General features: G+C 45.2%; 4 protein-coding genes across 5 annotated transcripts in view; 3 read left to right on the forward strand and 1 right to left on the reverse strand.

Moving 5' to 3' along the window:
• Positions 1–13,047: 13,047 nt before the first annotated feature.
• ERCC1 (ERCC excision repair 1, endonuclease non-catalytic subunit) lies at positions 13,048–37,462 on the forward strand. 2 transcript variants are annotated; one of them, XM_068255614.1, is made up of 10 exons: positions 13,048–13,132; positions 14,954–15,060; positions 15,170–15,559; positions 16,377–16,480; positions 17,783–17,882; positions 17,989–18,065; positions 19,122–19,221; positions 25,128–25,199; positions 33,288–33,356; positions 36,591–37,462. In XM_068255614.1, the coding sequence occupies exons 2-10, from the start codon at positions 14,986–14,988 to the stop codon at positions 36,642–36,644; spliced, it is 1,041 nt and encodes a 346-aa protein (XP_068111715.1). In that variant the 5' UTR covers positions 13,048–13,132; positions 14,954–14,985; the 3' UTR covers positions 36,645–37,462. The 2 variants fall into 2 exon arrangements, with proteins under 2 accessions (XP_068111715.1, XP_068111716.1); XM_068255615.1 differs by lacking the exon at positions 13,048–13,132 and adding an exon at positions 13,167–13,222.
• A 946-nt stretch (positions 37,463–38,408) lies between these two features.
• CLDND1 (claudin domain containing 1) lies at positions 38,409–59,317 on the reverse strand. The gene is made up of 5 exons (XM_068255616.1): positions 59,170–59,317; positions 54,238–54,562; positions 49,712–49,819; positions 49,448–49,585; positions 38,409–46,375 (listed from the first exon to the last, which is right to left on the reverse strand). The coding sequence occupies exons 2-5, from the start codon at positions 54,512–54,514 to the stop codon at positions 46,155–46,157; spliced, it is 744 nt and encodes a 247-aa protein (XP_068111717.1). The 5' UTR covers positions 54,515–54,562; positions 59,170–59,317; the 3' UTR covers positions 38,409–46,154.
• An 83-nt stretch (positions 59,318–59,400) lies between these two features.
• On the forward strand, positions 59,401–81,502 carry LOC137534213 (coiled-coil domain-containing protein 86-like). Its single transcript, XM_068255617.1, has 5 exons — positions 59,401–59,514; positions 72,121–72,307; positions 75,860–75,989; positions 76,973–77,047; positions 81,080–81,502. Coding segments are annotated over exons 1-5 (516 nt in total). The 5' UTR covers positions 59,401–59,513; the 3' UTR covers positions 81,203–81,502.
• Positions 81,503–99,272: 17,770 nt separating this feature from the next.
• Positions 99,273–111,315, forward strand: part of CAPG (capping actin protein, gelsolin like) — a 42,005-nt gene continuing 29,962 nt past the window's right edge. Inside the window, exons 1-3 of the mRNA XM_068255618.1 lie at positions 99,273–99,408; positions 99,705–99,811; positions 109,925–109,954. Coding sequence (XP_068111719.1) covers positions 109,932–109,954 — 23 coding nt within the window. The 5' untranslated portion in view covers positions 99,273–99,408; positions 99,705–99,811; positions 109,925–109,931. The remainder of the gene's footprint in view (positions 99,409–99,704; positions 99,812–109,924; positions 109,955–111,315) is intronic.

A 111,315-nucleotide genomic window follows, 5' to 3' on the forward strand; every position in this document is an offset into this window, starting at 1 on the left:
TTGTGGTGAAGCCCCTCCCACAGTATGATGTCAGGATCATGATTCTGACATCACACTGTCGGAGCCTTGTTGCATTGTGGGAAATAACAGCTGTTTACAGCTGTTCCAACTGCCAAAAAAGAAAGCAGCATCTCCTTCCACTGACATCACTTGCCAGCAGTAAAAATGTCACCATGTGATAAATGTCAGAATGTAAATCAGAGAGAGGAAAGATTTTACAATGGGCAAACACTGACTACATCATTATACAAAATTATTGTAAAAAATGAAGCACTTTTTTATTACATTATTTTCACTGTTCCTCTTTAATACTATAATAAATTACAGGCTCCAGACTGGCAATAAAAGGCCATGGCCTTTTTTTCTTGGTTTTATTTAAACCATTACAGCTAATAACACATTTATTAAAATCTTTATTGTATTTTGCTTCAACTCTAATAAAAATACATGAACTTAACATACGCTTACTCATCTGACCAACACGGCCCAGACATGTGTTAATTATAGTCTTTAACAACAAGATCCCACTTAGCTGTAATTGGAAAACTCATCCATGCCCCTGGCCTGACTTACCACATAAAAAATGACACAACAGGACTTTCCAAATTCAAGTGAGGGAGGGTGGGAGCTCGTCCACAGCCACTCTGGTATCTGACAGGTGAGGGGACCCTGCTTATATACTTCTCACCGGTCACAAAAAACTGCCCAGCAATGGCCTAACATCTGGCTGGCGCCCATTTTTAGCCGATCAGCTGTTCTAACAGTTGATTGTCATACCTGACTAGAACATTCTTTACCTAACCCTGAGAACAAGGTCTCAGCCAATCAGTTGAGGTGTGAACTACCAGAGGGAGATTTCAATATCCTACTGACTACCACAGTCCCAAGAGGAGCCTGCTTTACTATATGGCTCCTTTCATTCTTTTATTACTGAGGACTTAGTGCTGGCAGGGCCAGATTTCTGGGAAGGCCACAAAGGTCATGGACTAGGGCGATAAAAATCAGCAGGGCGCAAGACTTGGAGAGATATGAGCTCCCATGTCAAAGTAAATCATCTCTGCTGCTTTGCTCTGGTCTGCCTGAATTCCATAGATCCCTGAATTTCTCTCACTTGTGCAGTGTGTGTGTGATGACAGTCAGCATCTGCTGTCACCTGATGATCCTGTCCTCTGTATGATGAGAGGGGACAAACAATCTACTGTGAGAAGAAAAATATATGGGCTCAAGTAGCAGAACTTTTGAGTTTGGATTGGTTTCTTCATGCACATATTTATGGATAGGAATTATCAGCTCTCCCCTCTCCCTGACTGATGTCAGATAGTTTTTATTACTTGGTCAGTGCTGTTAAATACCTCAGACCTGTTAAATTTATGGTTTGTTTGTTTTTTTCCTAGGGAATGACAGCAACATTCTTTGTGCTACAGTTTAACTCTTTCCTGACTTTTTTTAGCAGCAGCAAAGCATTGTACTGTGTTAGCTATCAGTGAAAGCGGGATGTTTTGAAACAGAATGACAACTGTATTACATTTATTTATATTCCCAAAACAATCTGTGCATCTCCTGCTGACTGTATATATAGCTGTGTGCTCTAACATCTTGTACACAGGAACAAAGTCTGAAGACGGCTCATTAGCCAAAACCTCACTGTTTTTCTTTACAGTTAGCCAATAAATGGAATCATTCTGTTTCAAAACGTCCTGTTGACTGATTTTAAGATCTGTCTTAACTTGCCCTAAGTGCTAAATTGTCATTGTGTAAAGTACACCTGAGCTTATGCTTCGGTAGGTACACGATGCAATTTTCTGACAGATTTACTGTCAGATCGACTATTTCCAACATGTCCGATCTGCTTTCCGATTGATTTTCTGAATTAATTTACAAAGAAGTAAACAGAAAATGGATCGAAAAATTTATTTGGAAATCAGATCAGACCTGTTGGAAATAATCGATCTTACAGTAAGGACCCTTTTCCGCTAGCAATCGCTAGCGTTTGCGCTAAATGCTAGAGATTGCGATTCAGCAAAGTCCTATTTTTTTCCGGCGATTGAGATTTTGCTACACAATGCACTGCATAGCAAAATCGTGGCAAAAATCGCTCCGCGGCGTGATCACGCTTTAATAAAAAACAAATCGCGGTAATGGAAATAACCTACCGCGATTCCTATGTTGTGTAGCAAACCCTAGCGATTTTAAAATTTAAGATCCTTCTACTTACCTATTCTCTGTTTTGGATGGGCTTCTCTCCATTGCGCTGCCCTGTCACCTGTTTGTGGCTCTGACTGCAGCAAGTCGCACAGAGGTCAAAGAAGTAGCGCATGCTCTGTCCACTCGGGCTCCTTGTTATTTGGCGCTTCTGCACGGATGTGCACAGCAGCCGAGGCTGGAAGTGTTATGGGTATGCGTACTTGATAGTGCTGCTCATACATGAGCATCATTTCTGAAGTGTGCAAGCCCAGAACAGTATCGGCTGCTGTGCATCCAGGCAGGAGTGCAAAATTACAGGGAGTGGACAGAGCATGCACTTCTTTATTGAACAGGGGACAAAGCAGCAAAACAGAGGGGAGCCCATTCAAACCAGTGATCACTAGTCAGAGTTGGACAGAAGGTGGTGGTGGGGGGGGGGGGGGGGGGACAGCGGGCCTAGGTTGCTGGAAAGTAAAAATGCGGCCCTGAGGGTTGGGCAGTTTTCATAGTCCAGTCATGTACTGCTGTTTTGCATTGCTAATGTGCAGCAAAACTTGTGGTCAGCTTGATAATATGATAGATTAGTTAGATGGCTTTGATTCACTGTGATCTCTTCAACAGTTCATTCTGTTGTTACCTTAGCCGGACAGACACTGTACTGTGACCACAATTGCCTTGTGAATCCATGTCTCATTTTGCAACAAAACCAAAGCATGGATCTGCACACAGGCTTATTCAGGAACAGTGTAAACTTTTATTGCCCCATGTATGTCTGTCCTAGTCTTGACAAAGGCTAGGACATGATCGTCGGTGTACAGTCAGATGGTTTTACGTGTGCGATGGCACCATAAAAACTTACACTGTTCCTGAATAAGCCTGTGTGCGGATCCATACTTTGATTTTGTGGAATACAATTGTCGGGGATTCTGCACCAGCACCCGCTGGACAAAGGTGTGCGGTTCTTTTCCCTTGCATCAATCATTTAGATGCAAGACATGTTTAGTCAATTGTAAGCAAGATCAGATTGTATTCCTCTATGGGTCCTTTTACACCATATAAGTTGCTCTCAGATATAAACCAAAGGACAACTGATGTGCAAGGTAGTGTGCATGTTTCCCTATGGCCTCTTTTATATTGTACACTAAAAAACTGAAGCTTTTTCACAATGCGCTATGTTAAAAAAAGCATAGCATAGAAATGCATTAAGTGTCGGAGGTGTCCCCACAGTGACGGAGAACATTCTCACTGTCATACCACCTGTAGTGCCAGTTTGGGACGGTGGTTAGACGGTGGGGTCAGAGATGACAGACAACCATGTTATAACGAGCGTTGCACTGCTTCCACTGATTAGATTTTGCTCAGCACAGATGAGGATAAAGAAGTAAACTGGTAAGTGTATAGAAGGACTCTTCTCACCAGAATGCTGATCACGTTTCTTCCAGAGGACCTGCTAAGCAAACCAGCACCACTCAGAAGACAACCCAGGTGCTAGAGTTGAGGTTGAATTCTGACTTAACATGCACATCTCCACAGATTAGAAGCCGAGCTAATCAAACCCAGAAGCTGCTGATCACTGGGCTGTCAGCTGGATAATAAACTAGCAGCCACTAAGTTTGATAGGCACAGTTTCAAATAAATGGGAATTTGCACGCAATGGAAATTCAAGCTCCTCTCTACCAACCTCCCAGATATAACTAAGCGGTCACATGGGGGGTGCCCTAGAGCTTCTTGCCCTGACTGAATTTATGCATGTAACTATTTTTCAGTCACTTTGAATCTACTAGATGTTGTTTTCTAACATCGATTTACTTTCCATCAACTTTGGCCAGTTTATCGATTGAAGTTGCTATCAGGTATGTTGGAAAATCTCCATTTGGGTGGGTGGAACACTGATGACCGCATAGCGCTACACTGCATCAAGCAGTATAATGCTTGCAGCTCCACTGCTGCTCAATACATTTCTGCTGAAATCTAATTGAGATGGAGTGAGAAAAAAAAGCAGCACCAACCAGTGACGTACAATAGCAACGCGACGCCTGGTATGGCGGAGGGACATGCTATTGTACTTAAAATGCAGAGCAGCAGCAGCGGAGCGGCGTGGATTACCAACTTACAGCGGCGGGACAGTACCTACTCATGCCTCTGTTCAGTGTAGCTGGGCGCTGTACAGCCTTGTGACTCCTAATGCATGTCACATGAGCTGGTACTGTATAATGTTCTGCTGCTGCTCTGCCTGGAGGGTGCCTAAATAATGTGAACTGGGGGCGCACAGGGATTTTCTGGAGGCGGGGGAAGGGGCGCCATTATAGTTATGCCCCTGCCACTACCCAATTGACTTCAAGTCAAGGAGGATTTAATTGGCTTGGCCTATCAGGCAATTATCAACCCAAGTATGCCTAGCATAATACCTGAAATCTTATGCTGGGAATACACGGTATTGTACCGCTCGATTGAGCCATTAGATGGCTTGATTGATAATTTCCGACATGTCCGATCACCCGCCGGATCGATTCCGTGCTCGATACCGTGGGCGGGGCAATGGAAAAAGATAAGGAAAACGAGCAGAAAATAAGAGAATCGCCCACGGGGACGAACGGGAATCGATCCGGCGGCATAATCGAGCAGTACAAACAAACCGTGTATTCCCGGCATTAATTTTATTTGTACCTGATTACTTCATTTAGCCAAAACCTTGTTGTTGTAGGACACCTGAAGTGTGAGTAATATGTAGGCTCAGGGGCGTTTCTAGGATCCTGGGAGATCCGGGGCACCCCTGGGCACCAAGAGGGAACGAAAAATGGACGTGGCCATGCCGTGTAAAGTGGGCGTGGTCATAGGTGGGGCCAAATGTACTTGAACATAGCAGTGGCGTAACTTAAATATAATCAATAGGCAGTATTTCACATAAATAAGCCCCTCATCTGGTAGTGATGCTGTGCTGGCCTGTGAGCTGTACTCAGCTGGTGGTGATGCTGTGCTGGCTTGGCTGACAGTGATGCTGTGCCGGCCTGGCTGGCGGTGATGTTGAGCCGGCCTGGCTTTGCTAGGTGACTTGCTGGGGCTTTGCTGGGTTGGGCAATTTGCTGGGGGCATTTTGGGGGGCTTTGCTGGGCTGGGGGCTTTACTAGGCTTTGTTTGGCTGTATGCTTTGCTGGGCTGGGACCAGGAGGCTTTGCTGAGGGCTCTGCTTTGCTGGGCTGGCGCCCTGGGGCTTTGCTTGACTGTAGATAGGTAGCTTCCCCCAGCATAGGTTAGATAGGCAGCTTCCCCAGTATAGATTATATAGGCAGCTTCCCCCAGTGTAGGTTAGATAGGCAGCTTCCCCAGTATAGATTATATAGGCAGCTTCCCCCAGTATAGGTTATATAGGTAGCTTCCCCCAGTATAGGTTATATAGGTAGCTTCCCTCAGCGTAGGTTAGATAGGTAGGTTCCTCCAGCGTAGATTAGATAGGTAGGTTCCCCCAGCGTAGGTTAGATAGGTAGGTTCCCCCAGTATAGGTTATATAGGTAGCTTCCCCCAGTGTAGATTAGATAGGTAGGTTCCTCCAGTATAGGTTATATAGGTAGCTTCCCCCAGTATAGATTAGATAGGTAGATTCCCTCAGTATATGTTAGGTAGGTTCCCCCAGCATAGATTAGATAGTTAGGTTCCCCCAGTATAAATTAGATAGGTAGGTTCCCCCAGTATAGATTAGATAGGTAGGTTCCCTTAGTATAAATTAGATAGTGTAATAGATAGCGCAGATACCGTCGCAGCGGTAAGCGGCAAGGCGGCTATACCCGCGTCTCAGCCGGCGGCCTTCGCCGCACAGTTACATGCTGGAGTTTTGCCTGGTCCTTCAGTTGCACATAGACGTAGGGCTACGCGCGCGCGCCAGGCGACAGGACCTTTATGCGAGTAGAAGGGGAGTCAGCTGATCGGCCGGTCAGCTGACTCCAGCGGTGCTCCGGATTGGCTGAGTGACTGGGGTGGCGCTGTGGAGCACTTTCAGTATATATAGGACCGGCCTGTCAGTTGCTCTGCGTCTGCTGTTGCGAATGCTACGTGTTAGCACTCAGACCTTAGTCAGATCCCAAAGTGTGCTAGAACCAGCAGGAGCTGGGGATTCACACTTAGTCAGATTCTGTTGATAGCTTAAAGTACTAATTGAATTGTATTATTTGTTATGACCTTCGGCTAGCTCTGACTACTCTTCTGCTTACTGATTCTGTGCTTCTGCCTATCTGATCCTGTTGCCGACTCTGCCTGAAACACTACTCTGATTAGCCTTCTGTCTCTATACCGTATTTGTCCGTTCACTGCCGAATCTGCTTGTCTGACTCTCCTGTCCTCACCAGTGAGCCTAGCCACTGGTGAGGGATTCTCAGTATAGTAATCACCTGCTCCTCAGGTGATTAGTAGCTGCAGTACAGTATGAATCACCTGCTCCTCAGGTGACCAGTAGCTGCAGTACAGTCTGAATCACCTGCTCCTCAGGTGACCAGTGGCTGCAGTACAGTCTTAATCACCTGCTCCTCAGGTAACTAGCAACAACAGCACTATCCTCATCACCTGCTCCTCAGGTGATTCGCAGCTGTAGTACAGTCTTTATCACCTGCTCCTCAGGTGATCTCCTGCTGCAGTGCAGTCTGAATCACCCGCTCCTCGGGTGATCAGTACCCTTGCCTTACTGTATACCACCCGCTCCTCGGGTGAACTGATCACTACCTTGTCTGCATCTCCAGCTTGCTGGAGTTTGTATTCCTGTGTTCAATAGAGATATCTCCTTCTGCAAGCTCCTCTGGGGTAGCGAGTATCTCTATATATATACTGTTGCACCAAACACCTATCCTTACATCTGGTTGTCCTGTGTCTCGCTATACTCGCATTATTGGTGATTCTGCAGAGCACCACATAATCATGTATAGCATCTGTATTATTGGTGATACTGCAGATCACCAATAATCAGAAAATCTGTTCTTGCTGACACCAATCGTTACAGATAGGCAGCGTCCCCAGTATAGCTTAGATAGGTAGGTTCCCTCAGTATAGGTTAGATACGCAGCGTCCCCCGGTATAGATTAGATAGGTAGGTTCCCTCAGTATAGGTTAGATACGCAGCGTCCCCCAGTATAGATTAGATACTGTAGGTAGGTTACCTCAGTATAGATTAGATAGGCAGCGTCCCCCAGTATAGATTAGATAGGTAGGCTCCCTCAGTATACAGTGGTGTGAAAAACTATTTGCCCCTTCCTGATTTCTTATTCTTTTGCATGTTTGTCACACTTAAATGTTTCTGCTCATCAAAAAACGTTAACTATTAGTCAAAGATAACCTAATTGAACACAAAATGCAGTTTTAAATGATGGTTTTTATTGTTTAGTGAGAAAAAAAAACTCCAAATCTACATGGCCCTGTGTGAAAAAGTGATTGCCCCCCCTTGTTAAAAAAATAACTTAAAGGTGGTTTATTACACCTGAGTTCAATTTCTGTAGTCACCCCCAGGCCTGATTACTGCCACACCTGTTTCAATCAAGAAATCACTTAAATAGGAGCTATCTGACACAGAGAAGTAGACCAAAAGCACCTCAAAAGCTAGACATCATGCCAAGATCCAAAGAAATTCAGGAACAAATGAGAACAAAAGTATTGTAATTGAAATCTATCAGTCTGGTAACGGTTATAAAGCCATTTCTAAAGCTTTGGGACTCCAGTGAACCACAGTGAGAGCCATTATCCACAAATGGCAAACACATGGAACAGTGATGAACCTTCCCAGGAGTGGCTGGCCGACCAAAATTACCCCAAGAGTGCAGAGAAAACTCATCCGAGAGGCCACAAAAGAACCCAGGACAACATCTAAAGAACTGCAGGCCTCACTTGCCTCAATTAAGGTCAGTGTTCATGACTCCACCATAAGAAAGAGACTGGGCAAAAACGGCCTGCATGGAAGATATCCAAGGCGCAAACCACTTTTAAGCAAAAAGAACATTAAGGCTCGTCTCAATTTTGCTAAAAAAAATCTCAATGATTGCCAAGACTTTTGGGAAAATACCTTGTGGACCGACGAGACAAAAGTTGAACTTTTTGGAAGGTGCGTGTCCCGTTACATCTGGCGTAGAAGTAACACAGCATTTCAGCAGAAGAACATCATACCAACAGTAAAATATGGTTGTGGTAGTGTGATGGTCTGGGGTTGTTTTGCTGCTTCAGGACCTGGAAGGCATGCTGTGATAGATGGAACCCTGAATTCTACTGTCTGCCAAAAAATCCTGAAGGAGAATGTCCGGCCATCTGTTCGTCAACTCAAGCTGAATCGATCTTGGGTGCTGCAGCAGGACAATGACCCAAAACACACCAGCAAATTCACCTCTGAATGGCTGAAGAAAAACAAAAAGAAGACTTTGGAGAGGCCTAGTCAAAGTCCTGACCTGAATCCTATTGAGATGTTGTGGCATGACCTTAAAAAGGCGGTTCATGCTAGAGAACCCTCAAATAAAGCTGAATTACAACAATTCTGCAAAGATGAGTGGGCCAAAATTCCTCCAGAGCGCTGTAAAAGACTCGTTGCAAGTTATCGCAAATGCTTGATTGCAGTTATTGCTGCTAAGGGTGGCCCAAACAGTTATTAGTTTCAGGGGGCAATTTCTTTTTCACACAGGGCCATGTAGGTTTTGAGGTTTTTTTTCCTCACTAAATAATAAAAAACATCATTTAAAACTGCATTTTGTGTTCAATTATGTTATCTTTGACTAATAGTAAGGCCTGGGCCACACTAGCTCCGGGTGCGGGACGCATCCGCGGTCCGGGCTCCGATTTTCAAAACCCGGAACGCAAACGGATCCGTGCTGCCTTTTTTGCAGCACACGTTTTGGATCCGCTTGCGTTTTTTGTTTTTTTTTTTGCTAGAGGGGGTAGCAGCCAGGACGGGGGGCTGCGGGCAAAGCGGCGGCCAGGGGGGTCACATCCCCCCCCCTTGCTCACCTGGGTGCCCCCCGTCCCCGCTCCCCCTCCAGCTCGCATATAATGTAATAATTTGTACCTAATGAAGTTCGGCGAGCCGGGCACTTCCGCCCACACCGCTCGCCGTCACTTCCTGCAATGTCGCCCTCTGTATTTCAGTGGGCGGCATCGCAGGAAGTGACGGCGAGCGGTGTGGGCGGAAGTGCCCGGCTCGCCGAACTTCATTAGGTACAAATTATTACATTATATGCGAGCTGGAGGGGGAGCAGGGAGGGGGGCACCCAGGTGAGCAAGGGGGGGGTGGATGTGACCCCCCCTGGCCGCCGCTTTGCCCGCAGCCCCCCGTCCTGGCTGCTACCCCCTTCAGCATGGCGGCCCCCTCCTTCACCATGGGACACTGGAAACTGATCCGTTTCCAGTGTCCCAAAATGTCAGTGAAGAGGGAGGCCCGTTTCCCCATTGATTTTCACTACCCGTACGTGTATACGGGTCCGTGAAAAATGCTGCAAGTCCGGACTCAGCGTTCCGGGTTTAAAAACGTATTCCGCGGATCGCACGCGGATACGTTTTTAACTTGAGTGTGTGCTGTTCCTATTTTTAACATTGGTATCCGTGGCTACGTTTTTCGTCCGGGACAAAAAACGTAGCTACGGATACGTTTTTAAATTAAGTGTGAACTAGCCCTTAACGGTTTTTGATGAGCAGAAACATTTAAGTGTGACAAACATGCAAAAGAATAAGAAATCAGGAAGGGGGCAAATAGTTTTTCACACCACTGTAGATTAGATAGGCAGCTGTCTCCAGTATAGATTAGAAAGGCAGCTGTCCCCAGTATAGATTAGATAGGCAGCTGTCCCCAGTATAGATTAGACAGGTAGGTTCCTCCAGCGTAGATTAGATAGGCAGCTTCCCCTAGTGTAGGAGGGAGCACTGGGCGGGGGGGGGGGGGGGGAGCGGGCAGTTAAAAACTCACCTGTCTTCAGATCGCCGCAGGCACAGCTTTCATGTGCTTCTGACTTCTTCCCCGCGGTGTCCCTCGCATTGGTAACAGCGCCCCCTGTGGTGTCATCACAGGGTGCGCTGTAACCAAGACTGAGTACATTGCTTTTATAATTTTAGGGACTTGTTTGCTACAATACCAAAGTAATACTGAATTCTGCTCACAAAACATTAATAGGTCTTAAAAAATCTCAGGTGACATCCAGGTGCACTGAATTCTGGAAACGGTTGATATTGGAACTTAATGCATAGGACTGTGTTGTGCTATACTCAATATTTAAAGACACTTTGTTGTGATCAAGGACCACAGCAATTTTCACACGTGTACAAAGTGGGTTTTTAGGGTCCATTTAAAAGTGTTAACAGGACTAGGATGGGGTGGGACTGCTATATAGTGGGAACAATCTCTGAGGTCATGCAGCCGTGTACTGGAAGAAGAGATCAGAGCCGGGACAAGGTCCTCCAGCACCCAAGGCTGAGACACCAAAGTGCCCCCCCCCATTCATCACACACTGATTACTATTAGAGTAAGAGGCGTCCCAGGGCCCCCAACACCCTAATCTCTAGTTATCTGGCTTGCAGTCACTGCCATGTATCCCCTTTTCTTATTTCTCTCTGCTACAAACACAATAGGGGAATGATAGCTGAATGAGTTGTGCGCCCCCTCCTACACAGCGCCCTGAGGCTGGAGCCTCTCCTGCCTCTGCCTCGGCCCGGCCCTGGAAGAGATTATAAGTGAGGAAGTCATTAGAGGGTCATTGAAGAGTAAATAGGGCAGTTGGGGTTGTATTTTTCTATGAGGCTAGAAATGTAAGTGGGGCAGGAACTGTAAGGCAAAGTATAGGAGCACATTAAGATAACTGAGAAAAAGAGATGCCTAGCCAGGACATTTAAGGTTCCCATACCTCTGTTCATCAGCCACCAGACCAAGCATCAGATACTTTAGATCCCTCCCTGATCGAAACACACTGCAGACAGATTTCCAAAATATTTCCAAAGTGTATGTGTCCATGTGTCCTCCTCCTCCCCAGGCCCATGGTGAGTGTTGGAGGCTCACCTGTCCCTGGCGAAAAGTTCCTGTACTATGTCACACTGCAACATGTACTAACACCACTACATGCGCTGTGTCACGTGGAACAGGCTCTTACGGTGGCAATTTAAAGAGATGTCGGTGATGGATAAAGCAAGGAGTCATGCCAGCGTGACAACAGGTGACTGCTTCCACACTCTCCATGGGTCTGGGCGGTTACATACACTTGAGTCCAATGGTCATTGGGAAATTGAATGCCTTTTCCACCAAGTAACCGATTGAGCCATTGCAACCGAGATTTTTCAACATGCCTGATCGATCCTTTTGACTGATTTTGGCTGGAGATCAGTTGGGTGATCATGTTGCAGCATCATGATCGAATCCGTTGGATATCAATGCGAAAATCATGTAATGTATGGGCACCTTTATAATGCATTGCAGAGGCAACAGTGATATAGGAGGAAAACCAAGTAAGAGGATGTTAACAGTAGTTGGGACAAGATTAGACAAGATCAGATTCTGAATCATTTATTTTGCTAAATACAAAGCAGTTGTATTGTACCCGGAATTGGTTTTGGCTCATACAGGTTCTGGAAGGCGGGGTGGATGGTGAGAGTTAGGGGCAAAAATGTCCGAAAGCCAAGAGCTTAGGCTGCCATACTATGGCTCCACAATTCGCACGTGGAAATCATCTATAATCCAGAGACATTGAATTTGGGGGGAGGGGAGGGGTGGCAGAGGGAAACAAAGGTTCAGCAGTGATGGCCCTCTTCTTCATGAAAGAAACCAGTGGTGATGGCTGACACTGTTGAGGATACCGATTGGCATCTGGCAATGCTGGCTAAGGTGTTCTAGTTCAAAAGATGCAGTAGTGTTAATTTCTGTGGTGGGTCCCGACTCCTATCCTGGGCAGCATTCAGCAGGGCTGGTCAAGATAAGCCCTGCTGTCATAGAAGCATCCGGCCCCAGCGGCCCTTACTTCTGGATTAGGTGCTGGCATCATGGAGGGGCTGAACCAGAGGTGTCGCCGCTGCAGTGAAGCAGCAGCAGCGGAGCAGCCGATGGATGGATGGATAGAGCCGGCATCCAGCAAGGCCAAAGGTGTCCTAATTGGCTTGGTGCCTCCCGACCTCAGTGGAGCTCCGCCGCCCTGGTTAGCAGCGGTGGACTCTACAAGACCTTCACCTGCACAGACAACGAACCGAGGCAGAGGCAAGGTAGAAAAAGACCTCCAGGTCCTGAACTACCACGACCCGCACCAACGTTCCAGGCTATACTGAACCAGACTGCACACCTTCAGGGGAAAAAACAAGGTAAATTGGTAGGGAAAAGGGAAGAAAAACAAGAAAAGGCTAGAATCCTGTAGCCATGGATGCCAATTAAGTAAGGCACCATCTTCCTGAACGGCAGTTTAACAGTAGGCTCTGAGGGTGTTTCTGTTGAAGATTATCATCTAACAGATTCATTCCATAAAGGACAAGGGCAGTTGAACGTTGCAGCCTATTTGGGTGCTGCAGAAAATTACTAATGAAGGAACTTCTAATCAGTACCTTTTATTGACTTATTTGACATCACCTAGTCTAGCTTTGCCATAGCATGGCAACAGAATGAAGATAACATTTGTGCATAGAGTAGTCCACTCAAAACTATAGTACGCTAGTAAATAATAATAGTAATAATAAAGGCGTTAAGACTCCATTGGCAAACCCAGCAAAACTAGCTTTGCAGTAGTTATAATAATTATGATAAATGAAACAGATGGAATTGTTAAAACTTTGGAAGGGAGCCGCAGCAACTCAAGTACTGTAGTTATGAAAAACCTTATTTTTAATCGGACAGTGACACCTAGTGGCCATATCAGCAAAGACCACGCGAAAGTGTTGGGTGCGCCTATATGGCCGAGGAGTGTACTATACTACATTGCCCACAAGCCATCGCTCCGACGTACTCGTCATTGCCCTGGAAGTAATCGAGGTACGTGCCTGCTGGTTTATATTTTATTTTATCTGAAAAATAACAATAAGGGATAAGATGACAAGCTGCAGAACTATCAGACTGAGAAAAGTAAAAATATAGCTGATGTTTCTAAAACGTCAGAGACGTTTTTCTAAATTATGTTTTTAATTACCAATAATCTAAGTTCAGATTTGTATATATATTTGATATTTAATTGTTGTTTGTATACAACTTACGCTATATAACAGCTAGAGGTGATTTATTGTACGTACTTCATTATGTAATGTAATTTTGCGTTCTCAGCTGCTATTACTTGTATATATCATATATCATGTTGTGTATATTAGGCTATGTTCTCACTGGGGCATTGTGGGTCATTGCATCATACAATATAATCCGATTGCTAGCAGCTAGCATAGCTCCCAACTATCCCTCTTTTGGAGGGACAGTCCCTCTGTCAGGACTTTGTCCCTCTTTCTTTGTTAATCTATATATTTCTCTACTAAAAATGTGATTGACTCTAAATTGTATTCCCATCCTTTAAATTGATATACTGTATTACTAATGTTAAAATGTTAATATGAAGGAAAATGAACCAGGATAGAAAGGATCAGTGTGGTTTGAATTATAAAACAACATATGGTACTTATCCGTTAGCCGGGCCCATCCGGTAGGTGGCGCTAATTACTATTCCCCCTCCAGGCCACCATGGATAGTAGGGAAAGATGTAACTCTGGTGGAGTTTTGTCGCACCTGCCGAATGCGCCCGGCTAACGGATAAGTACCCAACATATTTTTCTTATGAAATCTTTATGGTATGCATGACTAGGGGTGTGATGGGGCGTGGTCAGGGGTATGGCTTAAGTGTCCCTCTTTCTCATCTCAAAAAATTTGGGAGGTATGCTAGCACAATGCGTTTCTATTATTATGGCACGTTAGCAGTGCAGTGCGACCAAACCGCCAGGCATAATGCGATGCATGCATGCTGTGCACTACAGCATTATGTGAGCTTAAACACAGCAGCCAGCACAGGGGCCCTGGCGGGGGATTTGGATGGAACAAAGGGCCCATAATACCACTTTTTAGTAGGGTGGGGGGGTCAGTTGGGGGCTCCCAGTTTAATTTTGCCTGGGGGCAGAAGAATGGACAATGCAAAGAGGTATGTGGATCCAGCACACCTCTATGCTTACCTCAGGGTCAAATATACTTTAAAGCGAACCTGCAATGAAAAAAAGTAATGGTCTTTTCTATATATGTTTTGAATGGTGGTAATAATTGACTGTTCACTTCCTCTACTTGGACCTCCTATTATACTGTGGATGTCCTCGGCCTACACAGTATCAGCCCGGTGGATTTAATCGCCCAGCATTGACTAAGAGCATTGTTCTCCCCACTCACCCCTGCTGTTTTGACACACTTCTCATGTGTCCTGCTTCAAATTCACAAATAATTAAAGGGAACCCGAGGTGAGAAGGATATGGAGGCTGCCATATTTCCTTTTAAACAATACCAGTTGATGGTAGCCCTCCTGATCCTCTGTCTCTGATACGCTTAGCCACAGACCCTGAACAAGCATGCAACAGATAAGGTACTCTGACTCAGCTGAGTTATGTTTTATGGGATTAGCCAATAGCTTGTTCTAGGGTTTTGACTTGGACACTACTTATGCCAGAAGATTAACAGGTCTGCCAGGCAACTGGCATTGTTTACAAGAAAATAAATATGACAGCCTCCATGTCCCTCCTTACCTCGGGTTCCCTTTTACACTCAGTCCTGCTTCATCTTCACTGAAAACTGATGAGCTCAGAACTCAGTATGGCATTTTCTTTTGATTCCTAGATGCTGATTAGCTCCTGTTAACTGTTAAAAAGATGGAGGCGCAGAAAGAAGAACATAAACCAACCAAACGATTCATTATTCCCTCTCAGGAACCAGAGACTGCTCCGGTGAGACTAATACCTAGCATTGTGTATGCCTTACACATCACCTTATATGTTACGTAAAGCTGCTATTGCTGACAGGTCCTCTTGACTGTAGTGTATCTTTATCTGACAGGTTCGTTCCCTGTTTCAAACCTCTGCTGTAGTTCAGCCTTCCTCTACGGTAACTGGTGGGAGTTATGCCGATTATATTTTCAAGAAGGAAGGTACAGTCCCTGGCCGAAAGCCTCAAAGTGTGAAGCAGCCTTCAGGACAAGAACAGAAACCTCTGAATTCAAGCTCGGAACAGAAGTCTCAAGCTTCAGGTGTGCCGCAGAGCCTGAAGGAAAACTTAGGTGTAGGGCAGAGGCCTACAGGCAAGAATGGGGACAATGGCAGAGAACAGAAGACTGAAAATGGGAAAGAGGACCTTATTGAGGTGACTAGCTCTACTGCCGGACTGCCAGCTATTCCCCCTTTAAAGCCAGTTGGAGGGAGAAACTGCATTGTGGTTAGCACACGACAAGTAAGTGAGTGTGGACATCAGTTATGAAGGCGACTTAAAGTTGAATTGTCTCTTTTTCCAGTGGTGGCTATAAATGTAATGAATTCCAGCGTTAGCTACTGTCACAAAGCAGCAGGGAAAGAAGACTGTTCTTTGTGCCGGCACTATCAGTCTGTTGGAGTGATGGGAGTGACATGATGGCAGTGGTCTCATCTTGTAGCATAGCAGCGTGCTCTAGATGTAAAGAACAATTTGTGATGATTTGCCGTGCAAAGAAGACAATGTATCCGGCAATGCTGTGTGCTGTATATTTATTGTGGCATACAAGATATGACGTGCGGCAGGAATGTACGTTCTTGCATTCTTAAGTCCTATGTTCATTAGGTGAGAGGGTGACACAGTGGGTGCTAGGCACTGGGCAGGAGCCTTCCTGTTCCTCCCCTGGTTCCCTCGTTCCAGCGTTTTCCACCCTTCTAGCAGTCTTCGACCGATGGATCGAAGACTGCTTTGTGCCGCCACGGGAGGTCCCGGAAGCCCGAGTGCTCCCAAAGATGGGCCTCTTAGGCACAGTACGGAACTGCGTGTCTTCAGGAACACTTGGGCTCCCTAACACTTCTGAAGCATCCCGTGGCAGCAGATTCAAACGAATGTGACAGCACTGGAACGAGTGGACTGTTAGAGGACCGGGAAGACTCTATAGGACTCAGAGCCTTCCCTTTCCATAGGTATCTGTTTGGTTTTTTTGCTTCAGATTTGCTTTAAACTAGAGTTTTGATACATGAAGAACCTGTCTATGTCAGTGTAGTAATCTGTGTCTTGTCCTTTCTTTTCACTACAGAGGGGGAATCCTCTTCTGAAGCATGTGCGGAATATTCCTTGGGAGTTTGGCGACATTATGCCAGATTATGTGCTGGGTGAGACTTGCTGTGCCTTCTTTCTTAGGTGAGCCACAGTCATTTGCCTGTTACACTGCAGATCCCTCACCAGGACAGCACAAACTCCACTGTCCACTCTAGTAACAGTCATAACTTGCTCACTGTGAAGTGTGACCACATGTCTGAGCTAGAAACTCTGTATCAGTGAAACTGTTGACCCTCTTCTTGACCCATGCCTGAACTCTGTAGGCAGCAGATAGGTTGGTCATTTTAAAGCACCACTGTCATCAATATAATTGCATTTTAATAACGTTTTCTTAAGTGGCAGAATTTCATTATATTTTTTTCCATTAAGAATACTGGCGTATGAGACCTTTAACCTTTGAAAATCTTCTGAAAGTCAGGGGTCGTCATATACGCCGGGTGTCATTGATGCCGGGTAATACGCCCTGTCCCGTTACCGCCTCTCAGATCTCGCTGCTGAGGACTGTAGTGAAGCGGCGCATGTGCATATATGCGAGATCTAAGAGGCAGAGAAGGAGGTAGGTTACAAGGGTGGGCTAGAAGGGTGAACAAGGCGTGTTTTATGGGCACAGCGCGATCTATTCTTCCATACTGCTCTGATAAACAGGTAGACAAGGAGAGCTGACCAATCTGCTTAGGGAGAGCTGACCAATCCAACCAGTCAGTCGCCTATATACTGGGTACCACATACAGTACAGCACCAGTATCTATTCATCCATAGCACCGGTATATGATGTTTTTTGTAGTCTTATACGGCGAGTATATCCCAAACTATATATTTTAACTGAAAAAGTTGGGGGTCGTTTTATACACTCAGTCATTTTATACGCCGGTATATACAGTTCTTAAAATTCAACAACTTATTATGTACACATCACTACAGTAGTAAATATGCATCATAGGCTTTGCAGGATCAGTCCATAAGTAGGAACAGCAGCTGCAAGAACAGACTCATTGGGTTCTTTAAACTGATATTTGAGGGCTGTTTTTAAGTGACCTGTGTGCGTCTCTAAGCTGACAAATGATTTTATTACCCCTTTGATCAGTGATTTCCTCAGCAGCCAAACTGAAATGCTAAATATGGGAATTCACTTCTCTGTACATTCTTCTGTAATCTGACCTGTAGCTCAGCTATCAGAAGACAGTAAAACAATTAGCTGATAAGCAAAGCCAGTAAAGATGGCCATACATCTATAAATTTGGCGGCTGATCGACCATCCGATTTTAAATTATTTTTGAAGATGCAGCCATGCATATTATAAAACTAACCTTACATTTGCAATAGTGTCCCTTTAAGATAAGTTCTAGTTAGACTGCTCCATATGACTGTGTTTTATGGTCTCAGTTTGAGGTATCACAACCTGAATCCGGAGTACATACACACTCGCCTGAAGCCTCTGGGACAAGCCTACGCCTTACGGATTCTCTTGGTGCAGGTTGATGTGGTGAGTCTGGTGGATAATAGCCTACAGTAATATCCGTGTGAAAATGTTTGGTAAAAGTGGCCTTCCTGCATGCTCTGATTTGTCCATTCTATTTTTTTATTTGCAGAAAGACCCCCAATTTTCCCTAAAGGAACTGGCAAAGATCTGTATCCTGTCTGACCTCACCCTAATACTGAGCTGGAGGTGACTGCATCTTTATCTTTAACCTTTTTCAGTTCAATAAAATAGGTGCTTGAAAGTTTTAACACTTTAAACATTTCTATTATGTTATGTGAAGTTGACCTAAAATATAATCTTATTTTTAAATAAGTCCTAAAAGTAGATGAAGAAAACCTAGTTAAACAAAAATTGTTATGTTTGGCCATGTATTTCTCAAAAAGAAATTATCCAATAACCTATCTGTATGTGGCAAAGGTAAATGGATCATGCTCTCAGTATTTTGTGTGACCCCCTTGTGCCGTAATAACTGCCTGCAACTAAACATTTGTGGAAACTGTAGATCAGTCCTGCACATTGACTCCAATGGTGGGTTTCCTCACATAACCTGCTCACTTTAGGTTTTTCCACTATATTTCAGTTGGATTAAGGTCAGGACTTTGGCTTTGCCATTCGACAACATTTACTTTATACTTTAACTATTGTTTGGTAGAGCCACCAACTCCATAGCCCCTTGGGAGGAGGGGAAGGTGGGCTCCAGGGGGCTATGGTACCCTTCTCCTCCTCCCTCAAGCAGCAGTATATGATTTCCCTGCTTTAGTGCTGCACCCAGTCTTCTCTTCCTCCCAGCAGCCAATCACTCTATGGTTCCATCCTCTTGCTCCCTATACATGTCACGTGATCAGTAGGCCACTTCTGCAACTTAGAGTGATTGGCTTCCAGAAGGAAGAGGATACCCCACACAGTGGAACCAGGGGAGGAAAAGGAGGTGGGCAGGGTCAGCTCTGTATTCACAGTGGTAGACTAGCTAGTGACCCTGCCCAGCTCCTCCTTGAGTACTTCTTGTGGGGATGATGGGATGGGGAGGAGTTTGTTAGTACAGATTGCTACTCTTCTAACCAAGCTGCATATGACATTCCCACTGGAAGTAAGTTTTGCAAACTCAGCAAGCCTGGTAATAAAAATGCACAATGCAGAAATTATTTCTGTGTAATGCACAAGACTTTATGCATTGCAGATTATGATAAATTCCACAAAATGTAGGGGATTCTGGAGCATAATTTTCTTGTCCATTTCTTGTAGTTCAGAAGAGGCGGCACGATACCTGGAGACCTACAAGTGTTATGAACAGAAGCCAGCTGATGCACTGAAGGAGAAGACTGAAAGCGACTTCATGTCTAGGGTGAGAACTGAAAGGAGGATCCAATAAAAGGATCTGTCTGTAATATCAATGGTACCCAGAGGCCTTAAAGGATACCCTAAGTGACATGTGACATTATGAGATAGGCATGGGTATGTACAGTGCCTAGCACACAAATAACTATGCTGTGTTCCTTTTTTTCTTTCTCTGCCTGAAAGAGTTAAACATCCGGTTTGTAAGTGGCTGACTCAGACCTGACTCAGACACGGAGTGACTACAGTGTGACCCTCACTGATAAGAAATTCCCCTTTTTATCTCTTTCTTGCTCTCAGGAGCTATTTTCTTGCTCTCAGGAGCTATTTTCTGCTAGGAAAGTGTTTTATAGTTGGAATTTCTTATCAGTGAGGGGGTCACTGTAGTCACTTCCTGTCTGAGTCAGGAATGAGTCAGCCACTTACATACCTGATATTTAACTCTTTCAGGCAGAGAAAGAAAAAAAGGAACACAGCATAGTTATTTGTGTGCTAGGCACTGTACATACCCTTGTCTATCTCATCACGTCACATGTCACTTCGGGTATCCCTTAAAGTGTACTAGAGCCAATGTTCGGATCTACAATTGCATACTTACCTAAAGAAGAGGGAAGCCTCTGGTTCCTAATGAGGCTTCCCACGGCATCCTCTGGTCCCCCATGGCTGCCCGCAGACTCTCCAAAGATTACTGAGGAGGGCTTTTTGGTAATCTGATCGGGGCCATGTTCCTCTTCAAGCACAAGCGCAGCCATACTGTTCCTGCACTAGTATGGCTGTGCCTGCGCAGTACACCACAGTTACTGTGCTACTGCCAGGCACGGCCATGCTAGCATGGCTGCCACACAGCCTCATTTGTGCCAGGAGAGGAGTGTGGCCCCGATCATCTGGGGCATCCCGGGCAGTGGTGGAGCACCAGAGGACAGAGTGGGAAGCCTTTTGACGATCCAGCGGCTTCCCTCTCCTTAGGTAAGTATGTTTTTCTGAATCTCGGGTTCTCTTTAAGTCATTTTAGCATCCTGGGGCATTGCCAGGATCCTGGAAGAGCTGGGGTACCCCTGGGCACCAAGAAGCTTTATAAGATGTGCTATGTCAACTTCACAACATCCCTTAAAGTGGTCTGAAAGTCAGCATTTCCACTTAGCTCTAAAAGATTCCTTACAGCTTTAAAGCTACTATCCCAGAAAAAAGATTGAGCAGAACATCACTGAAATGGTTAAACAAAGCATTTTGTCCTGCTATACAGCTTAAAATCTGCATCCAAACTGGAGATAACAGTATATTTTTTACTTGTTAAACACAAATGTATCAACACTGGAATGTAAACAAACACTCTCTGAAAAGCGGTCTCTGCTTCAAGCACACACAGAGTTTAGAATAGCTCATTAGAAGATTTTCATATATAATAAAAAGCAGTTATAATAGAAAAATAATAAAATGCAATGTCAGCTTTCAGGGCAAGATAAACTACACTTTGGAAACTTGTAATTTGTAGACAGATAATATTACTTGTGCACAAAAGCAAATATGATAACTGTATGAGTAATAAGAAGCAGGAAAACACATTTTTATTGAATGTTATGTTAGAGTTTCAGACCTCTTTAAACCCCTAAGCATAAAAAGTCCCTACTAAATACTCAAACCTAAATAGGCAGAGCCCCTCCCTATTTAAAGGCCCCCCCTCAACAAAAAAAAATTAATCATAGCTCCCCCCAACATACAACATGACTTGATGACCTCTTTCACCCTTCCTTGTGAACTCGTTTTTTTCCCCAAAATGTGCATTCCACCATTATAAAAGTATATTTTCTTGAAGTGTAGGTAGAATGCAGAATTTTGCCCTGCAGAATTAGCCCTCCTATGTTGGTTCATGGTTCAGGTGTTGCTTGGCCTCTCCATTCTATGCACTCCTCATTACACTGGACTTCATATGCCAAGTTGCGTGGCTTGGATCCTAGTGCCTGGTTAGATTGACAGTCAAATCAATTATTTTCGTCAGGTCCGATCTGATATCGTTCGTTTTTCTAATCAATTTTTTTGATCACTTCTATACAAAATCGATCAGAGATCAGATCGGACCTGTCAGACATAATTGATTTGACTATCAATCTGGTGAAAAATTGCATTGTGTGTTCTAGGCGTTTTAGACATTCTGGAGACAGTACACAGCTTTAGCACTTAAAAAATTAACATCTTAAAGGGAAGCTTAAAGGACTTACGAGCTGAAATGAAAAAAAAAAGTTAATTACCTTAGTGCACTGTTATGTCCCATACTCACGAGGGACTTTTGTCGCCTCAACATGCGTGGCGCGCGCGTGTTGCGGCGACAGGTCGCCCGTGAGTATGGGCCGTTGCACGCGCGCGCACCCCGAACTGTCGCCCGTCGCTCATGTCGCCATGCGATTGAAAGTTTCAATCGCATGGCGACAGTCGCCGCCGCACCCCCGCCGCAACTGTCGCTAGTCCGCGTGAGTACGCGGACTAGCGACAGCAACCTCCATTAAAGTATATGGAGCTTCCGGCGGAGGGAGGAGGAACGTCGGCGACAGCTTCCGCCTCGCCGCTGGTCCCTCTTTTTCTGCGTGTGTACGCGGAGGGACCTGGCGAGGAGCTGTCGCCCACACGCTCACGTGTGCTGGCGACAGGCAACATTTGCAGCCCGTGAGTACGGGCCATTAGACCTCTGTGTAGACGATCAGTGCCTCCCTTGTACTTTCCAGACCCCCTGTTATCTTAATCCTCTTATCATTATATGGCCCCGACCCAGCCCAGGGTCGCCTTATCTCTGTGTACTATAATCGCCGCTTTAAAATCCCTCTGCCTGCTCAGTTCAAATAGACGTGGCTGCGTAGGATAACAGCCCTGCCAGCAGCTCATCGTCACTCCGTACACTCACCACATGACCTCCCACATGACTGACTTCACTTCAAGCCAGCCGTGCCCCCTCAGCATAGAACAGAAGCGCTGAGAGAGGAAGAAGGTAACCTAGTAACAGCATTTGTTTACAGGAGATTTGCAGTGTAAGTAATTGAATTCAAAATCATTTATAACTGATGGGGGACACTTTTATTATCATGTAAAATAGCGTGGCAACATTTTTTTATGAAAAAAAAAAAATTGGGGGGGGGGGGGTCTTTAAATGGGGAGGGGCTCTGCCTAACTTTTTTTTTTCATTTCCATTTCAGCTCGTAAGTCCTTTAAGGGTAAAAATTAAATTATTTTAACTTACCTGGGGCTTCCTCCAGCCCCCTGGACTCATACTGTGCCCACAACATCCTCCTTATCCCCTCTGTGCCAGCAGCAAAGCAGGCCAATTGCCGCCAGTCGGTGCCTACTGCACATGCATGCCCGGAGCCATGCGCACCCTAATCTCACTCCCAGCATGCACATGCCGCGGGAGCGTTATCAGGGTTTGCGCGACTCTGGGTGACTGGCGACGACCAACCAGCTTTGCGGGGATCGACGCTGCTAGTCAGAGGGGTTGAGGAGGACGTCGTGGGCACAGTACAGGGGGCTGGAAGAAGCCCCAGGTAAGTTAAAACCATTATTTTTTTTTTTTTTTAAACTTCCCTTTAATAATAGTCAACTACCGGTAGTTAGACTTTTAGCTTAGGTTAGTGGATTAACTGCACTTTATAAAATTCCTATGAATCTCTGCCTGTATCCAGTAGGTGGTAGGATGTGCACTATGCATAATAATTTTGCAATCAAACATTATTAAAGGATACGTCTGAGGAAATAAAAAAGTGAGATCTACTTACCTGGGGCTCCCTCCAGCCGCTGGCAGCCGATCTGTCCCTTGCCGCAGTTCCGGTGTCCTTGAGATCCCCACCGTTGTAGATGCCGACCTCGCCAGGTCGGGATCTTCTGCGCCTGTGCAAGCGATGGTGGCCTGGAGTGTTCTGCGCATGAGGGGATCCAGGAGCTGTGGTGAAGGACGGATCGGCTGCCAGACGCTGGAGGAAGCCCTAGGTAAGCAGATCTCGTGTTTTTTTTTTTTTTTTTTTTTATTTCCTTGGATGTATCCTTTAAGGTAGCCATGCAGCAAGTGATGTTGGTGGCTGATAGACCAAGAGACAGATCTCTCTCTGATCAGCACGAAATTGCTTGAATCATTGATCGGGCATGCTCTTGGCAGCACTGGTTTTCGTCCGATTTGATAAAAATTATCAAATCAGATGGTGGATCAGCCGCAAAGTCCACAGATGTATGGCCATTCTCAGGATGGAACAAAAGGGGAAGTTTTAAGGTGCCCATATAGCTAGCGATGATGGGCAGATTCGACCAAGAGTCAGATCTTCTTCTTCTGATTGAATCTGATTAGTGAGAGATCTGTGGGCTGCCCATACACCGCAGGCCAATTCCTGTTCAATTTCAGCATGAGATCTCTCGGGAATCGGCCTCGTGACACCACCTAGCCGCCTCCATCGCTTCCCCCTTAGTGTAAGTGTGCCCCACGTGCGTGCATTTATACTTTACCTGTCCGCTGTTACCCGCTATGGTGCCTAACTGTTTTAATCTTCCTCCATTTGCGCCTCACACACACTGCCGGTGTATAGCGGAAGATGGATTGGCACCTTGGCAGGCAACAGCGGCCAGGTAAAGCATAAATGCACGAGGAGCACATAGTGGCTGGATAGAGTACTGGTTAAGGGCACCGCCTTTGACATGGGAGACCAGGGTTCGAATCCTGGCTAGGTCAAGTACCTATTCAGTAAGGAGTTCAAGGCAAGACTCCCTAACACTGCAGGGTGGCCTCTTGAGCGCGTCCCAGTGGCTGCAGCTCTTGAGCGCTTTGAGTCCGACAGGAGAAACGCCCTATATAAATGTTCGGATTATTATTTATTATTATTAACACTAGGGGGGGACAGCGCCAGGGTTTCCGTCGCTTCTTCTGATATCACACGCCGTTACTGCCGTGCACCCATTTGAGCACACCGGCCTGAGATTTACTAGCATGTCTAATCAATACATGTGACCACTTTCAGCCCGAAATTGGTCGCATCTTTCATCAGGCATGCTCTTGGCAGCACCAATTTTCATCCAGTTCGATAATAATTATCGAATGGGATGGTCGATTGGCCACCAAGTGAAGTGATGTATGGGTACCTTTACACATACACTGCTGGCAACTGATTATCAATTAAAGGGGCACTATGGCAAAACATTTTAAAATTTTAAATATGTGCAAGCATAGACAAATAAGTACGTTTTTTTCCAGAGTAAAATGAGCCATACATTACTTTTCTTTTATGTTGCTGTCACTTACAGTAGGTAGTAGAAATCTGACAGAAGCGACAGGTTTTGGACTAGTCCATCTCTTCATGGGGGATTCTCAGGGATTTATTTATTTTCAAAAGCACTTAGTGAATGGCAGTTGCTCTGTCCAACTGCCAAAAAACTGTGTAGCGAGCAGGAAAGCTGGCCAACATCATTGTTTAAATCCTTTTTAGGGAATTTCGTTATAAAGAATAAAAGCCTTGCTGAGAATCCCCTATGAAGAGATGGACTAGTCCAAAACCAGTCGCTTCGGTCAGATTTCTGATACCTACTTTAAGTGAAAGCAACATAGGAGAACAGAAATTTATGGCTCATTTCACTCTGGAAAAAACGTACTTCTTATTTGTCTATGCTTGCACATATTTTAAATTTTACAATTTTTCTCCATAGTACCCCTTTAAGGAGAGAACAGTGACACTGTCTTCAGCCTACACCTCCAACAACATCTGTGCATGCAGAACACCAATAGACAAGAGACTGTTACCAAACTATCGAAATGGGGTCATTCAATGTGCCAACACCTATACAAGATTAACTAGCCTGTTTGATGTTATTGAAGGAAAACTATTTTGTTTACTGTTTCAATACAGACCCGATGTACATACATGATATCTTTGTTGGTGTTTTTATTTTTTGCAGATGACAGATTGCTTTACGACGGTGAAGTCGGTAAACAAGACAGACAGCTGTACACTGCTCAATACATTTGGGGTAGGTTTTCTGTAATTACAGTTGCACACATAGATTAGTAAGCTGTTTTGAGCAGTGTATTTTTTTTTGTGATTATCCCAAAGTTGTACTCTTTATTGAATCTTATGATAAAGGATAGGACATTTTTAAAGGCTACCCGAGGTGACATGTGACATGATGAGATAGACATGGGTATGTACAGTGCCTAACACACAAATAACTATGCAGTGTTCCTTTTTTTTTCTTTCTCTGCCTGTAAGAGTTAAATATCAGGTATGTAAGTGGCTGACTCAGTCACTTCTGAGAGCAGGAAAGATATACAAAGGGTTAATAGTTCATAGATTTTAGCTCTGGCAAACTTTAATGAATGCGTCATTGAGCAAAAACAATAAACATAAAATAAAACTGTGGAATATCTTAAAAAGTCATTTTCAGGAGAAGGAAGATGGATACAATTGTTTATTTCATTGTATTTTTGCCTCAGGTGTCCTTTGAAACCAATTTTCAGCTGGTAAACCTATAATACTCATATTTTACAGCAATCCCTGGCTTCAAATTCATGGGTTGTGTCCTGGTGTAGAGAAATTTACCCTTGCTTTCTGTTTTTACCAAGAACAGGAAATAAGGTAAAATTTCCCCAGAAGGAACACATAAAGAAATAACAATTTGTGGTTTGTGGGATCTTCCTGCTGTCTGTGTTCCCACTGTACAGTTGCTCCTTACTTCCTGTTCTTTTTCAAGTGAGGAAAAAAATCCCCCCAAACAGGACACAGACAGCAACAAAAAGCTATTCCATACCTCCTTGCCATCCAAATTGGTTGGTGTTACACTTAGGGCCGGTTTCCATTACAAAGTGATGCGAATGCGGCTACCTAGCCGCATCGCATCACTTTCGCCGCTGGCCGCATCACTTCCACATCTCATGATGCGGAATTCAATGGAGGAGATGGGATGCGGCTGCGGGCGTGCGAGAATCTACAGCATGCTGCAGATTCTCGGATTGCTCCGCACCGCTCCGCACAACATGCACGCAGTGGAAACTCTTTCATTGGCGTGCATGTGTTTCAGCATACACGCGGTGCGATGCGGCTATGTAGCCACATTGCACCGCTCCTAGTGGAAATGGACCCTTAAGATGGCCACTGAGGTGCAATGTAGGCACAGAATATAAACATAAACGTATGTTGTAGTAACTTATAATACTGTATAAACTCAAATATAAGCTGAGTTTGTGGGTTTAAAAATACACACAAAAAAGTAACCCCCCCCCCTTTTTTTGCCGTGTGATGCATGCGGGCTGTGTGTGTCCCACTGCCTGCCAGAGTGGGGCGGCATGCTGAGCTGATGCCTGTCTTCCCCCTCCCCCCTCTCGTCATATGGAAGACAGTGTGTGCTTAAGCTCACCGATCTGTGCCTCCGGGAATCCTTCTGAGGTCTGAATCAATGCAGCACTGTGGTGGTGGTGGTGGTGGTAGGGGGGGGGGGGGTTCTGGCTCACGGTGCTGGCCTTAGCATATGCAGAGCGGTAAGTGTTTCTTTCTCACCAATGCAATAGTGATCAGGCTGGCTGGTGATCAGTGGGGTGGTGGGACACACACAGTGAAGGAGGGGGAGGGGCACAACTACCCGCTGTGCCTATGGTGGGGATGCACTATTGTTGAGTGTCTGAAAGTGCTCAGTAAATGCCTGACTTAGGCCTGGTGCACACCAAAAAATGCTAGCGGATCCACACAAACTTTAGTGGTTTTTGAAGAGGTTATTCAGAGCGATTCTAGGGATTCTCTAAACATGCCTAGCGTTTTTTGGAGCGTTTTTATAATTTGTTACAGTACAGCTGTATCTGAACAGCTACTGTAACAAAAACACTTGGAAAACCGCTCTGATCTAGTGTTTTTCAGAGCAGTTTTCCACTTTCCTATACTTTATATTGAGGCAGAAACGCCTCAGAAATTTCAAAAATGCTGCAGGACCCGAGTTTGCGTTTGGGGGAAAAACGAGCCGCTCTGGTGTGCACCAGCTCATTGGCTAACATTAGCCAAGCGGTTTTCCCCCAGAAAGCGTTTCGAAAAACGCTCAGAACCGCTCTTGGTGTGCACGAGCCCTTATTGAGCACATTGTGGTGTGTGGCACTTTTTTGGGAGGTAAGTTCATCTTGCCATCCTTTTTTAAGTAGCTTTTATTAGTCCCACACACTTTGTGTGCATTGTCAGGGCCGGCCCGAGGCATAGGCTGGAGAGGCTCCAGCCTCAGGGCGCAGTGTAGGAGGGGGCGCACAACTCTTTCAGCTGTCATTCCCAATTGTGTTTGAAGCAGAAAGAAATAAGAAAAGGGGATACATGGCAGTGACTGCAAGCCAGATATCTAGAGATCTAAGGTGTTGGGGAGGGTTGGGGGCCCTGTGGCACCTCTTAGTCTAGTAGCAATCAGTGTGTGACGGCTGGGGGGAAGGGGAGGGATGGAGGGGCGCACTTTGCTGTCTCAGCCTTGGGTGCTGAAGGACCTTGTCCCGGCTCTGTGCATTGTACACAGTGTTTGGAAGCTCTGACTCCAATAGTTTTAGCCACTGATCCAGAAGTAATATCCAGATTACCATTAGGTGCTTTGGCTAAGGTTACACAAGTTTCTTGTGTGTGTTTCAGGCCTGGAACCCACTACGCATTTCTGAGCGCTTTGTGATTTGAAAAGCTCTTGCTAATGTAATGCTATGGGTGTGATCCCTCTTGAGCGATGTGATTTTATAAAAATCCCCCATAGCATTGCATTAGCAAGAGCTTTTCCAAATTACTAGCGCTTAGAAAACGCTGCTAGTGGTTTTGAGTCTTCAGACAGTGCAGAAGCCATAAAGGTCCAGACAGCCAGGCAATTAGCATTGTTTAAAAGGGAAAAAAAGGGCAACACTCATATCCCTCTGGCTACATGGTGGATCAAGCAGTAGTTGACTAATTACTATATAGCTGCATAGAAAACCACTTAACAGATAGCAGTAGGAGGTTTTGGGTGGGTTTTTCTTGTAACATTTTTTTCAATCCAGCAGATTTCCTAGGAAGGATGGCTATAGTAGTTCTCAAGTACATTGCACAATATAACCTCTGTGCAGGTGCCTGTAATGCACAAGTTTGCAACACAGTTCTTTGGAATTCCTTGTAGTGTTCAAAAGCGATATTGCGTAAAATGTTAAGCAAAGTGCAATTAGCAGGTCTTACACAGGAATAACATCTGTTACTCACTGATCTGGGTGCTCAGTAAGGGAGCCGCTTGATATTCTCAGCCCCAGCCGGCGGCCTGACAAGAGAGACTGATACGCTAGATGGCAGAAGCTGCATGTCGGGCTACAATTAGCATTCGCTGTTTACAGACGCTGTGGTATAGATCTTCTGGCCGCAGACTTCCTCAATCTCGGCAACTGCTATTGTTTAAAAGAAAGTAAATATGGCAGCCTCCATATTTTTCTCACTTTAGTTGTCCTTTAACCACTTCCCTTCCCCCGGTACGAATATATTTGTCCCTGCTTTACCTTGCAGCAACATAGATACTCCTTCCTTGCCGCCGTGCACTCCTGCGCTCGCTCCCGCGCTTGTTCTCGCCACTGATCTGTAGAGGGGGGATGAATGAATTGTAATGCAGTTCCCATTCATTAATCCAAGTCCCTGTGTGAATGATCGCCAGCGATCAATCACATGCCGCATCATTCACAAAAACAAAAAGCAACACGGCCACGCATTGCTTCTTGTTTAGCGTACCAATAGTACGCAACAGAAAGGAATGCACAAAAACATCTTGTGGCCAAATGGTAAAATTACACCTACACGCATTAAGAAAAGTCCCACATTTACGTTTAAAATTAAATCTTTCTCTCCCATCGTACACGTTTTTATTTTTGTATTAAAAAAACGTTAACATAAAAGAAAACAGTTACCTCAGTGACTGAACTTTTTTAATATGTATGTCAAGAGGGTATATTACTGTTATGGGTGTAAAATTGAAAACAATTCACCTTTATTTTCAAATAAAATATTGGCGCCATACATTGTACTAAGGAAATATTTTAAATGTTGCAATAACCAGGACAAATGGGCAAATAAAATATGTGGGTTGTATCCACAGTGGAAATTTTTATTTTAAAACCACAATGGCCGAAAACTGAGAAATAATTTTTTTTGAATTTTTTTCTTATTATTCCCATTAAAATGCAGTTAGAATAAAATAATTCTTAGCAAAAAAAGTTCCACTCAAAGAAAGCCTAACTGGTGGCGAAGAAAACAAGATATAGATTGTGATAAGTAGTGATAAAGTTATAGGCGAATGAATGGAAGGAGCAATATTGCTCTGGTTTTTAAGGGGAAAACCCTTGGAGGCAGTTGCGGACACAGCCTGCACTGGGCCCCTGTGCAAAATATCAGTTGTGGGCCCCTAAAGACCCATACACACGTCGGACTTTTGTGAACGATGGGTCGTTTGAACGTCCCGTCGTTCAGTCGTCCGCACGTGAAATCGTGCGTGTGTACAGATTGTCGTTCGGGTGATAAGACTGAGTTTGAACTAAATTGGGTGTGGTTACACATTGCATATATTTACCAATACAGTCTATGGCAACCTTCCCTGAGGCCCAGAAATATTTCTTGATGCATACACGTAACATCTGCATTATACTGGTTACTGAACAAAAGCAAAACTTAACCCCAATCCTGCATCAAGACAGCATGACGTGACAGGCACTGTCTTTTATACTTGAAAGCACACCTGAGGTGAGAGGGATATGGAGGCTGACATATTTATTTCCTTTTAAACAATGCACATTGCCCCGCTGTCCTGCTGATTCTCTGCCTCTAATACATTTAGCCATAGACCCTGAACAAACATGCAAATCAGATGTTTCTGACTGAAGTGTGGAGCTGACTGGAGCAAATGCAAATTAATCTAGGCAAAGATGGTGCAGTCTGCAGTGGCAGTGTGCAATCTAGACTATCTGCCTGGAACCTAGTACAGAGGGTGAGTGAGCTAGGAGGCAGGAGGTGCACTGGGAAGACAAGGCAGTGGACTAAACAGGGGGTGGCTCCAAGATTTTTGTTCTTGCAGGTGCTAGATCCACCACAGGGGTAGGCGACCCGCAGCAAAAAATTGGCTTGTCCGTGCACTGGAAAGTGGGCGCAGTAATGATGGGACATGAGCAGGGCCAAAAGTACATGAACTTGGCAGCAATTAGTAATTCACTGACAGTGGACATCAACAGGAAATTTTGAATGAAGCCCCCTTCTCCTAATAAAAAATGATGTCCTTCTTACTATACATATAGCAGAGATTAGATTGTACGTTCCTCTGAGGACAGTCAGTCAGTGACACGACTATGTACTCTGTGAAGGGCTGAAGAAGTCAGTGCTATATAAATACAGAATAATAATATGGTAGGACATTAGACTATGACTATGGTAGGATTAGATTGTGAGCTCCTCTGAGGACAGCCAGTGACATGACTATGTACTCTGCAAAGTGCTGTAGAAGATGTCAGTGCTTACCGATACCGACTGACCATGGTGCTTGCTTGATTGGTTCGGGTCAAAGTCCTCCGGTCTGTCCCCGCGCCTGAACACTTAAGGTGGGTGGGCGAAACAATTGCCAGGTAGGTGGGTGGGTGGCTGGATGATTACCTGGTGGGGGTGGGCAAATAGATAAGACAGCCTGGTGAGGGTGGGCAGATAAGATAGCCTGGGGGGGCAGATCAGATAGCCTGGTGGGGGGGGGGGGGGGGCAAATAAGATAGCTGGGTGGGGTTAGGAGGGTGGGCAGGTAGCTAGCTGGGTGGGCAGTTAGATATAGATAGATAGCCGGGTGGGCAGATAGGTAGCATCAGATAGCTGGGTAGGAGGGTGGCCAGATAGGTGGGCAGTAAGGTAGCTGGGTGGCAGGGTAGGCAGATAGGTAGCAGCATGGACAGATAGGTGGCAGGGTGGGCAGATAGGTAGCCTGGTGGGAGGGTGGGCAAATAGGTAGCTGGGTGGCAGGGTGGGAAGATAGGTAGCCGGGTGGGAGTGTAGGCAGATAGGTAGCCGGGTGGCAGGGTGTGCAAATAGGTAGCTGGGTGGGCAGATAGGTAGCCGGGTGGGAGGGTAGGCAGATAGGTAGCCGAGTGGGCAGATAGGTAGCTGGGTGGCAGGTAGCCAGGTGGGAGGGTATGCAGATAGGTAGCCGGGTGGAACGGTAGGCAGATAGGTAGCTGGGAGGGCAGTTAGGTAACTGGGTGGCAGATAGGTAGCCAGGTGGGAGGGTAGACCGATAGGTAGCCGGGTGGGCATATAGGTAGCCCGGTGGGCAGTTAGGTAGCTGGGTGGCAAGATAGGTAGCCGGGTGGGAGGGTAGGCAGAAAGGTAGCCGGGTGGGCAGTTAGGTAGCTGGTTGGCAGATAGGTAGCCGGGTGGGCAGATAGGTAGCTCGGTGGCAGGTTAGGCAGATAGGAAGCCGGGTGGGGGTAGTAGGCAGATAGGTAGCCGAGTGGGCAGTTAGGTAGCTGGTTGGCAGATAGGTAGCAGGGTGGGCAGATAGGTAGCTCGGTGGCAGGTTAGGCAGATAGGAAGCCGGGTGGGGGTAGTAGGCAGATAGGTAGCCGGGTGGGCAGTTAGGTAGCTGGTTGGCAGATAGGTAGCCGGGTGGGCAGATAGGTAGCTCGGTGGCAGGTTAGGCAGATAGGAAGCCGGGTGGGGGTAGTAGGCAGATAGGTAGCCGGGTGGGCAGATAGGTAGCTTAGTGGGAGTGGGGGGCCCGACTCCTATCCTCCCTGCCTCACCTCGGGGGGGGCCTCCTATTACAAGCGGCGGCAGATACAGCGAGGCTCCAGTGGGGTAAATCAGGAGCTAGAGGTCCAGCCTCCCAGTCTTCGCTGTATCCTCTGTATGCCGCTCGCACTAAATCAGGAAGCAGTGTGAGCGGCATACAGAGGAGACAGCGAAGACCAGGAGGCTGGTCCTCTAGCGTCTGATTTACCCGCTGGTGCCTCGCTGTATCTGCCACTCTTCCGCCACTCGTAATAGGAGGGGGGCCCGCCGAGGTGAGGCAGGGGAGGGATAGGAGTCGGGGCCCCAGGGGAAAAAAAAAAGTTTGAAAAAGAAAAACGAAAAAAAAATCTGGCGACACTTAATGGGCCCTTGGAGAAACGGAACTCGAGGGGCCCCCATGCACGGCCGTATGTCCGCCACTGCTTGGAGGTGAAGTGGTTAAATTCCAGTTTTCCATGTAAATTTCTATTGATTTGAAATTGATGTAATCATGCCAAGTAGAAACGGATTAATGAGCTGGCATCTAGTTAATTTATGCTTGATTGGCTCTATTTAAGGGGATTTGCATGCAGTTTGCATGGAAAGCCGGAATTAAAGCTCATCCATTAATGACAGTATTTTAACCTCCTTAGCGGTATGGACGAGCTCAGCTCGTCCATTACCGCCGGAGGGTGCCGCTCAGGCCCTGCTGGGCCGATTTTATTCAAATAAAAAGGAACACACGCAGCCGGCACTTTGCCAGCCGCGTGTGCTACCTGATCGCCGCCGCTCTGCGGCAATCTGCCGTGAGCAGTGGCGAAAGAGGGTCCCCCCAGCCGCCCGAGCCCTGCGCAGCCGGACCAATCAGTTCCGGCCAGCGCTAAGGGCTGGATCGGAGGCGACTGACGTCAGGATGTCGGCTGACGTCCATGACGTCACTCCGCTCGGAAAGCAAAACAAGGAGGGCCACTCATCGCGGCCCTTCTTGTTACTTCTGATCGCCGGAGGCGATTAGAAGTATGCGTCAGGAGTGCCCTCTAGTGGGCTTTCATGCAGCCAACTGCAAGTAATAGATTTTTTTTTTTTATAAAAAAAAAAAACCTCCCGCAGCCGCCCTGGCGATCTTAATAGAACGCCAGGTGGTTAAGAAAAAAAATAAATAAATAAGTTGCAGTTAGAAATAATGGGCCTCTGAGGAGACGGAATACGCAGGGTGCCATTGCAGAAAGCCCTGTGTAGACATTACTAGCTGATCAGTGGATATAATCACCTCTTCTACAGTAATTTCTCTTTCTCCTCCTCATGGCAGAATTTCTCTGAATATATATATATATATTTTTTGTGTTTCCATTGTTACCTGCAGACCCTTTCTGACCTTGCCAATGCCTCTAGAGAAGACCTGTCCCTGTGCCCAGGACTGGGACCGCAGAAAGTAAGTGCCACTTGTTCTTCCAATCAAGCTTAATAGTGAATTCTCATCTTACACTGTCCCAGCTCTTGCACTGGTCTTATCTTAATATACTAATAGCTGTTATGCTAGGCACACACCATTCAATTTGACAGATTTACTGTCAGATTGATTATTTCCATCATGTCCGATCTGATTTTCGATCGATTTTTTTTTTTTAAACAATTTTTCATAGAAATGAATGGAAAATTGATTGAAAAATTGATAGGAAATCAGATCAGACATGTTGGAAATAATCGATCTGACAGTAAATCTGCCAGAAAATTGCATTGTGTGTACCAAGCATAAGCAATGGTTTTAGTGTAAGATTTTCTTGTTGTTACACAGTATACAAGGGAACCTAGCAGTGTAACATCTGCAACTATGGCGGCTGCGGACACGCAGGGTATACCCGCAGCCGCCTTTGTTCCCTGTTCTCAGGCCTCATCCGTTCCGTCGGCGTCTAGCACGCCGGGAACGGTACGGTCTCGTGCTCATAGGGTTGCTGTATCGTGCGGGCAGACAGGACCTTTATGCTGGAAGAAGGCGCGTCAGCTGACCTGCCGGTCGGCTGACATCAGAGGTGACTCACGCCGCTCGGATTGGCTGATTGGTAAGGGGCACGGCTGTGAGCTCTCCTCGGCTTCTTAAGCCTTCACTGGTCATTTGCAACTTGTCTGCTGTTGCGAATACACTCGTGTTAGGCGCTAAGACCTTAGACTAGTATCCGGTGTGCTTTGATCTGGGAGGAAACCAGGGATTTCACACAAAACTAGGACTATTGTTATATTGTATTACTGATTAACTGTGTATGATTCTTGCTATACTCTGACCTTGCTATTGCTCATCGATTCTGTACTTCTGCCTATCTGACCTTAGTTGCTGAACCTCTGCCTGATAACTCACTATTCTTCTGCCTCACGTTTCTGTACTGTAATCGCCTCTCAGTTGCCAAACCTTGCCTGTCTGACCTCTCTACTCACCAGTCGGCCCTTGCCACTGGTGAGGTGCTCTTTTTGATTAAATACCCACCAGCTCCTCTGGTGAGGTTAAGTTTAAGTTATACAGCTCCTGTGACTGATAGTACCTTACCAGCTCCTCTGGTAAGGTCTAGTTAAACTATTCAGTCGCTTGTGCCGATAGTACCTTACCAGCTCCCCTGGTAAGGTTTAGCCAAACTTTGTTGTCACTCCTGTTGTTAGTACTTTACCAGCTCCTCTGGTAAGACCTATTATTTATACTACTGTTGTTGCAGCTAGTACCCACCAGGTCCCCTGGTGAGGGCTACATTGTTATTGCAGCTAGTACCCAACAGCTCCCCTGGTGAGGTATAGCACTGTTGTTTCAGATAGTACTCACCAGATTCTCTGGTGAGATCTAACCATTTAAATCTACTGTTGCACCAAACACTTTACACCTCTGATTCTCAGCCGTCTATACTTGCATTATTTGTGATACTGCAGATCACCACATAATCAGGTATAGAGTCTGTATTATTGGTGATTCTGCAGATCACACAATCAGATGTCTGTGTGCTACACATCCGTGTAGCACACAGCAGTGGCTGGATGGTGTACTGGTTAAGGGCTCTGCCTCTGACATGGGAGACCTGGGTTCGAAACTCGGCTCTGCCTGTTCAGTAAGCCAGTAATTCAGTAAGGAGTTCATTGGGCAAGACTCCCTAACACTGCTACTGCCTACTGAGTGCGCTCTAGTGGCTGCCTCGCAAGCGCTTTGAGTCCGACAGGAGAAAGGCGCTATACAAATACTGCCATTATTATTATTACACCAATCGTTACTAACAGGCTGCAGTGTTACTAAGCCAGTACTGCGAGGATTTGTGGATTGCTTGACTGTTTTGATTGGAGGGTTTGGGGTTTCTCACACTTTTCCTTGCCTTATCTTTACTCCTTAAATACATGTGTATGCCTTAACCACTTAAACCCCCGCGGTACGAATTTCTCCGTCCCTTTTTTTCCCCCCTAAAAAACCAGGGACGGAGAAATCCGTACCTTCCGCGCTACCGCCGCTGTCTGCGCTCCCACCGCTCGTGCACGCCGCCGCCTGCTCGCACGGAGATCAATGAACGGGAAAATCCATTCCCGTTCGTTGATCTAAGCCCCCGCAATGATCGCGCTGCTTCTATTAGAAACGGCGCGATCATAGTGATTCTCCCAGCCTCCTACTGCTTCCTGTAAGCGTCCGGAAGGACGCTTACAGGTCGCATGTAAACAAACACACTGTGGCCATCTTGTGGCCAAATAGTAAACTACACCCTAAAAGCATTTTACATAAACAAACATTACATTTACACAATAAATTAACTCATTACCTCCCACACTCCCCACTTTTTTTATTTTTTTTATAATTAAAAAAAAAAATAGAATAAAAAAAAAAACCATTAATAGTTACCTTAGGGACTGAACTTTTTAAATATTTATGTCAAGAGGGTATAACACTGTTACTTTATAAACTGCGGGCTTGTAATTAGGGATGGATGCAAAACTGAAAAAAATGCACCTTTATTTCCAAATAAAATATTGTCGCCAAACATTGTGATAGGGACATAATTTTAAATGGTTTTATAACCGGGACAAATGGTTAAATACATTTCATGGGTTTTAATTACAGTAGCATGCTTTATTTAAAAACTATAATGGCCGAAAACTGAAAAGTAATTTTTTCCCACATTTTTTCCTATTTTCCCATTAAAACACATTTAGAATAAAATAATTCTTGGCATAATGTCCCACCTAAAGAAAGCCTAATTGGTGGCGGAAAAAAAACAAGATATAGTTCATTTCATTGGGATAAGTAATAATAAAGTTATAGACGAATTAATGGAAGGAGCGCTGAAAGGTGAAAATTGCTCTGGTGTTCAAGGGGTAAAACCCCTCAGTGGTGAAGTGGTTAAAATACATATGTAAACATACCCAAAGATACACATTACCCCCCAGGGTGAATTGCACTATAAATTACTTTACTCCTATGTTGCTGTCGTTTACAGTTGAAAAAAATCTTTATATTCGATCTAACGGAATAATTAAACAGAATTACCTAATCAAAAAAAAGTGAAAAGCTTTTTGTGACTTGTGTGATCATTATAAATTTTACTATTTACCTAATTTAATAAATTCATAACAGCATATGGAAGTCTGAAGATGCCCTCATATCTAGCCTGGAATCTATTCTAACATCCTGTTTTGTTGCTTTTTTCAGGCAAAGAGACTATTCGATACTCTACATGAACCATTTCTGAAGGCCAAGAAATAGGATTTAAACTTGATGCACCCAGTTGTCTGCCTCGCAGAAAAGACTTTCCTGAGAACTGCGGCTGGTTAGGAAATTGTAGGACTGATGAGATATGTTCTTTGTAGAAAAGGTTTATCAGCTATTTTATTGGATCTATGCCACTGTAACCATCCATGTTGGAAGACAAGTTTTGATACATTCAAGAATTACATTGATGGGTTCCAAACAGCATTGCTATTGCTGACAGATCAGCCCTAAGCTGCTTATCCCTCTGAAGATACAGGTTAAATATGTAATTTTGCTTGGCTGATATCGGCTTACCACCTTCTCCTTGCATAAGAAAGATCTCCCTTGTCTGAAGACCCTCTCTTCTAAAACAAATGTTGCCCAACCACAGTAACCTGCCTGGTTAACAGAGAATCGCAGATCAGAACACTGCCAAAAAAGATCCTGTTTTAGCAGATATTACTCTGCAGAATTTATGGGATGGGTAGCAGGCTGTCTGTAGGTTCTTTCCAGCCTACCATTTTGTAATGTTTCAGATCTATGGCAACCTACAGGTCCAGCTTAACCGAAACTGTTTTTAGAGAGCCTCCTTAAACATCCACCAATATAGCTGGAAAAGGCACCCGTCAATTGGAATTACAGTACTTTGGACTATCGGCAAACTTGTGACATAATTCTTGGCACCATTTAATGATACAGTGGGCTTGTAAAATCAACTGCAACATCTCTGGCAAGAAACCCATTCAGGTTAAGGGTATGGACACAGCCATTTTCATCTTATTAAAACCGATCTCCAGACAGAACTTGAAATATACCATTTAATTGCTTAGTAATCTGTGTTTATATGTTTCCTTTTTTGTGTTGTTGAAATCTTTTTTTAGCTAAAAATACAGTAGTTTTTACTGCCTAATGTAGTATAAAGCTATGCAGCAGTCGATTGTACACCAGTCCCGCCCGCTACCCACCTACACCCAAGTAGCTAAAGAATGCTCTTTTACAAATCAATGTTTCATTGATAACATGTTTGAATGGGCCTGATATGTTTTTTCCTATAACACTTTCATGCCTGTTTCCGCTACACGCTGATTCTGGATGCAGAAAAACCGACTCCAATGAATGCCTGTGGGCCTGTTTCCACTAAACGCAATTTTTCTGATGCAGATTTTCTCCCTGCCAGGTGATAGAAAACTGCAGTTTAACAAACTATTTCAATAGCAGACCTGTTTGTTACTGTCTATTCTGTCTATCTCTGATGCCTAATAAACATGGATTTGCTTTGGGCTTCCCCACAATTGGACCAAACCTCTCTAAAGGTGCCTAAACACGCACAATTGGGACTTGGTCCCTTTGGCGAGAGTTCAGGGCACATTCCTGTACATATACGTTGCTATCCTACAGTGTTCTGTTGCTATGGCAGGGCTGACAGTGGGACGCATGACGGAGCAGCATGCAGTGGGCAAGTGAATAAGAGAATAAGGTCAGCCTTTGCTTGACCAAGGTGATCCGCCAGTCCAGATCTTTCGATAATGCATCAGGGAGGATTGGGGTGACTGCTATACACATGCTAGATTAACGGCAGAGGCGACTTCAAACAAATGCCTCAACTGAGAACCGTCTAGCGCCCTTTAGCTCTCAAAAATTGCAAAATATTTGCCTGATGAAGAAATTCAATACCAATATCTTCACCATCAAAATGACCAAAGGCTGGTGTGGAATTGTAGAGAGCTGAGATTATACACACATTAATAGATTAACTTTTTCATTAAACACACAAAACACTTTTTTTGTAACAATGGTTTATTGAGTAGCAATATAACTGGCATATGAATCGTGTAATAAACATTCTTATTGTTGAATACTATTGGAGTTCTAATCACTAGTAGATCGGAGTGTATACAGTTGGTACAGAAACCAGTACATGATACAATCTATACATTATGTGCACCGTATAATATAAATACATTGTACAGAAGTCTTAACATGATAGTACAGGGCACAGGCCAGAGGCTTCTGGTGAAAACACAGTCCTGATCTTTAGTCATTTTACAGTTATTGCTTCATGGTAGTTACATGTTCAAAGGGGTAAGTCACATTTCTAACACACCTAATATGGTAAGACAAGACACTGGAATGCTTGAAGATGATTTGTACCTGGTTTATTTACCTAGTATAACTTGCTTTGTGGCAGGCAACATAAAAAAGGGAAAAGGAGGGGCACTCCAATGGTGATAAAACCTTTTAACCTGCCTGGCGTTCTATTAAGATCGCCAGGCAGGCTGCGGGAGGGTTTTTTTTTAATAAAAAAAAAACTATTTCATGCAGCCAACTGAAAGTTGGCTGCATGAAAGCCCACTAGAGGGCGCTCCGGAGGCGTTTTTCCGATCGCCTCCGGCGCCCAGAATAAACAAGGAAGGCCGCAATGAGCGGCCTTCCTTATTTTGCTTACATCGTCGCCATAGCGACGAGCGGAGTGACGTCATCGACGTCAGCCGACGTCCTGACGTCAGCCGCCTCCGATCCAGCCCTTAGCGCTGGCCGGAACTTTTTGTTCCGGCTACGCTGGGCTCAGGCGGCTGGGGGGACCCTCTTTCGCCGCTGCTCGCGGCGGATCGCCGCAGAGCGGCGGCGATCAGGCAGCACACGCGGCTGGCAAAGTGCCGGCTGCGTGTGCTGCTTTTTATTTCAGCCAAATCGGCCCAGCAGGGCCTGAGCGGCAGGCTCCGGCGGTACTGGACGAGCTGAGCTCGTCCAGACCGCCCAGCAGGTTAATAAAATGGAGTAAATCCACAAACACTGCTCTTTCAAAAAGTAGTTAAAAACAAAGCGATTTGTCAACCGCCACCTCTGTGCTACTCGCCTGGCCATCAGTCTTTATGTGAAGGGAAGCAAGAATGTGGCGTCCTACAGTTGCTGGTGATGTCATTACGCTTTTCAGCATGTCATATGCCTTCATCAGGTTTATGGCGGCCATAACATGTAAGAGTAAGTACTGTGGAGTGTCTACAGTCATACCAGACGTCTGAAGTATGCAAAAACTTTAAATGTGACACCCTGGTGGGCTAAAGCACTTACATCTAAATGCCCTCATGCTGTTTGTTGTCTCCAGGGTACCGCTTGTCTCGTTACGCAACCTTTTTCCTCCACTGCCTCTGGGAAGTTAATGGAGCAGAAAAAAAAAAAAAAAGACATTCTGAACTGAGCATGCGCAAGTTTCAAACTGCGCATGCCCATTTCAAAAGGGCTTACACAGTATATGGCCACTAGCACTTCCTAGAGAATATATATGACTGATTAGCCAGTCAAATAAATCTATTTACCGTAACTTTATGCTCAATGCTCCACCTCACATCATCAGATATGTCAAAAATATTAGGCCTTAAAGGGAACTTTAACCGTGATAAAAAATAAATATTTTCACTTACCTGGGGCCTCCCTAAGCCCCCTGCAGCCGCCCTGTGCCCTCGGCGGTACTCTGCTATCCTCTGGTGCCACACCGCAGGTTAGTTTAATTTTCAGCCGACAGTCGACCCCTGGCCACGCACATCCTTGTATGCGTTACCATCGTCAAGCACGTCCTGCGCAGCCGCGGTATGAGGTTTCTCTTACTGCGCAGGACGCGCATGACCACAGTAAACGAAACGAACCCACGGCTGGGCACGGGAGGATAGTCAAGGACCGGGGAGGGCACAAGATGGCTACAGAGGGCTTGGGGAAGCCCCAGGTAAGTGAAAGTTTATTTTTTTTTTATCACTTCAATGCGCTAACAACTCTTGCTTAATTCAGTGAGAACACAGTGCAGCCAGGTTTTTTTTTTTTTTTTACTTCATTCTTGGGATGGCCTTAAAGTACACCCTGTCATTGGCCACATCCTCCTAAACAAACGCCCAGAGCATCAGCATCACAACCCCAAAAAGCATTCTCAAAAATGAGGTAAAATTAAAGGCTCTAGCCCAGGCATGGGCAAACTTGGCCCTCCAGCTGTTAAGGAACTACAAGTCCCACAATGCATTGCAGGAGTCTGACAGCCACAGTCATGACTCAAAGGCAAATGCATTGTGGGACTTGTAGTTCCATAACAGCTGGAGAGCTGAGTTTGCCCATGCCTGCTCTAGCCCATATGCAATTCACTTTTTCACCTGAGTTTTCAACTAGGTGATCATTTTACATTTATCAATAAAATGCCTTTTAAACCACCAGAAAGCAAGAAAATACACAAAATAATTTTGATAGCGCTTTTCCACCTACTTTTCGGTACTTTATTAGTTGAAAAGTGCTGGAAATTCATTTTAAATCGAAGATGAAAAATTATCTCCCAGGAGAAAACTCAGGTGAAAAACTGAATTGCATATGGGCCTCTGTCACTCAAGAAACGCTGACACCCACCCCAATATCTTCTACATCCATCTATTTGCTTTAGTAGTTAAAAGGGAAATTTCACTTTTGTTAATTCCAAACAAAACCCTTTCAGTGCAGCTCTACACATTGCAAGGCTTAATGGCAAATATTTCTTCAGCTTCCTTACCTTGGTTTTATGTGCACATAAAACATTTTTTCTACAATACTTCTAACAGGAACTAACAAATAGGACTGTCAGACGTTGCTGCCAGTAAATGGATTAGTCCAGGTGTTAAAATAGTGATACAGGGGCTCCAGTGCAGTTAATTACTCATGCAGCAAAGTAAGAGTTTTTGGGCAGTCTGTACCTTAAAGTACTGTTGCCATGGCTGAAAATAAAGAGCAATTTGAGCTTCCTGTAAACTTTGGGCCTTGTGCAGCATGGATAATATATACCTACTGCAGTTCTATGACAAAAGTGGAATTTCGCTTTCCCACTCGTAAGAGCTATGGAGGAGTGCTTGGAGAACATGTGGGGAATCTGAGTAGCAATAAGCATGGTTGCAAATGTGATCATATACACAAAACCCACCTGATTTATATACAGCCTTCGAGGCGTGGCATTGGTCAGTGCTGGTGTATACAGAACCACTCACAATTAGTGCAAGACACAGCCTTCAGGATACCGGGCTCATGATGTGTCTGGTCTACAACAACCCTTGGGATGCTACAAATATTCTACTGAATGGGGTCAATTGCTTAAAGGACACATCTGAGCTAATCAAAAAACAAAACAAGATCTTCTTACCTGGGGCTTCCTCCAGCCCCTGGCAGCCTATCTGCCCCTTGCTGCAGCTCCGCTCCGTTGCGGATGTCTTCAGTGGCTGCGCCGCTTGTGCTCTCGCACCCAGGAGCATTCTGCGCAGGTGCAGTACTTCTGCGCAGAATGCTCCAGGCTATGTGAGTGCGAGCAGCATGGCCGACCTGGCGAGGTCAGCATCTGCAACAGAGGGCACCCTGGGACACCGGCTGGAAGCGGAGCTGCATCAAGGAGCAGATAGGCTGCCAGGGGCCAGAGGAAGCCCAAGGTAAGTAGATTTTTTTTTTATTAGCTCGGACCTTCCCTTTAAAGTATTTTACCTCTATTGGGTAAACAAGCAAACAAAAACAAACTTGAAAAAAACAAAACAAAAACACCTGGTAGTTGTAAAATTCCCTCTTTTAAAAACAGCAATAATGTTCTACTTCTAATAAACATAACACATAAAAAAACCCAAACAAACAAACACACCATATCTCAGAAACTGAGTAAGAAATACTTAAATGGTTACCTTATTAGAATGAGTATACAGTAAATCATTTCACTTCTTGTACTGTTTACCTCCTTTATATACAGTATACTGTATTCGCTCTGAACTCTGATACTACTTAGCATTAGCTCCAAAAATGATGACAGTCATTTGGGATTGTGTCTGTACAAGTGGAAACTGCAGTGCAGGAAATAGCAGAGCACTCCCTTTCCCAATTCCCTACTTCCCTTTCTGCCCCTATCGAAGATTTCCTATTCCTCAAACGTTTGTACTTTTACAGAGCCCCTGGGGAGTACTTACCTCGGGAGAGGGAAGCCTCTGCATCCTAATGAGGCTTCCCCTGTCATTTCCTGCATCCCTGATCCAGTGCTGGCAGCCTCTAACAATCCACCGACAAGCTCCAGGACCATAACAATCCTGTGAGAGCCTGGCACAGGTGCACTTGCAGCTTTCGTTCGGGCTGAAGCAGAAACAGAAAGTAGAGCCCAATCTTATCCTCTCTACTGCACAGGATTGAGAGGACGGGGGAAGCTTCATTAGGACCCAGAGGCCACCAAGGGGCTTTTTCTTTGTTACAGGTTTACTTTAACCAAACTTCTGTTGAGCCGAGTAATTGAGAGATTGAAGCAAATTCACCTTGAATTACTCCCAAGAGATGATTAAACACACAGTTGCAGTGCTTTCAATTAAGTCCAATGAGAATCCTGTAGAATCCATACAACTTAGAAGCTTAGTAATCATAGTGCCCAAATGTTAATTTTCAGTGTGAATCAAGCTTCTACAGCCAAAATGCCTGTTTCAGAAAAGCAGCCTCATGACCTAAAAAGGTCTGTCTGAAAGCGTTAACAGCAGCTCCTGTGGGCAGGGTTGTTGCTTGCTGTGCATTATCCTGCTGATGTAGGCTGCAGTGCTGGCAGGGCAGAGAGTTCTCTGAGAACTGAAAGTACTATTTCAAAACAAATCTGGTCACATGACCTGAAGCAGCTAAGTTGATGGATTTAATAGCAGGCTATGGGAGGCTTTTGCTGCTGTCATGTTTAACTACAGGGTAGACCATTTATATGGATACACCTTATATACCACACCATGCCATCATCAATTTTTTTGTTCCAACAGTCTTGGAGGGATCTATCCAATGTGGGTTAGTGTCAGACCAATAGCGGTGGTTTTGTTTGTTAACTTCACCATTCACATAAAATGGTGTATCCATATAAATGGCCATATTAAGATGTATCCATATAAATGGCCCACCCTGTACATTACACTGTTCAGGCTACATTGAGCAAAGCACGGGCTAAACTTCTACTGCAATGGAAGCCTGTGCTGTAGGAAGTGGCTGGCAAAGGGGTTCCTGGCCAGGCACTTTTAAATCTAATTCACTTTACCTCAGCTAATTAAAAAGCTAAAATGCAAATAAACAAACCCACTGTGCCAGTAAATGCCTAACTGGACATGGAAAATATCGACTGTAGCTTAGATGTAAACTGTAATTATCCAGGTCAATTGGTTGTCATGAGTTCCATTACATAACTCCATCAGACAATAAGTTTACACCAACTTGCATATTCTACTACTCCAGAACAGATCAATATGAAAGCAAACTAAAAACACTACTTAAAAGGGGAACTGAAGAGAAAGGTATATGGAGGCTGCCATGTTTATTTCCTTTTAAGCAATACCAGTTGCCTGGCAGCCCTGCTGATCCTCTGCCTCTAATACTATTAGCCATAACCCCTGAACAAGCATGCAGCAGATCAGGTGTTTCAGACTTTAAAGTCAGATCTGACAAGACTAGCTGCATGCTTGTTTCTGGTGTTATTCAGATACTACTACAGATAAATAGACCAGCAGGGCTGCCAGGCAACTGGTATTGATTAAAAGGAAAAATATGGCAGCCTCCGTATATCTCTTACTTCAGTTCCCCTTTAAACTGACATGAAGTAAGACCATACAGGATTCCATATACTGTATTTTTTGGACTATAAGACTCACTTTTTCTCCCCCAAAAGTGGCAGAAAAAAGTCACTGCGTCTTATAGTCCAAATGCAGGGAGTTCCTGACTTGTGAACGCCTGCCAATACCAACCTCCAACCCACCGCAATGTCGGAGACTCCCTGTCCTGTGCCCATGCAGAGGAGGACACAGGGGGGCAAACGGAGGACACAGGGAGACACAAAGGGGCATAGAGGGGGACACAAAGGGGCATAGAGGAGGACACAAGGAGGACACAAAGGGGCATAGAGGAGGACACAAAGGACACAAAGGGGACAGAGGGGAACACAGGGAGACACAAGAGGTACAAGGGGGCATGAGGTACAAAGGAGGCATAATCCACACGTTTCCCCTGCACCATGGATGCACCAGGTTTAGTATATATTTTCTTCCCCTGGTTTTTGTCCTCTAAACCTCGGTGCGTCTTGTGGTCAGGAGCGTCTTATAGTCCGAAAAATACGGTAACTGCTTATGCTCCATTGTCACTTTTAAATGCTCTGCCATGAATGCCGTTAAAGGAAACCCGAAGGGAGAAACCTATGGAGGCTGACATATTTATTTCCTTTTAAACAATGCACATTGCCTGGCTCTACTGCTGATCCTCTGCCTCTAAATACTTTTAGCTATAGACACTGACTGAGCATGCTGATCAGATGTTCCTTGTTTTAGGTACTCAGACACTACTGACCGTAAAGATCAGCAGGATGCCAGGTAACTGGTATTATTTAGTATTAATATAGCTGTGACATCTTCCGCTGCACTGCATATTGTCTTGCCATAGGGGCTCACAATCTAGTCCCTTCCACAGGCATATGTCTATGCATATATTGTGTATTGTATGCATCGTAGTCTAGGGCCAATTGCAGATGAAGCCTAGTATCTGTATGTTTTTGGGATGTGGGAGGAAATCAGAATGACCAGAGGAAACCCACACAGACACGGGGAGAACATACAAACTCCACGCAGATAGTGCCCTGGCTGGGATTTGAACCGGGGACCCAGCGCTGCAAAGCGAGAGTGCTAATCACTACGCCACCATACTGGTATTGTTTAAAAGGAAATAAATAGGTCAACCGCCACGTCTCTCAGCTCTGCTTTTATTTGAAATGCTCAACAAACCTATAATGTAAGATAACGGAACCCCTCGGAGCATTTTAAGTGTTAAAAACACATGTAAAATAGTTATTGCCCTGAATTCAATAAAAAAACTAAAATAAATGACTAAACACGGTAAAACCATTACATGATTAAAAATAATAAAACACATGTAAAGATCCCACTACACTCAATACAAATGAAGCATGACTAACACACACAGCCCTAAATTAGTTCCCAAAGGACCCTGGTACTTCATATACTTAAAAACAGGATCTCCGCCCATAATGGGATCCTGTCTTGGGTGGAGTGGGACGGCATTTGCCACCTTGCTGAACGCAGCATTCAAGGCTGGACTGTCACAAAACTCAGTTCTTAGTGGTTTCTCGGTTTGGTATGAGGTTCTATTGTCACTAGACTGAGCTCAAGGAGAACACACTACAATGCAGGGCACAAAAATCCTGCATTACTGGCCAATTAGGGGACTTTCCATATACAAAGAACTCAGGCTTGCTTCACCTATAGCTCTATGCTAGAGCCATAGGGACAACTTCCCCCCAGGGTCCCACTGATCAGTAGCTCGAAGCCAGTCCCACTCCACCCGCAATACAGAAATTAAAATATGTGCTTTTATGTGAGCCAGATGGAGGCTATCCCAATAACATGGACTCGCTGATCTTTCGGTACAATCCCATATAGAGACTTATTACAAGAGTCTGAGGCCTTAATACTGAAGCCCACACGTTTGGCTGTTGACATAGTTCCGGATGAGCAAGATTACCATTGATTTCCTTCACGCCACACGGTATGCCTTCATTAAGGAGTATTCCCGACGACTGGCGCGAGAGGCCCACAGGAAGAGTGCTCCAGCCATGACTTGTAGAGGTGAGGAGACGCACGCTAAGCAGAATGACCAGCCATACTCCCCGCGGACACCGGGAGGAGGAGGCAGGCTGCTCTGCAGCATGTGCATCCCGCCGGCAAAACACAGAACCGCACCCAGTGTAGACACACCTGCAAAGAAACACCAAATATGTGTTAGTGCAGATCAAATCATATAATCCAAAGTGCCTCATCTGCAGCAGGGGTAGTGCTAGAAATGATGGAGGTTTCAATATATTCTTCAAGACGTTATATTCAAAACTCAGCAAATCTGACAACATGCCATCCCCTGACTGTCCAATCCTTTGAAATAAAATCTTTATTTAGTCTCATAACTTCAACGATCTCACCAACGGAAACAAGTCAGTCGGCAGAAACAAAACTAAGCTGCGGCAGGGGAACAGAGGATCATTGAGGTCTGGCGTGGGCACAGGACGGCTGCAGGGGGCTGGTAGAAGCCCCAGGTAAGGGCTGGTTCACACGGGCGTCTGCTGAGCTTTTGCTTGGCATTGCGTTCAAACGCCAGCGTTTAAACGCCAGCGTTTAAAAGCTAGCTTTTGAAAGCTTTTGAAAAGCGTTCAAGGCTAGCAGTTCTGGTCTCTGCTATTGTTTCCTCGCGTTTACTGCCTCTGAAAGCAGCATGTTGCTTTTGAGACTAGACGCAACACTGGGATCTACTGCCAGGCTTTCATGAAAGCCTGCAAAAGCCAGCTCTAAACGCTCCCATTCACTTGCATGGGATGGCAGTAGATCCCAAAAAACGCTGCATCTGAAACGCTGCGTTAAACGCCACAAAAACGCCCGTCTGAACCAGCCCTAAAGGAGATCAGTCACAAACATTACAAAAATAAAGTGGACTGCATAATTAGCATTAAAACCCTACTAAGATCAGTGTGAATAAAATGTTTAAAAAATAAATGGTTTTAAAGAAACATCAGTATAATGTCAATGTATCATAACTGTGACGTCTGACGGGAGTCTGCCAGCACCATTAGGAAGAGGTGGGGAGCGGCCTAAAACAACGTTTGTTTTTTTACTTCTCAGAAGTGAAGATCCTCATACCTGTGAATGATGGTATCTTCCAGGCTGTCTTGTCTTCCAGCTATTTGCTGTTATCTATGACAGCCTCAGAAAGACATGTGTGGGAGATCCTCAGAGAGGACCCCGCAGACAAGCAGGAGAAGGAGAGCTACACTATGGAGAAGTGAGAGAGTGCATTACTGCCATGACAACAAGGCTCTGGTGTCCCTCAGCCTACAGTAGTTGTGTCCGTTTACACAGCTGTGTTTTGCAGAAGTTCTTCTCTGCTACTGTAAGCTGCAGCACTTGCAAGAAATATACTGTGAAAAAAAATCTATGTATTCCGTTTTGATGTTGCATGTATAAAGCTGTCTGTACCATCAGCCTTCAAGTAAACAGGATTTAAGCCCGACGAAGGCTGCAAAGCCGAAAGCTCGCTTATTCTTATTCTCTTTAGTTAGCCAATAAATGGTTTCATCCTGATTTAAAACTTCTTGCAAGAAATATACTGCCGACATTACAGGCTGGAAAATCCCATCATTCACAGGTATGAGGATCTTAAAGAGAACCTGAACTGAAAATAAAATGTCAAAATAACCATACACAGGTCATACTTCCCTCCTGTGAAGTCTACTCCTCGATCTCTTTCTCCTCTCCTGAGTCCCATTTGTCCACTGTGACAGGCAGACTCCCCAAACTAAAATTATTGCAACAGATCTCCTTTAAAGAGAAACTCCGGCCCTATTGACGGCCAGTGAGTATACAGGTCTAAACATTTATCTAATTGTTCTGCTCTACTTTGTGGTCTATTATGTTATTTAGTTCACCTTACTACTCTGCATAACTCTTACCATTTCCTGATTTATTCAAGATGTGGACAGTATACTTTGTCATTGTTTTGTACTATACTAGTATTTTTTTTTTGTTATCTTGTATTGAATATTGATTGCTTTATTACAATTTCTTTGTTGGCTATAATTAAGAGATTTTGAAATCTAAAGAGGAACTCCAGTAAAAATAACGTAATGAATAAAAGTGCTTACTTTTTTACAATAATTATGTATAAATGATTTAGACAGTGTTTGCTCATTGTAAAATCTTTCCTATCCCTGATTTACATTCTGACATTTATCACATGGTGACATTTTTACTGCTGGCCAGTTATGTCAGTGGAAGTAGCTGCTGCTTGCTTTTTTTGGCAGTTGGAAACAGCTATTATTTCCCACAATGCAACAAGGCTCTCACAGTGTAATGTCAGCACCAAGGTCCTGACATCACACTGTGGGAGGGGTTTCACCACAATATCATCCATACAGAGCCCCCTGATGATCCATTTGGGAAAAGGAAAAGATTTATCATGGGAAAGGAAGTATCAGCTACAGATTGGGATGAAGTTCAATACTTGGTTACAGTTCCTCTTGAAGTATCACAAAGTAGTGACGGGGAAGAGGGGGGGGGGGGGGGGGAGCTCTATGCTAGGATACGCTTTATGTCGACATCCTGGTTGCATTTTGCAATGTGAACAGTAAAGGTACATACACACATTACAATTAGTTTTACCCATCAAGAAAGAGTTTGATCCTGTGGGCAGCACTAAAGACAGGCTCATCAGACCCATCACTCTGCTATGACAGGGCAACATGTCTGTATGGGAAAGGGAAAGACCAATGAGTGAGGCACAACAGAGCAGGTTCTAGCAGGCGGGGGTTAAGAGGGGAACAATGAGCCCGGAAATCACTGTGGTTTAAAGATCCAGTGTGACAAATCTTTAAATCCGCTCACGGTATACCTGTACACAGTTGTTTAAAGATACTGTATATCTCTCTGGCTATACCTGTACATACTCTTGATTCTCAGCCTAGATGGCCCCAAATGGCTTCCTCAGCAGAGTCTAGTATACTTTAGGCTGAGGAGATTGGACGGGCCCTTTGTGGGAGGGTCAGGAGTAACTTGCACTCTCTGTCACTACAGCTCCAATATAAAAGCTGTAACTACACCAAATACTACTGCATAGAACATTCAAAAGGGGAGATTATTAATAACTGTGCAGGGCATCGCTCTTCCAAAAGAAAATAAAAAAGGAAAGAGTAAGCATCAATTGTTACCTCTTTCTTTTCGAGAACTATTATGTAGTTTATCAAATTTTCCTGCATTTGAAAAGAGATTTGTGTATTTCTTACTTACCTGCCACAAGGTGCAAGACTCCAGTTCCCAGAGCAGGGTAAAGACTGCGGCACACACATCCAGCCAGACCCACAACAGCACCAAAAAATATCAGGCCAAGGGAAACCAGCGGCAACAAGAACTGACACCGCCACAGATCTGAAAGAGACAGGCAGCCCTAATGACCTATCAACTTATAAATGATTGCATAAGCCACTTTCATTTCATAATCCGCATAGATCTGAATACAACATCGTCAATGTAAAGAACAGCACTGAAACTTACATGTCCGAATCAGGTCAACCTCACTGTTGTGATTCCCAGGCTGGGTGTATTTCTCTAGGAACTGATCGGAGAAGGACAGGGAGGTGCACTGGAAATCAGCCGAGGGCTCTGTTATCAAGAAAACAGGAATGAATGTTTGAAGGGCATCCTAATAATAATATTCCTAATATTTGCCTAGCGCTTTTGTCCTGTTGGACTCAAACTGCTCAAGAGCTGCAGCCACTAAGGCCTTTTGCACACTGCAAGTGATTCCAATTCAGATTCCGCTTTTTAATCAGTTTTTACATCCGATTCAGATTCCGATTTGCAGTTTGCTCCCTGCACACTGCAAATCGGAATCTGAATCGGATGTAAAAACTGATTAAAAAGCGGAATCTGAATCGGATGTAAAAACTGATTAAAGGGGAATCTGAATCTAAATCGCTTGCAGTGTGCAAGAGGCCTTAGGGTGTCTTGCTCAAGGACTTCTCACTGAATAGGTACTGACACTAGCCAGGATTCAAACCCTGGTCTCCTATGTTAAAGGCAGAGCCCTTAACCAGTACACTATCCAGCCACTCCACATCTGGCAAGTAAACACAATGCTTTTACTGAACAGTGTAGGAGACATAAATATCACATGTGAATCTAGTGGCCTCAGCCTTCATTCACACTATAAACAGTGTTTACTTATTTGTACATGTGCCTTCTGCTGTTACAATGTACATGGCTATTCACAATGCATCCTATTAAAGTAATCTGAGACAAATTAATCAAGTGGAAATGAGGGCAAACTGTATTTGTTTACTATTAATTATACACCCAGCGTATACTAAATATACTGGAATTGACATGCCTGTGTCTAAAACAAGTGTTTATTTAAATATGCACTGAAAATAAACGTATGAGATAATGAATTGTATTTGTAGTATTAATGGCAAATAGAACATAAGTAACAGCCTGGTGTAAAATCTGCTTCAATCAAATGCAAAACAAAAAGAAATAGCAATGTATCTTCAGCCAAACAGAAGTGTTTTGGCTTGCATTTACTTTTCAGGAGTCTGACCTGCATTCCACTCTGTTCGACTGCCTCATCTGCATAGATAGCACTAGTTTTTTTTTAACCACTGCAATGCTCAAAACCTAAAAAAGGTACATTCAAACAACATATTCGTAGGACTAGTACACCACACATACCCATGTTTAACTCGTCATTTCAGGTAGATTGCAGATGTACTGAATTATTGATCAAGGCTTAAAGGGAACCTAAACTAAGGATATGGATTTTTCATTTTAAAATAATACCAGTTCCCTGACTCTCCTGCTGATCCTGTGTCTCTAATACTTTTAGCCACAGCCCCTCAACGAGCATGCAGATCATGTGCTCTGACTGAAGTCAGACTGGATTATCTGCATGCTTGTTGCAGGTGTGAGATTCAGCCACTGCTGCAAACAAAGATCAGCAGGACTGCCATGCAACTGGTATTGTTAAAAAGGAAACATCCATATCCCTCTCAGTTAAGGTTCCCTTTAACCCTCCTGGCGGTAACCCCGACCTACACTCGGGGTAGCCACCACAAAGGATTTCTCTGCCCCGGGAGGGATTTTTTGAATTAAATTTGCTGTAGCCTTTGTAGCTAACACTTCGCTAGCTACCATTGTCCCCCAAGTCCCTCCGCTCTTTTTTGATTGCCCCAGATCGCTGTCGTTATACGACCCCCCCCCCCGGACCCCACGATGGTGCAGCCTTTCCAATCAGCTCCAGGCTTCGCTATGGGGAGGATCGGGATTGCGCATGATGTCATGTCATCGAGGCTGCGGCTCTCGTGGGATCGCAGCTAGGTAACGTATAGCTGCGGCGATTGAGGAGATCAGAAGGGTGCGGGGGACAATGGTAGCTAGCCTAGTGCTAGCTACAAAGGCTAAAGCAAATTTAATTAAAAAAATCCCTCCCTCAGAAACTGCATACCGCCAGGGGGGTTAATTTTAAGTTGTAAGTATGATGCTTACATTGTAATGGTACATTCACATGTGTGCGTAACTGGTGCAGTGAACTCAACATGCCAAAATCAGCATGCTGTCCATTATCAGATAACAGACATGCTAACATTTTCCATGTAAGCATACGTAATGGAATGTCTGCGTTGCATCGCAAGTGGTACACACTATGCAACCTGTTTTTCAGGATGCACAAAACAATGTCCATAGTGTGACAGTAGCCTCAAACTACAGCTTAGCTCTCACTGATCACTAATTACAAGCCACAAAAAACTCTTGTATAACAGAGAAACGCTTCTAAATGCAGCGAATAGAAAAAGGTCAGTAGTTCAAGATGGGAACTGTAGAACATTAAAGGAAATCTGAAGTGAAAATAAACTTGTGATATAATGATTTGTATATGTAGTACAGCTAGGAAATAGAACATCAGTAGCAAAGATGAGAGCCTCATATGGTTTCCAGTACAGGAAGAGTAAGAAACTTCAGTTGTTATTTCTACAAAAGAGCTACTCTGAGCTCTCCCACCCAACTTGGGCCAGCTACAGCCCTGTTTTCTGAAGCAATTAGGCCCGGTTCACACTGGCAAATGGATCAGTGAAAAAGGATCTGATTACTGGTCGGTCAGATCTGTTTTGACTCCGTTGTCACTCAGCTGCTTCCGCTCCTTTTCCCCATATCAGCCCCAGACCCCCATCACCAAAGTGGATTTTGCTATCCAGAACAGTTTGTTTCCTAACTATTGTGAAGAAACGTTCCGTTTTCTCATTGCCTCAATGCAGGGCTTCAATGTCCGTTTTCGTTCTGGGCTCAGCAGTCCGGAAAAATTGGTGCTAAGAGATACTTGCAGTCCGTTCAGCGGAACGGATCCATTTCAGCAGACCACTGTGAATGATTCCATAGGTTAACATTGGATCCATTCGCATGCGTTCCGTTGCAAAAGTATCCGTTCCGCAAATGGACCGTTTTTATTTTCCGCAAGTGTGAACTGGGCCTTATACATCAAAGAAACAGTGAAAGTCAACTTAAGATAAGGCTTAACTGCAGGGAAGTTCAAATGGCCCTTAGCTCTGCTCTGTTTCATAGTTTAAAATGCAGAGTGTAGTTTTTAAAGAGAACCCGAGGTGTGTTTAAAGAATGTTATCTGCATACAGAGGCTGGATCTGCCTATACAGCCCAGCCTCTGTTGCTATCCAAAACCCCACTAAGGTCCCCCTGCACTCTGCAATCCCTCATAAAGCACAGCCGTGCTGTGAGGCTGTGTTTACATCTGTTGTGTCAGTCTCAGCTGCTCCCCCGCCTCCTGCATAGCTCCGGTCCCTGCCCCCGTCCCTTCCCTCCAATCAGCAGGGAGGGAAGTGATGCAGGCGGGGACTGGAGTTCTGCAGGACACGGGGAGAGCAGCAGACTGACACCATAGAGATAAACACAGCCAGCTCTGACAAGCTGTTTGTCAGCAGCGTGGCTGTGATTTATGAGGGATTGCAGAGAGCAGGGGGACCTTAGGGGGGTCTGGGATAGCAACAGAGGCTGGGCTGTATAGGCAGATCCATCCTCTGTATGCAGATAATATTCTTCAAACCCACCTCGGGTTCTCTTTAAGCTGCAAATATTCTATTCTACTAATGTTCTATTAATTACCTGTACTACACATACAATTCATTATATAAAGGGTTTTTTTTCGCTTCAGTGTCACTTAAAGGCTGGTTTTACACCTGATTTTTGCTGCATCCCACCACAACGCAAAAACGACAATCATATGACCCTGTGGCAAAGTGCGCCAACAGGGTCATATGCATAGCGCCACCCCCAGTTCAGTGACGTACTCCCTGTTGGGCAGTGACGTACTCCACAGCCCTGGATAACGTGCTGCAACTCTTGCATTGGATTGGATACTTCCGGCGCACCGCAACAGGTGTGAAAGTCTCCATAGACTGTCATTGCTTTTGCGGCCCCTTGCAGTAAAATAGGGTAACACAATGCAGGTTTAACCTGCAAGTGTAAAAGGGGCCTAAAAGAGGCCTTTGTTTGATAAAAAGCTAAGTAGTAGCACACTAGCTGAAAAATCTCTTTGCAGGACATGACAGAGGATGATCTCCACAGTCAGGAAAAAGGTTTGAAGCTTTTGTGGGGTTTTGTTGCTTTTTGTGTCCCCCTGGAGAGGTTTTTCTTTCACTCCTTGTCCCAGGTACCTCAGTGGAGCATTATGGCTCTAATATGAGAACCTGGCACTGAGGACAGGAAACAACGAACAACAATAAAAACAAACCAACTGTTATAACTCTACAATGTTCTTGTCCAAAATGCTCTGGGATAAATTTCCCCATTTCCTGTCTGAGCAGGAAATGGTGGAAATTCCCTCAAATGGGACACTGGACATTAATACAAATATAAAAGAGGTTCTAACCACGTACTGCACTACTAAACACACACACACACACACACACACACACACACACACACACACACACACACACACACACACACACACACACACACACACACACACACACACACACACACACACACACACACACACACACGATACCTACCATCCTGGTAATAGTTTTGCTGAGAGACCATGATGCACTGCTGCCATAATCCCAAGCTGCCATTGCAGTGATACAGCGCATCTGTGTATGCCTTCTCATTTGCTTTGTCTATTTCGCCATTGAACTCATTAGCAGCTGCGTCACTGACATTGGCAAGGGCAGGAGAGGAGAAATAATAGTACCAGGAGACCGTGCCCACTGCTGCCGACAGGTAGATGACAGACAGGAGGGACAAGACGCTACCAATCACCAACGCCGTGGCAAAGCGGTTATCCATGGTGCGCTGATGCTAGATATCACTTGGTTCAGCATGTGAAGGGTGCATCTGAAAGAAGGCAAGCAGACAGATTAATCTCTACTTTTTCCAGCTATTGCGTTTCATGCAATGCAAAAATATACCAATCACGTACGTATGTACTTTACATGAATCTCCTACCAGGATGAACACCAAACACTGGCATAGTTGGGTAACAGAAGGCATCACAAGGTGTCAGTTTCTACCATTCACTGACCACAGTATGTAAGTTTGCAACAAGCTGATGTTCTATCTAATACATACTTATATTATGCAGAGATGTAGGTAGTGGGAAATGTTTGAACTTTGACTTCTTATTGAATAGCTTTCAAGGTCTACATTTTGGGAGGTCTGTCGATTAGGTTTGAATACATACCTCTGTAGAGGGAAAACTCGGGATACTAGTCTAGAGCCTTCCCAATCCTCGCTCCATCCTGTCGTCCCTGGTCCTTTGAAGTACTCATGCCCCTAAGTACCTCCAAAGATGAGCACATCCGTATTGTGCATGCGCACGTTCAAGCTCGCTCATGCGCAGCACAGATGTTTTTATCTTCCAAGTACTCAGAGATGTGAGTACTTCTAAAGGTGCGTACACATGTCGGACTGACACAAGCTACCAGTCGTCAGACCCACCCGCGGGGCGGACGTTCTGACGAGAGTTTCTGCGGGTGTACAGTCTGTCGGCTGATTAGGCTGTTTTTGATCGATCCGCCGAACGGATTAGTCAAAACCAGCCTTATCAGCTGGCTGAAAGACTGTACACATGCGGAAACTCATCAAAACGTCCGCCCCGCTGGTGGGTCTGACGACTGGTAGCTTGTGTCAGTGCGACGTGTGTACGCACCATTAAGGCTGCATGAGCAGTTCCAAAGACCTAGAAGAATGGGTAGCTTCCACCAAGGATGATGTGGGAACAAGGGCAGCACGGTGGCGTAGTGGTTAGCTCTCTCGCCTTGCAGCGCTGGGTCCCTGGTTCGAATCCCAGCCAGGGCACTATCTGCAAAGAGTTTGTATGTTCTCTCCGTGTCTGCGTGGGTTTCCTCCGGGGCACTCCGGTTTCCTCCCACATTCCAAAAAAAAAACACATACGGATAAGTTAATTGGCTTCCCCTAAAAAAATTGGCCCTAGACTACAGTACTTACACTACATAATATAGACATATGGCAATGGTAGGGATTAGATTGTGAGCTCCTTTGAGGGACAGTTAGTGACAATATACATATATACACTGTACAGTGCTGCGTAATATGTCGGCGCTATATAAATACTAAAATAATAATAATAATAATAATAATAATAATAATAAGTAAGAACTAGGAAGGCTCTATGGTATCCAGAGCCTTCACTCTACATAGGTAAGTATAAAAACTGAATTTTATTTTTGGTTTCAGATATGCTTTAAGAGGAAATAAATATGGCAGGCTCCATATTTTTCTCACTTTAGGTGTCCTTCAAAGTGAACCAAGCACCATTTTTAGCACCCAGGGAATCTCTATAGCACTTTAAAAATGCATGCCAACAATGTGACTCATTATGAATTTTTTTTTATTGTATTTCTTATTTTTACATTTAAAGCTTTAGCACAGACTTTTATTACCCTATTTCCTCCTACTTCCATGGCCTGCCCATCCGGCAGAGATTTTAGGCAGATAAGGACTACTAATTATTTTATTACACATTAGCAGAGAGAAAACAAAAAGCGTTTGATCAGCTGTGGGTGTGTGTAGATTTCACAAAGTGCTTCAAAGACTTTAGAGAAGCCTCAGATGCTCTCTTCACCCCTTCTCTAAGGATGAATAATTGACAGCCAGAAGGGGAGGGGGAACATGGTAGCACCTATAGCAGTGATGGCTAACCTTTGGCACTCCAGCTGTGGTGGAACTACAAGTCCCATGAGGCATTGCAATACTCTGACAGCTTTAAGCATAACTCGGGGAGGCAGAGGCCTGATGGGATTTGTAGTTTTGTCACAGCTGGAGTGTCAAGGTTAGCCATCACTGGCCTATAGCTATTAGAAGCCAGGCAAAAAAAAGTAGTGCTTGGTTCCCTTTAAGGCTTCTTTTACATAGAAGACTGAATTGCGTGCTTCTTGTGCAATTCAGCCTCTCACCTGTCGGCCACCGAGCACCTTCCGGTTGCAATTTAAAGTACACCTGAACTTAGAGGGATATGGAGGCTCAAAACACACACCTGAAATAACTAAATACTTATTCCTAACCTTAACTGGAGGAGAATAAATGTGACTAAAACGTAACCTTTAATAAATACTGCTCATTAAGAGACAAAATCAGTACCAAGTTGTTGCTGAAGGTATCCCCAATTCGCACTGCTATGTAAACCTAAACACATCCCCACACAAACCCTACATGTTTCACCCCGTCAAATGGGGCTTCGTCAGGGGTACAAAGTGCCCAGTGCTAAGAGTGCCAAGTGCTAATGTGCCAATCTACATATAAACTTTTAACTACATTTCACATAATAACAGCCTGTTGGCCTAATCAGCAGCCAAATGGTGTTAGTTGGGGATATCTTCCGCAACCAATCCCTCAACCATCTGCAGTGTTTAGCCATAGTTTTGTTGATCAGCGCCAATTTTGCTTTTTAATTTATTTATTAAAGGTTACGTTTTAGTGACATTCAGTCTCCTCCAGTTAAGGTTAGGAATGTGTATTTAGGGATATGGATGCTTCCTTTTAAACAATACCAGTTGCCTGGCATCCTTCTGATCTCTTTGGCTGCAGTAGTGTGTGAATAACACACCTGAAAAAAAATCATGTGGCTAATCCAGTCTTGCTGAGAGACAGAGGCTCAAAAGGACAGCTATGCAATCTGCATTGTTTAAAAGCAAAATAAATAGGTCAGCCTCCGTATCCCTCTCAGTTCAGGTATGCTTTAAAGAGACTAACAACATGTTGAGCCTTATTTCTTCTATCCTATAAGTTCCTATACCTGTTCCAATGTGGTCTGTCTTACTGCAGCTTTTCCTAGTTGCACAGTGGCTGTGTTATCTCTGTTATATGATCTAATCTTCTCTCCTCTGTTGGGTCTGTCGGGCTCAGGCAGTCCGGCTGGAATGTGCTGTGCTGCTTGTGATTAGATAGAAGCTATACACACCCTCTCCAGGCCCCCTGCACACTCTGTATGACTCACACTTGTAAGAACTCTCAGCTTATTGCTTGCTATGTCTTTTGTTTGTAAACACTGCATAAAAATGGCAATTACAAGCCAAAATTGAAGCAGGTAGGGGCAGAAACAGCACAGAGGACCAGGAGAACATAATGAATAGAATGGTATGCTTTTTATTGTAAGAATTTTACAGTACAGATTCTCTTTAAAGCGGGGTTTGTAACTCCAAGCATTTTAGCACTTGACACACATAACCAGCAGTATAAAAACGGATCATGTAGAGTCCGAGTGTGGCCGCATTCACACCTGACTCAATACTATAGACGCCTTTCTACTGCATGCGCCGAGTGCTAGCAATTACCCGGGTGGTGCAAGAGAGCAGCTGACTGATCATGGTGGTTTGAGTCTGGTGGAGTGGCAGCAGGGACTGAGGTCAGAAGTGGTAGAAACACTACAGTGATAGTAATACGCTACTTTGGGGTATTATTACTCGTGAGGGTGATTTCAACTCAGGCTCCTCTCACATAATGTTCGTTGCAATGCAATGGACAATATAATTGCACTGGTAGCCTGATGTAATGAGTCCTGACATTACAACAGAATGCCTGCAGTGCGTTATCAGGTGCCACGCGTGGTTTGGGGATGCGGTGCAACCATCAGTCTATAAAGACTGAATGTTGAACTGCATATTGCAAGAAAATGTGTGATGGGACTTTTCATCACCATTGCGATCCTATATCTGTGGATGCACACCACAATGGATCTAGTGTGAAAGTAGCCTAAGAGGAGTAGAATCTCGCTATAGTAAGCTCTGATATAGTAAACCTCTGGTTATAGTAAACTCAATCTCAGCAATACATCTGTATGAGTTTACAATGTATGACGAATTGTGATACACTGTAGTAAACTTCTGAGATAGTGAACTAATTGGCCAGGTCACTTGAGGTTTACTAGAAAGGGATTCCACCATAGTAACTTAAAGAGAACATAAACTGAGAAGGATATGGATTTTTCCTTTTAAAATAATACCAGTTGCCTGACTCTCCTGCCGATCCTGTGTCTCTTACACTTTTAGCCACAGCCCCTCAACAAGCATGAATATCGAAGTCAGACTGGATTAGCTGCATGCTTGTTTCAGGTGTGAGAGCTAGCTACTACTGCAGCAAAGAGATCAGCAGGACTGACAAGCAACTGGTATTTTTTCAAAGGAAACATCCATATTCCTCTCAGTGTAGGTTCCCTTTAAGGTCTACAAAGAGATTGCTCCAGAGGAGCAGGAGCCGAGAATGCAGGATAACCTGTCAGTACAAGAGCCATCCACCACTTATCACAGGCTGGCATATACCTCTTGTCTCAGTACCAGCTTAGAGCTATGCACAGCAGCTGTCACAATGACACATGCAGAGCTCCAGTAAGTAACATAAGCACAGGCATATGCTTCAAATACAAACAGATGCTAACCTATAAATAAAAACACATATATAAGTAGATAAATACTAGTTCTACTTACATAACTGATGTATTGTGCTGTCCACGTAATGATTCCAGTAAATTTTATAAAGGGAAAGCAGAAAATACTATTCTAGGCAGTGGCCATTTTGCCAAGCTAAAGCTAATGCTGACATCATATCCTCCCTGACTCTTGTTTTCTCCCCCTCCCTTCTCTTGCTCCTCTGTATTCATTACTAGCTAGCTGCCCTCAAACCAGAGTCTTCAGACACTCCCACGGGGGTGTATACTAGGAAGTGCACACTGTCCTATGTCATCATTGTGCGACTCAGTACAGGCTGATTTCAGAGCACACGTTTTGTGTCTGCAGAGATCGGATTTCAGCTGTAGCTACAGAAGGGAAAAAGTAAGTAATCTTCTTATTTTATTTCTTAGCCTCCTTCTGTACACCCAGCCAGCCTATTTATGTACAGTATTTGCAGCAGAGCCAGAGTGTACTGACTGAATTTTCCATGTGAATCTTTTCTTCATTTTCCTGTCTCTTCCTGCATACTGTCCATCTGTCATAGATCTTTTTATGTGCAATTGTGGAATATATATATATATATATATATATATATATATATATATATATATCTCTATTGAGAGATGTACGTGAGATTAATCAAGATAGTGGGTGTATAGTTGTCCATACATGCACAGATTGCTATAAAAAATTACTGATGCTGCCTTGCCACATTTTTTATTGTACTCAACAAACAATCTTATTAGATTGTCTATATTTGGATGTATACTTACACTTTTACGTCTATTCTATGGCTATCATTCATAAAGGAGCTGTCGGTAGTGCGGGAAAACACCGTTCTTCTCCGCAAGCGGTACTTAAGACTTCAGGGTGGTCATTCATAAAAAAGTTGGGTACTTATCCGTTAGCCGGGCGCATCCGGCAGGTGGCGCTGTTGTAGCGAATTTCATTCATGCTTAGTTAACGTAGTGCTGTGTGAATGGAAGCGCCGCAGGTGGCGCTAATTACATTGATACGGCACATAACGATAATGGTGTTAATGGGAACTAATATGTATTTCAAGTGGCCGGAACTGTTACTTAATGCAATTAAAATGAAGGCGGCGGCAATGTAACAGATGAAGCCGCCGCCTTCGTCTGTTCTTCGTCTTCTTCTCCCCCTTTGCCCTCCTCTGGCTTCTATACAATGCTGGCAGCTGGGGGGGACACGCGTGTCCCCCCAGAGTCGTTCGTCGCAAGAAAACAAACAGGATTCCCTTCCGCGACGAACGACTCTGGGGGGAGACGCATGTCCCCGCAGGCTGCCAGCATTGTATAGAAGCCAGAGGAGGGCAAAGTGGGAGAAGAAGACGAAGAACAGACGAAGGCGGCGGCTTCATCTGTTACATTGCCGCCGCCTTCATTTTAATTGCATTAAGTTTCAGTTCCGGCCACTTGAAATACATATTAGTTCCCATTAACACCGTTATTGTTATGTGCCGTATCAATGTAATTAGCGCCACCTGCGGCGCTTCCATTCACACAGCACTACGTTAACTAAGCATGAATGAAATTCGCTACAACAGCGCCACCTGCCAGATGCGCCCGGCTAACGGATAAGTACCAAAAGTTGCCTGTTGCGATACAAGTGCGGAGGTTTTCTGGAGGAAGCAGGCGGTAGCGTGGCGGAAGACATGCGGAAACATAAAAGCTGCCCAATTCCCTCCGTGCGCTCCTCTGTCTGATGCTGCTTGGGAGGTCCGTCTCATTCATTCACAAGTAATCCGCCCGCCTATCGCTACTGTCGAGCAAGCGGTATTTTCCTTCCGCATACCGCTTGCTCTAATCTTTATGAATGGACGTGTTTGTTACTTTTTCTAGATTAATCTAGAAAAACTCCGCACAAGGCGGAAATGTATCGCTCTTCACGGGAATGTCAACTTTTCATGCGGAAAGAGCATTTATGAATGGGGATTTTGCTGAGTGTTCGGTAAAGTCAGCGGTATTAAGCATTTCCGCATGCGGAAATGCTTTATGAATGATAGCCTATGGGAGGGAGCAAAGGACCAACCGAGTGGCACATGAGTGACATCACGTAACGGCGGGGTGAGTGAGGAAAATAACGCTCACTCGGCCTGTCAACGGCAGATTTCTGGCCAAGATGTTTGGGGGGGGGGGGGGCATCCGGGACAGTTGTAGACATGCATGATTCTTGCCAGAGGAAGTCTGCATCCTGCAGCTCACAGCACTGTCCCCTTTCTAAAGCCCTGCTACAGTTGACTTTGGATGGAGCAGCAGCATGTGTACAGAGCATGGAGCAGCTCTGGGGAACTTAACAGAGTCAGGTATGAGCACAGCCCTGTGCCCTGCTGTGTGAATGATTTTCCCCTTCATTACCAATGTCGACTATCCTCATTATTATCTGTATCCAAACTGATCGATCCCGTTGTCGGTCAATCGGACGGGAAATTGCATTATGTGTAATCAGCATGATGTCCTACCATATTATTATACTGTATTGTGCGTGGCTGAGGAAGACCTTTCAGGATTTGCTTTCACCACTTCTTACAATCTGAGCATGTTGGTCAGACAAGATGTCACTGTTACATCATCTAATTCCCTGGACCAGTGGTGTGTGTGTGTGTGTGTGTGTGTGTGTGTGTGTGTGTGTGTGTGTGTGTGTGTGTGTGTGTGTGTGTGTGTGTGTGTGTGTGTGTGTGTGTGTGTGTGTGTGTGTGTGTGTGTGTGTGTGTGTGTGTGTGTGTGTGTGTGTGTGTGTGTGTGTGTGTGTGTGTGTGTGTGTGTGTGTGTGTGTGTGTGTGTGTGTGTGTGTGTGTGTGTTTTTTTTTTTTTTTTTGCAGGGCCACAGCCTTTTAACCTTATGCACCAGTAGAAGCACGGTTGCCCAGTGGGGCTCAATCTCTTGGGTGACAGTTTAGAGCTTGATGCTGTACACATGTGTTGCTAGCTTGGAGGCTAAAGCAAAGTACACACATGAGATAATTGTCACCCATTGGGAAACAGGAAATGATCCCTCAGGCGACAATTCGGGGAATGATGCCTTACAGGCACACAGTGGAGTACCTAGGGCCTCTGACACCCGGTGCTGGGTATTATAAACCCCCCCCCCCCCCCCCCCAAAAAAAAAGGAAAGGAGTGAGTGTGGCATACTAAGCGCGCCACAGCGGGTAATGCCAAGTATAGCTGCCACAAGTGTAGGTAATATAGAGGCCCCCAGTATAGTGGCCCAGGAGGGGTGGGCAGCGCTATGGGGGACAGCGGCAGAGAGGGGGGAAATATCCCCCCTCCCTCACCTGGGTCCCCTCCTTCAGTGATCTCCAAAATGCAGCAGGCAGGCAGGGCGGGCGGGCTAGGAGGAGAATAACTCACCTCACTTCCGCGCTCCAGCCATTGGAACTCTGCATCGCCGTCACGTGCCACATCTCCGCCTTCAATGACGGTCATTGTGCTTCCGCCCATAAGGAAGCACAGTGGGCGGCATTGAAGACGCAGAAGTGGTACGTGACTGCGACGCAGCGTTCCAACGGCTGGAATGCAGAAGTGAGGTGAGTTATTCTCCTCCTAGCCCTGCCTGCCTGCCGCATTTTGGAGGTAGAGAGCGCTGAAGGAGGGGACCCAGGTGAGGGAGGGGGGATATTTTCTCCCCCTCCCCACCGCTGCCCCTCCTTATAGCGTTACTTTACCTTCTGCTCTGCCTACCACGGGGGTCGTGGCGACACCCCCCTGGCTGTCAATCACCCGGTGCGCCATGCCCTCCTGCACCCAATGGTAGGAACGCCACTGCAGGCACATCCCTAGCCTTGAGGTTAGCGATGTGTTCTGTTTCTATGGAGGGGGGAAGAGGGATGATGAATGACGATGAAGCGGCTTCAATCGGGGACGATTGAAAATCGACACCCTGGCAGGGATAACAGGACCCAAACAGGATGTAGATTTCAACCGCACCTCATGCTGCTCTCCCACCACTGCAACCCACTTGCTCTTCTGTCGCTATGACAGTAGAGCTCCATGAGGCGGTCAGGAGCCGATTTCCATGGCTCCTGACCCTGCGATCACTGTGAGCCAATCACATTGGCTCATGAATAAAATAAAAAAAATGTGATAAAGGGGTCAGGAGTCAATACTCCTGACTGGCTCACGGAGCTCTGCTGTCATAGTGACAGCACAGCGAGTGGGCTTCAGTGGCAGGAGAGCGACAGATCCATGCGGCATGACATAGTGAGCCCCATTTTTTGTTCCAGCAGTCTAGTCCTTAACCATTTAAATCTCCTGGACGTATCTCCTACATTCAAAAATGAGGCTGCTCAAGCCTTCAGGATGCAGTAGATACATCCAGCGCTAAAACCGCCACTGCAAACGATCACGCATGTTACCGATCGCATGCCGTGCTACCAATCGGAGCAAGGGACCATGTGGTTGGCGCCCCCCTGAAGCAGCAATGATTGCTGCTACAATTGTAACAGTCATTATTGAAAAGCACCACCATACAGGAAGTATTTACTTACTGTAAATGCATGTGTGTGCGCTTGTAACCGCACGCGACCGCAGACCCGCACCACTGATTGGACAAAGGCATCAGGCAAGCCCTTGACCCTTGTGGCTGCAGTGATTGGTCCAAGGGATCATGTGTCATCAGTGTCCTCCCAGTCCTCAATAAACACTGTCTCTGAAAGATGCTTTTAAATGGCGATGCGCATGTTCATTTTTTCGGGCAGCAATTCGCACGAGTAAAAAAAACTGATTCCCTTCCACATGAAATCATAACGTGCATACAATACCATAGACTGCTAGCAGGTGCCAGCAGTCTATGGAGGATGACCCAGGTGCAACAAAACATAAAGGACGCAAAAAATTGACCATAGGAAAACGTCAGTGGACATCTGTGGATAGAAGTGTGACCTCTCTCTGTGTCTCTCTCACAGCAGTTCTCTGTTACCTCAAATCTGTGTTTTGAGGTGGCAGGAGTTGCTGTGACGGGTCACTTAAATTTGGACGCAGTGCGTGCTGATAAATTTGGGTGCCGCCATAGGCACCCAGGTAAATTGCTGCTAATATCGGCTATAAAAGTAAATTTAGGCACAAAAATCGCCCGATAAAATAGTGACCGACGGGACCGCCCACTATAGAAACTGCTATAAATATAGCCGCCAGGTCGGCCTGTAATGCACCTGCGTGAGCGGCGCTGTCAATCACCGCCACGTGGGCCGGAGCGGACTGCGCAGACGCAGTAGTTCTGCACAGTCCGCTCCGGCCCACGTGGCGGTGATTGACAGCGCCACTCGCGCAGGCGCAGTACAGGTGACCTGGAGGTTGCCCTGACGTTATCGCCGGGGACCGGGACAGAGCTGCGGCGAAGGACATGCTTGGGGCTGGAGAAAGCCCCCGGTAAGTAGCACTTGTTTTGTTAAATTTTCCCTGATCACTTCTTTAAGCTATAAGACCATAGCTGATTCTCTGCAACAGTGCGGCAGAACGATGTAGTTATCCGCCCGAAACCCCTGTGCAAAATTCTCCCTTTGCTTCCTGGAGGAAGCAGAACTTTGCACTGTAGCTCTGCCTCCTGTCCAGTCAATCTCCGACCATCGCCATATTCCCTGCCCCTCTCAATGAAAGGGGCGGGGAGAGATGGCGATCTGCTTCGCAATCCACGACCTGGAAAGTTGAGGAATTTTGCCCCAAGATTTTGAGGATAAAAACCTCGTTCTGCTGCGCTGTAGAAGTGAATCAGCTATGGTCTTATTGCTTAACATAAGTGGGCAATAAAAACAGCAAATTATTTTAGCTTCAGACTCTCTTTAAAGAGACTCAGAGATCAACTAAGCTCTGATACTTCATAAACACGTCTAAGTCCCACGCTGCCCTCCTGCGGTCTGCAATTCAGCCACGGTGACTCCCAGTAACAGGCTCAGTGACGTTAGTCCGGGACTACTGCGTGTGCGCAGTAGACCCAGACTGGCATTGACTGAGCCTGATACCGGGGCTCACTACGGCTGAACGGCAGACCGCAGGAGGACGGCTTCGGACTTAGATGTGTTTATCGGGCGGGAGGAAGCCCCGGGTAAGTATCAGAGCTTTACTTTAGTTGATCTCTGAGTCTCTTTAGGACTCAGCTTTTTTTAATGTAGGCCATGAGTGTATATTACTGTTATTTTTGAAATGAGGGCTTGTAATTATTGCTAGGGTACAATGTGAAAACAAGTAGGTAGCATTGTTTATTTCAAAACCATAGTGGATGGAAATGGAGAAATAGTGTATTTTTTTTTCAAAAACAAATACCACCACCAAAAATCCTAATTGGTGGCAAAAAAAACAAGATATAGATCATTTAGATGTGATGAGTATTGATAAAGTTATTGGCAAATGAATGGGAGGAGCGCTAAAACGTAAACAAATTGCTCGGGTGCATAAGGTGAAAATACACTGAACGCTTAAGTGGTTAAAGAGGAACTGTAACGACAAAACGTCCCCTGTGGGGTACTCACCTCAGGTGGGGGAAGCCTCCGGATCCTAATGAGGCTTCCCACGCCGTCCTCCATCCATCAGGGGTCTCGCTGCAGCCCTTCGTGCAGCGGTGACGTAATATTTACCTTCCTGGCTCCTGCGCAGGCGCTCTGACGACTGTCGGCTCCGAAGTAGGCGGAAATACCCGATCGCCGTCGGGTCTGCTCTACTGCGCAGGCGCAAGTTTCCGGCGCCTGCGCAGTAGAGCGGACCCGACGGAGATCGGGTATTTCCGTCTATTTCCGTGCCGAAAGCCGCCACAGCGCCCCCGCTGGAGCCAGCAAAGGTAAATATTGAAGCTACAGTCGGCTCTGTCGCCGGCTGTTCGGAGGGCTGCAGCGAGACCCCCGTGGGACAGAGGACGGCGTGGGAAGCCTCATTAGGATCCGGAGGCTTCCCCCACCCGAGGTGAGTACCCCCCCAGGGGAGGTTTTTGTTGTTACAGAGTCTCTTTAAGGGGCCAGAGACTGCTGGTACTCAAGTGGTTAAGGTACGTACACCGCCGGCCAAAACGTCTGATATTGACCGTTTCAGCTCACAATTGTTGAGTGTACAGGGGCTGCTGATCAGTACACACCTTCCATTTTGATTGGCCAATTATCGGACAATTTTAACACCTCCATGGAGTATGAGGGCTGTGCAGCATCATTCCCAAAACTGTCGCCTGAGGGATCGTGTTGCCCAAGGGATCGGATGTGTGTACTTAGCTGTAGCCATAGTCCCTGAACAAACCTTCAAAGATGTTTCTGACTGAAGTCTGACTGGATTGGCTGCATGTCTGTTTCAGGTGTGTGATTCAGATACTACAGGAGCCAAAGAGATCAGCAGGACTCCAGGCAACTAGCATTATTTATAGCCTCTCATTTCAGGCATCCTTTAAAGGATATCTGAGGTAAAGTAAAAAAGTTAAGCTTTTTTTTTTTTTTTTACCTGGGGCTTCTTACAGCCCGTAGAAGTCTAGCTAATCACACCCCATACGAATTGTCGAAATGCGCAACGCGTATATCGTGAATGAGGCCTCACACCACCTCATGTCAAACGATGACGCGCTGCTTACAAAAGGGGTGCATGTGTTAGATACAACAGATCTAGGAGAATTCCCAGTTTGGCAGGTCATTTGTTTCTTTGGCTTCTTAGCACACTTAGGTTTTGTCATGTCATGTAAGGCTCTGTCTTAATGTTACGGGACTGGGGGAGGAGGTCTCAGGAATAAATACCTGATTGGCCGTAATTCTTCCAAGCGGGTGAGCGCTCCTCGACGCCTCATACCCCCTAGGAATTGTGTATGTGTCCCCTTTTTTTTTTTTTTTTTTTTTTTTTTCAAAATCTCTGCTGAGGCTCTGGCCACACCTATCTGGGTTACCAAGCCCCACCCCCAGCTCAGCAGCTGTGGCCTAATTGGTGGCTGCTGAGCTGGAGGCAGGCCACCGGATGCAGACGGAGGCTTCTGAAGAGCTTCGGCAGAAACCTGGCCTGAGCTGTGTTCCCCAGGAAGGGGGCAATGCATCACCTGTGTCCCAAGTACGTTAGATTAGGTAAGTATTTAACACTGTCAGTATTAGACACACCCCCATTCCCTGGTCGTGCAGCATTAAGACAGAGCCTGTCATGAAAGACTGTCTTTTGTTACCGGAACAAGCAAGGCGAATGTAATGTGTCCCCTTTTACTTACCTGGACCTTGTTCCAGCCCCTGTAGGGTGTACATATTAGTATGTTGCCAGTGATCAGGGCACAGGGTGAGCCAAATGATGGCTCACCCAGCTGCCGCTCAAGTCCCAGGCCTATGAGTCGTAGCAACTTGGAGGGTGATGTAAATCGGGGTCGGGCGATTGCTGGAACCCCGAATTACCCTTACACGCCCTATAGCATCATTGCTTTAGCAACAACTAGTTTTGCCGCTCTGCACTGAGCGCCGAAACCACCTGCTACGCCTGTTAATCCCTCGCTGGCCTCTTCCTCAATCTGCTGTAGGCCTCAGAGTCTGCAGGTTGTCCACGACTGTGGACACAAACGCGGTTCTGAGTGTGCATTCGATTAAGAACGCACACCGCCGGGCCATTACATGTGCAACTTGGAGGACCTGCTGGGGGCCTACAGCGGACCAAGGAAGAGGACTGAGAGGAAGACTATGGGGGCTGGAAGAAGCCCCAGGTAAATAAAAGGTAACACATTACATTTGCCTCAGGTATCCTTTAAAGTGTAACTGTCAGGCATAAAATAAAAAAATCAATTGTTTATTTTTATCTGGTAAACAAGTAATAATCGTGGCAGTTTTTACCGTGATTTTAATGAAAGTGAATGGGAGCTATTTTTAAAAAGCGCTCAGAGTGCTAATCAATTACAAGCACTTATGGTGTTGGTGAGCCCTAAGAAGGATTTTCTCTTTTACTGTAGAAAAATCACTAAAATAAAAATGTGGGACAGTGCAATACATGTGTTATGTAAGTAGAGCAAGTATTTATCTACTTATATATGTAGGGGGGTTTTCTGAGATAGTATGGCTGACAGCTCCTCTTTAAAGTGTACCTGAAATGGGCTATTTAAAAGATTTTATATTTACCTTCCTCCAGCACCATGAGCACCGATGCGTTCCTCGCCGTCCTCCCACGTGCCTCTGTTCTCCTGGTATCGGTCCCGGTAATCTGGCTCAGTTGCGCCTGTCAGCTCTTATGCACATGCACAGTACTGATACCAGGAGAACAGAGGCACTCGGGAGGACGGCGAGGAACGCATCGGTGCTCATGGTGCTGGAGGAAGCCCCGGGTAAGTGTAAAGTCTTTTAAAGGGAACCTAAACTGAGAGGGATATGAAATGTTTCCTTTTAAACAATACCAGTTGCCTGACTGTCCTGCTGATCTCTTTGGGTGCAGTAGTGGCTGAATCACACACCTGAAACAAGCATGCAGCTAATCCAGTCTGACTTCAGTCAGAGCACCTGATCTGCATGCTTGTTCAGGGGCTGTCGCTGAAAGTATTAGAGACACAGGATCAGCAGGAGAGTCAGGCAACTGGTATTATTTTAAAAGTAAAAAACCATATCCATCTCAGTTTAGGTTCCCTTTAAATAGCCCATCTCAGGTTTACTGTAAGTAGGCTTCAGGGATCCTCCACGAGCCCAAAGCTGCTGCCTGGGACCCTCTTCTTCTTTGTGGCTGTGCTCACCTCTGTATGCGACCACAGCCAAACTGCACAAGCACAATCTCTGTGCAGGCAAAGTAACACAAAGCTACCCCAAAAAGGAGTGCACAAGAAATGTTGTGCTACTGGGCCTGTGCAAACCTCACACATGCTTTGTCCAGTTGTACTACCCGACCTATACTTTTTAGTGCAGTGAGGGAAATACTTTGGTGTTTGGTGATCTAGTGATCTCACTCACATTAACTCACCCCCCCCACCTCTGCCTGACGCTAACCTCTCCTACCCTTCTCCACTCCTAACACTAACCTAACACTAACGCACTTCTAAAGTGAAAGCAAGTCGGCGGAGGTGCCCAGGAGTATTCGTATAATAGCATAGTAATTATAGTAACCTGCACAGATTCACTTCTAAAGTGACCACTAACAATACAATTCAACAAACGATCATTTATGAACGCCTGGAAATTATAGTTTGGGACCACTAACAGATAAAAAACTTCTAACTAATCCGATCAATGATCAATTAATGGAACTGATCGTTCAGCAAATTGTATCCTTACACTAACCTGCATGTAAACCTGCTCCTATGGGATAACTGGGAGCTGCTAACAACAAGTTGCAAGAGGGATATCAGAAGCACACTACTGAGCATGTGCAGATGGGGTTCTAACATGCCTGGATAAGAGGCAACCATACACTGGCTGTGCTCTTACATGGATGGCAGCATAGCTACGAGAACGTATTCCATCAGCTATTGTACTCTGGCAGGTATGTTTTGCACCTGAGGGCTCATCGATTAAATACGAGTAGAACAAAAGAGCAGAGTAAACCTAGAATTAGCTATACATGGAGTACAAATCATATGGATCTTCTCCGTGTTTCTCCTCCATATCTCCTAAAACGCCACCAAATCATTTTTACTATATCCATGCCTGCAACGTGACATACTAAATTATTATTAAATACTGTCCACAAAACCAGCAGGGCAACAATATATTGTCCTGTAGCTGTTCATAATCGCTACTACTATAACCAAATGCACAGAGCCGGTGTTCCAACATCCTAGCAAACTTATCATAGCAGCATACATTTACATGGTTATTACTTGCCTACCAAGGGGAAAGTACCACATCAAATACAGCGCAGGAGGTTTGGGCACAGCCGTCGCCACCATAGACCGTAATAGGAATTACAGCTATAGCGGCGCACAGTGAGTAACTTTGACGCCATAAGAAGAGGGAGCTGAAGTTACTTTTAAAACACTAATTCAGCTGCCAGCCATAGCTGGCACCCGAATTACATCATTCCCTACCATCCATGTCCACCTGGAGGGGGAATAGTAATTAACAATGCCGGGACATGTGCAGGAGCAGGATAAGCCATATACCAGCTGTATCCTGTGCCCAAGTCTCCCAGCTGCGATTTCATACGTACGCAGGGGAGAAGGGGGTTCATAGTTTCCTCCAGGGGGAGATTATTAGTTGCCCACCAGCAGTTGGGGGTTATTAGTTGCCCAGCAGGAAACACCAGATCATCCACAAGGCAAATTTAGGTACTTGCCTAGGGCCTGGAGTCTGGGGGCTTGGTAGATGCTACATGCTAGCCCCCACCAAATCTTACAAAAAAAAAAGCCAGGTGATTATCAACGGTGGGCAAAAACTGCTATCTTGCCTAATGGTGCCCATACACGATACAATAAAAACATTAGATTTTCCTGTTTTATTTGATCTAAATGATACACTGTCAGTAGACTTCCGTGTACACCGATAATGTTGTCTTATCGCGCTCACGTAGCTTTACGTCATCATTTCGCGACGATGGCATATTCAGCACGTGTGGCTCCTGTAGCGTGCAGTGAAGCGCTGTAGTGTCTGTAGAGAATTAATACCATGGATAGAAAAACAGGCTGTACTGAGAAATGGGCAGAATAGTGCCCAAGAGGCAGAACATCCAGCAGCAGCAGATGAGTCAGAAACTGAAAGAACTGGCAAGGAGGAGTTGGAGAAAGAGGTCAGTAGTGAGAAGACTGAAGAACTAGTAAGTGTGCATCACGATGGGAAGGCTGAAGAGGAGGTGGAGGGGAAATCGGATAAAATAATTGGAACAGTGCAGGAAGTTGGGAAGACAGCTGATGGGCAGGAGAGAGTGGTGTCTGGGCTGACAGATAACTATAATATTTTTATAGCGCTTTTCTCCCTGGGGACTCAAAGTGCTGTCACCCTGCATTATGCAGTCTCAAAGGCTCGGGAAAAGAGGTGTGTTTAGCCTTTTTTTTAAAGCTGTCCAGATAAGGAGCCCCTCGTACTGATTGTGGAAGTGAGTTTCATAGAGTAGGGGCTGCATAGGAAAAGGCCCGAGCACCAAATGTTAAGTGTATCCTGGGAATAACCAGCTTCATTTTGTTGGCAGAGTTCCAATAGATCCGCTATGTATTTGGGTCCCATGTGGTGTAGAGCCTTGACTGTCAGCAGGCAGATCTTAAAATTGATTCTCCATTTTACTAGCAACCAGTGAAGAGTTTGCAGTACTGGGGTGATGTGTGAGCTGCGGGAGGCATTGGCTAGGAGTCTGGCTGCAGCATTCTGTACTAGCTGTAAGGGGCGCAGAACCTTATCTGTAGATCCGATGAACAGGGCGTTGCAGTAGTCTAGGCGGGAGGATACAAATGCATGAACCAGGGCAGGTAGGTCTTCAGCTGGAATAAGGTGTTTAATTTTCGCTATATTTCTTAGATGGAAGAAGGAAGACTTGACGACAGCTGATGCCTGCTGTCCGAGTTTTAGATTTCCATCCAGGATCACCCCAAGGTTTTGTACAGAGTCTTTATACTGTACGGTATCACCCCCCAATTGCTAGTTTGTGGGGGGGCGTTTTGAGTTCAGCCTCAACCAGCTAGTGTTCATCCAATTTTGTAAATCCACTAGACACGCATTTATGTATGCTGATGGGTCTTGGGTGCCAGGCTTGAAGGACAGATACAGTTGTGTGTCATCTGCATAACAATGGTATCCTAGGCAGGCCATAGGATTATTTTGCCCAGTGGGAGCATGTAGACTGCAAAGAGTAATGGTGATAGCACAGAACCCTGTGGAACTCCATAGGGCAGTGGCACTGGATTAGAGTAGTGTGTGCCCAGACAAACTTGCTGTGTTCTGTCAGATAGGAAGGTCTGAAACCAGCTAAGAACAGTACCCCTTCAGGCCACAGTAATTCTTCAGTCGCTGGATTAGTATTTCATGATCCACAGTATCAAATGCTGCAGACAAGTCAATAAGAATCAGACTTGAGCAATCACCCTTGTCCCTTGCAATAAGTAGATCATGTATTACTCTGACTAATGCCGTTTCAGTGCTGCCAGATGTAGTGGAAGTAGAGGTGAATCGCTCTGCTGGTGGGAAAAAACCTATGAAACGCACCCAAAATGGACAAGATAACGAGGGTATCAGTGCCAAAAGGAAAAAGGAGACCACTGTCAGCAAGAACATACCAAGAGGAAAACCAAAATCTGGACGTGTGTGGAAGGAAAATAAGAAGAGGTGAGCAAATACTGTATGTTGGCAAGCAAAATACTTGCTAGGAGTCAGTCTAGTGTGGGACTTCAAAATGGAACATTAGTCAGGCATTTGCATTCAGGTGTGTGTCTGATTTATGATTCTGTTCAGTCATTCTGATTTACACATCTCTTATATAGCCAAGGGAAATGAGTATTGATACTACTGTTATCCCTCAGTGTACATCCAGATTGCTCACCAGAATTATGTCTTAGGATCTGTTACCACTTGAGCCGAGAACAAACCTTTTTTGTCCGTTCTCGACTGATAGCAAAACTGACAGTGCAAAGTTCCTTTTTTTTATAAATGGAAACCACTTACACTTGTCATTCTGCAATGGGTCAGTGTGATCTGTTGCGGGAAGCGGGCTGCGCTCCTGTGCAGTCCGATAATCCTGGGTTGGCAGATGCGTTCACCATATAGCCTGTGGTGGTAATGCATCTGCCCAAGGCTCACAGCGGACTATCGGAGTGGACACTAAACTGTCGCACGTGATCCGGCGCAAGTGGGAACCGAGTCTAATTGTTTGCACATTTTTAAGATTCTGTGTAATAATCCTTACTAACATGCAATGTCTAATGTTGACCATATATTATGCAGTGTTTGTTATCAATAAGATGTGCAGCTGAACTGCCACAGTGCCCAACAAGACTCTCTGCAGTGTCACCTTTTCAAGATGAGTATCGCAGGCTAAAACAGTAGTAAAGCCATATACCTGATTTATCAGGGATTCTAGCATCTTCAGTACTGGCAAGGTGAATCGATGAGGGGTTTTCTTTTTGCTACCTCTGTGAAGTTGGCAGGAACAGGACCTGATCTCCCAGAGTGCTCTGGGGTACAAAGTAGCAGGACATCATAGCCTTGGCTAAATATTACACAGAGGGCTGGGTTACACACCAATGTACTGCAATATATAATACAAAAAGTGTTTCTGATACTGAAACCAGGATTATTAAAGTAAAAATTGGTATTCTTTATAATAAATTACATTTTAATATTTGTCATCATGGTTCCTCTTTAATAGTGGAATACTATCCAGCCTTACTAACTCTGCAGTATTGGTTGCTGTCACAGCATGTCCCTGAATTTTGCCTAAATTCCTGAAATAGAAATCCAACCATGTATCGTCTGGTCTCCAGCCATACATCTTCCAGCCTAGCCATGCCAATCAGGCCCCCTCTTGCCCCATGGCGGTATTGCAGAATGGCATCTGCACCAATACTGCATTTGGCATGGGCTTGAGGGCCGCCACTGCTAGGATGAGGTTAGTGTAGGCATTGTAGAGAAAGAAGGTTAGTGTGAGGCTGAGGCCAGAAGAAAAGTTAGTGTGAGGCAAATGAGAGATGGAGGTTGGCGATTCTGACGATCACTCCGATCTTCACCACTCCTCCACCTCACACTAACCTTTCCCTTGGCCTCAGCCTCATACTAACCTTTCTCTTCTTCAGTGTCTTTTCACTAAGCTCCCTCTCTCCATTGCCTAACACAAACTTTCTCCCAGCGGTGGGTCCCCTCAAGCAGCAGACTAGTACCCATCATTCAAACTAGTTTGAAGGTCTGGCAGGCTTTAAGGTACATTTTTATCCAAATTCTGGAACCTGCCAGGGCTCAGCATAGCTCATTTATACAGTTCTGCTACTTGTTACATTTACTGGGATGTGCTCAACTCTAATGTTGATTATTCAATTAAAAAATTCCAAGCAGATTTTTGGAGGCCTCTTTAGCAGAACTAGAGTGCAGGGTGCATAAGTAGCAAGGCAGGCAAATGGTTGGTGTACAAAAATGAAGCTTTTGTGTAGACTGCTGCAGGTAAATAGTGGTATGTGCTTTGGCATTCTATCTCTGTTTCACAAGTAAAATCAGTAAAGCAGTCTGATTACACTATTGCTGAGAAGGGCTCTTGAAGCAAACTTTCAAATATGTCTTTACCATTGCAGTTACACTTTAAAGTAGTGATGAATGACATTACAAGGGTTAATTCTGTAACTGCCATATTGATCTACCTGTTCATTGGTTATGCATGCTAGTCTGCTATGATTCTGAGCACGCCAGGATACAGCCTATCTTCGGAAAGTCATCCAGCCCAGACATTGCTACCTGTGCACTGACATCTGAGTGCCTGCCTGTTTCTTGTTCTTCAGATCGCTACAGTTTAAAGTGGGGTGGTAAACCTGAGAAACTGACTTCCAGGCAAAATTACATTAGCTATACATGGGTTGATTGTGACCTAATATACCAAGCCAATTGATCTCACTCCACTCAAAAGTTGAACAGATTGTCAATAATTTCTACACAGCTTGGCACGTTTAGTCTTGAACTGCAAGCATTCTACCACTTGGTGCAACTTAAAATTATGCAGCAGTTGTTTCCACAGCAACGTGTCCAACCACATTTTCAAATGTTAAATCAAACAGAATTGTTAAAAAATGAATTGAGTTGGGGGAATAGATGAGCAACAGATGAAATCAGTTAATTGAATTAACTGGTAATCGGCCCCCAAAATTTGTTACTGCAAGTGTGTGGCTAGCCTGAAGGCCGGTACACACGCTACAAAGGTTCTTGGCCAGGACCATCTCTGCTGAAATTGTAGTGTGGGTATAGTACCCTGATATTTTAGCAAGAAATCCAGTGTGTCAGATAGTCTAGGCCAAACATATTGTTCCCCTCGTCACTGCTCTCACTGGAACCCACTCCATTGTGCACCAGGCCATTGACACTCCTGCATTGCGACAGAACTTGTCAGTAGACTGTTGCCTAGCAACATAGCTACAGCACACTGCCTTGAGCTGTTGCCAGAGGGTTTCGTTTTTTAAACCTAAAATAAGGGTTTGGTATTGTAGTTATGTCCTGTTTAGGAGTAGCACTATATGTATGTATATATGTATGTATGTATGTGTTATCTATCTATCTATCTATCTATCCCATCAGTGTATTTTCAGTTCAGATTTGCTTTAAGAATATCTTATAATGTATGCCTAACTTAAGAGGCTGCAGTCTCATCTCACAAGCCATTAGCACGACAGTCGGCTGCAAACTGTCGCTTGTAGGATCAAGTCACAATTTCTGTGGGTAGCAATATTTTAGGTGTGTTTACACAACTTAAAGGGAACCTTAACTGAGAGTGATATGGAGGTTTCCTGTTAAACAATACCAGTTGCCTGGCAGTCCAGCTGATCTTTGTGATGAGATGAGTGACCAGCATTACTTTCCTTTAGGGCGCTGCTCCCTTGCCCCCCATCTGTATGCACTCTGCTATCTTCTTCAGCCAGGTTCAAGCTCCCGCTGTGGGGTTGCACGTTCCTGTTTGCAGGGTCTACCATTGAATTCCCGGAATGCATTGAAGTGGCTGGCTGAAGAAGCTAATGGAGCGCACACAGAAAAGGAACAGCCCCCCAAAGGCCCGTCACTCCCGCCCCCAACAGCTCTCATTATTAAAGCCCCCCAAGCCACAAGCACACAAACTATATTAGTATAGAGAGGTAGGTGAGCATTGTTAATGGTGCCTTTGTAATATTTATATTTATTTTTACTGGCTAGGTTTTCCAGCATGGTAAAAGACCGTCCCCTGCGCACATCTTGGGACACTAAAATGAAGGAGCGTCAAGAAAAAAAGATGATTAAAAGTTTAGCCCAAGAATTAAAGGATGAAAAGCAAAGAGAGAAGGAGGTGAGTTTGTTTCCTGGGCGTTGCATTGATTTCCTTTTCAGTAAAGTTGGTAAGGCTTGGTCCAATTATCCCCAAAAGGAAAAAAATCCTTCCCGACTCCAGATGGCAATCAGATAAAATCCCTGGATCAACACCACTGGGCATTACCCAGTAATTATAGCCATGGATGTCTTTCAACACAAGGAAAGCATCTTAACCCCCTTTAAAGAGAACCCAAGGTGAGAGGGATATGGAGGCTGCCATGTTTATTTCCTTGTAAACAATGCCAGTTGCCTGGCAGCCCTGCTGATCTCTGCCATAAGTAGTGCCTGAGTCAAAACCCTGGAGCAAGCATGCAGCTAATCCAGTAAAAGCTGAGTCAGAGTACCTGATCTGCTGCATGCTTGTTCAGGGTCTATGGCTAAAAGTATAGTCAAGATCAGGAGGACTGCCAGGCAACTGGTATTGTTTATAAGGAAATAAATATGGCAGCCACCATATCACTCTCACCTCGGGTTCCCTTTAAATGCAGAAATAGGATTTGCCATAACTACTTCCTGTGGCAATACATTCCACATCTTAATCACTCTTATGTAAAGAACCCTTCCCTAAATAAATGGCTAAAACGGTTTTCCTCCATGCGCAGATCATGTCCTTTGAGTAGGCCTAGGGACAAAAAGCTCATCCGACAAGCTTTTATATTGCCCTCTGATGTATTTATACATGTTAATTAGATCCCCCTCTAAGGAGTCTTTTATCTAGACTAAATAAACCCAGTTTATCTAACCTTTCTTGGTAAGTGAGACCTTCCATCCATCGTATCAATTTTGTTGCTCTTCTCTGCACCTGCTCTAAAACTGCAATATCTTTCCTGTAATGTGGTGCCCAGAACTGAATTCCATATTCCAGAAGGAGGGGTTTAGTATAAGAAAGCAACACAGACAAATAATAAATAAAATATTTATGTGAATGGCTAACAACTTTTTTGTCTTTTGTGCACACAGGAAAAAAAGAAACGTCGGGAGGAGAACTTGAGACGCCGACTGGAAAATGAGAGGAAAGCTGAAGTGGTCCAAGTGGTAAGAGTTTGATTTTTTTTAAACATCCAAAGTCCTTCCTTAAACTTATACAAAGAGAGTAGTGATTGGATCGTGTACTGTGTTTTTTTTTTTTTTTTGTTTCTTTTTATTTAACTTTTATGAACATAAAACATTAAAATGCACACCTGACCCTCACACACAGGTGGTACACCAAAACAGAACATAAACATACACATGAATGCACATTGCTACTGCCCCCACCCTGGCGGATCGTGTACTGGTTAAGGGCACTGCCTTTGACATGGGAGACCAGGGTTCGAATCCAGTACCTATTCAATAAAGAGTTCAAGGGAAGACTCCCTAACACTGCAGGGTGGCCTCTTGAGTGCGTCCCAGTGGCTGCTGCAGCCAAAGATTTCATCAGGACTGGCAGACAACTGGTATTTAAAAGGAAGTGATCATGGCAGCTTCTGTATACCTGGATGTTGCAACTGCACTTCCTGTGATAATCACTGGGAGGTCAGCAGCCCGGAATTGGAACGGTGAGGCAGAGATGTGGTCCTGGAAGAAAGTTTATGGAGAGGGATTTTGATACATTTTGGTAGTTTGAAAGTGTAAGGGATGGTAGGCATGGATCCAGTAGGACTGAACGATTTTCGGTTTTAAACTGAGAATTTTGATCAGGGGCTTGACGATCCTCAGATTGTCAAAGTGGCGGTTTTGCAGCGTTTTTTGCAATCACCGATACATGCTCCTCTCCCGGCCCACTCTGCTCACGGCCCCCTCATGCAGTAAGTCCTGATGTGATTCGGCCTCACCGCATTAGGGCAGCGAGTGTTGCCAAGTAACGCAGGCCCTGTACCAGGAAGTGTAACATCACTTCCTGGCGGCGGCCACCGTTGCCATGCAACACTCGCTGCATGTTCACCGCGGCTCACCGCGCGACAATCTAATATGATGAAGCCAAATCACATCAGAACTTACGGCAGGAGGGGGCTGGGAGCAGGGGAGGGGGCCGGGAGAGAAGCATGTATCAGCGGTGAGGGGATCTGCTGCATATATACAAAGGGAAGAGGGGAAGTGTTTGTGCCTATATATGCCAAAGGTGGGTGTCAAAGGGGAGATTTGGCTATAAACATTAAGGGGGGGGGGGGGGCTGCCCATATACACTAAAGGGGGATCTGGCTATATACACTAAATGGGGGGCATCTGCCTATATACACTAAGGGGGGGGGGGGGGGAGAGATCTGCCCATATACATTAAAGGTGTATGTGTGGGGGGAATCTGGTTATATACACAAAAGGGGATCTGGATGGCTAACCTGTACTGCGGCACCTATACACTGGCTAAGCTGTACTGCGGCACCTATATACTGGCTAAGCTGTACTGCGGCACCTATATACTGGCTAAGATGTACTGCGGCACCTATTCACTTGCTAAGCTGTACTGCGGCACCTATATACTGGCTAACCACTGAGGAACCTACAGCTGGCTAAACTATACTGGGAGCACCTATGCATGGCTAACTATACGGAGCAACTCATACTCACCATCGGTGTGCTGATCCATCGTTGTGTATTGAATCGCAATTTCTGACAGAAATCGTGCAATTCAATCTTTTCCTAAAATCGTTCAGGCCTAGGACCCAGTAAACCTCTGAGGAAAGCTCCTTATTTGCATTTCCCACTGCAGCACTTTACTCCCATCCTCTTCTAAGTCCAGATCACATGATATGACATGTGATAGGAACTCAGTGGACAGTATCAATGTTGCAGCGCTACCTGGTGGTGGAAGAGACTATTTCATCACCCCTCTTCCACCACCGGACAGTGCTGCAACGCTGACACCATCCTCTGGGTCACGATCGCATGTCATAACATGATCAGGAACCAGAAGAGGATGTGATTGCAGTACCGGGGGTGGAGGAAGAGGTGAAGCTGATCCAGCATCGGACAGGCAACTATGACAGCTCCCTGCGTCGCTCTGCATCGCCTGCCAGGCCGGGAAGGCACACTTTCCCAACAGCAGAAAGAAATTGGCCATGCAGAGCACATATAGTTTTTTTTATATTGGCTGCTAAAGGGTTAAAGAGACTATATATAGCGCCACAATTAGACATTACATGGATCCCCTTTAAGATTCCAGAGTGCCACAGCACTCATCTGCAAGGGGGCGGGGATACTTGCTGGGGCTTAGGGGGAGACTTGAATTAGACATTACATGGATCCCCTTCAGGTAAAACGTCACAAGGACTTACCGGGTCTTTATCTTTCAAGTCTCCTGGGCGCCGACCTTCTGGCGCGTAGTCCCACCCCCTTGCATTGGAGACACCGGGTGCCATGGAAGCGTCACTGAAATATACCAGTTAGTGTCAGTTATATATCAGCAGCTGTCAGTTACAACTGAATGTGCAAGGTAATGCCCATGTTTCCCTATGGCTCAAGTGGGTGATATTACAGTTTAACAGTGTGCTGACCAGGAAGCTGTTATGGGCTAATGGCCAATTTCAAAATGGAGGAGTAAGAAATCCATTGATCACAGTGGACAAACAGGACGCAGGAGAGGAGAAAGCGATTTGAGTAGTAGACTACACAGGAGGTAAGTATGATTTGGGTATGGTTATTATGAATTTTTTTCAGTTCAGGTTCTCTTTTAAGCAAAAGGCACCAGGTTCTCACCATGTATGCATCCACAAGCAGAGGGAACAAAGTTCCAAAGGAGCCATTTCATCATCAGCTTGGGTTGTGCCGGTTTCCTTTCCCCCAGGCTACATACAGTAGAAAACCTTTATAGTAAACTCCAAGGGACCACGAGAAGTAGTTTACTAGATCAGAAGGGGGGGGGGGGGGGGGGGATGACTGGTGGTAGTGTTTTTTTTTTTTTTTCTTTTTTTCCTAAATCGGAACAATAACGCGTTTTTCAGTTGTTTAAAGGGAACCTTAACTGAGAAGGCTATAGATGTTTCCTTTTAAACAATACCAGTTGCTTGGCAGTCCTGCTGATCGCTTTGCCTGCAATAGTGGGTAAGGGCCTTTTTCCACTAGCCTGCGATTTGCGATTTGCTTCTGATCGCAAATCGCAAGGTACATTAAACTAATGGAAACTGCAGCAGCAATTTCCATTAGTGCGATCCGATTGCGATGCGATTTTGGTCAAATCGCAATCGTTGTCCTGCCGCGTTTTGTATGCGATTGAGCTGGACTATAATGAGTATAGTAGCTCAATCGCAATCGCATGGTGGAAATTGAAACGCGATTGCGATCGCGATCGGAATCGCGATCGCAATCGCATTTCATAGTGGAAAAGAGCCCTTAATCACACACCTGAAACAAGCATGCAGCTAGTCTGACTTCAGTCAGAACACCTGATCTGCATGCTTGTTGAGGGGCTGTGGCTAAAAGTATTAGAGACATAGGATCAGCAAGAGAGTCAGGCAAAAGTAAAAAACCATATCCTTCTCAGTTTAGGTTCCCTTTAACCCAGGCAATTTTGGGCACCCGTAGTTGGAGTTGTTGATTTCGTTTTATTTATTGTATTTATAAAGCGCCAACATATTACGCAGCGCTGATTTCATAAACTGAGGAGTCGGATGATTTTTGTACAAAATACACAGCCCTGTTAAGTATTAGACTAAGGAGTCGGAGTCGAGGAGTCAGAGTCTGAGCCATTTTGGGTACCCGAAGTCGGAGTTGTGGTTTCATAAACTGAGTCGTCGGAGTTGGAAGATTTTTGTACCGACTCCACAGCCCTGCGTGCTATACAGGAGGGGGGGGGGGAGCGGCGGTGAGTGGTAGCCAGAAGGCAATTAGCAGACTAGCTGCAATCTGCGTGTCGCTAGCCTGGCGGTTTGTATAATTGGGGACAGCAGAGCACGGGGGGCAGCTGGAAGCAGAATAAAAGGACACAGAGGCTGGGCATTGTATGCAGAATGTGCCTCTGTGTCTTAATATTGATTTCACAAGCACGCCTCGGGTTCTCTTTAATAGTGATCTTGCTCATCACAGTCATAGTAGAATGCCTAGTTTAATTGTAAACCCTCTTGATATGTATGTATATTTTTTTCCCCCCAGATACGCAATCCGACAAAACTGAAGAGAGCGCGCAAGAAGCAGCTGCGTAGTATTCAGAAGAGAGACACTCTTGTCATGTCTCAGGCTGGCAAGAAGTCACAGAAGAAGGCCACACCTTCGTAAGGAAAATCAGAAATAAACCAGCTGAATGGGACTTCAGTAGACTTTGAACTGATGTGCTGCAGCCAATGGGAGTCTTAAGATTGTTATTCACTTTTTTTATCCCAGCATTGGACCCTGAAGGAGGGAAGCCTGCCAAGTGGAAAACCTCCACCTCTGATCACTGGACAGAGCTGTTAGCAGCTCAAGTTCTAGTTTATAGCATGTTTTTATGCAGCGCTGAAGAGGTTGCTCGTTTACCTTGTGGTGGATGTGAAAGATATGATATAAAGAAGATCTTACAGTCTATAAATCTCACAACAAGCGATTTGTTTGTTTTTATCTTCAGCATTGGGTCCAACCTGGTCCATGGCTGCTCATAACCTCCTCTTACCTCGCAGCATAAAAGGTTTAAAGTGGACCTGAACTCTTGCACAGGACAGAAGGAAAACAAAGAGAAATGCATACTGTATGTATTTAGAGAGTTTAGCCTGTCTAATTCCCTCTCATCTGTATCTGATCACAAGTTGTAATTTGAGATCTCCCCTGTGGCAGCTGACTGCCATGGCATATAAGCTCACTTGAAAGCACAGGATGTTAATAGGTCTGCTTCCATGAAAGCAGGAAGTAGAAACACTGCAGATTTATTGTAGGATTTGTGTCAGCTATAACAAAGAAATGTTTTCCTTTAAAGTGAATGGGAACCGCATTTAAAAATGAGACAGATACTTACCCAAGGAGAGGGAAGGCTCTGGGTCCTATAGAGCCTTCCCGCTCCTCTCCTGGTCCCCTCGTTCCAGTGCTGGCTCCCCGGTAGCAGTATTTGCCTAATTTAGTCAAATACTGCTTTACCCGGCCGAAGGAGGCTTCAGAAGTCTTCAGGGAACCAGATTGCTCCTGAAGAAGGGTGGCCCTGTACTGCGCCTGCGCAAGCACGCTCTCTTGCACGCTCACGCCTGTGCAGTATGGAGCTGCACGTCTTTGGGAGGACACGGCTCCCGAAGACTTCCAAATACCCTTTCGGCGGGGGATTGAAACGGGGGGGGGGGGGGGGGGGGGGGAAGCCAGCACAGGATAGAGGGCACCTAGAAAGGAGACTGAAGGCTCTATACAACCCAGAGCCTTCCCTCTCCTTAGGTAAGTATTTGCTTCATTTTTTTAAAAAATGCGGTTCCCATTCACTTTAAAGGTTATGCTGTTGTGTATCTTATAGAGCAGAGAGGAAGTTCTAAGTTCAGTTCTGCTTTAAGTCATTTCTCTAGATAAATTACTACTCCGTGAAAATCAGACTGCAATAAAACGTTACTTATTTTTTGCTACTTCATAATTCTGCATGCTGACAGGAATGAAGGGAAAGCAGGCCACAATTTACTTACAAATCACATACCCCTGCCCTAAAAACACTTAAAATAATGCGGAGCGCTCCATAACAACTACAATACTCAGCATACCAACACTCACTCCATTCACCCTGGTACCAGTACCAAACCTTGTTTAATATCCTCATAGAGTGGGGATAGGGTTGCTGTAATATACAGTACAGACCAAAAGTTTGGACACACTTTCTCATTCAGAGTTTTCTTTATTTTCATGACTACGAACATTGCACATTCACACTGAAGGCATCCAAACTATGAATTAACACATGCGGAAGTATAGTACATAACCACAAAGTGTGAAACAACTGAAAATATGTCATATTCTAGGTTCTTCAAAGTAGCCACCTTTTGCTTTGATTACTGCTTTGCACACTCTTGATGAGCTTCAAGAGGTAGTCACCTGAAATGGTCTTCCAACAGTCTTGAAGGAGTTCTTAGAGATGCTTAGCACTTGTTGGCCCTTTTGCCTTCACTCTGCGGTCCAGCTCACTCCAAACCATCTCGATTGGGTTCAGGTCTGGTGACTGTGGAGGCCAGGTCATCTGGCGCAGCACCCCATCACTCACCTTCCTGGTCAAATAGCCATTACACAGCCTGGAGGTGTGTTTGGGGTCATTGTCCTTTTGAAAAATAAATGATGGTCCATCTAAACACAAACCGGATGAAATAGCATGCCGCTGTTCATGCTGACATTTGAACAAAAATCAATCACTGAGACATTTTTGGATACCAAACAGATGATTTCAATCTACAGGCAATCTCATGGGAAATTTGATGAGTGTATGGGCACCTTTACAGTATGAATATCACACTTTGCTATGAAGCCTGACCATATGTACACAAAGGAAATTGTATGAATCATGTCCCTGTTTGTAGGCTTCATTGAGGGCCTCTTGTTTCACAAGCAAGGATTTGCTTATTTACTGTAAATAAGCAAATCCCTGCTTGTGAAACAAGAGGCCCTCAATGAGGCCTACAAACAGGGACTGGATTCATACAATTTGCTTTGTGTACATATGGTCAGGCTTCATAGCAAAGTGTGATATTTATTTATTCACCAGTACAATCTATTTTCGGTAGTGAAACATCTTTACAGTATGAACAAAGAAAAGAGACATTCCAAATAAATAAACAGAACAGGTGTCGATACACTCATTGATCTTGTGATATGGATTTGTTAAATTTTGTTTCATCAGTTAACCATCTTAGCGGTATGGACGAGCTCAGCTCGTCCAGCACTGCCGATGGCTGCCGCTCAGGCCCTGCTGGGCCGATTTTGTTGAAATAAAAAGCAGCACACGCAGCCGGCACTTTGCCAGCCGTGTGTGCTGCCTGATCGCCGCCGCTCTTGCGGCGATCCGCCGCTAGCAGCGGCGAAAGAGGGTCCCCCCAGCCGCCTGAGCCCTGCGCAGCCGGCACAAATAGTTCCGGCCAGCGCTAAGGGCTGGATCGGAGGCGGCTGATGTCCATGATGTCACTCCGCTCGTCGCCATGGCGACGAAGTAAGCAAAACACGGAAGGCCGCTCATTGCGGCCTTCCGTGTTACTTCTGGCCGCCGGAGGCGATCAGAAGAACGCCTCCGGAGCGCCCTCTAGTGGGCTTTCATGCAGCCAACTTTCAGTTGGCTGCATGAAATAGTTTTTTTTTTTATTTAAAAAAAACCCTCCCGCAGCCGCCCTGGCGATCTTAATAGAACGCCAGGGTGGTTAAGAATTGCTTTTCCAAAATGTAATGCTAGGTACACACTATGAGATTTTGAGGCAGATTTACGGTAAGATCGATTATTTTCAAAAAGACCTGATGTACAATTCAATAAGAAATCGATGAGAAAAACAATCGGAAACCAGGTGAGACATGTTGGAAATAATTGATCTGACAGAACATCTCTGCGGGCCCTTTTTCCACTACAAAGCTGAATCGCAAATCGCTAGTGATTTTTAAATCACTAGGGTTGCTACTTTGTCATAGAAATCATGAGAAGTATTTTCCACTATAGTGATTCGATTCGGAAATTGCAAATTGCAATCGCTTTCTGGAGCGATTTTAAAGCGGAACTGTAGATTGAAAATAAACACATTGTTTCACTTACCTGGGACTTCCCCAAGCCCCCAGCAACCGTCCTTTCCCACGCCGCTTCTCGACGAGTCTCCGTTCTCCTGCCGCCAGCTACTTTCGGTTTCGCCACTGCACGGCTCTGGCCACACGTATCCTTTCTTTGCGTTCCCCGCTATTACAGAGGGGAACGTGAAGAAAGCATACGCTTGGCAGGGCTGCGCTGGCATCGACTTACAAGTCGAGGGATGGAGCGGCGGCAGGAAAACTGATGCTCGGGCAGGACTGGCGCGGGACAGAACAGCTGCTGGGGGCCTGGGGAAGCCCCAGGTAAGTGAAAAATGTGTTTATTTTCGATCTACAGTTCTGCTTTAAGAGGCATAATGCAATGCAAATGAACAAAACAATTAAATAACAGAATTAATGAAAAATTGCAATTGCTGGCATTTGTGATTGCTAGTGGAAAAGGGCCCATAGTGTGTACCTTGCATAAGGTCAACATGATCAAAAGTCAAGCAAAACTAAGGAACAATAATGAAGAAAAATGTAGTTTGTGGAATGGACAGGAACTGTGGATGACGCTCAATTGCATTGGTACTGCATCAAACAGTAAAATCGATTTACAATACATTCCCGATTGGAATCTATAGACAAATACATTGCTGTGTGTGGTAGAAATCAATTTACTGTAGTAATACACTATTACTGCACATACTACATCAATTATTTTCAAAACACTGTCCTACGTGTTCCTTTTTAAGTCCGCCTCTGTCCTGCTTTGTGTCGCCTCTGTGTCCCCTTGCTGCGCTGTAATTAGCGGCAGTAGCCTCTTTTATCACTCACCTGACCCGAAGGTGCCCGTGGCGAACAGCGGCTTCTCCGCTCACTCCTTCCACCTAGTGCCAGTCACGTGCATAATGATGCAACCAGGAAGTGTGGGCACTAGGGGGAAGGAGTGAGCGAGTGAGAGGAGAAGCCACTGTTTGCCGCAGGCACCTTCAAGTAAGGTGAGGGATACAAGTGGCTACTGCCGCTAATTACAGCGCAGCAAGAGGACAAAGAGGCGAAACAAAGTGGGACACAGGACACTGGGGGATATGAGGAGGACATTAAGGCAGAAGCACAGGACACTAAGCGGGACACAGAGGCAGACACACAGGACACTGGGGGATATGAGGAGGACATTAAGGCAGAAGCACAGGACACAGAGGCAGAGACACAGGACACTGGGAGTGCAGGGAGTCCCTGACATGCGGCGGGTCATTATATCTGCAGGCGATTGTTAGTCGGGGACTCCCTGCATTCGGACTACAAGGCGCAGGGACTTTTGCGGGAGAAAAAAGTGCTTATTATAGTCTGAAAAATACGGTATATATCCTCCAAATCAAAACCTGTCCTCGTCTCATAGCAGCGAGTCCGATTTTTGTTGTGCTACACAGCACTGGCAGAGCAAAAGGGAGAATGACTGTAACTTACCAACTTTATTGAAAAGGAAATTAATGCAACTCCCAGGAAACAGACTCACCTCCTCTCTTTGCTTTTCGGCCTCTTGCACACTGCATGCATTTTTATCGTTTTTTACCTCCGATTCCGATTTTTAATCTTTACTGCATGCTGCGTTTTTTGACCTGTTTTTCTGTTGAATGTATTCAGAGAAAATCGGAATTGAAAATCGGAAAAGGAATCTGAATCGCAAAACGGATTTGCAGTGTGCAGGGAGCCGAAATCCTTTAATTCTTGGGCTAAACTTTTAATCATCTTTTTTTCTTGACGCTCCTTCATTTTAGTGTCCCAAGATGTGCGCAGGGGACGGTCTTTTACCATGCTGGAAAACCTAGCCAGTAAAAATAAACATAAATATTACAGAAGCTCCATTAACAATTTCCTCACCTACCTGTCTGTACTAATATAGTTTGTGTGCTTGTGGCTTGGGGGGGGGGCCTTAAATAATGAGAGCTGTTGGGGGCGGGGATGACGGGCCTTTGGGGGGCTGTTCCTTGTCTGTGTGCGCTCCATTAGCTTCTTCAGCCAGCCACTTCAATGCATTCCGGGAATTCAATGGTAGACCCTGCAAACAGGAACATGCAACACCGCAGCGGGAGCTTGAACCTGGCTGAAGAAGATAGCAGAGTGCATACAGATTGGGGGTAAGGGAGCAGCACCCTGAAGGAAAGTAATGCTTGTCACTCATCCCCCCCCCCAACAGCCCACACTACTTATGAACCTGCTTTAGGGGGAGTTTCGTTTTATATTAATACTAGCGATTATGCCCGTTCCCATTAACTGACGCTAGGTGGCATCGCACTGCGCAGTTGCGTCTACATGCATGGCCGTGGTCCCCTGCCCACAGCGGCAGCCGCAGCCCTGCACAAGTGCGCTACGGATGCAAGTGGACGTTAGTGCTCAGATCTCTTTAAGTTGTGTAACCACACATAAAATATTGCTACCCACAGAAATTGTGACTTGATCCTACAAGTGACAGTTTGCAGCCGACTGTCGTGCTAATGGCTTGTGAGATGAGACTGTAGCCTCTTAAGCTAGGCATACATTATAAGATATTCTTAAAGGTACCCGAGGTGAGAGGTATATGGAGGCTACCATATTTATTTCCTTTTAAGCAATACCAGTTGCCTGCCAGCCCTGTTGATATTCTGGTATAAGTAGTGTGTGAGTCAAAACCCTGGAACAAGTATATGGCTAATCCAGTAAAACCTCAGAGAACCTGATCTGCTGTGTCAGGAACCGGCCCTGCGGCAAGCCTGCAGATACGGTTCCCGACTGCGGGATTGACCAGATCGAGAGGGGAAGCAGCCTTAGTCGAGCTAACACAAGGCTGTGACCCCTCAGAACACTTCTTACTGCCACCACTAGCTGTTGCTAGACACTTCCACTCTGCTGTCGGATGATCTGCACGCAATCCGCGTTTCCGTATTTGGGTCAGCTTTGCGCTTTAGGCCGAATACGGGAACGACACACACACACACACACACACACAGTACAATCGTACAGTAGCACGGCACAATCAGACAGGGAACTTGTAATGCAAGTTACACTGCAGTCTCTCCTAGGCTATGAGCGATAGTTTAGTACAGCAGAAGTCAAACTTACAGGGAGTGCAGAATTATTAGGCAAGTTGTATTTTTGAGAGATAATTTTATTATTGAACAACAACCATGTTCTCAATGAACCCAAAAAAACTCATTAATATCAAAGCTGAATATTTTTGAAAGTAGTTTTTAGTTTGTTTTTAGTTTTAGCTATTTTAGGGGGATATCTGTGTGTGCAGGTGACTATTACTGTGCATAATTATTAGGCAACGTAACAAAAAAACAAATATATACCCATTTCAATTATTTATTTTAACCAGTGAAACCAATATAACATCTCAACATTCACAAATATACATTTCTGACATTCAAACACAAAACAAAAACAAATCAGTGAGCAATATAGCCACCTTTCTTTGCAAGGACACTCAAAAGCCTGCCATCCATGGATTCTGTCAGTGTTTTGATCTGTTCACCATCAACATTGCGTGCAGCAGCAACCACAGCCTTCCAGACACTGTTCAGAGAGGTGTACTATTTTCCCTCCTTGTAAATCTCACATTTTATGATGGACCACATGTTCTCAATGGGGTTCAGATCTGGTGAACAAGGAGGCCATGTCATTAGTTTTTCTTCTTTTATACCCTTTCTTGCCAGCCACGCTGTGGAGTACTTGGACGCGTGTGATGGAGCATTGTCCTGCATGAAAATCATGTTTTTCTTGAAGGATGCAGACTTCTTCCTGTACCACTGCTTGAAGAAGGTGTCTTCCAGAAACTGGCAGTAGGACTGGGAGTTGAGCTTGACTCCATCCTCAACCCGAAAAGGCCCCACAAGCTCATCTTTGATGATACCAGCCCAAACCAGTACTCCACCTCCACCTTGCTGGCGTCTGAGTCGGACTGGAGCTCTCTGCCCTTTACCAATCCAGCCACGGGCCCATCAAGACTCACTCTCATTTCATCAGTCCATAAAACCTTAGAAAAATCAGTCTTGAGATATTTCTTGGCCCAGTCTTGACGTTTCAACTTGTGTGTCTTGTTCAGTGGTGGTCGTCTTTCAGCCTTTCTTACCTTGGCCATGTCTCTGAGTATTGCACACCTTGTGCTTTTGGGCACTCCAGTGATGTTGCAGCTCTGAAATATGGCCAAACTGGTGGCAAGTGGCATCTTGGCTGCTGCACACTTGACTTTTCTCAGTTCATGGGCAGTTATTTTGCGCCTTGGTTTTTCCACACGCTTCTTGCGACCCTGTTGACTATTTTGAATGAAACACTTGATTGTTCGATGATCACGCTTCAGAAGCTTTGCAATTTTAAGAGTGCTGCATCACTCTGCAAGATATCTCACTATTTTTTACTTTTCTGAGCCTGTCAAATCCTTCTTTTGACCCATTTTGCCAAAGGCAAGGAAGTTGCCTAATAATTATGCACACCTGATATAGGGTGTTGATGTCATTAGACCACACCCCTTCTCATTACAGAGATGCACATCACCTAATATGCTTAATTGGTAGTAGGCTTTCGAGCCTATACAGCTTGGAGTAAGACAACATGCATAAAGAGGATGATGTGGTCAAAATACTCATTTGCCTAATAATTCTGCACTCCCTGTATTAAATAATGATTTAATATTTCAGATAAAGTGGAACAATGCAGAAAATAATATATACAAAAGATTTACATGAACAAAGTAAAAGATACAAAGTAAAAGTTACAACGATACACAAGACAAGTTGCAAAAATAAAAGGGAAATAAACGTTACCAGCGTATCGATCTGAGTGTTGTTTGCATGGAGCACGCGGTCTGGTCAGAAACCAGGTTAGCCCTAGCGTCTTTGCTATCTCCAGAGAGCTACCAGTTGTGACTATCCTAGCTGAGGTTTTATAGCCAGATTTGGGGCCTGGGGCATTTAAGGTTCAGTCCCAAAGTGTTTGCACAGAACGCTTGTCATATCCCTTATGTGATATGCGAACTTCAAAGGGTTCCTATTTTTAGATTTTAAAGTTTACAGATTTCAAACACTCAAACGCCTCCAGATTAATATTCAGACCACAGGTAAAATTATATTTTAACACACACATCCAAAAGATTCTTGCATAAGGCTTCCTGCTTCTTCAACATCCCAGCAGGCTTGTCATATGTAAATTCCAGAGTTTCCTGATAGCCTTTGAAGTCCCCAGACTCTGGTAGTCTTGATTTGTATATTGGAACAATGGGCTGTCTACATGTACACAGAGTTTAAAAGCCATGTAGACTATTCTTCGTCAAGTGGCTGCTAATTAGCGGTTCCCTGCTATCAGAGGAACTTAATGCAAACGTAGGTTCATTGACATATGGACAATCACCTTAGTAGTTTCCTGGAGCCAGGTGACACCTTCAAAAGCCAGACTGGCTTTTAGCAGACATACATATCTGAGGTAGTACACAGTAGACAGAAAAATGAAAATATGTTCCTGTATTATCCTTAACATCATAACTAGCTGCTATCATGACATGCTGCATGCCTGTTCAGGGTTTATGAGTAAAAGTATTAGAGACAGAGTCAGGAGGACTGCCAGGCAACTTTTATGGTTTAAAAGGAAATAAATATGGAAGCCTCTATAATATACCTCTCACCTTGGGTTTCATTTAAAGGGAACCTAAACTGAGAAGGATATGGACTTTTCCTTTTAAAATAATACCAGTTGCCTGACTCTCTTGCTGATCCTGTGTCTCTAATACTTTTAGCCACAGCCCCTCAACAAGCATGCAGATCAGGTGCTCTGACTGAAGTCAGAATGGATTCGCTGCATGCTTGTTTCAGGTGTGTGATTCAGTCACTACTGCAGCCAAAGAGATCAGCAGGCCTGCCAAGCAACTGGTATTGTTTAAAAGGAAACATCCATATCCCTCTCAGTTAAGGTTCCCTTTAAAGTGGAACTGAAGTAAGAGGTATACAGAGGCTGCCATATTTATTTCCTTTTAATCAATACCAGTTGCAGGCAGCCCTGCTAGTCTATTTCTCTGCAGTAGTATCTGAATAACACCAGAAACAAGCATGCAGCTAGTCTTGTCAGATCTGACTTTAAAGTCTGAAACACCTGAGCTGCTGCATGCTTGTTCAGGGGCTATGGCTAATAGTATTAGAGGCAGAGGATCAGCAGGGCTGCCAGGCAACTGGTATTGCTTAAAAGGAAATAAACATGGCAGCCTCCATATACCTTTCTCTTCAGTTCCCCTTTAAGGCAGTGTTGCCAACTCATCCCTTTAATTACTGACACATATGAATTATACAGGTTTTGTGGCTAGGTAGATGCAGTTAAGGCACTGATTATGTGCAAATAGCCACAGAACCTGTATAACGTAGATGTGTTAGTAATTAAAGTGATGAGTTGGCAACACTGCTTTAAGGACAACTAGAGTTAGAGAGATATGGAGGCTGCCATATTTATTTCCTGCTTAACAATACCAGTTGCATGGCAGCCATGCTGATCTGTTTTGCTGTAGTGTCCGAATAAAACCTGAAAGGACAACTGAAGTGAGAAGTATAAGGAGGCTGCCATATTTATTTCCTTTTAAAGTTTAAACAATACCAGTTTCCTGGCAGCCCTACTGATTTATTTGGCTGCAGCAGTGTCAGAAACAAGCATGTAGGTAATCTTGTCAGATCTGACAATAATATCAAACACCTGATCTGCTGCATGCTTGTTCAGGGTATATGGCTAAAAGTATAAGACCTCTTTCACAGTGCGACGATAAAGTCGCACGTTAGAAAAAGTTTTAACGTGGACTAACGCACAGCAATATTAAGTCTGTGCAACATTCACAGTGCACACGTTGCGTTTGTGTGTAACGTGTAGCATTATTAGAAAGTGCTGCATACTGTGCGTTATACACGTTAATAACTGCGGTGGACTTTGCACATGCTCAGTAATGGAAGCATACTTTTCATTGCCTGTATGCCTACTGTATGCGACGATAACGGGGCAAAGAGTTGCGCTTTCACATTTTTGAGACGTTGCATTGTTAGTTTGTGTTGTGACTTTAACGTCGCATCAAAACGCAACGTCCCACTGTGAAAGTAGCCCAAGAGGCAGAGAAACAGCAGGGCTTCCAGGCAACTGTGAGGCCTGGAACCCACTGAAATCAGCAAACGCAAAACGCAACCGCTAGCGTTTTGTCTGAGCGGTTTGCAAGCGGATTCATGCGCGTTTTTGGTTGTGTTTTGCAACATTGTATTTTTTTGCCCAGCGGGTGCGTAGCGTTTTGCGTTTTGCGTTTTTATCCTGATTGGTCCTGTGAATTATTTTTCATTTTGTTACAGTGTGCTGAACCGCAAAACGCTAGCAAAACCGCTCAGTTTAGGTTTTGCTGAGCGTTTCTGCTAGCGTTTCAATACTTTACATTGAAGCGCTAACGCTCCCAAAATGCTGCAGGTCCTGCGTTTGCGTTTCTGGGAAACGCAAACGCTCCTGTGGAAGTTGCCCCATCCATTAACATTAGCCCAGCGTTTTGGCAAACTGCTAGCGTATCGCAGTGCTGCCAAAACGCTGCCAAAAGCGCTCCTGTGGGTTCCAGCCCTTATTGCGTAAAAGGAACTAAGTATGAAAGCCTCCATATACCTCTCACTTCAGTTGTCCTTGAAACATGCATGCAGCTTATCATGCCAGAACTGACATTAAGGTTGGCAGCTGGATTTGGATCCAAGAAGGGGGGGGGGGGGGCATGGGTTGTTGTTTCACTCAGGCTCAAACTGACGATGTTTCAACCAGAAACATTGTCATCCATTGGATTGGTATAAATCAGGAAAAAAAGGGCCCCTATTATAAAAGCCACAATTTGTGGCAAAGAAGGGAAATTTGGGCAAACAGCACCGCCCACTACAGCGCCGAAATGTACCTTTGCTGTAAATCGCAGCTTCTGTTATGGTCGCGATTTGCGGCAGAGAAAGTAAATTTCGGTGCCCGATTTGCAGCGAGAGGCGATCTGTGCCTGCTATGCACTCCCGCAATTTGCATATCCACTTGCCTTGGCGCCCTTGATTATATCAGGCTCCTCAGAGCGCCAAAATGTATCTTCTTTGCCCCAAATCATGGCTCTGTGGCGGCACTTCCAATGCCCAAATTTCCTTTCTTTGCCGTAAATCTCAGCTCTGCAGCAGAGGGCAGGTTAAGGTTAGGCACCATCAGGGGGGTGGTTAGGGTTAGGCGCCACCAGGGGGGTGGTTAGGGTTAGGCGCCATCAGGGGGGTGGTTAGGGTTAGGCGCCCCCAGGGGGTGTCTTAGGGTTAGGCACCACTGGGGGGTATCTTAGGGTTATGCTCCACCAGGGGAGGTCTTAGTGTAAGGTACCACCAGAAGGGGGGGTTAGGCATCGGTTCTGTGTGAGAGTAGGGTTAAGTTTAGCTATAGTAAAATATCAGTAAACATTACCAGTGTTTTATTATTGGAATCCAGCAGTATAATATATCTTATTTTAGTGATCTTCTACTAGCGGCAATCCCCTGCACCCTTTTTTTCCAGGCACCTTTTATTTCATGCATGCAGATGGGAAGGCAGTGGAATTGTATTCTTTCACTGCTTCCACTAATGCACATTTGAAGCTCTTTTTTTTTCCTGCTTCCAGATGCTGCTTCACAGCAGAACACTCTCTGCTGCCATTCGCCGACTTCCGATCATGTGACCTGCATGGGGTACAGTACAGCGACCAAGGGGGCCTCATGCTATCATTTTTGCAGTGGGCCCTATTAAGTCTAGTTACGCCCCTGCTGTATCGTCTATTTTTTTTTAGCTCTGTGTGCCTTCTAGACAGAAATAAATATGAGCATGCGATTGGTTAATGTGATTACCTGCTTGCTACAAAATCTTGTTGCGATTTTTTAATAAACATTATATATATATATATATTTTTTTTTTTTTTACAACAAAACTGACGCTCTTGTGGTTACAGCCTCCACTCCTTACAGAGATTTGCGTCACACCCAGGATATGGCACATCCTGTGTGTGATCTGTAGTTGGTGAGTCTGCGGTATGGCGGTATGGGATGATGTAACGAGGTGATCAGCCATGCAGAGCTGCTCTATTGCTGTTCCAACTTGCTCAGCTAGAGATTACCAATGTGTGCTACTGCTTTACATGCTTTCCTGTTAACTATGATTACATAGTAGCGGTATTTGCTCATTAACCGACATCTGTCTAATCTGGGCAATGCAAATGGAGGATATGGTGAGAACATACAGTAGTGTTGGCTGCAATGAAAATTGTCAATAGTTCCAGAGATACTGACTGCTGAATAATGAATGGATATAGCATCTCTTGGAAAAGTCAAGCATGGCCTCTCCTGTCTCCACTCACAAACTCCCTCATGGGGCTCTATTCATAAAACTTTACCGCAAGTTTTCCGCTCAAAACAGCGGACTTTCCCGACCATTTAGCAAAGTGGGCATTCATAAAAGCTGTTCCCGCATGAAAATCTACAATCCCCCAGCAGAGCGAGAAATTTTCGCCTTCTGCGGTGTTTTTCTAGATTTATCTAGAAAAAAGTAACAAAATGTCCATTCATAAAGATTAGAGGAAGCGGTATGTGGACGGGAAATACCGATTCCTCTGATTTAGCGAGAAGCCTGCGGATTACATACAAGTGAATGGGACAGACCTCCCAGAGAGAGCAGCGCACGGAGGGACTCTGCCGGCTTAAAGTGAACCTTAAGTGTCCCAAAAAAATGAGTTTTACTCACCTGGGGCTTACCTCAGCCCCCTGCAGCTGATCGGTGCCCACGACGAGTCGCTCTGATGCTCCGGGTCCCGCTGGCGGCCACTTCCGGTTTCGCCGTCAGGACCCGTCAGGCTGGGGAACGCGGCTGATACTACGCGTTCCCAGCCAAAATAGCACCCCTATGCGGCCATATGTCCGCATAGGCACCCGTATGCGGACATATGGCCGCATAGGGGTGCTATTTTGGCTGGGAACGCGTAGTATCAGCCGCGTTCCCCAGCCTGACGGGTCCTGACGGCGAAACCGGAAGTGGCCGCCAGCGGGACCCGGAGCATCAGAGCGACTCGTCGTGGGCACCGATCAGCTGCAGGGGGCTGAGGTAAGCCCCAGGTGAGTAAAACTCATTTTTTTTGGGACACTTAAGGTTCACTTTAAGTGTTTCCGCATGCCTTCCGACAGCTTACTGCCAGCCTTCAGCGGGAGATCTCCGCACTTGCATCGCAGCTGGCAAAATTTTTATGAATGACCACCCAGAAGTCTAAAATACCGCTGCGGTATTTTCCCTCCAGGAGTTTTTTCGCCACAATTTTTTTATAAATAGAGCCCACGGGCTTCACTGGCCAACGGGAAAGCTTTGGAACTCCACTTTTCATACTATCACTATCTCGTTCACTAGATTTCTGCAGGATGTATTTCTAAGTACTGGTTGGAGATGGTCAAAGAGATGCTAATAATTCTATGCACCTGAAACTGGGCCAATCAGAATAAGCAGGAAGTACATTTGACGGACCTAGTTCCATTTGTTTTCACAGAAGGTTGCATTTGGCTGTGTATCTTTTCTTTTTAAAGGACACCCTATGCAAAACAAAAATGAACCTGTAGGAAGAAGACCACTTTGCCAGTGTGGACTTCTGATGTCTCTCAGCCCTCTTCTTTATTTGCAAGGCTCTTCTCCACCATAACACATTTCCAGTGACTGGCTGCTGGTCATTGTGCTATATTTGCATTACATATAAATGGCTCAGGGCAGTATGGTTATGAAGTAGCAAGCACTCTGGCCTTGCAGAACTAGAGTCCCGGGTTGGAGGAATCCCATCCAGGACACGAGTTGCATGGAGTTTTATTAGTATGCTTTCTTTTCCTCCTACATGCCAAAATATTAAGAGTATTAAATATTAAATATAAGAGTACCAAACATTTACATTTCCCAGAGCAGTGAGACATCTGGTGGCTTTTAGGGCATGGAAGAAGTCAGACACGTAGGCAATAACATCCCTGATGAAAGACCAAACATGGTTGTATCGTGTTCGAGAAAAAGAAGCAGATTTTGGTCTGAGCATCCTGTATCCAATATGTTAGCTTGCCCATGGGGACGGTGCACCCCCATCTTCCCTATTTCCCCTCTTCATCATTACTTGTTTCCCTTGTGTCGCTCTCCTTCTCTTTCCTACCACCATTTTCTCTCTCTTCTCAGCCATAGGCGCTATGCTGGTAATGAACACCTCTATATGTGTATTGAGTAGTTGTAATTCTTAAAGAGAATCTGGAGCCATAAAAAGTAACTCTTTTTACTGGCCATTTATCTTCATCAATAAGATCATAGCTGAAGTGCCACATTCCCGCGGCAGAACGATTTCTTTGTACCCCCAAATCCCCAGGGCAAAATTCCTGGTAGAGGCAGAGTTTTGCGCTATAGCTCTGCCTCTGCTTCCATCAATCTCCGCTGATCTCCACCTCTCCCGCCCCTCTAAATGAAAGAAGACTAAAGGTAGGTACACACATCAGACCATAGTCTTTGGAAAATGAAAGATCACAGACCAATTTTACCCCCTTCATGTAGTATGAGAGCCATACCTTCACAGTCTATTCTATTGAGCTGAACTCCCCATCAGATAAAAATCTTTGCTAGATGTACACAAAGATGCTGCACACATTCAAAAGATCAGTATCTGCAAAAGATCTGTTCCTGCATAAGATCTGTTCCTGCATAAGATCCATTCCTGCAAAATGCATTCAGGCCTAGTGCACACCAGAGCGTTTCGGCAGCGTTTTTCGATCCGTTTGCGGATGTGGAAACGCTTGGGTAATGTATTTCGATGGGCTGGTGCACACCAGAGCGTGAGGCGTTTTGCAGAAATGCATACTCCCAGGGTGAGGCATTTTTTGGATTGCGGAGGCGTTTCTGCCTCCAATGTAAAGTATAGGAAAAACGCAAACCGCTCTGAAAAACGGTAGTTCAGAGCGGTTTTGCAGGCGTTTTTGTTACAGAAGCTGTTCAGTAACAGCTTTACTGTAACAATATATGAAATCTACTACACCAAAAACTCTTCCCAAAACCGCAAAATGCTAGGTGAAACGCTACAGAAAAATAAGAAAAAGTGTTTCAAAATCTGCTAGCATTCTGCGGATCTGCTAGCGGGTTTTGGTGTGCACCAGGCCTCATAGTCTATGATATCTGCAGATCCTCATACACACCTTGTTTAACGGACATTCATCTGCTGATCAGATCCACCAGGATGGATTTTCAGATCTGCAGATGATTGTCAGATGTGCAGATGAAGTCTGTTAAACACAGTGTGTATGAGATCTGCAGATATCATAGACTATGAATGCATTTTGCAGGAACTGATCTTTTGCAGATACTGATCTTTTGAATGTGCACAGCATCTTTGTGTGCAGCATCTTGCAACGATTTCTGTCTGATGGGGAGTTCAGCTCCATAGAATAGACTGTGTAGGTGTGGCTCTCATACTACATGGAAGGGGGTAAAATTGGTCTGATATCTTTCATTTTCCAAAGACTATGGTCTGATGTGTATGCACCCTAAGGGGGCAGAGATTGGCGGAGATTGACTTGAGCAGAGGCAGAGCTACAGCGCCTCTACCAGGAAGCGATCATCCGATCCCCAAATACAAAGACATCGTTCTGCTGCAGGAACGCGGCGTTTCAGCTATTATCTTATTGACGAAGATAAAAGGCCAGTAAAAAGAGTTTTTTTGTTGGGGGGGGGCCTTCAGACTCTCTTTAACAAATTGTTTCCTTAGTTTGATTACACCTCTCAGTTGTCCTTGGTAGGTTTTGGGGCTCTATATCAATACTGTGGTTGAGGCCCCATGTAAAACTTGGTGGGTGGCAACATCCTCATCCTGTCAGGTGATCTCTGAGAAATGTTTGGTTATTAAGAGTTCCAAAGCCAGTACAAAATGTACCAGTGGCGTAGCTAAGGAGCAGTGGGCCCCGATGCAAGTTTTACAATGGGGCCCCCCCAAGCACTCTATACATAACAATTGATACGGCGCACCAAAACCTGCCAAGGGCAACTACAGTTTCAGAGGTGCAAGAAAAGAATGGGAAACAGTTTGTTAAGGATTACCACTATTCAAAGTATCTATAGAAGTGATTATTATGAGCACAGGACCAATAGAGAGCTAATACTGTAGTTGAGGGAGGGCCCTTCGGGGCCCCTCTGGCCCAAGGGCCCCGATGCGGTCGCTACCTCTGCAACCCCTATTGCTACGCCCCTGAAATGTACCTAGGCTAAGCATCACTGGCAGGGCATCATTCAATATATAGATATAGGACGTGTCTAATGCTGAAACCAGGAAAATTACCATAAAAGAGGGTATCCTGAATAATTGAATAATTTACTGCATTCTACTATAAGCCCCTACAGTGCCTCTTTAACCCCCAAACACCCCCCCCCCCCCTTTCTCCTTTCATGTCCCCCACCTCGCTTTGCCTCTCTCCTTCTTCTTACTTGAGGCTCATACACACATCAGACCATAGTCTTTGGAAAATGAAGGATCACAGACCAATTTTACCCCCTTCCATGTAGTATGAGAGCCACACCTTCCCAGTCTTTTCTATGGAGCTGAACTACCCATCAGATAAAAATCTTTGCAAGGTGCTGCACACAAAGATGCTGTAGACATTCAAAAGATCAGTATCTGCAAAAGATCTGTTCCTGCCAAAGATCCGTTCTTGCAAAATGCATTCATAGTCTATGCGATCTGCAGATCCTCATACACACATTGTTTAACTGACATTCATCTGTAGATCAGATCCACCAGGATGGATTTTCAGATCTGCAGATGATTGTCTGATCTGCAGATGAATGTCTGTTAAACAAGGTGTGTATAAGGATCTGCAGATCTCATAGACTATAGGTGCGTACACACATGCGACTATAGTCGTTTGTAACGATCGTTCCCCGATCTTTACCAACGACGATCGTTACAAAAAACGAACCACCGACTATTAAGGCAAACGACGAACGAGCCAAATCGCTACAAAAGAAAGTTCTGTCTCGGCGGATTTTAACCAACGACGATCGTTTGCAAAAGTAGTACATCGTTGGAAACGATCGTTCGTACTAGGCTTGACATGCGCATTTCACTATTTCTTCGTGAAACTTCTCTTTTTTATGCGCAGGCGCAATAGTTGCTTTTTGTGATGTAACGTTCGTTCTAACGATCAGATCGTTACACACCTTTTAAAACTAACTTTAGTTAGGTCGTTCTTTCATCAATTAAAAGTTCGTTCGTCGTTCTTAACGAACGATCGTTGTCGCATGTGTGTACGTAGCATAAGAATGCAATTTTCAGGAATGGATCTTTGGAAGGAACAGATCTTTTGCAGATACTGATCTTTTGTGTCTGTACAGCATCTGTGTGTGCAGCATCTTGCAAAGATTTTTTTCTGATGGGGAGTTCAGCTCCATAGAATAGACTGTGTAGAGTATGGCTCTCATACTACATGGAAGGGGGTAAGATTGGTCTGTGATCTTTCATTTTCAAAAGACTATGGTCTGATGTGTGTATGTGGCCTTGCTCTCTCTCTCTCTCTTCTTTCTTTTCCTGTGCTCCGTTTCCTTTTTTTTCCTTCTTTTTCACCTCTTCCTGCCTTTCCTGTTCAACACAGTGTAAAGATCATGTTGTGCGCGGTGTGTAGTGATCCGTAGCTTCAGGCAGAAACGTGAGATGCAGCTACATCATACTCGGAGCAGACAGCAGGCGCAGGATCTGCCCTCAGTGTATTCTGATTCTCAGCACAGAGGTAAGGCAAGAAATGTGAAGCGTGCTTCAAAAGAAAACAAATGTTTATTCATTCAGCTTGTGTTTGCAGTTCACCTTTTTGACTCCTAATCCTCTTCAGTACCACCTCCTGTGCCTCCCATGCTCTCATCAGAGCAGGGAGATGGATGGATGGATTCAATTACCTGTCAGACTTGAAGGTGAAAAGCCTTGTTCCTCCCGCCCTCTTCTCTGCTTTAAGCTGTGTGTTTTTTGTTGTTGCACACATGATATTGAGTCATACTGTGCCCTCCCTCACATATTTTTTTCCCTTCTCAGTAAGCCACAGAATTCTAAGTTGAGCAAGTCCTCAAGCCTTAGCCGGGTGTGGTGAGCTGCAGCTGTGCTGTGGAGAGCAAGGAAGACTACTGAGAAGACAGAAGAAGGTGAGATATGGGGTGACAGGGCTGGTGGCTCATAGGACCTTTCAGTTAGCAGTAAGATGTTTCTGTCCTGAACTGTAAGGGAAGAGGAGGTTTACATGTGATACGTTATGGGATCCTGTACTTGAGGAATGTATGAGGTACAGTTTCTGACCTCCTGAGTAGCTTTCCCGCTGTTCTCAGCCAATCATTGCCTTTATTATGCATTCAACATACTCTGTTAAGTGCTGCAGAGGATGGCAGCACTTACTATATAAGTACGTCATACTAATTATTTTATACTAGTGGCCCTAAGCCCGTTTAAAAACTGTCTGTCACTGCGCACACACATTTCCGCCATACACGCCCACCCGCGCCAGCCCTTGCGCCCCTTTTCCCGTCATCCCTTACCGCGTGTCACTCTCCCTCAGTGTCTCTGCACATGCGCAGAGCGCAAATGGGACACACACAGGGACATGGGACGCAGAGACATTAGGGTTTTATTATAGAGGATAGTGCAGTCACATTTTCTGCAGTGCTTTAAAGAGTACCTTATATACTCGCGTATAATCCTAATGTTTCAGCACAAAAAATAAGCTGAAAAGTTACCCCTTTGGCTTATATGCAACTCAGTGAAGCAGAAAAGATGGTGGAAAAGGTTTTGCTACTGGCAGAGGTGTATAAGGATTGTGCACTAGTGATCCTGCTCCTATCAGCTGGTTCCCTGCTGTGTTTGTGCCCCCCATCCCCTGCAACATGGTGTACATCTCAAGACTACCTGTGTCCCCTGGCTTGGGGAGTGGAGCGTGCAAGCAACGTGTGAATTGTCAGTGTAATGATCAGGGATTTTTCCTGTGTGGCAATTGCTGTGTCTCATATCTATGACACCATCTAGTGGCATCTTGAGACACAAGTGTATGATGCTTGGGGTACATCTAGCTAAGGGGATGGGTGCTGACTTGTACTAGGGCCCATGTGGCTACTGTAGAGAGGGCTTATATACGAGTCAATCACTTTTTCTTGGTTTCTGAGATGAAAGTGGGTACCTCGGCTTATTAGCGAGTATATACAGTAATTCATAACCTGTCACATCTTTCAGATTTTTACTGCCTACTCTAAGTAACAGCAACATGGGAGGAATAGTAATTTATAGCTTATTTTCCTCTGGAAGGAATGTACGTCTTACATGTATGTGTTGTGTTCTGAGGGAAAAATGGGTATAAATTGAACAGTTCATGTCCCAGACTGTCCCTCTGCTAGACTCACAGCTACTTGGCCAACATATTGCCCTCCTAATCTATGTGCTTTTTCTGAATTGTCCCTCTGCTAGAGTCACAGCTGCTTAGCAACATATTGTTCTGCTAATTTATATGCTTGTTCTGCATTGTCCCCTTTTTTTTTTCTTTGCAGTGATTTTGATAAATAATCCCCAGGATATGAATAAGTCCAGTAAATCAGTGAGTTTAGTTACAGCATCCTTACTTTTCCTTAGTCCAGCATTCCAGTAAATCTTCTCCCAGGCAGGCGCTCCCCTTGTCAGCTGCAGCAGAACTTCATTCCTGACTCAGAGCCACTCCCTGGACTGATGTCAGCAGAGATTGTAGAAATGAATGAAGGTGCTGCTGGTATCAGAACTGCCTTTACACATCTCTAGATAAACATATTTGTTTACTACAAATCTGCATTTTATAAAAACTCTTCAGTCACATAATCTTTAAAGTAGAACTCCAGCCAACACTTTTTATTTCTGTTTTTGATGGAGTGAGGAAACCTATGTTAAAGCCTCTGTGCCAGATTTTTATGCTGTCTGTCTCAGGCACTGGGATTCCATTTCCTGGTTATACCAGCGACATGACAGAAAGTGAGTGAATGCCTCCAGTGGCAACGCAGACTGTACAAGTGCTATAGCAAATGTGTAAAGATAGCTTAACAGTAGGGTGGCAAGGCCATATGCCCAGTAGAGCTTTGTCACCCTAGCGCCAGATACTGCTGTCAGTAATGAGGCTCTACTGAACCCCATTTCATGCCCACCACACCCCTCCCATGCTAGTAACACCCCCTCCACAACCCTTGTTCATGTCATTACCTGCCTCTGTACCAAGGCCAGGCAGCTGACAGGTGAGGAAGTAGTTGATTGCCAAGTCCATAGTCAGATTCTTGTTTGACTTTGGGGACTCTCTGGTGCTCAGTATAACCCTGTTTGTGACAATATCCAATGTTACTGAGGTAGTAAGGCTGTCTAGTATGTAGCATTAATCGAAGATGCACACTGAATAATAAGAGGATCATTTTAAAGGACTACTGTAGGGGGGTAGGCGGAAAAAGAGTTGAACTTACCCGGGGCTTCTAATGGTCCCCCACAGATGTCTTGTGCCTGTGCAGCCACTCACAGATGCTCCGATCCCCACCTCCGGTTCACTTCTGGAATTTCCGACTTAAGTCTGAAAACCACTGCGCCTGTGCGGCCGTGTCCTTGTACCCGCTGATATCACCAGGAGCATAATGCGCAGGCACAGACCTCACTGGGCCTGCGCAATACACTCCTGGTGACGTCAGCAGGCGCGAAGGTGCGGCTTCACAGGCGCAGTTGTTTTCCGACTTTGGTGTACCACAATGTTCCATTCTTGAACCTCTTCTCTTCTTCATACCTACTCATAGCTTGGGAGATCAATACATTCATTTGTTTACATTATCACTTCTACGCTGATGAATCCAAACTCTACCTCTGTTCTTGAGCTTACTGCACTATTATCTCAGGTTTCTGTCTGCATTTTTGCTTTCATGTCACCCTCTTCCTTTAAACTTTTTATGTGTAAAGTAGAAATCTTTTTCTGTTCCCTAACCTGTAGTTAGTGTAAATGTTGAGAACATCCCAATAACCTCAACTCCTAATGCCTGCTGTCTGGGGGTAAAGTAAGAAATACCCTTATAATATTTCTTCCTACATTCTAAGGAAAGATTAAGATAAATAAATGACACAAACTATGCTTTATTGTACAGTATTAATCTTGGAAAACTCGGAAATTAAGACAAACCTGTAACCAGATGGGATTAAGAGTTGGATACTTAACTAAGCTTGGTGTAATTGCCTTCTTAAAACAGAAGGAAATTTGCAATAATTCTTAACTAAGTAGCAGGAAGCCTCTGTATGATCCAGATGCTTTCCAGATCCTCTTCAAGCTGACAGCTGCTTCCCAGGACCCTGAACATATGGATGGGCACAGTGGTTACACGGGTGAGGGGGAGAGTAGCAGAGGATCCCCAGTCACATAGCTTTGAACTGCATAGATAACTGCAAAACTAGCAAGGCAGCAGTACCATCAATTCAGAAGAAACGGAGTTGAGATAAAGTATTGCAATATGTTGGACCAGTTTCTGTTTTGTATTGCTAGCTAGATCGGGCAGCTGTTGTTTGTATGGCTAGTTTAGGACTAAAGTCCAGAATTCTTTCACTTTCCAGCTTTTGTCCTCCATTGATATGTGTAATTCAACAACCCTCCAACCCTGTGCGGTCCGGGAACGCATGCTGCACGCATTTTTTGTAAAAACGCGTGGCTGTCCCATTCACTTTTCAGTGATGGGATCAGCCACGCAACGCACACAAACGCGGATGGCGTGCGTTCGCATGCGTTGCGTTCCGCATGCGTGGCCATCCGCGTTTGTGATGTGAACGGGGCCATAGTATTTGGTAGCTAGACGTACCCTCAATGTTAAGTAGCTAGAGTTCCCTCCAAGTATTAAGTGGCTAAAGGAACCTCAATATGAAGTAGCTATAGTTGGCCCCAAGTATTAGGTAGCTAGAGGTGCCCCTGACTGAAGCGAGATCTCGTCAGTTGAATGCCGAGAGCAGGTTGAGCAATCTCTTATTTACTATTTCATCGGGACTCTGCGTAGGTAGGGAGGGAGGGAGGTACTCGGGGAGGTGAGTGGGCCGCCTTTCCATCATCAGGCGCCTGTAGGCACGTGCCTTATGGTAAATCCGGCCCTGACGATTTACCATCACCCCCACCCCCCATTTAAAAAAAAATGCAAGTTTCTGATCTATAATGTTGCCTATAACACCAGCCATCTGGAACAAATATGTGGCTTTCCTGATCTATATATACGGTAACTTCTATATTTGTGACACTATACATATTATAGACCGAGCATGTACATGCATGCCAGTAGGGCTGCACGATTAATCGTTTTTAAAATCAAAATCGCAATGTGGGGCACGACGATTACGTAATCGTGAAAGCGGCAATTTTTTTTTTTTAATGCGTATGTTTTTCTGCATCCAGCCGCTACCTGACGCGTATAATTATAGCGCAACTCACCTTCCGGAATTCCCCGACGCCTCTTTCTACTTCCTCTCCCAGGAGTAGTCAGTCGCATTGGTAACCGCCCCCCCTGTGATGACATAACCGGAAGTCATCACAGGGGGCGCTGATATTAATGTGATGGACCGCTGGGAGAGGAAGAAGGAAGAGGATAGAAGCTGCTGGTGTCATCCCGGAAGGTAAGTTGTTACTTCGCTATGCCCGATCTCCCCTGCTGCTACTCCTATGCTGCCTGGCTACCTACACTGGAGGCAGCCACCTACCTAGCTAACCTATGGGGCAATGTTGGCGGCACCTACCTAGCTAACCTTATCCAGATGCAACTATACTTGCTACATATACTGGGGGCAACTATAGTGGCTACCTATACTGGTGGCAACTATACTGACTAATCTTTACTACCTAGCTAACCTTTACTAGTGACAACTATACTGGCTACCTATACTGGAGGCACCTACCTAGCTAACCTATACTGGTGGCAACTACTGTATACTGGCTACCTATACTGGAGGCACCTACCTAGCTAACCTATACTGGGGGCAACTATACTGGCTACCTATACGGGAAACACCTACCTGGCTAACCTATACTGGGGGTAACTATACTGGCTATCTATACTTGAGGCACCTACCTAGCTAACCTATACTGGGGGCAACTATAGTGGCTACCTATACTGGGGGCAACTATACTGGCTACCTATACTGGAGGCACCTACCTGGCTAACCTATACTGGGGGCATTGTGAATTTAGTGCTAAAGCTTGATTTGAAGAAAATCGTGAAAAAATCTAAATCACAATGTTTGAGAGGAAAATCGCAATTTTAATTTTTTCCTAAAATTGTGCAGCCCTACATGCCAGCCAGTAATTTGCAGTTGCATCTTCAACTTTTCTTTTTTTCTTGTCAGGTTTGCCTTGTGACTGGGATGCATTGCATAAGCAGCAGTTACTCCTGACTCATTATAAGACTGCTTTTGGTCTATGTGTAATGAAATGGTTGTTCTCCTTTCACTGTGGAAAAGGGAACAACTGATTCATCTCTAGCAGTGATGATACAACTGAGTTGATAGTGGGTTTATCAGTTATCATTCGCTTCCATCCCTTGTGACACTCAGTCTGGGCTCATATTTGTCCCCATTTTATCACTGAGATAGGAAGTAAGTAGATATCTCTAAGTAGATGCCTAGATGGCAGTAACAAACTAAACACGTGTATAGTTTAAATGTAGAAAAAAGCAGGATTGAGCATAAAGAGTCTGCTTTGATGTGGTTCAGGGAATGTAGTTGTACCTTTCAACAACACCATTAGTGCCCCTTCAGTAATTGATAGTCAGTGAGACCTGTGGTGCCCCCTCCTATCCTGTACCACTTCACCATCCCTCTTCCCCTCCCCATTGGACAGTACACATCACTTGATAGTTGACATCACTGGTGTCACAGATTCAGTATCAGAGGCACTAGAATACATCCTGGCACTTTTCCAGTTGCTCCTTTTTGTACATTGCCTGAGGAAATGGGAGATTGACGCGCAAAACATGTTGCAGAATTTGCAATTAGAAATAAATGTTATATATCTTTATGATACATTTCTGTTGTGTCATCTCTGGTGAGGTAAGTCCACCAGTACCATCCCATTTTAAGCTGTATTTTGTATTTTATTGGCCTCTGTATATACAAATATAGATTCAGCATGTCTGTTTTCTATCATCATGGGACACCTGTACATATGCTAGATTCTCAGCGGAGACCGTGCAGAATGGCTGCTATGGCCAGATTTCCTTCTAGTGTGTGTATAAGACTTGAGGCATAATATTGACTAACTGGAAGATCCAAAATAGTTCCCCCTTTAACCACTTGAGGACCCACCCTTTACCCCCCCTTAAGGACCAGCGCTGGTTTGATTGATCTGTGCTGGGTGGGCTCTGCAGCCCCCAGCACAGATCAGGGTGCAGGCAGGGAGATCAGATTGCCCCCCTTTTTTCCCCCCTATGGGGATGATGTGCTGGGGGGGTCTGATCTCTCCTGCCTGCTGTGGGTGGCGGGGGGGGCACCTCAAAGCCCCCCTCCGCGGCGAAATTCCCCCCTCCCTCTCCTACCTGCTGCCTCCCCCGGTGATCGGGGCTGCACAGGACGGCTATCCGTCCTGTGCAGCCAGTGACAGGACGTCCCCTGTCACATGGCGGCGATCCCCGGCCGCTGATTGGCCGGGGATCGCCGATCTGCCTTACGGCCAGCGCCGTACAAATGTAAACAAAGCGGATTATTTCCGCTTGTGTTTACATCTAGCCTGCGAGCCGCCATCGGCGGCCCGCAGGCTATTCACGGAGCCCCCCGCCGTGATTTGACAGGAAGCAGCCGCTCGTACGAGCGGCTGCTTCCTGATTAATTAGGCTGCAGCTGGCGACGCAGTACTGCGTCGCTGGTCCTGCAGCTGCCACTTTGCCGACGCACGTTATGAGTGTGCGGTCGGCAAGTGGTTAAAGAACATGCATGGTCTCTTGTGACACAATACTCCATGGAAGGAGAAACCAGACATGTCTTAACATTTTGGGGAAAAAATGTTTTGAACATTAGTTGACTATGCATATTGTTTGAGGGGGACATATTTTGGGTTCAAATGACAGGCCAATGAACACATACACAAAGCACACACTCCACTCAACAGTACACCTAACATAGCAAGTACATACACAACACCCACACTCCACTCAGCAGTACACCTAACACAGCAAGTGCATACACAAAACCCACACTCCACTCAGCAGTACACCTAACACAGCAAGTACATACACAACACCCACACTCCACTCAGCAGTACACCTAACACAGCAAGTGCATACACAACACCCACACTCCACTCAGCAGTACACCTAACACAGCAAGTACATACACAACACCCACACTCCACTCAGCAGTACACCTAACACAGCAAGTGCATACACAACACCCACACTCCACTCAGCAGTACACCTAACACAGCAAGTGCATACACAAAACCCACACTCCACTCAGCAGTACACCTAACACAGCAAGTACATACACAACACCCACACTCCACTCAGCAGTACACCTAACACAGCAAGTGCATACACAACACCCACACTCCACTCAGCAGTACACCTAACACAGCAAGTACATACACAACACCCACACTCCACTCAGCAGTACACCTAACACAGCAAGTGCATACACAACACCCACACTCCACTCAGCAGTACACCTAACACAGCAAGTGCATACACAACACCCACACTCCACTCAGCAGTACACCTAACACAGCAAGTGCATACACAAAACCCACACTCCACTTAGCAGTACACCTAACATAGCAAGTACATACACAAAACCCACACTCCACTCAGCAATACACCTAACACAGCAAGTACATACACAACACCCACACTCCACTCAGCAGTACACCTAACACAGCAAGTACATACACAAAACCCGCAGTACACCTAACACAGCAAGTACATACACAAAACCCACACTCCACTCAGCAGTACACCTAACACAGCAAGTGCATACACAAAACCCACACTCCACTTAGCAGTACACCTAACATAGCAAGTACATACACAAAACCCACACTCCACTCAGCAATACACCTAACACAGCAAGTACATACACAACACCCACACTCCACTCAGCAATACACCTAACACAGCAAGTACATACACAAAACCCGCAGTACACCTAACACAGCAAGTACATACACAAAACCCACACTCCACTCAGCAGTACACCTAACACAGCAAGTACATACACAAAACCCACACTCCACTCAGCAGTACACCTAACACAGCAAGTACATACACAAAACCCACTGTCCACTCAGCAGTACACATAAAACAGCAAGTGCATACACAAAACCCACAGTCCACTCAGCAGTACACCTAACACAGCAAGTACATACACAAAACCCACACTCCACTCAGCAGTACACCTAACACAGCAAGTGCATACACAACCCACTGTCCACTCAGCAGTACACATAAAACAGCAAGTGCATACACAAAACCCACAGTCCACTCAGCAGTACACCTAACACAGCAAGTGCATACACAAAACCCACTGTCCACTCAGCAGTACACATAAAACAGCAAGTGCATACACAAAACACACATTCCACTCAGTAGTACACCTGACACAGCAAGTACATACACAAAACCCACAGTCCACTCAGCAGTACACCTAACACAGCAAGTACATACACAAAACCCACACTCCATTCAGCAGTACACCTAACACAGCAAGTACATACACAAAACACACATTCCACTCAGTAGTACACCTGACACAGCAAGTACATACACAAAACCCACAGTCCACTCAGCAGTACACCTAACACAGCAAGTACATACACAAAACCCACAGTCCACTCAGCAGTACACCTAACACAGCAAGTACATACACAAAACCCACAGTCCACTCAGCAGTACACCTAACACAGCAAGTGCATACACAAAACCCACAGTCCACTCAGCAGTAAACCTAACACAGCAAGTACATACACAAAACCCACAGTCCACTCAGCAGTACACCTAACACAGCAAGTACATACACAAAACTCACTCCACTCAGCAGTACACCTAACACAGCAAGTACATACACTAAACACACACCCTACTCAGCAGTACACCTAACACAGCAAGTGCATACACAAAACCCACTGTCCACTCAGCAGTACACATAAAACAGCAAGTGCATACACAAAACCCACAGTCCACTCAGCAGTACACCTAACACAGCAAGTGCATACACAAAACCCACTGTCCACTCAGCAGTACACATAAAACAGCAAGTGCATACACAAAACCCACAGTCCACTCAGCAGTACACCTAACACAGCAAGTGCATACACAAACACACATTCCACTCAGTAGTACACCTGACACAGCAAGTACATACACAAAACCCACAGTCCACTCAGCAGTACACCTAACACAGCAAGTGCATTCACAAAACCCACAGTCCACTCAGCAGTACACCTAACACAGCAAATGCATACACAAAACCCACTGTCCACTCAGCAGTACACTTAACACAGCAAGTGCATACAGAAAACCCACACCCCACTCAGCAGTACACCTAACACAGCAAGTAGAGTACATACACAAAACACACACTCCACTCATCATTTGCTCACCCAAACAACTGAGCATATAGAGAAGGCAAGTGTGACCCCTGCCTCAGCTGGCCAGAGGTAGAGGAAATATGTATGAATGGGCTAATGCCTGGTTCACACTGGTATGGATGAGAACTGATCCTTGTAAAAACTGATCTGTGGAACGGGTACGATTTTAAAGGCATCAGTTTTCCATCCATGACCCTCCATTCTGGTAGCCCACAGTCAATGCGACGCATCCATTGATCCAGAAGAATCGCTGAAGACCCCCCAGCTTGTGATCCATTCGGCGGAACGGACCCATTGGAAGAGACCAATGTGAACAGATCCATGGGTTAAAATTGGATCCATTCTTCTGAAAATCGTGCATCTCTTCTGAAGATGGAAAAACTTTCTGCACTGTCTCTGTAGGCAGCAGTTTTTAATGTGCATATCTGTGACTGCTTATTACCAGGCCAGCCACTGGTAGATCAAAGTATCATGTGTTTTGCTATCTTTACGCCTGCAGTACATAGAAGCTCTGATGAACACATTTACTTGCATTTAGGCATATAATCAATTTTTTTTTGCTTTGATTTCTAGCTGAGCTTCTATATTAAGAGCTAGTCATCTCTGTACAACCACATTGTTTGTAAAATAAGGTTTTAGTAGTGCATACCAGTAATGACCTGTCCTCTTTCATTTTTTGCAGAGCAAAGATGTACAGCGGACCCTGTGCAAAGTAAGTGTGCTCCTTGCAATAGAAGCTGTCACAGCGACACCTGACACCTGCACAGCTGCACATAAACAAAGGCCATCAGCATCACTGATGACACACTGCTTGTAAATATAGGACTGAAGCAGGACTCTGCTCTAATTAAAAAGCAAGCACATTGTTTTAAAACAGGGAGCCACTGATATGATTAAATGCCAGCAGTTACCACTTTTCCCTCCTTCCCTTGCAGTAAGGGATCGAATAAAACCTAATCTATTTCCTTGTGCATATACCCATCTGCTCTGCTGTCACTGGGCTTGGGTGGATAATTATGACCTGAGATGATCAATTTCTTCTACATCATTACTCCTATAGGACCAATTACGGACAATAATTTGATTTGAAAGGCTGCATACAGATTGGTGACCCGAAACAAACCTCTTTTAGCAAGATGATAAAGCGTGGTGTATGGGCTGCTCCACTTTATGGGGGGGGGGGGGGGGGGGGGGGGGGGGGGGGCTGGGCAATCAGCACCGTGCTGCTGGAACTTCAGAGGGGGAGGCCATAGAAGCAATAGTAGCAGGAGTATAGTGATTCAGATCAATAGAGAGAACAGTCAGCTGTACACACTTTACACCTCCAGCTGACATGATCAGGAATGATCATATTTGCCCAGGAAATCTATAACGTGTATGCTGATTGGCTGGATGTTATCACATCACACATCTGCTTCCTGTTTTAGCCTAATTGTCAAAATGCTGGGAGGTTGGGGGTAGCCATACACTGGTCGATTTGCCATCAGATTCGACCAACAGATAGATCCCTCTCTGATCGAATCTGATCAGAGAGGGATCGTATGGCTACCTTTACTGCAAACAGATTGTGAACCGATTTCAGCCTGAAACCGTTCACAATCTGTTGTGGTGGTGGTGCTGCCGCCGCTCCCCCCCCCCCCCCCCCCCCCCCCGCCCGCATACATTACCTGCGCCGCCGGCGCGACTCCAGTCCCCAGGTCTCCGCTGTCTTCTCCGCTCTGGTCTCCAGGTCCGGCATGCGTTACTTCTTCCTGCCCGGCAGGAAGTTTAAACATTAGAACGCCCTCTACTGTTTAAACTTCCTGCCGGGCAGGAGGAACTGAAGCATGCCGGAGACCAGAGCGGAGAAGAAGCAGCGGTGACAGCGGGGGCAGTCGCGCCGGCGGAGCAGGTAATGTATTGCCTCTCTATTGCGTCGGTCGTCGGGCACTCGAATGCCGCTAGCGACGTGCTCCCTACCCGCGGGTGATCGACGGTAATTTTCCGCACGGAGCGGACGAAATGGATCGAAATTCGGCGTGTAGCGCGAACGATTGGCAGCAGATTCGATCCCAGTGATCGAATCTGCTGTCG

The sequence above is a fragment of the Hyperolius riggenbachi genome, chromosome 10 (assembly GCF_040937935.1).
Source record: "Hyperolius riggenbachi isolate aHypRig1 chromosome 10, aHypRig1.pri, whole genome shotgun sequence".
In the NCBI taxonomy this organism is placed as follows: Eukaryota; Metazoa; Chordata; class Amphibia; order Anura; family Hyperoliidae; genus Hyperolius; species Hyperolius riggenbachi.

Excerpts from the sequence above, each read along its gene's own strand:
- CLDND1 (XM_068255616.1), bottom strand. The coding sequence starts at position 54,514 with ATGGATAACCGCTTTGCCACGGCGTTGGTGATTGGTAGCGTCTTGTCC. Across the intron at positions 49,586-49,711 it reads GGTTGACCTGATTCGGACAT|ATCTGTGGCGGTGTCAGTTC; the intron begins GTAAGTTTCAGT and ends TGTCTCTTTCAG. Across the intron at positions 46,376-49,447 it reads AGTCTTGCACCTTGTGGCAG|GTGTGTCTACACTGGGTGCG; the intron begins GTAAGTAAGAAA and ends GTTTCTTTGCAG.
- ERCC1 (XM_068255614.1), top strand. The coding sequence starts at position 14,986 with ATGGAGGCGCAGAAAGAAGAACATAAACCAACCAAACGATTCATTATT. Across the intron at positions 16,481-17,782 it reads TGCTGTGCCTTCTTTCTTAG|TTTGAGGTATCACAACCTGA; the intron begins GTGAGCCACAGT and ends TTATGGTCTCAG. Across the intron at positions 17,883-17,988 it reads TCTTGGTGCAGGTTGATGTG|AAAGACCCCCAATTTTCCCT; the intron begins GTGAGTCTGGTG and ends TTTTATTTGCAG.
- LOC137534213 (XM_068255617.1), top strand. Across the intron at positions 72,308-75,859 it reads TGGAAGGAAAATAAGAAGAG|GTTTTCCAGCATGGTAAAAG; the intron begins GTGAGCAAATAC and ends TTTACTGGCTAG. Across the intron at positions 75,990-76,972 it reads AAAAGCAAAGAGAGAAGGAG|GAAAAAAAGAAACGTCGGGA; the intron begins GTGAGTTTGTTT and ends TTGTGCACACAG.